This window comes from Varanus komodoensis, unplaced genomic scaffold, assembly GCF_004798865.1.
Source record: "Varanus komodoensis strain SLA01 unplaced genomic scaffold, ASM479886v1 scaffold9, whole genome shotgun sequence".
NCBI classification, from domain to species: domain Eukaryota; kingdom Metazoa; phylum Chordata; class Lepidosauria; order Squamata; family Varanidae; genus Varanus; species Varanus komodoensis.
This window is the reverse complement of record NW_025336598.1, coordinates 33,052,403-33,196,572: the sequence shown is the minus strand read 5'-3', so window position 1 is coordinate 33,196,572 and position 144,170 is coordinate 33,052,403. Positions and strand designations below refer to the sequence as shown.

Here is a 144,170-nt window from a genome sequence, read left to right as displayed (position 1 = left end):
CAGGCTCTCAAACAAAGCACAAGCAATGGAGGTGATAGCTAAGCCTCTGTACCCCCAACTTGGTCTTTCTATGCTAGCTCTGGCTTATGAGGGATGGAAGAATGTAGCAGGCAAAGTACAAAAGGAGAGATGGAAGAGATCACATTTCAGGGCTCTTTTGGCTACTGAGACTTTGATCAGATCATGAGTGAGATTAAACCTAATATCTCCAGCAGCTTTTTTTCTGGCTAAATTTCTAAGGTTTCAGAAAGTATCAACAGACAAAAATGTGGAGCCAACAGGATTCAGTGAGGTTTTACTTTAAAGTTGTTACTGTTTTGGTTATTTGTCTTTTGTTTTTCTTGGGGGAGGAAGGAAGGAAGGAACAAATGCAGAAAGAAATACATCTCACAATAGGTAGCACATATTTTTATATTCTCATATTCTTCTCATCCGCATGTTCGCACTCTGGGACATTTGCAATTCGGGGTAGGGTTTTCAGGCAACAGGAAGTGCTTCCAAAACCTGCTCTACTGCAACCACTACAAATAATTTTTAAACAACTTGCACTCAACAAATGTCAGCAGTGGGATGAAAAAGTGAATGAACAAATCCACACCAAAAGAAATACCACTTAAATTAACAACAAATGACCAAATGAGAGTCCTGATTGCGAATATGAAATGGATAACAAAAGCAAGAATTGCACAACCCTAGCATTGAGCCACTGAGACTGTTTGAAGCTCTTCTTGGGATGGTGTAACTGGCATCTTGCACTAGCAGGGGTTGGACTCAATAGCCGCCTTAGTCCCTTCTGACCCAGCTCATTGTATTCCTTGAAGTGAGCATAGTGTGGATTGTATAATTAGTTCAGTGAAGAGATCCAACTGATTTATAGATCCATCAGGTTCTGCAACTTATTTATCCTATAATCTAATGGAGGATTGTGGAAGAGGGTTGTCTGAACTCTCAGTAGGAGACTTACTGGGATGCCCAGAAACACTATATTTGGCTTCCAGATCTCCTGCTTATGTCCCAGGATTCCTCCCACCTCTGATTTCTTTTCCTTCTCTTATTGCAAACCTTGGGGTGAATAAAGAGACTTTGGTGCAATCTGTCTTCCAGTAGCATGAACCACAATTTTATTCATGGTTTTATAGGATTATCAAACAGGTTGACAATCTGGGTATCCTCTCAGGATTCTTTCTGGGTCTGCTCAATAATAATAATAATAATAATAATAATAATAATAATAATAATAACAACAACAACAACAACAACAACAACAACAACAACAATAACAACAGCACAGAGGCAACAGGTAGAACTACTGCCTTTTCAGTGCTGACACACGTATTGCATTGGCTGGTGTCTGTGTAGCCCCCCCCCCCCCCGCCTCTGAGGTGACTGTCTTAAGAGGGTTAACACAGGCATGCCCCAAGGCTATTTCAGTTTCCTGCCCCTTCTGGACCTTCCACCTCTGGAGTACTGCACATAAACATCACTCTTACTGGAAACTCTTGTTGGGGTCTCTCGGACCCCACACCGTGCCTTTAATAAGGGATTCCGTAAATCAACTAATTATTGGTGGTGCAATACAGCCAATGCTCTTCTACACATCAGTGTGTAATGAAGTGTAAATTTTGCAATGTCCACTAGTTGTTTCCTTTGAGGGGAAGGTTATGATACAGATAAATTTGGTATTGGAGCAGCCTATAATATTCAGTGATGTGCATGCTCTCTTAAATTATTTGCGTGCTTAGTGGAAATTAACAAAAGATCAGTATCATGATAAATGATCATGGATTGTCTGTGCATTGTCTGTAACAGCTACCAGACTGATATTACAAAAACTGGAAGGCTAAACACTCACCACCTATAATGCAATAGAATGAGGACCTTATAGTGCTTTCAGTAGACTAACAGGTAGCATTCTATTTATCTATTAAATAAATTTATATCTCACCTTTCTTCCCTCATGGAACTCAAGGTGACTAGATCTAGTTCTCTGATGGTCTCCTCTCCAGGAACTCACAAGACCCAGATCTACTCAGCTTCTGCAAGATGGATTCCTCATGTGCCTACAGACCGTACCCTTGGACATATAGATTCTAACATATAATCATCCACTTCAAATGGGTACTTATTTGAATATTTGGTCTGCTTTTATTGACGCCTATGTGTACTTAACAGAAAGCTGTATACACCTCATCCAAATCGCTTTATGTAAATTTAAAGAAAAATCAGGTGTGTGTGAGTTCCACTTTGGGGACCTTGTCATGGGAACCATTGTTGGTCCCTGTGGCCACCATGGTGCTTGTGGATGCTGCCCCGGGAACTCCTTTCCTACTGAATATTGTATTATTCCTGATTGTTAAGAAACAAACAAAATTGTACCTATCTCAGAGCCACCATAAACATCCAGTGAAGATATAAAAATGTTTGGTATGGAACTTTGTTGGGAAATGTGCATGAAAACGTACCTTAGATAGTAGTTTCACATGAGGAATAATCAGGAAAAAACACTGAACTTGAAAATCCTCTTATACACATCTCCAAAGTCAAAAGCAGGTACTTTAAAATACTGAAAACTGATCTTACAGCTATCTGTAAAATAAATGCAATTAACACCTGGGTATGCCGAGCTCCAACATAATCTATGGATGTAATTAAAAGGACTGATTTGAATAAGGTTAATAGATTAAGTTGTAAGCTCACAGCAAAGTTGGAATGCTTCTTATGGGCCCGTGAAGCTGGCCAGCTGTCCTACGCTATGGAGGAAAGGGTTCTGTCTTCTATTCTGGTTTTGTCTTCTATTCTGAAGGCTTCCTATGTTTCGAGGGTGTCCAGTCCAAGTCCAGTATAAAAATTAAAATTAAAATCAGAAGGTGGAGCTGAGCCTTGGCATTGCCCATCAACAGTAGTACCTGGTAGTGGAACAGATAAGCACACAGGTCACCTGATCACATCTTCCTCATTATGGGGCAATGCATTGTATTTCTATTAGAGCAGCTTGTTTCTATATTTGCTTCTATACATATGAGTTAGCATAGAAATTTTATGCCACCCTGTGCCCTCTTTTTCCACAGTGTATAACTAACCACACTACTCAGTGTAAAGACTCTGTGCCTCAAGATCTGAAGGATGTTTTTTTTTTTTACTTCTGAAAGAATTAGGTATCAAAACTCCAAAATTAATTCAGGAGATCTGATTACCACCTCACTAAGCAGTAGCTGAAAGTGATCAAAAGTTCACCCCAGTAAACCAAAGAGATCAATCATTCCAGCCAGCTTCAGTATCAACAAAAGAAATAACTGAGATATGAAAATGTAAAGACCTGCATAAGAAATACCCAGGCAGCCCTAACAACAGAAATGTGGATGCAGTTTCTCATCAGGGCCAGCCCAAAGTATTTTGCTGCCTCAGGCAAAGGACAGACATGATATGTAATGATCTGGAATTAGAAGTGAGCTGTTAAATGGGCAAATTTGCTGATGACACCAAATTATTTAGGGTGATTAAAACAAAAACCTGATTGCAAGGAGCTCCAAAGGAACTCCCCAAACTGTAAAAATGGGCATTAAACTTGCAAATGTGGTTCAGCGTAAGCAAATGTAAAATGATGCACACTGGGGCAAAAAATCCCAACTCGGCTTCAGCTTTTTGCTGAAGGAAACTGAAGTAGCAGTGGCTGACCAAGAAAGATACCTTGTGCGTGCGGCTGATCTCAGTGAAAATGTTGGCTGCTGTGAAAAAGGCAAATACCATGTTGGCACAATTAAGAAAGAAAATAAAAATTGAATTGCCAAGATCACACTGCCCTTATGTAAATGTATGCTATGACGACACTTGGAAGTGGCCCATATCTAAAAAAAAAAAAAAAAAAAACGGATTGGGTAGAGTTGGGAAATGGGCAGAAAAAAGCAACCAAAATGATGAAGGGGCTGGACCAACTCTTCTATGAGAAAAGATTACAACATTTGGGATTGTCTAGCCTTTTAAAAAGGTACTGGTCTATCTAGCCCAGCATCGTCAAGAGCGGCTGGCAGCAGCTCTCGGGGTTTTAGATAGAAGTTTTTCCCAGCCCGACCTGGCAATGCCAGGGACTGAACTTGGATCTTTCCTATGCAAAGCAGGTGCAAATTCTACCACAGAAGTCTGACTGTTTCAGTTTTCCTATCTAATAACATAATATCTTGCCAGACATAATCAGATTGGAAAGATCATTCACTCCCACTCAGGTAATCAGCTCAGAATTGCCTCTTACTCCTTACTGATCAAGTTCTTAAGAAAAATGACTACACTTTGTTTTAAGATGTCTGTTCTAACCATTAATCAACAAACCAGACTGATGAAGCATAAATAACAGCTAAAGCATCTCCTGCATAACAGATGTTGCAGTACCTATTACATATAATATTGATGGGAGGAATGAAAATAAAATATAAAATTATTTCCAAAATCTAGCTTTTGGTGGTGTGGGGATAGGACTGGGGAAGCTTGTCTGAAACAGGATTATTCACATAGTACCGCTGTTAAGATAGGGTACCGGAAAAGTACTCTGAAGTAAGAGTTAGAGTGAATAATAGTATCATTATTCCTTTCTAATACAGTGCCCACGGAACAACTCTGTCCATTTGTTCTTTGCCATCTATCCCTGATTCCTTCAACCTTCTGCACTTTCTCTGATCCAAAATGCTCCAGCCTAGCACCATCTCTTTTTCTACATCTCAAACTTCTGCCTTCACATCCGATTTCAAGGCTTTTCTAACATCACCAGAACTCAACCAAGAAGAAGTGTTCACAAGACTAGCACTCAATCTGTGTTTAATTTTGATTTTGTCCCCAACTTTATAGCTCCTGTGTTTTTGTTTGTTTGTTTTTTGGCCAGATTATTAAAATACTAGTTTTCCACTGATCAATACCTGACGTGCTTTAATTTGACATTTTATTCATATCTCTGTTATTGCAAGAAGTGCCCTAAAATGGCCCCCATGCAGAATCCCTGAGTTAACTATTACCAGCATAGCTGTATAACATTTTTCCATCTCAGTTTCAATATAAGTATTAACTTTCACATCATTTATACCTGTTGTACTGTCATCCCTTATTTATTAAAATGTAGCCCATTTATATAAAAACAATGTGATGTCCTCAGAAAGGTTATCTTTTCAGGTAAGAAGTAAGCAATTCATGCAGAGAATGAAACTCCTTGCAAATGTGGTAGGTGTCAACCCACTATGAAAGATTAATTATTCAGCCCTCCTAGCATTTTGAAATCAATCACATGGGTAAAATGTACCTGTATGTCTTCACTTGTAGAAAAATCAATGTCTTTTTCAAGGCAAGAAGACACTATTTGTAACATCAAGACCAACAACACTTAAGGAATACACATTCTAAGTCACCAGTGTCAAAATATTTCCGAAAGAGATCTAGTGATCTTTGCCCATATATGACTTGTTTATATAAATACACAGAAGAGATAACATTATTTCTGTGAGATATATTTAGCTCATGTGTGATAACTTGCTCATTACTTCTTTGCTTCTTAACGATGTTTCCCACTAGTGGGCTAGACTTGATTATTCTTGAGCATTTCATGACTGAAATGATGTTGTTCTATTAAAAGATGAACTAAATGAAGAAAGCTTTTTAAGGAATTTCTTGCAGACATCTGATTAGGGCTGTCATATATGGCTCAGCTCTCCATTTTCAGAATCAAAATGCTTTATATGAGGTTTTTTTAGATATATGTATGCTCAATGCAAAACTCATCTGAGATTTAAATAGCTTTCTCGGGAGTTAATTTGGTAGCTCCGTCTTTCACCAACTGGCTTCTGTGTTCAAACTTTTACCCATTTAATATTTATTCCAATTTAAAGAAAGAAAAGTGCACTCAGGTGTCCCCTTTCATAGGAAATGGGGAGGGGTGAGCTGGTATCCAGAGTTCCATCACAAGCTCTCCAGGCCTTGAGCAGGCCTGGTAAAATAGTTGACTCCCACCATCACCAGCACCTCCACCTTGACTAGGAACCTCCTAGTGCTTAGTGGAAACTGCTTTTTATATTCCCTGAGTTTCAAAAGTGGCCTGATATATACTGCAAACAAACAAGTCATCTTGGGTACCACTGGAACCTCATTTAATTGTGTGCATCCTAAGGGGGCTGTCCTTGAATTGCCTCCTAGTCTTTTGAAGTCCTCAAGTTTAGTTCATTATGATGAAGAAACCCCAATAAAAGCAAACACAGTCATATTTTAAATACTTTAATGCTCTAGGGTAGCTACTTATGAATTGCCAAGAAAGAAGAAACGTATCACCAAAAAGGAGGACAAAAGGGGCGCAAATTTGCATATGCTAATTTATATGTCTAAATGTAACTTTAGAGATAATTATTATCATTCAAATGGAAATACAACACATCTCACGATAGTGTAGAAGTTTATGACTAGGGGACTTTTCTGCCCTGCTCAATCTGCTGCCCAAGTTCTGTTGATGGGCAACTTCCTCCTGATGGTTCTTTATCTTTAAACCAAACTTGGACTGGACTCTTCTTCAGATAACAGATGCCTTCACAACAGAGGACTGTCCTCTGGCAGCCCTTCGGAATGAGGTCTGTCCTCTGTAAAAGAGGACACATGGCTGCCCTGTAATCTTCTTATAAGTTGCCTCAGAAGATTTAATTTAAAGGCATCTTAAAAGGAAACCAATCTAGCTAGGCCTTGTTGCTGTATAACAGATGAGTGTTTCCCATTTGGAAGAGAGAGGGAAAAAATAACAGCTACTACACAAGCAGCATCACTCAGCCTGAAAAAAAGCAAGGAATTTCTGAACCTATCATTGACCTCTCACTTTCGACCCTCCCAGCCGCCATATTAGTGCGCTCCCACCAAAATACCAGCTTGTGTTTACAGTCTGATTTCTCCTGATGGTGAATGGGCGCGTACTCACGAGCACTCGCTCTATGTGCACTCAATGGGATCATGATCTGGAGAGCTGAAAACGTAAACACAAGCTGGTATTATGGCGTAACTAGCGGTTGATGGAGCTTTGTTTGAATATTTAAAAATGGGCACACTGGGCAGAACAAAAGGAGGCAAAAGCTGTGCTGCTACACAGAGGAAACTTGGAAAGCTCCTGATATTCCTTCACACTTCAAGTCTGAAATGGGGGGGAGAGGAGAGAAGAGAGAGAGGACTCAAATGTGCCCCCTCTATCGTCAATTGTACTGATAGCACCATTTTCTTTTAAAAAGTGGTGGTATTATTAACACTTTGGTTTTGAATTCACTTTTTTTTCAACCACTGCACTCATTCAAAGTTCACATCTTGCAGGCATTGAGTTGAGATGGCCAAGTCTGGTAGGACTCCTTTTGAATGTGATATGGGCATGGCTGCAAGACTGGGTTATTATTCAAACGTTGCCAGTGTCCTGTGAAGTGAACCCGGTAGCGTGTGCCAACCCTGTTAATTCTAGGTTCTTGAGGGCCCTCGGGCAAAGCATTCTACATAAGTCCCCTCCTCATTCAGTGGGTCCCCTTCCTTATTGCTGCTGTCACCACCTGCTGTCACTCCTCATCTCCTTTCTTATTATCGCTCCCTCTTGCTTGCTTGCTTGACAGAAAGAGAGCCGGAGAGCAAGAAGATAGCAGCCGCCATTGCTCCTCCTCACCAGCACTGTTGTCCAGGCAAGCGTGAGAGGCAAGTGAACAAGTGGGTTGCGATGGTGAAGAGGAAGAGCAACTCCCAGGGGCTCTTGTCCTGGGGTGTGGATACATGGCAGGTGCCCAACCATGTCTTCCTTTGCTCCCAGTCCCATGCATTACTATCATGCTTTGAGGATTGGAAACCACGCAGAAGTCAACCTACTTGTAATTGCCATGGCCTAGGACCTAGTCATGGACACTTCTGCTTCAAAAGATCACTGAGACATCAAGGGACGTGAGACTGAGACACATCCCCTCCAGGAAGGACCCTTTCATGAAGCAGTCACCAAAATGGAGAGTTCTGTGGACAAAGATGAGGAAAGTAGTCAGAGGAGATAGTTCTTGTATATTTGCTCTGGGAAATATTTTCCTACCAAGCACCAGTTATGAAGGACTCCTGCCCAGAACCATGCTCAGCTGTGGAGGTTCCAGTTTCACCACTACCACCATATCAGTCCCAGAGGTACCAAGTGGCACAACCGATCCTGCCATAAGTTATGTGGCAAACTGCTTTTTAAACCGCAAGTTTCAAAATGTTTAATGATTTGGTGCAAGGATCTGGTGTTTTGGTCTGTTCCGTTTTGTTTTAGTCATGCCGATCAGTGGCCACTCAGTCAGAACTGTAAGAAAGACATTTAAGTTCATCTCATCCACTCTAACTGTTAAGATAATCCACTCTACTTGAACCTAGAGTAATGGTGGCATAGCACTAGGATCTGGAAGCTTGAGATTTGGAAGCTTCCTGGGTGAACTTGGGACCAGCAGCTGTCTCTTAGCCTAAACTGCTCACAGGCTTGTTGTGATGATAAAATGAGGGATGGAAGGAAACCAGGTAGGCCACCTTGAGCTCCTTGAAAGAAAGTTGGGAAACAAACGTATAGAATATGTAACAGTCTAGCCCTTTGCAAACATTTATTTGTTCTCGGCTGATAATTTCAGAAAAGATCATCATAAAGAGAATGTGACCCTTTCTGGGAGGTAGGGCTTCTGGAACCTGATGCTCTCTAGAGCCTTTGGACATCAATGTGGCCAGTGGTCAAGAGTGCTGAGAGCTGCAGTCCAAAGCATCTGGAGGAGAGAGACTGTTTCAGCCTTTTGTACACTTAAGACCAGCCCTGGCACTCTAGTTTAGCACCCACACCCCTACTGTCATTCTCTGTATGATAGCTCCTCTATGGATCCCATGACCTGAATTTGGTTTCAAGAGCCAGAGTTAAGCATTTTAACTCCTTACACAGAAGTAGAAGTCAGCTATTTTCAGAGGTGCTGGAACCAGGGTTTTTTCCCCCCTTCCAACGTACCCTTTAATACTGTTACTTATTTAAAAATCAACTAACAACAAACACTAATATTTTACATAACACCTTTTTCACAATAATTTAGTTATAACTTAGTTTTTGTCTTACATTGCTTCCAAGATGTTACCTTCTTGCCTTTTAGCTTTACCAACTTCCCTGTTGCTATCTGACCCACACATGTGCACACTTAGCTGCAGGTCCATGCATCTCAGTCTCACACCTTCATGCGGTATGGCAGGCCTATTTTAAAGATGCTGCTTTGGTGACCTCTTAGTTGCTATGAAGCTGCTGCTGTATTCAGTGTCAGGGCTGTGATTTGGAGACCACCATTCCAGGAGCACTGGGAAAGTCCCTGATGCCACTTTTATTCACGTACAGATATTCCAACTGATTCTCCCCACTTTTCTCCCTCACCCCCATATGTTTTTTCGTTTCTTCCCTGAGGCTATCGTTCCACTTCTATTGTTTTTAATGGGCATTATGGTTTTAAAGGTTGTTTTAAAATTTTTGCTATGTCTTTCTTTGTTTATGATTTTTCTGAATTTTTGTAAACTGCTTTGGTGGATTCCAGAAAGGCAGTACAGAATTCAAGCAAGCAAGCAATAAATAAAATACATTTCAGCTCCAAGGCTTTGATTCAGATGAAGGCTGTAATCCCATGCACACTTACATGCTGGAAATAAGTCCTACTGAATTCAGCGGAGCTCACTTCAGGATAAGGATTTTGCTATAACTTGGTCACAGCAATGACTAGCCTTTCACATTGATTTCATTGGAACCTAAGTATGACTAACTTAGATCTCCTACCTCCATAAGTAAGAGAGGACTCTAGATCAGTGCATATCTCACCCAGCTGCTGAATATTTAGCATATCTGTCATAGTTCTAGAAGGCAATCCAGTTTCAGAGCTACAATACCCATTCTTCTTTCTGCCTGCTGCAGCCTCAGCATTTTTGGAGCTTGCTTTTTATTTCAACATTATTGCTTTACACTTATGAATTGAAGCAGTATACGCAGCTTTCCAACAGGGATGTTAATCATTTCTGAATCACCAAAACAGAGAACAAAATACATATATTTGGATAAAAGTGCATAGGCTGATTTATATGTATGACTGAAAATTTAGAAACCATTACTATAATGCATTAGCTCTATGCTATGTCTCATGGTAGGGCATAAAACTGTGTGCCAGTCTGTTCAGCCTGCTGTCCAGAAGCTGCTGATGGGTGGCTTCGAGGCCCAGTTCTTTCATACCAGACTTGGACTGGGCTCCCCTTCAAACATCGAAGGCCTACAAAGTAAAGGACAGTTATATACGTAGAACACTGTTCTCTTTAAAGGAGGACACGTAGCCACCCCATTGTCCTCCAGTGATGCTGCTGCTGAATGGCTGAGCACAGCTCTTTCCATCCAAGACACACCTGCGCTGAACATGTATTCCGTCTGAAGGTGATTTAATTCTCACTGTGACCATGCACAGCCCTGAGATCTGAAGTTAGGCTGCTGGCAAATTTCATAAAGATTCTGGTGGGGTTGCTTTGGTTTTTTTAAAAAAATGTTATTGATGTGTTTAAAAATTGTGTGTCACTATTCAGCATAAGTCATTTGGGTTCAGTGCTGGTTCAGGTTCATTAGTATGGTCATATTCTACTGTTTAGTTTCAGGTCCAATATGAACTTAGCTCATGATGTTGATTCTGTTGGTTTCAGTGCTTCCAAATGATGGGGTTCTAGCATTAGCAATCAGAAGGCATTATGCTGTTCCATTTTTACTTACTTGGGGCACAATCCTATGCAACTTTAGCCCCCCCCTCCCCGTCAAGTCCAACTCTCAGCATGACTGGCTGAAGAATGTTAGCAAAAGTTGTAGCACTTTTTCTTGTCTAAACTTGCATAGTGTTGCACACTTAATGGATTTTGTGGTGAGAAAAATAGACGAAGAAATAATGGGAAGACACAGGAAAGCAATGAGTTGAAGACATTATCTATAATCCCCACCCTGCATAACATTTTGTGAATGAGGAATGTTGGTAGTGCCATAAAAACCTCATCCAGAAGCACCCTTTGAAATCAGTTCTGATATATTCAATTCAGAGTCATGTCATAAAGTTTTATAATTTCAATATGATGTTAAAAATAAGGCTACAGTGATAAATATTTAACTTTTAAAAGTGTGACTTCCTGCCTCGTGTGCTATTTTCAATTTACCTTTTGCATCAGTATCACAACTTCCAGAAGTGTGTTAATCATATTTGTCCATTGAAAGGACAAAATGAATTCCAGGTCCCCAATTCCTTTTGCACTGACTTGCATAGCAGGAACAGAAAACACAATTTTAGCTCCTTTCAGGGGGCTTTGTTTGTTTTGTGGTCTCTCCCAGCAGCAAAGAACACCAAGTATAATACCATTATATAAATCTATGGTTCAGCCACACTTAGAATATTGGATATAATTCCAGACATCCTATCATTATTTATTTGAGGGGTGCTTCCAGGTGGAAGGCTCCTAACACTACCAATTAGAAAGCCCTATGCAGCGATCTCATATCCCTGCCCGTAACTGATTTTCTGCAGCAGGAAAAATAGGGGAAGAAGCAATGGGGAAACATAGGAGGGTTACAAGTGGAAGTCTTGAGATATAAAATTATGTGAATGAGGCAGGGTAATAAAAGGCTAGTCTGGAAGCACGAAAGGTATTTAAATATGCTTTTTCATGCAAAATGCACAAAGATGTTTATGTAATAAAGCAATTAGCATCTTTTAAAAAAAACTATATAATAAAGCAGCAAAGACAAGTTACAGGGGAAATAACCTCTTTGGAAACCAAAATTTCCCTCCCTTCAAGGCAAGATAATAGTAGTTGGTAGAGGGTGGGGCAGCCTCTGCTGCAAAATTAAGAGATAAATTGGAGTGGGCAACTTGTGGTCCTCCAACTTTCATCAGGCCTATTTTTGTATGTATCTATTTTATTAGATTTATATCCCACTTTAGCAATTTAGATCATTCTCCTCCTGCTGCTCTCAATCTTATCCCCACAATAACAATCCTGTGAGGGATGTTGTGCTGAGAGTTTTTGATTGATCCAACGTCACCCAGTTGGCTCCATGGCCCAGTGGGGAATAGAACCCAGACCTCCTGGGTCCCAGTCCAACACACTAAACGCTAAGCCACACTGGCTCTTGCCACCTTAATCAATGCAGAGGGAGGATGAGAGTTGCAGGCCAAAAAAAATTACTTGGAGAACTACAGATTGCCCACTCCTGACAGAAAAGATGAACACCAAGCCCGTTCCCTTCTTTTTTTCATCTCCTCTGCTCAGAGTAAGGAGGGGTAGAGCTGGAAAAGGGGCTATGAAAGTTCAGGTTTAAAAGCCCCCCCAGCTCCAGGTTCTGGGGCCCTTCAGCGAGACACCCCTCAGTGACTCTGCTCCCTCAGCAAGTCCACCTCCTCATGCTGTTGTGGCCAGTTGCTCCTCATTCCCTTTTTCATCATGGCTGCTGCTTGCTTTGCTGGACAGGCAGGGAGCAGGTAGGCAGGAGTATCTCCTTCTCCTCTTTCCCTCACACCACCACCATTGTCCAGGCCGAAGCAAGGGGCAGATGAATGAGCAGGTTGCCATGGTGACAAGGGATTTAGTGGTGGAGGGCCCAGCTGGGGCCCTTGGCAGGTGCCCAGCCATGCCTAGCCTCAGAACCAGCCCTGCCTCCAGTTTTTGGGACAATCTCTGCATGGCAGCTCCCAGACTTGCATAACCTGGATCCACTCCGGGACTCCCGTTGTTTGGAGTGCCTACTGCTTCTCATTTTTACTGACAAAAAGCTCCTTGGGCTATAAATGCCAGCGGTGCCACTGTGTTTGTGGCCTTGGTTTGACCAAGAACCTCTTCCTTCTAGGTTTTCTCATGCTCTTATTCAGGGTGACATGCGAAGTAGCCAGATATTTCATTGTGGTTTGATTGCTGTCTTAAATCAGTCCTATTCAGTCCATCCTTTGGAAGGTGCGTTTATTTTTATTTATAATTCCAAACTAGCCCACAACCTCTGTACATTTAGACTTTTAAGTGTTCTTAACCAACCGCTTGACAGAATGCTCTATTTCCAGATTCTCTGCAGGATTTAGACTGGCTCCTTTATACACGTTTCCCCCCAGTGTTTTTCTGACTTTCTTTATGTTTGATTGCACAGCCACAAAATGGTGCTGCAATATAGTGAAACTGCAAAAAACACATGACCAGTTGGTAGTATTTATGTTTGCCCTTTAAATACTCGTGATCCACGTTCTTAAAAAAAAAAAAAGCCATGGAAAGCAGAGACAACTTGAAAGTAGTACCACTTTCAGCTGATTCTGTTGCATGAGACATTCTGATTTATTATTCCATTCTGCTGCGATTTTCTGAACCTCGATTTGATCATCCCAGAAGACATTGAGAAACATCTATTGTATGCTGAATTTCTGTAAACAACCAATTCAGTCCTCCAAAAGTATAGGAGGCACTGAGGCACTCATAGCTGATGACCCATAGACAGAGTACTATAGTTCCATATATTGTCACTCAGAACTAAGGCGGAAAGTCGAAGTCACAATACTGAAAATGTAAAGAACTCTACATCCAATTGTGTTAACCGATCTTAGGTATAGATTGTCAACCCAATTCCTCTACAAAAAAGGCAGTCACTTTATTCTCAAATTTCCCCAGAGAATTAAGTGTGCATGAAAATGTGGGTCAGACTGTAGCTGATGAGACAGGATACGCCCTGGCTTCTGAAACTATCCATTTGCTATGCTGTCCAATAGAGGCATATTAGGGGGAAATGATCGCTCCCATTAACTTCTAACCAATAGTTAACCAATAAGTTTTACTGTATTGGCTCTAATCTGGAAGATGAAATTCTTCCTTCCTGATGGGGCACTGCATTCTGTGTAATTCTCTGTAATGAAAAGTGGGGGGAAGATCCCCCCTTTAAAAATGCTTGCATAATGATACAGAAGGTTTTGAAAGTACATTTGCGGAATATGTAAAGAAATATTATGCTGCTCATAAATTACTCAATGGTATGTTAAGCAGTGTGAGACAGTAGTTGGAGGGTTGGGCTCAGACTCGGGAAATCCTAGTTCTACTCCTCACTTGGCTATGAAGCTGACAAGATGACTCTGGACCACTCACTAACTTTCAGCCTAACCTACCTCACAGGATTGGTGTGAGGCTAAACTGTAGAGGAATATTTATTTATTTAAATTTTCTAGACTGTTCCTTACCATGGTCTTGGGATGGTTTAACAATAAGACAATATAAAGTAAAACAAAACACAGCATCCTAATAACATTTCCAACCAACAATAAAATCCCAATTAAAGCAATCAAATCTTAAAACATAGGGAGAATAAAAAGGTTTTAGCCTGGTGCCAAAAAGAATATAGTGACGGCGCCAGGCAAACCTCTCTGGGGAGTGAATTCCACAATCGGGGTGCCAGAGTAGGAGGATTATGTAACCTGTTTCAGAGGGGGAAAAGTGAGCTATAAATACAATGGAATGATAGAAAACTATTCCACAGGCAGTGGAAAAACTGCAATATTCCATCATCAACAAAGGTCCCATTTCAATATAATTTGCATTGGATTACTTAGAAATGAATGGTTTCAAGATCTTGGCCTCTCACCACACCAGATTATGTGTAGTTTTCCTGTTTTCTTTGTCTCTCCCCAACCCAACCCCCAATCACTACATAATGTTTTTGTAATTATTTATGACACATTCAATCGCTTCTCCAGACTGCACAAGTATAGCTGCCGTGATAAGGTAGAACATCTTGCCTCTTCGTAATACATTATTCTATGTACAAACCCTTGCAAAGACAGCTTGTGAGCGTTTCACAAATTATAATAATGGAACCACCTAAATGTATAGCAGTGCTGACAGATCTGGATCATCTTATTTTCACCTGCAGTAAGTTCACACTCAGCTGAAAACTAAATTATACAATGAACAGCTCTGCTATAGGAATATGCATGCCTTTTATCTTCCACTCACATTCTGAGAATATATGCATGCTGTTTCACACAAATGTTGAATCACAATGGCTGAATAAAATGCTTTTAATCAAGATACAATGCAAGAAGCACAGGAATGCTGAAAAGTAACCAGGTTCACATATAGCAGCAGAGCAAGACAGAGGCCTCTTGTAGCTTGAAAGCCTTGTTTAGTACAAACCTTCCTAGGCAATATGTTGGTTTATATCACATGTGTGTTGTGCTGACACTAAAGACATTTTCATCTATTACAGGGCTCAAGTTGAGGGTGGAGAACTTCAGGCCCAGGAGACATACCCAGCCCTTTATGGGTTCCCCAAAGGTCCCCACCACTGCTGTTGAACCATGGATTATCATGCTGTCTGAGGCCAGATGAAATGACAAACCATGGTGAACAACCCACAGTCCACAACCCAACAACAATCTGTGGATTCTCTTCATAGGTAGTTGGTGCTTAACAGACCATGGCTTCTTAGTGCAGCTGCTTTCTGACAACCTGATCACTCATGTTTCCGTACCAGCTCATGGTTCAAGAACAACCCACAATAACCCATACCAGACCCTTGAATGTGAGTCTGATACCCTGGCCAGATCTTGTCTGAACCCTGGCCAGATTTGCTTTCCTCTGGCCACCTGCCCAGTGGTTTCTGTGTAGTTTTTCCCTCATTCTAAAAGGTAAAATGCCTCTCTCAAGGCTGCTATTCTGTATTGCAATAAGCAGGTGACCTTTTTGGTGATGGCAACCCGTTTGTGGAATGTTAATTCCAGAGAGGTTACTTAGTAACTATGTGGAAGGTGAAGATCACTTCATTCTCTCAGAATTAAAAAAATTATTAGTTACTGTCATCTATTGCCAGTTTTAATTTGACTTTATAATAGTGTATCCGTTTATTATTTCCTGCTGGTTTCATCTTAATTTCATTGTGTGCTTTTTAATATTGTACTGTATGTTTTTAATGTATCGAACACCTCCCAGACAACTCTGGCTACTGGTAGTACAATAAATAAATATATTTTATACTGGCCACATAATTTTTGTCCCATGTAACACCATAATGATGTCTTGAGGGCTTCTCTAAAGCAGAATGAAATTCCCTACCCATCGCTTAAGCAATTCTGTTCTGGTGTAACACAATTGGTTGACTTTCGGTGGATTTCCAAACCTGGAACACAGTCTTAATAGCAGAGATCATAATCACAATGCAATGCCTCTGAATCAAAATTCAATTAGTTAGTTTGTAGTTCTGGCCCACCTTCCACTTCCACACTACAAGGCAAAACACAACCTGGTTCACATTTGGTTAGCACAGCCAGTTATCTGAGTCTTTATAGTGTCATCAATAGAGCAACCCCACGGAGATCAGTGGGAGCCTTCGAACTCTGGGGCTTAGAGGCCTCCAGTGCAGAGCAGGAGGAGAAGTGCCAGAGATCTTTGCCCCTCTCTGCTCCTACTCTGCCTTTTTGCTAGGTGGGCTGTTTCATCCAGATAGCAAGAGTCTCTCAGAGGCTGGATAACTTCAAGATACCTCGTATTCTGGCAGCTTTTGTGTTCTCCCCCGCACCACCGCCCCACCACTTAACTGCCCCCTTCTACCCATTACTGAGGTTGCTTTCCTGACCTCAGAGAGGAAACTGACACAATTCTTTCTGCATTGGCTGCGAAGGGGCAAGGGAAAGGGACTGGAGCGCCAATTCTCAACTGCAAGGTAGGAGGTCTGTCTCCTTCCTCAGGTGATGCCCATTGATGGGTTCATTTCTTCTTAGGATTCATGTCTTTTAAATTGGAATTGGACTAGACAGCCCTTCAAAAAAAGGGCACCCTCAATCTGAGGACAGTCCTCAGGCAGCCCTTGAAATGGAGGTGCTCCCCCTTTGGACCACCACACATAGCTGCTTTCAGTGGGAGCGGAGTCGGGATGGGAGCCTGTTCAGGCGTGCTCCAGAATTCTTTTGGAGCATATTTAGACTCGGGAATCTGCCTTCTACCAAGGCAGGCTATTTTCCCCAAAGGATCTATTCTGGCAAAGCAGCATCCATCAGGACTGACACTGGGCACCACAGCATCCTTATCTCCGTCTTGATTTTTTTAAAAAAATGTAAAGGCCAGCCAGCTGGGGGTATACATGCTTAGGAATGCTTATTATTTTTACTGTAAAATATAGTCTTTTCCCAGAACAATCTTGGTGCTGATTCCCAAGTACATGTGCCTCAGCATGAGGGCAACAGACAGAATCTCCATTTAATTCTTGTTGTCACAAGTCAGTTTAGATTATGAATCTCTGGATATTTCTTTCCTCCCCCTCCCCCTCCCCCTATTCTATTTGGGTTGATATAAAGGACAATGTCTGGTTTTAACTTTACCATATCAAGTTGTAGAAGCAGTTGTAAATGGTATGCGGTGGAGTAGGAAAAGAATAAAAGTGTTAGATGTGCTTCACACCTGAATTAATACACACGGTATCTTAAGGGAAGGCCCTGATATCATTAAGAGCACAATTCTGCACACAGATTAAAAGTAAGTCCCTTATTTGGTCCATGCATAGTATTGCACCTGAAGTCTAAAAGCTAAAATTAACTAGCTGCTGCATCTGCTACCTAGTTGTTTATTTGTTGATGGCATGGCCTGAACCTGGGGTGACCTTCTGTATGCAAGGCAGGTACCTTCCTCCACTAGGATACCTCCTCAGCAGAAACCATAAAATGCAGGATGAAAAAAACCCCATGGTTGCTATTGTTTCAGTAAAGCAAGTGTTAAGTACCACTCTGTTTTATTTGCAGAAGTAATACCACTTGGGTCACTCAAATATGAGCAATCTTATCTAATTTGAAAGTTGTCGTGGAAATATTCAAGGAAGGTATACTCCTGAGCGGAATAAAAAGTGTGAAGAAAATATAAAAAAATATTCATGAAAAGGAAACAGTGGGGCAGAGTTGAAATAAGTGATAAATTCAAATGAAAAGGTCTAAACATTAGTTTACACAATGCCTAGGCAAAAAGTCTAGGCAAACACTACATGTAAACAGTAGCCAAGGTTTTCCAAATAATGAAAGAAGCCTACACAGGAAACAGAGGGGAAGCTTTCTTCCTCCCTCGTCTTCCTCCCACCATCTTCTCTCCAAGGCTGGAATGCTTCAAGGCCTAATTCACACATGCTACCATCGCCCACCAGGGTGGCCCAGGGGGAAGCTTCTGCACATGGCACAGCATTTACGTACAGTGGCTCCCCACACAGTTCCAATGAGTTTCATCACACCATCCTAAATCATGAACACACAGGCAGCCACTTCAGACAGACAGAGCAGGCTTGTTGCAGATGTATGCTTTGCTGTGGTGGCCGTCCATACGGCCTGCTGGCTGTGTGACCTGTGTGTGAGTAGCACTCCTGCATGTACGGTTTAGCTGGAGAAGGAAAAATCAGCACTAACGGCATCTCTGAGCCCAATCGGGTAGCACTACGTCAGGGAACTGGGTGCCGTCACACCTGAGGGACGCATGCCATCAGGTTGCTGAGGGCTTTGGTGCAATACAGGCAGGCTTCCTTTTCAGGCTGTGTAACTCTAGGCTTGGTATCAGCCCGGTCCCTGTGGTTGTCTTACAGCATCCTAAAGGGCCGTTCATTTGTGTGTTACAGGATCTGCCTGGAAATATGTGAAGCTGCCATGCCATAAATGCCTCACCTGGAGGTTGTGCAGTGCTATTGTGCTTGTGCTACAGATGGCTTTAAATGAAACCGCACCTCAGCTGTGTGGGAATCCTTGCCCTGCAATTACATTTGGGAGCCAGACAGGTAGAGAATATTGCTTAAATCTTTTTCACCCACCTATTCAGGGGTAAAATAGTTTGCAATAATAGGCTCGGCTACATTTGATGTTTCTCGTTCAGGAAAGAAGCCTTTACAAGGAATGATACACATGCACAATTGGATGAATATGCCTGTTTCCTCATTTTAAAGTTGCCATGCAAACTGGATCTCAATAACATAGTGCTCTAAAGCATGACATTTACTTTAAGTTGAAACATGACAAGTTGTCTTAACACAGAAAGAATCATGAAACCCGTTTAGTAATTTTAATATTTTGAACGACAGTCAAAAGTTTGAATAGCCATGTTGTCCCCACAACAGCTCAGTAGACACAGAAGCAGTTATGGGGAATGGATTGTGCTCCTGCTGCCAGCTTTCTTGGAGAGGGAGAGAGAAAGCAGTTAAAACGTGTGTGCTATTCCAAATATTGCCATTTGCAACGGAGTCCTTCAAACTCAGGAACTTTTCACATCTTGAATGTTGAACTGAAAAAGGAAAGTGAGAGAAGGCTCTTGATTCTGATCCTGACCTTGCATAAACTGATTCTCTGAGCATAGGTGTGGCCCCTGCCTGTCTTCATCCTGCCAAAACAGGATTACCTGGTGATCTTGACACAGGCCAGGGAAGTGGGTTTGGGGACAGGCTTAAAGAAGCCTGTGCACAAAGATCAAGAGCTGCAGCACTGGCCCCAACAAACTGGGTGGATGCAGTTTGAGTATGAGGAAAGATTTGTGCAAAGGATGACAAATAGATGGATTTACTGATCAAAGCATGCAGGATAAACTGGTGAGATCTAAGGCAGGTGGAGAGACAGTGCACAGGGCAATAACTACTCCAGGTAATACAGATAATAGTTGCCATAAAGAGAACCAACATTTCCTCCTCCAGCCTCAGAGGAATTACCAATCTATCTAACTTAAAGCTGTGCACAAAAGGCAGCTTGTGATTCTCCACCCTATTTGTGAGCAAAGAAATTGTGGAGAAGGAGGAATGACAATCACACCAAATTTCTTCATGGTGAGGAGAAATTTTCAATGGTTTCTGATGGTTAGAGCTCATCATTGGCAAGAGTTATAGCAATGGGCTTCTTCCTTTTCCTTTTCCTTTTCCTTTAAGGGGCTGCTATGCATGTCACAAGAAGCATCAACTGCATTGACTTGTGGTCCCACTTTTTGCATCTACACAACGCCAATGGGAGGATGCCAGTGTTCTGCCCAGTTCCATGGAAGAGGTCCCTAACGAAGGTTGTATCTAAATGTGTGCTCCAGCTTCATGCATTTTCTTCCTCCATGAAAGCAGTTTCCATTGTTCTGCCTCATTCTCAGGGTGATTTGTATTAATTAATTGTTGTGGTGTAATTGAAGTGTGGATAGACAAGGAGGCTGCTGAAGAGATAATTGTACGATGAAAAAAAAGAAATTCATGCACATTCTCTCCCACTTCCTAAGTAAGGTAAGCAGACACATGAAACCCAACACCCAACTGAAAATTTATCCAACTTTTTCTTCCCACTGAATTAATCTTCAAAAGTAATTCCTTTTCTTTTGGAATTTCTTATTCCACCTTTTCTACCAAGCAGAATAAGAATGGTTAAAAAAAGTGGAGGACATTTTCAAGAAAAGCACTAACTGCAATGTATATGTTTATTTAAAATATCTCTGTGCTGCCTTTCTGCTACATAGTGGAATCTAGGGTCATTAACAAAAAGATGAAAATAAACCAGAAGTGCCCAGGTAACGAGGCAAACAGAACCCTAACCAAAACCAGCTACGCAAACCATCAGCCAAGATGGGAAAAGCAAAATGGTCAGCTCCATAGCAGCTAGAAAATAGTAATTCGGAAAGGCAGTTCCATTTACCAGTTGTTATGGTAATCAAGCCTACATCTTACTAACCTTAGCAAAGCCACTTCTATCCAGGAAAGGGCAGCTGGTGGACCAGCCTAATCTGGGCAAAGGATGCCAACACAGCATGCATAAGCAGTGCTGGATCCAGGAGCACCCCAAACTATATGGCCAGTTCTCTCAGTGATCAAATCCTACTGAGCAACTGTACCTCCGACTGATCTAGAGTCAGGTTCAATTTATTAGCGCCCAGACATCCCATTGCCCCGAACCTGCCAAGAGTTTGTATTGCCTCATCTGGATTTGATGAAAAAGAGAGGCAGTATGGGAGGTCGCCCATTGGTGTGTTAAGTATCATTCCATCACCTCACCACCTGCCACTGTACAGAAAGCACTTTGGAAAGTTTATCTTGTTGTCGTTGCCATGTTCATCATCTGAGACGCACGTCCGTATCAGATGGATAAACAATGTAAAGACCAACATTGCAACCATTTGAAAGTGTTTCAAGGATTGAAAAAATCTGGGTTCCCTGGCTGTGTGTCTTCCACTGCCTTGTTTCGTAACCAATGCCACCGTGCCATGGGATTACTGAGGACAGTTCTCTTCTTGCTTTTTGGCCGCACCAGAATGGCTGGGGTTATTTTGAACGATTTAGCTGTGATATTTATTCATTTGCTGGTTTGTAAAAGATCTTCATCTTAAAGCTTACTGCTTGTGTGAAGCTCGTGCAATTAATGGTCTTTTATTAAAATGACACAGATGGTCTGCTTAACGCTCATTTGCATACCGTTACTTATTTTAATGCTGCAACCACTGCAAAAATCTTCATTTCATCACTGATGGCAGACAAAATTGGTCTCTGAAGCTCGATCATTGGATTCAACCTTTCAGAATACCCCTTAATTTTTCCAGATTTTCAACTATGAGCTGACTTCTTCCGAAGCGATGGCTCTGTCAGTCTGATATAGCCAAAGCAACAAAGTTCTGCAGCATCTTAAAGACTCACCTTTTCTGGGGGGTGAGGGGCGCCCCAAAACAAAAGCATATGTCACAGGACTTCTTTGCCTTCATTCGTTGTTGCTGTTCAAGTTTGTTTTAGCACAACAGCTTTGTAATGATGAAGCTCATCCCACAGAGATAATCAGTGCACGTTCAATTTGAACTGATGTTCTTTCCAGGCAGGTATCTGTAGTTTGACTCCTAAGAACTTGTAAGGAAATGGGTAGGCAACAAAGGGTTGATGAATGGATGACAGCAAGCCCATAAATGTGTGAAACAGCAACTCAGACCGCAGTATATACAGTGGACTGGCTAATGGTGGTTCATGCACAGGAACTGTCCATCATTCAAATGGCATCCCATGGCGGCATCTAGCTACAAAAAGAACTCACACACTGCCTTGTTTTTCTCTGGTATCTTCCACACACCCAGGCACAAGTCATTAGAGTGTTAACTAACCAGCTGAAGGCAAATCAAGTGAGGTATGTGACTGTGTGTACTGGCTCTGGAGCATAACTAAAGAGGGAAATATGCACAAGGAAGCAGCTTTTTCTAAAAAAATGAAGTGACTAGTACCCCCACACTGTCTCATTGTCCAGAAGAGATTAAAGGGTGTAAGATCCCTGAACACACACTGTCTATCTTATTAAATTATTTTACAGAGTAGTTGAAGGGTTAATTTGGAAATGGCAATTGATTTAATAGCAGTTTATTATTCCTTATGATGGAGGGGGGGGGGAGTCTGTTCTTACTCCCATATCAGACTTGCTTTACAGAAACTAGAATACCATGATTAGATCAAAATGAGGGGAAAACTTTGTAACACAAATACATGGATTTATTTACAGATGGATAGTTTTATTTTGGAATGTTAAATTTCAGAATGATATTAGATATCAACATCCACTTGCCTACTTGGGCTGCAATCCCATGCCCACATACATAGAAATAAGACCCCATTGAACTCAATGGGACTTGCCTCTGAGTAGACATTTATAGGACTGCCTGTTAAAGTATACGTTTCTTGCTGGTCTTTTTCTAAATATATACATCTGGGCTTTTAATGTGTGGTTGTTTGTGCATAAACAATTAAAATAATAGGTAGCACCTATTTATTTATTTAATTAATTTTCTAGTTCCTTTTGAGCTGAAATTAATTTACTTTCAAAGAATCTTCTAAAAATTTTCTTCTCCAAAATTTTGATGTTGAATATATACAGAAAGCTCACTAAACATTTATATATTTACCAATTACCCAGTATTTGATATTCAGCGATATCAATGTTTGACATTTGACAATTGAGTATTTAACAATCATTATACATTATGTGCAATAACATTTTCACAGTATTTTATAATTCCTCACCTATAAGAGTTGCTATAAGACACTTCCCAAACCCAGAGTAATCAAGTTATGGCAACAATTCTGCAGCATTCAAATTACATATATTGAGATAAAATGGTATATGTTTTACTAGGGAAGATCCCCTGTAATGGGGGTAGCAGTCAGAATTCTACAGAAGCTATTGGGGAGAGCATACACAAAACCTCATTGAGGTCAATGAGGCTTTCCGGTGCATGTGTCTAGGACTGCAGCCATTTTGGTTTTCTCCTCTATGGGGAGGTACAGTGTCTGAGTGAAGAGTTGAACGTACTCCAAAGATTATTACAGCTACTTCTGGCTGTGGATTCACACATTCCAGAAGCATAGGGCAGCCTTCAGTTTCGATTTCTAGCAAAGGTGGGCAGAAGGTAAGTCTTCAGATGTTTTTGATGCCAGTTCCCAAAAGCACCTACCAGCGTGGCCAGTGGTCAGAAATGGTGGGAACTGAAGTCCAAATCTTCTAGATATCTGCTTTCTGTCTACTCCTGATCTAGCACAGTAGGCCTGAATTTTTTGGGGAGGGAGCTTGGAAGGCTGAGTTGTACCATTAGCAGGGATTGCATTTGCTTTATAATTATTAAACCATTTGACTCCATTTTCAGCTATTAAGGCATGAATGTCCAGAGTACTGGATGTTATTCAAGTGCTTCCTTCTGATTGCCCTGTCATGATGGCCTCTTAGTTACATTTAGCTTGGCAGGCACTTACATTCTCTGGTGGCAGTGACAGAAACAAACCAGGTTCACTGTAACCTATACTCAAGGACTCAGTGTGGGATCTTGTTGAATTGTGGGTTGCAGTTGTTGAAACATAGATTATCATGTAGTCTGAACCCACACAAACTAACAAACCATGATGAACAGTCCCAATCAATGGAATGCGCTCCCCAGAGAGGTCTGCTTGGTGCCGTCATTATTTGTTTTTCGGCACCAGGCCAAGACTTTTTTATTTAAACGTCATTTTAATTGTTAGCTTTATTTATTGATTTTATATCTTCAGCCAGGACATCTCCAATTATATTGTTTTTATATGTTTAATATGTATTTATTGATTGTTGTGAGCTGCCCCGAGGCTTCAGCGAATGGGGTGGCATAGAAGCTTACTAAATAAATAAATAAATAAATATGCTGGATTCACACATCACAACAAGTAACATTGCATTGTTTCCACCTGGATGTGCCTGGAAGTTGATCGAGAGTTTCTACACTAGCATTGTTTCCACCCTCCTTGCTCAATCCTCCCACCGTTGATATGTATCCCATCAACCACCATGCCTGAAATTCAGACCCGTGCTGGAAGAGTGAAGTAGCTCCTGCAGCCACTCCTTCCAGTGGACTCCAGTGGATATCAGGACCATGGGAACTATGATGCTGGGTTCAGATGAACAACAAAACCATGGTAAAATGTGGAAACCATAGAACAGATTGTTGCTTCCTGTTGTGGTTTTTGAAAGTCAAATGTACCATGCTGAAATACCTTGACTGGGTTTGAATGACACAACAAACCATCCTGTGCAAGAAAGCACTATGGCTTGTCATGTTGTGCAAACCTGCCCGTGGTTTACAACCCAAAACAAAACATGGGTTCTCTTCATGGGTTGTTTGTAGTTAATAAACCATGACTTTTGAGTGCAGCTGGGTTCAGATGTCACAATAATATGCATTTCAACAACAGTCTGTTGTTCAACAACAACCCACACTCAACCCTTGAGTCATCATCTCAGCTGATTTTGGAATTTTCTTGTCCCAGAATGCTTTGAATACTGAATAATTCCAGGGACCAAGGCTGACCCTTCAGATGAAAAAAAAAAAAAATACTATTTTCAGTATGAATAGCTTTAGACTGTTTTGCTTTCTCTATGTTCACTGGGGAAAGGGGAATGGATTTAAGAGTACCTGTTTGTGATGATTTTGTGCTTAGCTTTTTTATTTTATGATGGTTGTTTAATGTATTTTGTTTATATATTCAGTTTGTCTGTATATACAGTTTATATATACAGTCTCTCTGTATATACAGTCTCTCTCTCTCTCTCTCTTACACACACACACACACACACACTTTTGAGCTTCTTTTTGTGGGTGGTGGGAAAGCAGTTATACATTTTTAAAAATATAAATTTAAATTAAAAATATATTAGGTATAAAGTTGCTACAGATGCCTGTATATCAACTTATCAGACATGGAAATAAATTAGGGATGGGTGTTCAATATAGACAGCAAGCATTCCAAATATTCCAAAAACAACCAAGAAAACAAAAAAAATCTGCAAAATAGCCCATTTCACCATCTGCTAAGCAGAATTTTGAAGACACTTTCTGTGAGAAAATGTGTTCCAGCTCTTCACATTTTGAAAATTCCATTATTCAGACAAAGAAAGTACAGTACTGTGGGCCTTGTGCCATTCCTCTTCCTTTGTTTCAAGTGTTTTGCACTGGGTGACTACAACCTACTTTTTCTCTGTCGATCCATCTGAGCATACAGTAGTAAAAGGCTTGAAAGACCTATAAAGTGATATCATCAGGGAAACTGTGAAGACTCGCCAAGCCATATTCTTGTAGAACATACTAAAAGAAATCTGAACAATATCTTGACTTTTCAAATGAAGCATCAGCAACTACACTGGCTCATGGTTTCTATGTTCTTTTTAATACCATATGCAAGCATTACTTTGATTAGATTGTCACTTATTCCACACTTACTTCCATCTAATTAGAATGTCTGCCGTCTAACAATTCAGTCCCACATCACTTAGATTTATTTGTAGCTGCAACAGTCCTTCTATTTCAGAAGTGTGCTTTGGTCACACATGCCAGTAGCATTCTTGCATGAGCCAAATTGTTCTTAGAACATTTGAGCATCCCTTCCTAGTCATTCTCAGTTATATCTTAGTAGCTAGCTAACAATAAATGAAAGAATTGTTGCATATAACAGTGTGAAAGATTTCAACCTAACCAATTCCAATTTCATTTTCTCCAGTTTTCTACAAACTTTGCCTTCCGTCTGATGGATTCAGAAGGCTTGATTTGATTCATCTTTACTGAGTTTGATTCACTTCTCACACCATATAAAATGTGAAGTATATGAATATTGTCTTGGTTTTCATTTCCTGTGACCAGTGTGGTAGATTGAAAAGAAATAAATTGTTAATGCTGTTGGCCTTGTAGGCCCACACAGCCTCCTTTAGCCATGCTAAGATAGCTCAAGTCTGCACACACATACATTTCATGTGTATGAACTTTGGTCATTCCACAATCTTGTTTTAGGGCCAGACCACACTTCAGTGGTGTACTAATTAGCAACCATGTATTGGTTTTTAGAACATTAAATACCAGGCACGTCCTCACCCTACTTTTCATTCAGATCCCAGCCTATGGGCTGGAGAAATTCAACTTTTCCCTCCTAGCTGTGACTGCAATGCATGGCAATTAGCCACAGATGTGTGGTGAAATTCCCCATTGGCCTTGCAGCCAGTGTGTGAGGGAAGGGGGGAAGGTTGCTAGGACTGTGGTGGCAAAGAAAGAAGTCAACCTTTCCTTATGGGCTAGAGAGCCGTTCTGCACAACACTGTTACTCATTATGAGCTTTTCTATACAAGGGATTCATTATGTGCTTATGATTCCTCATTCACAGTTGCTCACATTTTCTTTAGATTTTCACGATCCTCTAGTTTTGTGTCCTTTTTAAACAGCATTGTTCCAGATATTTTTCAAGCAGGAAAAATGGATTATTACTTGTCAAAGGGAAAGAAGAGGCATGCCCCTGCTTGTGTAATTGCAATACTCCACTGTAGCACAGCACCACCTAGAGGCTAGGTAGTGGAAAAAGAGAAAAAGAACAAAGTAAATACAAATCTTTAACTTTGTTAATACAGTAATTAACATGAGGCTGTTAATCACTGTATTTACTTTCAGTTTCATTGCAGAACTGAGGTCCAAGCTCTACACAAAGTGCTTTTCCATACTTAAAAACAGACCTAAAACTGGAGGATAAGAACTGATAAACATCCACAAGTAAGGCATCATGAATGTACAATAAATGCTCTATGTACAAAAAGCTTTAGAGAGTCCTGAGAAAATCATATCCCTTCTGCTGAAAATTTATTTTTTTAATCCCAGAGCTGGTTGCTAATCATGACATTCAACCAATGTCTTGTTTGGCTCATAGTCATTAGAGTGTCACCCTCCTTTTGCTAAATAAGTAGTATTCAGAGTGGGACTGAGGGTGCACCCAAATCCTGCTGGCACATCAGCACCCCCTTCCTGAAGATGCAGAAGTCAGGTAAGAGTCAAGCAGGGGCAGCCCACCACAATGGGTATCCGTAGGGTGGAGAGCAGATCTGACTAGCCCCGTGTTGTATAGCTGCATTGTAGAGGGGTTGACCTCACCATGTTGAAGTGCACATATACTGGAGCCGTGAACTTACCTAAGGCCGTTCTGTCTAATTATCCCAACTCAGGGAACTCCATGATTCTGGAGGTCATCACAATCTTGATATTAGATTGGCAAAAGTCACCTTATGTTCAGATGACCAGGACCAGTGGTCACCTAAAAGCACATTTTATTTGAAATGCACTTCTATTTTGCGCAAAGGCAATTTTCCACATGAAGTTTACAGTGTGTTTTTTTCAATTGCTTTATAATACCCGGGTGGAATGAATCTTGGCACCACACTACGAAAATCCTGGCAAGCCTGTGGGGATAACAGAGATAACTGTGGGGCAGAACAAATGAGAATGCACAAACCCGAGGTCACAGTTCCTTTAACATAGCATTTTCAGCACTGGCGGGTGGGGTGGGGGGGATTCCACCATCTATCTTGAGCCTAGAAAATATGCTCGCAAACCTGCATTTGATCCTTCTCTGATTATTCTGGCAATGACCTGTCCTTCCTCCCAGTCTTCCTTCCTTCCTTGGTGCTATAAGTGGTCAATAAGGGTGTGGTACTTCTATTATTTAAAGTAAACAAATCTTGTATGATAAAAGTGGTAGGCATATTTCAGACACTTCCAGAACACCATTTATAATGAGAGGCAAACTATCTAGAGTCCAGAGCCCTTTCTTGCTGTGGTGTACTCCATCATGTCAAATATATGACATGTTACATGAGACCATAGCAAAATGAGGCTCCAGGAAGATTGCCCCACATAATAAATGACAATTTGGAAGTGTTTAACAACATATGGTCTCTTTTGCTTGACATATATGATTAAGAATATATATATTTTACATCAAAATATAAAATACCATCTGTCATAAGTAACAACTTGGGTATTGGCTTTACATATGCAATTAATTCACTGTACTTCCTAATGTAAATATTTCTCTTGTTTCCTCCCTTTTCTTCTTCTGAATATGTATTTATTTTATGATATGCTGATATATGTATCATTTATAAGAGGACGATACTATGACTCGATACATCATTAAGGGTAACAGTGGAAGTCTGTTTTCTTCATGCTGTATTCAGAAGAAGCAAAGACCAGATCTATACATGGTAAAAAACAATCTGTGAGAGTGCATCAATGTCTATGAGTGTTCTGGCATTTGGCTTAACATTTCCTGATAATGAGATGCTTTTCAAAAAGAAAACTCTGCATCCTGGGAAAAAAGCTTCATTGAGTTCAATGGTGAATTATTCCCAGGTAAGTAAGTACAAGATAGTAACCTGAATGTGTTACATTCTGACTGGGTTTGCATGATATGATTTCCCTAAGGTGGGTTGTGCATGGGCAACAACCCACCACCACAACCCATGGCTTGTTCTAGAGGTTGTTGTACCAATAATGGGTTGCCGTGTCATCTGAAGCCAGTGGACCAGCTCCTAAGTCAAGAGTGGCAACATACCCTTGCCACTTTTGCTATGGGGCTCCCATACAATTGCCAGTGCCAGCTGCCCCCAAAGTGCCCAAGTGGCACTTGGGAACAACTGGCAATAGATTTCTAATTTCCTGCAGAACTTTTTTTTGTGGGGGGGGGACGGATTTGAAAAAGTTGACTATATAGTTGGCTTTGATGATCCATCTTTTGAGAACTATGAGCTGTTCTTCAAAGGTGCCCCAGCAGTACCTTGGGGGTCTACCTGTGGTTGTCTACCATTTTAAAAAAATCCTTCATATTATGTGGAAACATTTGTGTACATTATTTTAAATAAACATGTTTGGTCACTTATGCTCAAATCTGTAAGGCCATGGATGTGTGGTGGGGGAACGGAGACCCTGGCGCCACTACTATGTAGCAGGGGGAGGGGGGTGTGCTGGCAAATTCCAGCCTGTACCTACCTTGTACCTTGTACATTGCCCGTCCCGAGACTGCTTGGCAACTTGGGCAGGAGGTGCTGTTGCGTGCCCAGCTTGCATGTGGGCAGCTGCTTGGCCACTGTGCAAACAGAGTGTTGGACTAGATCAGGGGTCGGCAACCTTTAATACTCAAAGAGCCATTTTGACCCGTTTCCCACACAAAAGAAAAAACCGGGAGCCGGAAAACCCTTTTGTCATCTAAAATGAAGATAACACTGCATATATCGGTTTTTACCTTAATGCTATGTATATCTTCATTATGATTAAGCTGCAGCTCTTGTTCAGTCGCTAAAGACTGTTAATTTTAATCTTACATTATAAACTAGTAGGACTCCTTTCATATATTTTGAATAGGAGAACAGCTTCCTGAAGAGTCAAAGTCAGTGCTAAAGGGCTGCATGCAGTAAACAGCAAACCCCATAAGTTCGTCAGCAGTACAAGCAAATGAATCTACCCAAGTATCATTAAACGTTTGGTTTTCTTCAGGAACTTTTCTTTTCTTCGATTTATCCAAGCGCTGTGCCGGCACGGGCCGGGGATTGGCGGCGGCTGTGACACAAGCGACAGAGCCGCAGCAGAGGCATTCAAGAGCCACATGCGGCTCCGGAGCTGCGGGTTGCTGACCCCTGTACTAGATGGAAATTTGGTGTGATCTAGCTTGCCTCTTCTTATATTCCTATGCAGATAAGTTAATTCTCCTTTGAAGACATTTGATAGTTGTCGGAAGGTGAGCTGTCAAATGGTTTCAAAGCTGTCAGTGATCCTTGTGAAAGTAGCATTGCCCTCAAAACATCTCCTTCATGGCAAGATTGTCAGGAAGTTTGGATGAAGCTTCTATTTCCCAAGGGTCTTCTCACTTCTGCACATGTTCCCAAGATTTCACCTGTCATGAAATGGGGCTTTCCTCCCTCCTGGATACTGTCCTCTGTGCTTCCAAAAAGCTGTTTCTGAGTTTCATGGGAACATCTGGAGTGGAGTGTGTGACTAAACATTTATTTGACATTCCTCAATTACTAAGGAAGGCAAAGTGCAGATGTAAACCTGGAATTATACTTACATACAGATCCACTGTCTTACAGCTCGAAAAGTTGGTTTAATCCAGCCTGCACAGCTTGTGACCTACCAAGCCAAATGTAGCTTGGAACAGAAGTCCTGTTTGCGCTTTTCTAGGGGCTGTAAAGGCGTTCGGCAGGTCATCAGGGTCATCCCTACCGTGCTGGGGGGCGGGGGCAGTGATGGTTCTCCTGAACCCCTAGGCACCCCTTCTGGTGGAGGCCAAAGTTGCATATGCCACACAGCCTCTCCCAGGCACCCTAAACGATCTCCTGCCTCCATAGCAGTGAAACTACTCCCGCCAGTGCTGAAGTAAAGCTCGGTCAGCTTGTATACATGGAACAAGGAAGATGCCATCTTGTCCACTCCCTCAGGCTGCAGTGTGTTCTGGGTCAGCCAAGGCGTAACACATAGCAGGATGGTTGTGTGAAACCCTATGCAATGTTGGTTCAGCCCAAAGGTTGTGGGACTAAGAAATAGCGGGACTTCCGAGATTTGAATCAGAAAGAACAGAAAAGCTGAAGAGGCAGGAGCTGCTGTTGCCACTTAGATTGCAAAGGCCCCTGCCAACTTGGGTTAGGTTTGATTCCTGTATGTTTGTGTTGGAGGGGTGAATCCACATAGTGAATGCAATTGGATTGGTATTTTATTCCAGGGTTTTTGAGATTTTGCACGTGAAGCTGGCTCTTCTGTGTTACAGACACTCAACCAGCTCAGGAAGACATCTTGGACTTTTTTGTTTGAATTTGAATTTGCAGTTCTGCAAGCATCTTCTGTATTAGTGCTGTTGCCAAGCTCCTGGGTGCACAAGTTGTAGCGTGTTGTTGTTGTTATAATTGCTCATGTTGTCAGCCATATAATTGTTAAGAAGAGATTCATTTTGTGAGATTGTGTTTGCAGTGTTCATTAACAGATCTCTAAGTAAACAAATGGCCCCTTAGAACCTATCAGTTACATGTGCTCAGCTAAGCAGGTCCAAAATGAATCTGAGGCAGCTCAAGACAAATTGTTTTGCTTTCTTCTGCCCCCAAAGCAAGCGTACAGCCAGCCTGCTTTGCAGAGCTGAGGGAACATAACTTTCTACCGTTCAGTCACAGGGCATTCACTCTGCCATTCAGTTACAGTACAGGTGCTATATTTAAATGTGTCTCCAAAATGTATCCATTATGGGATATAGTGAAGTCAGTTAATATGTGTTAAAATTTCATGCAAGTTCTATAAATACCTGCAGAGCAGAAACAGTGCCTTTTAATGGCTATTTCGGTGGGAATAAAAGACTTACTTGTGACTCAGATCTCCCTCAGTCATGTTCATACCTGCTGTTTTCTCTTTGCTCACGAGTACAGATTGCTACCAGAAATTCCAAATTCTGAAATAAAGACTGAGAAATTAAATATATGTTTGATGGATTCATGCAACTTCCTTTGGCCTCTTTTGAGGTGCTGTTCCTCATGGTACTTTTTTTAAAGGCTTGGCAAAGAGGAATCAAGGATGATACATTCCAGATAAGACTGGGGCATCCAATCCCATCTGACTGGGATGATGTGAATTCTTCTTCTTGGCCCCTTCCAACTCTACTAGTCTATGATTCTATGAATCCTCACTTCGCAGCTGCCCATTCAGGCAAGACTAAGGCTGCCCTCTATGGAGAGGCATTTAATACCTCGAAATAGCACTTGACAGGCAAGGGTTATCGGCTGTTTTAGCAGTATGAATCACACACTTTCACTTTTTTAGTTGTTCAAATTCAGTTTTAAACTTTAGCGGAATGTTATGAAGTTTTAACTATCTCTATTTTGTATTTTATATTGTATTTTACTAATTGTTGAACATCAGCCAGATGTTTGGCGATCAGGCAGAACAGAAATAAAATTAATAATAACTAAGAGAGAATCTATAGTGGAGCTCACTTTATTTGTAGAGACTGCTCTGCCCATATTTCCTAAAGTCTAACTGTTACTCTGGGGGCACAAGGTAATGAATACAGCACAGTATGCCCTGCATTCATGGGGATATTCATTCATGGCACAAAAATGCAGTGCTGTGACTGAGGGAGCAGTCAGAAGTGTCTGAACCGTTGTGTGCATTTTATCATTTATGTTTATAGCACAAATCCATGCCACAAGTCACAGTATAAGTGCTGCCATTGTGGGAGAAACAGTAGGGCATGCTGCTGTTTCAGTTGCCTTTTAATTTTAGTCTGCTAATTGCATGCAAACTTTAGTCGCTACGCAAGAATGAGGGTTTAAAAATAAAGTGTGGTCTAAATGCCCTCTCTGTAAATCAATGACTCGTGACCTTGGCTGCCATGTGAGGAAGAAGGACTGAAAGGAAGGTGTGTGGTGATTCCGTTCTGCACAGCTGGAAACAGGGGGAAATAGCCGCAAGCAGTGGTGGTAGTAACAGCAGCATGGGCTTCGTGAGAATCAGTGTGAGGAAAGAGCAGGGGATCACCAGAGAAGAAATACTGATCTTACACTTGGAGTGGGGGTGAAGTTGGGGAGGAGTTGGGAAATGGGGCAAAACAGACCCTACGGCATTCAAACCACTCCTCCTAGAAAGATTTCTGGGATTGCAGATTGGAACCCGTATGCCCGTGTAGTACAAGGACATCATCGTACAAGCAGTTTGGGAGAAAAAAAAAATAGACTATTGGGTGAGACATGAGGACAGGACGAACGGTTTGGATGTATATCATGTGCTCTGCAGATGGTAATACGTCATATGAAAACAACAAAGGAATGTTGTTGTTTTTAAAAATTGAGAAAGGAACACTAAGGTATTTAAAACTTTTGTATACTGTCCACTACAAGCATCCCAGGAAGGACTTTCTCTTTCTTTGAACGTGTCTTTATTTTTCTCTATTAGCATAATTCCTACACAGCAGTGTAAAGGACAATTCTGCAGTGGGAGTGGTGCCCATGCACCCCTGGACACATTTCTTTGCACCCACCTGTGTGCCCTACCCCCACGACTTCAAAATAAAAATCACAGGATGCGTTCTATGTAACAGGTTGCTGTTGAAGCCTGTGTGTTCAAAGGCATCATTCGGCATGTTGGTGATCAGACGTCCTGCCTGCCTTGTGCTCAACCTTCCGGGCAGGTTACTTGCCATGTTTAATGCCTGACAGGGCTGCCGTTTTACAGTCATGCCCAGGACAGTTTCTTACATTGTCAAATATGCCTGCAGCCTGCAAAAGTCACCTACCCCTGACTTAATATCATGAAAACACTGCTGTCTAAAAGCCTCTCTGGTCCAGAACTCTGTATGCAATGGCAGCCCGCCATCCCAGAACTTTCTGGGCAACTCAGAGGTGGGGTATCATGGTCACACAACCATCTGTGCTGACCCAGGTTGACCTGATGCGGCTACTTCCAAACTCCATTTTGGGACATAGCCAGTCAACAAATAGGTGGTTTTATTGGATATATGCATGGGTCATCCATTGCCTAGATAACAAAGCCTAGCTTTTCTTCCCTTCCACCCTGCTTCATTAATGGCTAACCATGCCTCTTACCTGCCAATACTCAGAAGAGATATATATATTAGAAATTTGATCTTTTTACAATTCTCAGTCCAAATCCTAAGATTTTTTTTTAATGTGATAGGAGTATGGTTGTCCAATTCTAATTCTGTGACTGGCTTTAACTGGGGCTCAGCCAGAACCATTTCTATTACAAAGAGTGGGTTTTATTAACTTATTTTCTGGTCTATTGTTTTTGTCCCACCTCTCTCTCTCTCTCTCTCTCTCTCTCTCTCTCTCTCTCTCTCTCTCTCACACACACACACACACACACACACACACACACCTTACTTACATGTGGAATAGAAGTCATATATGATCAAGGTCATCCTAGATATTGTGCATTAAGCAAAGGACTGCTAAAACATCTAAATCTGAACATTACATCTTAGCCAAACAGCAAAGAAAAGCATCTACATAAGAAAGTTTGTATTCTGTACACTGCTTACCCCTCCTATTTTTCCTCAGAATATTTTTTATTATTTAATAAGTGTTTCTTTATCAACCAAATAGTTCCTTAGATTAATTAGCGATACATCTCAATAGCCTATTGAATAAGATATTCTATGGAAGTCTACTATGAAGTTAAAACACTGTTTGGGTTTGTACCAAGTGCTTACTTCCCAATGCACAGGGGAAAACCAGGAGTCAAAGGTATATAAAAAGAAATTTAAAAGGCACATTACTGGGACTAGGAAATTTGTGGCCCTCTAGTTATTGTTGCACTCCAGCTCCTAACAAATATGGCCAGCCTTGTCAATGTTCAAGGATGATGGGAGTTGAAGTCCAACAACATCTAGAAGGGCACATATTCCCCACTTCTGTGTTATGTCATTTCCTGTTGTTTGTCTTCTACATCTGAAACTCAGTAGTATACCTCCTTTTCCCATGGAGGTTCCAGTGTTGGACCATATTGAATAACTGTTACAGACCTTCACATTTTAATCTCTTTAATTTTTTTAAAGCTATTTTAGAACACATACGGAGTTTGCCATAGTGATGCCCCTCAAATAGCACCCCCTTAGTGGTTTTTTTCCCCCTCCCTGCCAATATAAGTATTCATCTTGCCATTAAGGATCCTCACTTTGTGGCCCTCCTCACACCTACCCCAGCAAGGGGATTCTGGAGGATCCTCCATGTTTACTAGCAGCAATATTCCACTGTGCTGGTGGAGCTTCCTGCCTGGGGAGATCACCAGCTGTCCTTCTGTCTCTCTTTCTTACATTTATATCCCACCATTTTCTTAAAGGGTTCAAGGTGGTGTACACAGCCCTCCTCCTCTCTAGTTTATCCTTGTAAGGTACATTAGCCTAAGAGTCAATGACTGATGCAGAGTCACCCAGTAGCTTCAAGCCATGTGAAGACATAAATCCAGTTCTCCCAGTTCCAGGGCAAACACTGTACAGCACATTGACTTCCAAAGGGCAGTTTCCTATTGAAAGAGCTTTCAGAGGAAAGCTGCCTGTTTGGAGGAGTCTTCTATCAGAAGGGTTGTCCAGTCCAAGCCTCATAGTTAGAGGTTTTCTACCTGAGGCTGTCAATCTCTGTATCTCCTTTTGGTTTCATTGCTGCATTTAGATCTGAGTTCTGTACTAAGAGTTCTTTCTTTCCTGCTACATGACCTCTAGGTGGAGTTGTGCTTTAGTGGAACTGCTCAAATACGCAAGGAGAAACAGTGCCGTTTCCCCCATTCTAATATAATACCCCATTTTCTCCTTTCTAAAAAAGGGTGGTAATGTTCTGGGGAAAGAAAAAAAAACCAAGCAGAACTGGAGGATCACCTGCAAAGAGCCTGCAAATGAATTCCTCGTGTAAAAGACCCTCTGGAACTCTTAGCAGGGATGGTGAGGGATGGGGCGTTGCCTGTCGACACTGAGCACCTGGAAAGCAGGCTGTATGCAGGCCACCTGGTCAATGGTTAGATAAATTGAATTCCTATTTAAATGATAGTAATTAGTGCTACATTTGCACTTATGCATTTGAATTAGCAGGGGTGAATTTTACAGAAACCGGTATTCTCGTTTGTCTTCTTGAGTGCGTTAATAGTCACCCTACTACATAAAACAGTGATCTGAATATGTCATGTTTATGCAATATGAAGTACCAGAGGTCTTTCATTTTGGCCTTTTAGTCTGGAGGTCCTGCTTGCCTATTGGCGGACATAACAAGTAAGTCTCAACCTTGTTATCTTCAGCTAACTTTTGGAGCACTGCATACTTAGTGTGTCCTAAACCCAGCCTCCTCAAAATCAGTTGAACTCACAACCATGTTATTGCTCACACAGCTACTTAATGAGAAATGAAATGATAGGTTGAGAAGGTCTAATTGTGCAAGGGCTTCCCCACTCTGGCTTTGAGTTAACCTGGGAGTATGTAAACAAATTAGAGAAGGAATTTAGTTAAGTCCTGATAACTAGGGAAATGGATTATACATAAAAGCTCCTATATTTTGGAAAAGATACCAGTGATGTGGGAGGGAAAGATAAGCATGCATTACAAACAATTCATGATGCAATATTGTGGGACAAAGATGGCTATAGATGTAGAAAGGAGAAAACAGAGTTCATTATAAGAACAGATTTGAGACAAAACATAATGTACATTTCTAATGGTAAGTTAAATCTGGGTTAATTAATATTGTACCCATATTCACCAAGCTACCCCCAGGTATCTTTCTTGATGTCCACCAAGGTACCCTACCCTTCCCACTATATTTTTTAATTAACACATTTTCTTACCAGCTGCTAGGGTTGCTGTGAAACGGGTATCTGTTGGCATTAAAAGCTGTGAGTTCAAAGGAGTGTGCTGGGGCTCTAAGCCCACTTCTTCCTTGCACTCAGTCTTTGGTGCAGGATACTTATTTATTTATTCAATTTATATGGCACCCCATTAGCCATAGGCTCTCTGGGAGGCTCAAAGCACAACAAAAGCCACAATTGTAGCTCAGACATGTTTGATTATGACATACTTCTATAGAAAGGGCAGTATATTTGTACAAAAGGTTAACTGATGGAACTGAGGGAACAGGTGAAAATCGTATTTAAAAATATGTGGCACTGACTCAGAAACTTTACTTGCCATGAAGGGAGGAGAAAGATTATAGCATGAAGAAAGCACAAAATGTGCTTTGAAAAGCCCAGGGATATTGGTTGTATTTGACTGTTGTCTGTAAAATCCAACTCCAAACCATCCAAAGCCTGTTCCAGTGCAATATGCATGAAGGTCCTGGGCAGAGCTGCCACGGAGTAACCTTCAGGCAGCAGTGGGGTACTTTTGGCATCTATTTCTTGCTGTTGGACTCCAGCTTCCATCATCCCCTGCAAGCAAGGCCCATGGTCAGGAATGCTGGGAGCCCAGCAATATCTGAAAAGCCACAGCTGCCCCACCTTAAGGCAGGGAGGTCCACTCTGGCCGGCAGAGATGGAGTTGCTCAACTTGCCCCACCCTTCCTAACTCCACCAGCATCCCTGGGTTGGGGAGAGGAATCTGCATGATATCTCCCATCAGAGATAGCAAACAGATGCTCCCAGTCTGGCTAAACCCCTTCTCACACCACCCACACCCCAACTAGGACACACAATGGTGTGTGTTTGTGCCCCATTTGTCCTGCAAGCCCCAGCCAAACTGCTTTCTTTGTGTCTCTCCTGAGTGGATTTTTTTAAAATGGGAGGAATGGAGACTCACCGCACAGAATGGGGCTTCAGGAAGGGGTCCTGCCCACTGACATCTGCTGGCTCACTGGGTTGGTCCAATGGGGAAATCCATCCTCCCCCCCATCTGTTCCTGCCTTAATTCAATTGATTTGAACCTAATCTAGGGTTTGAGCTAATTTACCATACACCTTAAAAATGAATCTATTTACTTTGGTTTGAGGGGTGGGAGAGGGCTATCCATCTCTAATTTTGTTATGATAATGTTGTTAGTATATTTCTTTGACTATCATACTCTATGTTAAAAATGTGACTTTCAGCCATTAATTTTTGCTGTCACACTGCTAGACTAGAGCTGTAACCTTATGTTTGCACACAATTACCTGGGATTCCAACCCACCAAACATACAAAACTTACTTCTGAAAAATTTGTCTAAGATTGCAAGTGTGGTAGTGTAAAGACGTTGTATTTATTTATTTTGTTAAAGTCTTTTTATTTCATGTGTTCTTGGCAGTGCCAGTAAAGATGGTGGAAAATGGCATGAATCATTATGTTAAAAGCTGAAGAAAATTTGGGATCCAAGAGCACCAAGACATTTACTCATATCCATAGCCTCTTGCTGGAAGCAGCTGCTTGGTACACAGCCCCATTTGTGTGCTTGGGACTGTTCCATCCCTAGAAATAAGTAAGAAACCCCTTGTCTGGCAGGTGAGCTTTGTGGGCAGATTCAAGGGACTGCTGTATCAAATGATTATTTCTGTGACATACAGAAATTTTGTAATAGCTTTGTGTGAGTTAAGAAATGCCTCTGCGATACCAGGAAATATTGGCTTAGTTTCCAGTCAATCAAAATCCTATAGTGCGACACAAAACAGATCATTTTGCTTTGAAAGGCAGAAATGCAGGCCATCTCATTATGAATGGCATAAGCTGAAACCATATATGCAAGCACATTCAATTTGATTAACTACACACTTAAAACACCTTTTGAATATTTTGCGTGGTTAAATTAAAAGAGAGAGAGAGGCACTGCATCTGCACTGCAGAGGCTCCTGCAATTCTTAAAACAAGTACCAGAGCAGGGCTAGGCCACCTGATGTCCACTTTTGGACTTTTTGGATCCTTTGGACTACCACTCACTTAATGCTTAACCAATGGCCAAACTGGCTGGGTTTTACAGGTTTTCTTGGTCAAAATATCTGGAGGGCATCTGGTTGTCCACTCCTGTCCTAGAGAATCATTCCTGATCAGCTAGCTGCCTGCCTCTGCAATAAGAACTTGCAGTGCTTTATCGTTATGTCTCAGCAGGGGTCCAAAGGTGCTGGCGATGGACCGCATACTAAATTATACATGTGTTTCTCCACAAGTATATTAAAAATAGTCTCCATGCAGAAGACATGTGTAAATTGGTCTTAAATTCTAGTGAATAAGAAAAACACGACATAGAGAAACTAATACTTGTGAGACGAGTAGCACAGCTCAGTAAAATCCCTTAAATAGTTTTGATTTGTTTTTACAACCCAAGTTTTGTAATTGGTTTACAAGACATTCTATTAGAATCCTAGGGGAAATAATCCAGGCCAGACTTGCTTCATATACGTCTATAACTTTCCTATGGGCTCAGTAAAATGCAATTATACTTTTCTGATGTCCTGCAACGGTAAGGGGAGGATCCCTTGAAACACAGCAAAATGCTTGGCATGGTATCATTCACATTCATCATGCACAGCCAATAGAGGCGCCTCTTTTGCCATGTGAAATGCTAGGAGAATCTGGTTCACTAATTGCAAAACTGTGCAGGACAAATATCTTTAATGTCTACATTACAAAAGGACCCCAGTGGCTACTTCACTGGTAACACTTTTCCTACAATGACAACACCGTTTTTCCTACAAGTACAGCCTGTCTGTTAATGAGCAAGTCTGAAACCTTCTATAAATCAGTACATATGCTCAACATGTATATGTCACCTGTATGTGCACTAGGAAACTACGACTGTGTCCTACACACATGGTTTCATGTTTTTCCTACCAACATGTATTACAAGGGGAATAAAAGTATAACACATAAAACACCCTTCATTCTGAATGTAGTACGTCACATTTTAAGTTACAATTGCATCCATATTAGACCTGGCACTGTACCACTGGATTTTATGCCATAAATGTATGCACTCTGAGCCTATGCATGAATTCAATAGAACAGCCTTCCACCTACTGGTGACTTGCGTATGTGTAGAATGACAACTCCCATTATTGCACATGCTGACTAGGAATGGTGACAACTGCAGTTCAAAACTTCCAGAGGATGTCAAAGGTGGGGAAGGCTGCGATGGGACTTGCTCCCTGACAGGTAACTTGTGCTAAAAAACATGAGAAGCACCAGGGTGGATCAGCCCAATAGTCCATCTAGTTCATCCTTTGTTTCATGCGGTGGCCAGCTAAACCCACAAGTAGGACATGGATGCAACAGTGCCCTCCCACTCAATTTGCCCAGCAATTGCCTACATAGAAATGCTGCCTTTGTCTGAGGCAGCATAAAGCCATTGTAAGCCTTATTCCTCCATGTCCAATCCTCTAAAAAAACCCCTGGCTTTCCTGCCAAATTGGTGTCCATCTCTAGATCTTAAGTAAGTGAATTCCATAGTCCGTCTATGTGCCGTGTGAAGCAGTACTTCCTTTTATCTACCAATAAGCTTCAAGTGATGACTCCAGGTTTTAGTACTGTGAAAGAGAGATCTACTTTATCCATGTCCTCTATTATACACACATAATGCTTTACACCCAACTCTTTTTTCTAAGCTAAAAATTGCAGGCGCCTTAATGGTTCCTCATAAGGGAGTTGCTCCAGCACCATTTTAGTTGTCCTTCTCTGAATTTTTTCCAACCCCGCAATAGCCATCCTTAGATGTGGTGCCCATAACTACATGGCATCTACTAAGTGTAGTTACAACATTGAAGATTTTGATAAGGGGAGTATTATTTTAGCATTTTTATTTCCAGTGTCTTTCCTAATTACGTCTCACACAGACTTTGCCTTTTTCACATCAGCCACATGCCAGGTGAACAGCTTCAATCGAGCTGCCTACCACAACCATAAGATTTCCTTCCTGGTCAGGAACTGCTAACTCCTATTCCACCAACAGGTACTTGAAGTTGGCATTTCCTCCACCATCTTACTTTACACTTGCTTAACATGAACTACATTTGCCATTTTGGTTCCCATTCTTTCAGTCTGGAGAGATTCTTTAGGAGCTCCTCAAAATCTCTTTTTATTTCAGTCACACACATAATTCTGTTCATTACCAAATTTGCCCACTTCAGCACTCAATCTTAATTCCAGATCATTTAAAAATTAACTAAAAAGTGTTTGCTCACTTCATTTATTACAGTTGTGGACCATTACATTAAAAAAAACAACATAAGTGCATTGTTAAACTGTAAACTGTATTAGTTTTCAGTTTAGACAGGGCTCTTCACTCAGGAAGGTGCATTTTTTAAACTTAATTTACTTAATACTGCAGTCATTAAAATTTGGCAACCTTTCCAGTAACATAAAAAGATATATCCCTTAAACAAATTAACACTAGAATAGAAGGATCATTACCATAAAGCTCTGTTATTATTGGTGCAACTAATTTCCCTCTGCATTCCCTATATAACATGAGAAAACATGTTCTACTAGTCTCGAACACAAAAACATACCATTCATTGTCTTGGATCTTACTAAATGATCCTCTTTATAGTGCTGATGAGATCACATAAAAGTGTAAAAAAGTACTTTGGAACAGTTAACATGGTATGTGCCATTGAACAGGAACATGAACAGTACAGATGCGGGGCTGCAGTAATTCCAGTATTATAATCAGTGCTTTTTTTGTCATAAACAGAGTTCCGGCACCTTTTTTTGACAGATTTTCCAAGTTTTAAAAGTAACTTTTGAAAATTTGATGTTTGGTCCACGTGGATTTGAATCGCCCTGTTGAGCGTAGTAGGTCGGCAGCAAAATCATTAAAACGGTGCGTGCGGGCTGCTTGTGTGTCGAGTCCGATGCATGCGTACTTCGTCCGCGCTGGTTGTGATGGCGCTGCTCGGCTTGTGACGCTGGTTGTTGATTGGTTGTGTGGTCGCGCGCTGAGTGCTTACTGTGGGTGGCGACCGTTATGTTTTGTTACACAACTGACGTGTGTGGGTGTGTGTACAGTGATTGACTACATGCAAAAGGTAAATGATTTCATGAGTTCCGGCACCTTTTTTCTTACAAAAAAAGCACTGATTATAACAATCATTTCAGTTGGATTAGAATAATTAAAAACAAGATTTGATATCTGCAGTTAGCTGAAAAATATGATCACAATACATATCTTTGTGGAATCCCCTCTGTTGATATTCCCAGTGGGAGAATTTACCATGTACTCCTTCTTTCTGCTTTTCTTTAACCAATTACTGATCCATTAATTATTGTATTTTATTGCTTTATTGTTATTGTGTTTTATATTGTATGTTTTATATCATATGTTTGTATTTTAATGTATATATTTTAAAATGTTATTTTAATTTATTGTTGTAAGCCGCCCCGAGGCTTCGGCGAATGGGGCAGCATAAAAATGTTTTAATAAATAAATAAATAAAAATAAAGAACCTCTTCTCCCATTATGAGACTGCTAAATCTTTGGTGATTTAGCCAAAGGTGTCTTTGGTGAGGGACTTTGTCAAAAACCTTTTGGAAATTCAGGTAAACGCCTGTCCCTGTTTACTGACACTCTCAAATAATGCTAAAACTAAGTGAGACAGGAGAAGGATCTTGGGGTTGTGGCAGATCACAAGCTAAATGTGAGATGATAGAGTGATGAAGCTGCAAAAAGGGCAAATGTTATTTCTGGCTGCAATGACAGAAGTATCACTTCCACAACATGTGAAGTACGAGTTCCTATACTCAGCACTACTCAGCCGTTACCTGGAGGACTGTGACCAGTTCTTGGCACCTAAGTTTTAGAAAGATGCAGAAAAGCTAGGAAGTGTACAGAGGAAGGCAACAAGGATGATTCAGGGACTGGAGGCAAAGTCCTATAGGAAAGAGAGAGCTTAGATATGTTCATCCTCAGGAACAGAAGACTGAGGGATTATATGACAGCACGCTGCAAGTACGTGAAAGGCTGTCACAAAGAAGGACAAAATTTCTTCTTATCCATTCCAGAGTGCAGAACATGAAATAATAGATTTAAGTTAAAAGAAACCAGATTTAGACTGGACACCAGGAATGTCTCCTCTCAATCATCCCAGGGAGCAGGACACAAAATAACAGGCTCAAGTTACGAGAACCCAGATTCTGGCTGAACATCAGGAGGAACTTCTTGACAATGGAACCAATTACCTAGGGAGGTTGTGGGGAGGCATTCAAAATGGAATGGATTAGCTTGGAGTCATGCAGAGGGGAGGTTGGACCTGATGACCCTCTTGGCCCCTTCCAACTCTACTATTCTATGATTCTGTGCTTACTAATTGTATCTTTAATACTACTTTCAGCCAATTTATGTGAAACTGAGAAACCATCCTGTAATTTCCCAGTTTTTTAGAAACTGGTGCTACATCAACCATTCAACAGTCCCCTAGTAGAGAAGAAGATCTTAGGGATGCCTTACGTATTTTGTTAAGTTAACCGTTTCATATTGGGTTAAGAAATCTAATATAGATGCCATCCAGGCCCAGTGATTTACTCGAGTTCAATATGTCAGTACAGATGAGCACATTGTATTTTATCAGCACTATCTGCTTTAGTTCTTCATAGTTCCTCCCCGAAGCATCTGTTCAGGGACATGTATCCTTGACTTTCTGCATTGAAGAAAGAATCCATTCAGGTTTTTTCAGCCACCTCTTTATCCTTTAATCATGCAAGCTTCAGCTGCCTCTCTAGCTAGTTTCCTGCTTCTGATGTATTTATAAATTTATTTTTGCTCTTGCTGTTGCTAGCCATATACCACTCAAAATGCTTTTTTTTGGGTTGCATTTCTTATTGCTCCCATCTCTTCTGCAGAAGCCTGTGCTTCCTTTTGCTTTCCTCATTCTATGCAGAACCTGTATGACAGAAGAGCACCTCTCAACATTAAGTGCACATTAAGTGGTGCTCATGGCCTATTGCCTTTCCCAGGGTTTGGAGTAGGAAGCCACGACGTAGAGCACACCGCTCACCAGGGAGCTCAAGCGCATGGGGGCGTGGCTTGGAGCTCCTAGTAGGCCGGGAGGCGGAGCATAGGCGAAAAAAGGATTTATTACAGGGCGAAGATGCGGAAGGGCGGGATGTCTCTTGCCTGAGGTTTCGCGTTCGGGCACGCTATTGGTTGGCAGCCGCGAGAGCGGAAGAAGCGGCGGAAAGCCTAGCGAGAGTGGCTTGTTGACCCCGGAAGTGTTTCCACAGAGGCCCGGGACTGTGTTCCAGGTCTGAATGAATCGGGCTGATTCATCGCGGCCCGGCGGAGCGGAAGGCGGCACGGGGCGATTGTTGGGGGAAGGAACAGCTGGAGAGCGGCGCGGTTCCTGCGGCCGCCTCGGCGACGGGTAGGCCTCGGGTGCGCGCGCGCGTGACGTCAGCCCCCGGCCCCCTCGAGCGCCCCGGCCTCGCGGCGGGAAGGGGAGACGGGCTCCCACCGCGTCGCGTGAGGTGCCCGGATGTCGGCATGGCGCGAGACTAGCGAGGCAGGGCCGCTGTCGCCCGTCTGCGAGCCGAGAGGAGTCAGCGCTGTGACGCCAGGCAGTCTCCGTGGCACGCCGCGGGGCTTGTTTCCGAGTAACTCTCCTTCGGTCGCCGCCCGTGGGAGCTTGGTGGCTTCTTTTCGTCGTCAGGGACGCGGGAGCGTTTCCCGAGGGCGGGGCGGGGGCTCTCCTAAGAGATGCCGGGGAACTTAGCTGGCGCTCTGAAGTTTAGCCCGGCTTGTGCTCTTCCGACGGCCACTTTCCCTGAGCGGCCTGGTCGCTTCCTCACCTCTCTATTTCGGGTCCTTGTTCCGAACCTATTTTCAGGGGGACGATGGAAGGAGCCCGGCTTCTGTCTAAGTCGATCCGTCACTGGACAGTACCTGAAAGATGAATATCGAGGCCATTGTAGGGAAACAAAACTTTCCTGGGAATAAGCCTGCCTTACTCAGTGAGATTTGCTTCTGAGCAGATACGTGAAAGATTGCACTGTCCGCGTCCCAGATTTCCCAAATTTAGGAAGTTAGAGTAATGTGAAGAATCCTAGAAACGGGTGCAACTTCTGTTTAAACGGTGTTGCCAAAAAGTATGGGAAGTGTCCTACTGAAGATAGTTTGAGGTTGGTGGTGGGCAGTCAGAGCTCCAAGCCCAAGAGATCTTAGTTTAGATCTTCACTCACATGTAATATTGAATACCTCTCTGTGGGGCACTTGACACTGTTTATTTGACTTTTTTAGTTTATAAATCACTCTAAAATCCAGCATATTTCTTACATGAATAGCATATGCTGTATATGAATAGTACACACTGGAAACAATATCTCTTTCACTTCTTTTGAAAGGCATTCTAATGTTTTGAGGAAATTGGAGTCTGGTGCAGAGGGTATATCCCAGCAGTTGTTCCAGCTACAGGCAGTTGTTTTGTTGCTGCTGTTATTTACTACTTTAGCATATCTTGGTGTGTGTCTTGGTTATTTTTGTAACAATCCAATTGAGAAATATTGCATCCAGTGAGTCTCACAAGACTGCTCCTCACTGGTTCAGTGTAGATTTAATCCCCCATCCCCTGGGTGTAGAGTCTTACCAGCTATAGTAGCGAGGAGCACTTAAACACTGTATCATAATCTTTGGCCCAAAGTTTTCAGTGGTGATGAAAAATGCATCCAGCAGAAATGTAGCTGTTTTTCAGTACTTGACTTTTATAACAAACATTTGTGCCACCATTCTCCATTGCATTATTTCTACTGTTTTTCTGCTTCAAAAACAACTTCTTGGGGGAGAGGGGTTTATTGGAAGTTTGGAAATGTTTCATAGTTACCTAGACTTAACATAAGTGGGTTTTTTTAAATCCAAAGAGTGAATTGTCATGATTTGTATGCATATGTTCTTGTAATACAAGTTATTTCATTGGAGCTGTTATACTTTTGTTGACTTAAGGCACAATCCTGTGGCCTCCCAATAATGTCTGGAGGGCCACAGGGCCCCACTGTATGGAGCTCCATCACCCTAATCTCAGTGCACAGTCTCTGATAGCCAAGCTCCCTCCCCTTGCCCTTTGCAGCTGGTACAGGGCAAACCATGCCAACTGCCTCTAAGTGGAAATGTCCTTGGAGACGGAAAAGGAGGTATGCCAGCGGCAGAGAGGAGAGGAAGCTGGAGCTAACAATGTATGCCAGTTCCTATCAATCTTTTAGTGAAATGTCGTCTAGATAAAATGCATAGGGCAAGGCATACCAGAAATTAATGCCACCACCTCTCACTCTGGCCATTGGATGCTCTTAAGTCTCTGACTTTTGAGGACTTGCATGCATCATTGGGGGAGGGAAGGTCAGGTTGCACCATTTAATTATTTTTGGAGGTTTTAATGTACCATCTGTTTGTCTACATATAGTACTCCAATCCAAAAGCTTAGAATGAGTAAAAAAGCTATTCTCTAATTCCACACGCACAATAGCAAAGTTTGTGTAGTGGCATTTTTATTTACATTTCTAATTCATCTGCATGTATTTAGCTTTTTCTCTGGCTAAATAAGGGGTGTCTTTGAAAAAGAAGCTGTGGAGGGGGGCAATATGGGCAACAAAAGTAGCTTAGATTAGCTACTAACATTCAGTCAAATTCTCTTTAAAAATACTTAGGGCTAATTTTGCTACTACTGTATATGCATGAAAGAGTTAATTCTCCCTACAGGTCAGTTCTAACAGTCCCTACATAGTGGCACAGGTCAGTTCTAACCTGAGAATGTGCATTAAAGTTAATTGAGGGTGCCGTGTGTAGGAGCTTGTAACATGTTAACAACGTGTAAGAAGTAATTAATAGACTATTTAACAAAATCAATAGCAGTATGTTTACACTGCTCTGGCTACATTCTATCCACACTTAAAATTCTAAGTAACAATTTTGCATTGAAATAGCTATTAAAACAATACTGCATTATGCATAAATATTTGAATATGGAAAGCTTATGATAATCAGGAGATCCTATTGTATTTGTGGAGAGCTCCTGTTGCAGTTTTTCATTTACTATTATTTTTTGGCACCTCAAAAGCATCCATCTGCAAACACTTGTCCATATGAAAATGTGAAAATGGTTTTCAGCTTTCATAAAAATGTTTAACAGTTGTAAATAGCTAATAAAGGCTGGTTTCCAACAGTCTCTTACAACTGGTGTGGTCTTGAAATTAACTTGAGTTTAGAAACTGAGAAGCCAGACCGTGTATGTTACTCACTGGCTCTCCACTATGGCTTGCAAAGATCTCCCACCATACTTACTGGAGTTCAGTACTGAGTAGGGCTGCTGTCAGCCAAATTAGGAAATACTCCTAAGCACATATTGAGAAAGCTCATTTCAACTAAATCTCAGGCTAAATTTAGAAATGTCCCTGTGCTTTGGTTTGCACATAACAAATGAACTTGAATATGGAGCAGGATGTTAGCTCTTATTTCTGTCAGCTGCCTTTTCATGACTATGACCTCACTCCTGGATAGTTCAGGTGACAACTTCTTAAACATTTTTCTGAAATACAGCTAGTGTGACTTTAACCCAATGTTTTATTAGCACAGGGGTAAACCACTTGTAAGGGATGCGGTGGTGCAGTGGGTTAAACTGCTGAGCTTGTTGATCAAAAGGTCAACAGTCAGAATTTGCAGACGGGGTGAGCTCCCATACTCTACCCCAGCTCCTGCCAACCTTGCAGTTTGAAAGCATGCAGATGCAAGTAGATAAAAAGGTACCACTTCGGTGGGCAGGTAGCAGCGTTCCGTGCACTTTGGTGTTTAGTCGTGCGGCCACATGACCACAGAGACTGGACAAACGCTGGCTCCCTCGACTAGGAAACGGAGATGTGCACCACCCCAACCGTCAGGCATGACTGGACTTAATGTCAAGGGGAAACCTTTACCTTTTTAAAGCCACCTGTGGCCATCCAGATGTTTTGACTCACACTTCCTATGATGATGAGCAATATTGGAAGTTGTGACCCTCGGGGTGTTTTGGCCTTCATAAATTGTACCCACCTGGCACTGGCAGCAGTCTCCCAGCATGCCTGGATTGTCTTCTCTCTTCTCCATGTAGCCCTCTGTGTTGTGGAAAACTCTGTTCGAAAGAGTTTCCTAGCCCTCTGGAACAGATTCTGAGGGACCTTTCCAGTTCCCAGCTGAACACTATTGAATTCAGCCTATAGTATCTATAAGGTAATATAGTATGCTAATCTTGCTTGACAAGTGGTATCTCACTCATGCTGACTCAAATATATAAATCTTGATAATGAAGATTTATATACTTGAGTTGGTAGGGATGTCATGCCACTTGCCAAGTAAGGTCAGCATACTAACACCTTTATAGATACATAGTAGCTGAGTTTTGGCAACCATTGGTATGTTTTAATATTGGCACAATATGTGTTGCTTAAATAGACAACTTTAGCTTAATTTGCTAGGCTGAATCAGATTGGTTTCTTAGCACCTATAATGTGACAACTTGTGATGAGAATAAGGTTATATTGTTAAATTGGACCCATAACATGTGCTTCTAATAGCCCATTCATGTTATGATTAGCTTTAGTACACACACACACACACACAATTGTACATCAAACTAGTATCCAGCAAAGAATAAAACATGAGTCCATTTGAAATATTATTTTGATAAATTGCGTATTGTAGCTCTAGAGAGAGTGCATTCCAGAGTTCAGAAGTGACACAGCAGAAAACCTTTTCCCATGTGCCTGACAAATAGTCCTCTGTAAGCAAGGGTGTCTTCAAAAGGACACCTTCTCTTTCCAGTTGAACAGGTTCATACCAAGATAGCCAGGACCCAAGCTGTTTAAAGCCTTAAAGGTTAAATCAATACCTTGAATTTTGCCAAGAAAAGAATTTTCAACCGATACAAGTCTTCTAATACTGGGTGACATGAACTGGGTTAGCAGTCTAGTTGCCATGTTTTGCGCCAGCTCAGTCTTCTAGAGGTTCCAAGAGAAGCCCCAGGAAGAGTGCATTGCACTACATTTAAATATGGTGTAAGCAAGTCCACATAACTGTTGCTGCAGCATACTGACTTTCAGGAACACTCCCAAGCTATGAATCTAATCAGCTGGAGGATACCTCCATCCAAAATAGGTTGAATTCCAGTCCCTGGGCCAGGATTTCTGTTGACCCACAGCATCACCCTTTCTTTCTGGATTTAATACAGCTTGTTCACCCTCATCCAGCTCATTATCAAGCCTACTAAATTTCAAGGGTGTTGACTGTTTCCTTGAAGTCAGGTAACAGATCAACCAGGGTGGATAAAAATCATTGATTTAAAAAAAAAATAATCCATTTTTTTCATTGAAAATTGATTTTTTTTTTAATTTAAATTGTATTTAAACATCTATCTAAAGGTAGTTCTGTTGAGGTACATTATAGTCCAAAGTTTATTCATCATGAAATAAGGATTAGTTTTTAATTATGTAGCATGAGACTGTATGAAATGTTTACATTTTTTGGTAAATCAATTCCATTAATCCTTTCACAATGTTATGCTCTTCCAGAGGTTTCTGCAAGATTATCGGGCAGTTTTTCTATCTAGAAGATGTTATCACAAATGCTTGGTTTTACAGTTCTCAAACTGTGAATGTGTGTCTGCTTCTTCACAGTAAAATGTTATAAACAGAGAGAGTTGAGAAAAAGACCTTAATCACATTGTTCTTCTGCAAATCTATGCACACAGAATCAACCCCTTACCTCTTAAGTGCTAAGTTTAAAAAAATCCAATGAATAGAAGAAAATTGCTGGGAATGGAATAGATCTGCCCAAGAAGCTGAGTGTAGGAGGGAGGGGCATGCAGTAAAAATGAAAGTGAAACCTTTTGAGCAGAATAGTGCCCAAGTCTTTGGCTCTTTTTATGTATAGCCTGAAGTTTATCATATTATTGTTTCCGGGGAGGAGAAAACCTATAATGGCAGCAGGCCATAAAAGAGAGCCAGCATGGGAATATTTTAATGAAGTTCCTCTAGGTATGGGTAAGGCAGGCATGCATGCAGGTTATGTAGAAAACTATGATTTAAATCTAATCTTACTGACTAGTGATTTGGTGGCATTTCATTCTAGAGCTCCAGATCATCTTTCCCAGCAATTTCATATAAATATTGCTGTAGAGTGAACTGCTGAGCGAGGTGCATCATCGGTGCCAGTGTGATTTAGGCATTTATGGAAGTTGTATCTGTTTACCTTAGCTTTACCCCAGTCCTGAGCTATTTTTTAACCAGTGCCATAGTATGATTGTGTGTGGTTTGTTTGTCTGTTTTTATTGTTTTGTAAATTTTTTTCAAATGAGAAACTGTATGTAAATATTGCTTCTAAATAATAAATAATGTAAGAGACAGAATGGAACCTTGTGGAACAAGAATCGCTACAATGTTGAACAGTAGCTTCTCAAACCACCTTATAGCAGAGGGCTTTATTTAATTCCAAAGCTCTCTGGGCAGTTCACTAAGTACATTAAAAATAACAATAGCAATATATTTATATATATTAAAACATTAAAAATCGGATTTAAACAGATATATCTTCAGAACTGAGTAACAGCTACCAGGCCCTAATAAGCTACTTGAATACCCAGAAGTAGAGTATGGTCTTTACCTGGCACTGAAAGGATATATAGAGTTGTTCCCAGGTGGGCTTCAGTGGGGAGTTCATTTCATAATGGAGGGGGACACTATTAAAAAGGCCCTTCTTGTTGCTACAAGAGCCTCCCTCGGAGTGGGAGTCAGAGATAGGCCCCAGAACTTGACTACAGTGTCCAGATAGATGACGTGCAGGAGAGGTTTTTGTCAGTTATAACATTCCCAAGCCATGTTGGGCTTTATAAGATTAAAATCAGCAGATAGAATTGGGCTCAGAAGGACACAGGCAGCCAGTGGAAGCAGGCCAGAAATGGCATCATGTGATCACATTGGTTGATCCTGTTATTACTGTGGCTGCCACATTTTGCACAAGCTGCAGCTTCCAAACAGTTTTCAAGGACAGCCCCACATGGAGTGCACTGCAGTAGTTTAGGTTAGAGATTACCTGATAGCAGACTATCTCTGTCCGGTTAGGGGTGTAGCCGAGCTACTCAGCCATTTAGGCCACCTTGGCCTCAAGTGACAAATATGACCCAAGGAGCACCCCTAAGCTACAAACCTGCTTCTTCAAGGGGAGTGCAACCCCATCTAGAAGAGGTTGAATTCCTTCCATTCAGTCAGAAGAACCACTAATAGCATCTCAGTCTTGCCTGGATTGAGCTTCCGTTTGTTAGCCCTCATCCAGTCCATTATCATGGCCATGCACCTGTTCAGCACATCCACACTCTTGCCCCCAGAAGATGGAAAGGAGAGAGAGAAAGAGCTGCGTGTCATCAGCTCTATGACAATGCATGCCACAACTCTAGATGACCTCGTTCAGTGATTTCACATAGATGTTAAACAACATGGGGGACAAGACTGACCTCTGGGGCACCCCATACTGGAGATATTTTGTCATATGTAGAGTAGAACCATTGAAATCAATGGAATCTGCATATTGACTTTAGTGAGTCTTGTCTAAGTAACTAAGCCTGGGTTCAACCCGTAGCTTGTTTTAAATAGATAACTTTATTCTCCTGTGTTGGTTTGAAACAGTAATTTTCCTTAAAAACAACCTTTCCCCTTCTCCATTAGTGATTTCCATAGTACTTTAAAAAACAATGGTATTGCCTATGTACAATTCAGAAAAGGTATGTGCATACAAAACCTGGAGGAGATTCTAGGATTTTATTCAATGGGATTGTTCTCATTACCTCAACCCATTTCACTTGGGTTCAGGCCTCATTTTGGGAAAGAACTGCCTTTGGTCACCTTGATGGATGAGCTGTTGTATGGGAAAGAGACAGAAAGCATGTGACCCTGTTGATACTGTTTGATTTATCAGCAGCTTTTGATATTGTTGACCACAGTGGTCCTTGTAATCATCTCTTCCAGTTATGAATTGGGGGCACTGTTGTACAGTAGTCTGCTCCTGTTAAGGAATGCTGCTGGGTACCAACTTGTCCCCAGTGCTAGATAAAGTGTATATAAAGTTGCTGGAGATAATCATTGGGAGATTTTGAAGCAAGGATTTACCTGAGAGCATGGTGCCTGTAGGCAGCATATAACTGCCGGAAGTGAGCATAGCAATCAGCTCAGTCAGACAGGTGAGCAGATGAGGAGGGGAGTGCACTGGCATTGAGGAAGGAAGTGGGCAGAGGAGAAGACAGGGAAGGAGCTGTGGCAGGTAGAAAGAAGAATGGGTAAAGGTGTGTGAAGGAAATCCCAAGTGTGTGAGGAGGAGTAGGAGGAGTGGTGGGCAGAAAAGGGGGGGAAGAAAAGAGAATCCCTGGAGGGGTGGCGGAAAAGAGAAACTTCTGGGACTAAATAACAAATGTGCCCACAGACCCAGAAAGGTTGTCTGCCAATAAGGTTTCACCACTATGCTAATGTCACAGAGAAATGGAGCCACGTGGCACCAGAATCAAGAGAAGCTTTGTATGTTCTGAACCATTGCCTGGACACAGTGATAGCTTGGATGAACGCCAGTAAACTGAGCCTAAATCCTGACAAGATGGGGACTCTGGATGGTCAGTTCCTTGGTTCAGAAATTGAGGAGTTGGTCTATCACATATCAGGTTGCACTCTCCCAGAAGGAACGGTGTCTGGGATTGTTCCTGAATTCCTCAAATGACTTCTGTGGTGAGGAGCACATATTACCACTCTAGCTAGTATGTCAACTATGTCCTTTCCTAGGCAGGGATGGCCTGACCTTCATTGATAACCTCACATTTGGATTATTGTAGTGTGCTTTATGTGGGGCTACCCATGTGCTGCTGATGCAGCTGGTATGGAAGGCAGCTTTGTAGCATGTCCGACTATGCACGTGTTCCATCAATGTTAAAGTAGTTGGTTCAGATATCTGTTATCTACTGAGCCAAGTTAAAGGTCATGTTGGCATATAGCACCCTAAACAGTGTATTATCCAGTTTCCTGACAGATCACCTTCCACAATATAAATCTTGCTGAACTTTAGAGGTAACCTTGAGGTTACACCAGAATGTACAAACTGCTGTCTTGTGGCATCCAAAGGGGAGGGGGTGCTTCTCTGTGGTGGCACCTACCTTATGACATGCTCTTCATGCTGGTATTTGTGAGATACCAACTGTGGCAGTTTAGATACCAGTTAAAGCATCTCTTTGCCCAGGCTTTCCCTGATTGATTGTGCATCCCAATGTCTTTGATAATTATGGTACTGTGACTACTTGGTTTTAATATTAATTTATTTTAATATATTCTTTAGCATACTGTTTAGAGGTTTTAAAAATGTTAGTATGTACATTCATTAAATAAAAATTCTCTAAATAGTTGCTTTTCTTTCTGTTTAGGTAGGAACTAAAATTTGCCTCTGTCAAAATTTGGAGATCCAGCTGATATCAGGAAAAAGGTTGGTGAAAGGAACTCTAAACTAGGTGGGTAAAAGGTGAAAGTAAAATACTTCACATTACTTCTTTATATGTTACTGGTAGTACTGGTCACATCATCAGGAAACCTAATTCTGCTATCTAGCACATTGTGATAGGCCTTAGAACTAGCGTTGCTGATTCTTCAATCATAATGCACACCCTGTCTCTCAAACCCCCAGTTTTTCTTGGCAGCTGTCAAAGGAAACCACATATGCAAGGGATCTTTGCACACAGAGAGATGTGTTTAAGGATTTATCTCCCCTTTGATCAAAGATCAACATTGTTCCTCCCCTCCCCAGCTAGTCCATATGCTTGTGCACTTTTCACGGAGCACCTAGGTCCTTGCAAAAGTGTATCCCCCTTTTCCAAAAAAAAAAAAAAAAAATAATAATTAAATAAAAGTTCTGACAATGCTGGAGAGCTCCTTATTGGCTACTTTGGTTGTCAAAATGAGGATCATAAAAAGCCAGCTCTCAAACCAGTTTTTGTGTTCTCCTGCTAAAAAAGTGGGGAAAGCTGCATGCAGCCAAAATGACTCCCAATCATAGAAGGAAATGAGGAGAGAAATGCCAGCTACATCCAAGTGCCACTTGAGTACTTTTGGAGTCGCAGACACTGGTGCTCACCTGGGGTCTGCTTGCTGGAAGTGACAAGGGTTTTCTGTTTCTCTTGCCAAAGGTCCCTGCAGCTGATTCTCCATATCCACAATGGGGTTGGTTGTCTGGGTTTGAATGTCAGAACAACCCATTGTGACTACAGCAACCCTACAACAGCCCATGGGTTGTTGAGGTGGCTTATTCTCCACAAGCTACCCTGAGGAAATCAGGTCAGGTTTGGATGACATGACATGAATCTTATGTTGAAATCTACCGTTGTCTTGTCATGTGAATTCAGTCAATGTATGCTCATGTGAATTCTGTAATGGTTAAAAGACCAAACACAAATGTACTAAATATACATTAGTTAACAGATTAGCCCTGCTGCCCACAAATGTGTGCTTTTACCTGGTAACTTGTTTATAATGGCCTCTGACTCATGCTCCTTTTCTCCCCTATGCCCGTTTTATGGACTTTGGTACCACTGGATAGCACTGACCATCTAACCAGAAGCATTCTAATTGGAATACTTATGATTCCAAGCTGGAGTGAAAGGATCATGTTCTTACCACCTCAGGTTGGATTCTTTCCACTGCTCTCTTCTGGAGGCCAATTGTGAAAGGATTCTAAGAGCATGTTAGCCTTATTTCAGTTCTGAAATCTTAATTTCTGCCTCTGATGCTCAGGATTTCAGAGAGAACATTGCACTGGCTTTCATACATGCCTTGCATATTCTACTTGTAATGTTAAGAGTGTCATTTAGTTATTATGTGTTTTATTACAAAGAATGATACTTTTAATTCTGGTTATTTTTGTTCTTTAGCATTAAATAACTAATATATTTCATTTATTCAGTCTAAGTCTATTTTTTTTAATGACTAAATCTTTCAAGTAATTGATCTTTTGTCTTGCTGAGTATGCAACTACACACACACTTACACCCATACAACTTTCCATGTTTCCATCTGCATTCAAGACTTGAATCATATTGCAGATAAGCTGATTAAATTATGTCATGGAGAAGCTAGTAGCCTCTTGTTTTTACTCACACTGGCAATTGAGGCTCTGTGTAACTATTCAATCTTTCTCATAAACTTATCTCTTCCTAAAAGTTTCAAAAACTTTTATTAACTGATTGCAGTGAAAGCAACCTGCAAACTGATTGGCTTGATCCAAAGCTTTGTATACATTCCAGTCTGGAGCTATTATAAAAGGAGGAGTTCCATATACTTAAAGGATTCCCTGGACTGGGTTGACTGACTTTACTGTACTCAATCAGAAATTAATAGAAACTAAGCTACAGTGGATAAATTACATATTGGGGCAATATATCCAACAATGTGAATCTGCTTACAATATTAAAGTACTATTAGCAGTGTGCAGAGGCAGGCAGGAGAAATTTTCAGGAAACCTGTTATGCCAGGTTACATTGGCAACGCCTACATTTAGCAGCCACTAAGCCTAATGGTATGGCAATGGTGTAAGTGGGCCAGCAGTGTTGTATGCTGGACTGGATCCTTAGGGTTCAATCTGATGCTGTTCAGACTTAAATTAGACGCATTGTTAGACTAACATTGGGTACAGCTCATTGGTACGACCCTTACTAATAATATAAACACTTCAGTAGGAAGAGGAAAGATGCCGGTTATAATTAAAGTCCCTTTACAATTGAAGTCTAGACCAAGGATCTGTAGAGATGGTCTTTTGGTAACCACTTTTCTTGCCATTTCCTTGCGCTATGGAGCTATGTGCCTTCTGTTATGAAGGTCCTCACCCAGGTCCTAAATATGTGTACACTGTTGATACTCAGGTGAAAGGGGTAGTCTGCTTGTGTTCAGTTTTGGGGCTATAGCCTGGGGAGTCTTAAAAATTAATGAACAGTTCTGATCACTTAAAACAGTGGTGGGCAGCTATGGCCATCTAGAAGTTTTGATTTTTGATCCATCAGCACGAATTATGCTGGTTACCCTTGATGGAGTTGTAAAAAGACATCTGGATTGCTAAAAGTATGCTACTTATATTTTTAGATGTTCAGAACTAGCAGTGAAATGTTGCATCTGAAATTAAGTTGCTACTAAAGGAATATTTCAAATGCTAGAATGTCTATGGCTCAGAATTTCTACAGCATTCCATATTTAACAAGATTTGAAATGCATGGAACAACTGTATAGCCCTTAGTATTTTAACTAAAGGCATTTAATGTTTACTTTACAGCATTCTTTTGGTGTAATGAGTTCATTAAAAAAGCTTTTGATGCTAATTCAGAAATTTATAATCTGTTCAGCGTCTTTCACATGCAGTTTTGATGCTAACTGACAAGCTGTAAGTTAATTAGCACAGAACTTACTAATGAGGATGTTAAAAATCTTCACTTTTGAATTATTTTTATATTGATGTGCTCTGGACAAATTGAAGGAAACTCTAATTCTGGTGATGAGTTTTCTTCAGTTTGCCATGCAGATGCTTTTTCAGGTAAGTGGGGTCAGAGAAGGAAGTAAATGATTTTTGCAATTAAAAAAAAGTATCACAAGAAATGCTTGTCTTTTTCAAAACTGGGGATAACCCAAAACCAGCGCAGTTAAAATAAGGTTGTTAATTAGTATGGAAGACAGCTTCTTAAATTAATATGTGGTGTTAATTAACAGGAAGTCTGATGTTGTGTTGTAATTACTACCAATATTTTTGACATAATGAGTGACTGAAGGTGAATTGTATGGAGAACAATTTAGTAAACACATTAGAGCCTAGGTATGCTATTTTTTGTTGTTGTTTCTTTTCTTTAGAAAATATGGATAGACTTCTGCGACTTGGAGGAGGTATGCCTGGTCTGGGACAGGTTAGTATACAGCTTGTTAATATATTTTTTTCCTAAGTTTTAACTACAGTTGCCACCCATATTCTTCACTCCCAACCCCCTCCCCAAAAGATGTGTTGCAGAAAGTTGAAGTGGGAGAAGTACAGAAAATCGTACTTCTGTTTTCTGTTATACATTGTTGACTGAACATTAGATACACATTTTGAAAGAGTAGCTTTGTATGTTCTTGTTGCAGAAAAAAATGGATCTTGTGTCAACTTAAAGACTAACACGTTTTTGTGGCATGAAATTTAACAAGTAAAAAAACAATTTCATTAGCTACATCAGTGTAAATTATTTTACTAGCTCTAATTTGTCTTTACATACAGAATTTTGCTAAAGTTAAAATATGGAAACAAGAAAAAGCAAGGTATTTTCATTGACACATGGGATCATATTCATAGCAGGTGACTTGATATAAGCCATTCTGGTATGCAGTAGAAAACCGAAGTGAATTTCAAATAAAATATTCATCACTGATGGCTCAAATCTCATTTCAAACAGTGCCGTTCATAATGTGAGTGGATCGTATGATTTATAATGCTTTTCCATTGGTGTGTTAGTTTTCTGCATGCTTTTACATTCATATGCTATCATGCTTCATAGAATATTCACATAGCTCTGCGTGCAGATACATTATCATTTTTAATCATAATTCGGGATATTCCACTGCATAACTGTTACCACCCAGTGTTGCACCTTTTTGCACTCTTTTGCCCAGAAACCTCATTACTCCTGTTCTTTGATGCCTTTATAATAGTGGTTTCAACTTGAGGTTAAAACTGGTGCTAGCTTATCCATATATTTATCAAAACTATGATGACTGTTATGCAACTGCTGCTCACTAGAACCATTTTATCACATAATACTGTTCTTAGCAATGCTGTACAGTTCTTCCCAAATGCTTGTGAAGACAGATATCAGTGTCCTATTTTCCTTTGCCTTACTAGATGCTGGAGGTCTCCCCACAAAATAAATCCTGTTTGTTCCAAACTGTTTTAACTCATGTGATGTTGCTGTCAGGGCAGTGTTCTTTAGGAGACAAGCACTGCTTTTTTCCCTTCGAACCGAGCTTTTGTAAAAAGCTTTTAGATCTGCTTCATTAGCTCAGATGTCTGCATGAATAACTCAAAGTATAGTGACATTTTCTGTGCAGTATCTCTGTCTTAGAATTTGATGTTAGAACCAGTGTTTATCCTTAGCACTTTCTTCCAGATCCTGTTCAGAATTTGGTACACCAAAGCCTATATGCAAATTTGGTACACCCATATTCTTCACTCCCCCCCCAAAAATGTGGGGCTGAAAATTCATTATACAGTTGCTTGGTACATGAAATCTCTACGAGTAGATCAGAGCATTCCTCATCATTGTAATTTTCTGTATCATTCAGTATATCAGTTTGACTTCTTTAAGGTTGGCATGGAAATAAATAAAGATGTATTTGACATAGGACATGGAGCACTGCTGGGACAGTGTTTCTTATCCAGTAAGTACTGCCCAGATCTGCTTTTCCATTCTCAGAAGGGCTCTTGATGTAGTTGAGACCTCAAGGAAGTGGAAGAGAGAGGCAATTCTCACCACTCGCCCTCCCTACACAGCAATTCCCAAGCTGTGCTGAAGGATCCCCCAACCTTCCAGAGCAGATTTTCAGGGTGTGTGGGGTAAGAATTGCTACAGTCCACCCCCCAAATTAGCAGAGTTCTCCTCTAGAGCAAAACTTCCATTGCTGGAAACATTCATGTAATCACCCAGTGAATGTAGCTACTCCATCAGATTCCACTCTGATTAAATTGGAGTAGTAACTTTTGAAAGCTTCCGAAACTTGCTCTGTGTAGACTTTGGCCACAAAGCATCAACTGTGGGAATCTATAAGGTTTCCAGCAGGTTTGCAATATAGCTAGGCCTTGTTTGGAGACCTCAGGTTTTTTGAACTAGTACTTCAGCCTTTATTGCAATGCCCTAGCAGTTTGAAAAGAGTAGCTATAATCACAAATTGTAGCTGCCCCTTGTGTTCTTCTCTTGGCACATAAGATCTACATGATCCTACCAATGGCTTCATAGACTTTCATATGATATTGTGACCACAAGATAAATGAACCAAACTTCATATGGGTGGTTCTTCATTATTACAGATCCATCATGCTCATTTTTTACAAATAGTAGAGCTGGAACTGAGAAGCAGGGGCTTGTTCATAACCAAACATTCTTTCTAGTGAAGTTCTCATAAACTCTAACATTTTTCTGCCACGGACCATCCTTGATCTCACATGGCAGTGTTTGCTGATATCCTTCACATGCAAGGCAAATAAGTACGGACTTTCCAGTAGGCTACAGAAGATAGCTATACAAGTACTTTGTGTTGACTAAGCATTTGGAATTTACTAATATAATTAATGTAAATTAAATGTTCTCACTGCATTTCCTTTTCTGAATTCTAAAATGTCATTTCTAGTGCACAATAGCATTGACAGCTGGTGACATGATGATGCGGGTGGGTGGGTAAATAACCCAGAGTAACACTGTATACAGCCCTCAAAGAGTAAGCTAAACGCCAGCTAAGTCTGTCCTTGAATTCAGAACACAGCATCTTGCCATATTTGCTTATTGCAATTTTGGCTAGAAGCTTCTAAATGGTGTCATGTGGGAATAGGTGTAAAGGTAGATGATTTCTTTTTTTCTTTTTTAAAAAAGAGCATGGGGGAAGGGTGACCTGTCTCTTAGCCGTGTTAGCACTTCAACTGGAAATAAAGAAGCAAGAATTGCAAATAGCTATTTTGTTTGAATAATAGGCTTGCCAATTAGCCATCAAGTGCTTCCATCTGTGAAATTGTTGATCAGATGGGTTAGCTGGGACATTTCCAGATTAGGGCATTGTACATGGCACTTGAAAACTGTCACTTTGAAAGAGGATTCACGTATTGCATTGCTTGATGCTGTAGAAGCTTTCCTTTATTTTTTTTATTTTTAGAACTCATTGATAAAACCTGTAGCACTTAAGGGACCTGCCACTGATCTAAAAATCCTGTTGAACATCCTAATCTAGTGTATATAGAGGTTCAGCTTGCAGTCTTGCTTCTTTTTGGGTGGTTACAATAACAGGTTAATGATCCGTTAAAAAGCTAAATTCTAGTTTCCTTGTATTTATAGTTCAAGACAAGTTACATTGGGTCTTCCTTCTTCAGGAGTTTATTTAATCAGACACTTGTTTCTGTTTGTTCTGATGTACTACTACTAGTGCTACTACATCAGAACAAGCAATTTCCCCTTGTTTTTAAGAAATTAGTTTGTAAATTTTAATTTATTGTTCACTGCCTTTTGTATTCATATTACAATAAAGTGTGTGATAAAAATCATCTTATGCAAATAATTTTTGTGCTACTGACACCCATGTGAATATGACATGTATTTTTTTGCCTAATTTAATTCAATGTTGCATATTCCCAGCACAGTAGGACTTCCAGGTATATCTGCATGATCAGGATACAAAGCACTAATGAAAATCCCAAGTTGAAAGGTGTGTGGAAATCCCATCCCAATACCCACATAGCCCCAAAATAGAGGTAGGAAGGAGTACTTCCAGCACGAGAACAGCTGCTCCTGAGAGCTCTCAATTCCAAAGATATTCTTAATAGAGACCTGCAGTAAATCTGGGTTCTGGGGACTTTATTGGCTTGAAACAAGTGAACCATTCCTGTACCATCCAATAGCTTGCGGCTCTTACCTAAACAGGTATGTCTCTGATTCACCTGATCAAGAGAGAAAAATGTGGCCATATTGATAAGCCCCACTCAGCAGCAGATTTATAAATCTCAATTGAGTGTTTTAGGCTTCAAGAATGATTGCAAATTATGGATTGTAGTCCCTGAAACAGATAGCACAAAGTGGTACTATATTTATATGTAAGTATTGCTTAAACAGTATGAGAGAATAAAACAACTTTGTAATGAAGAAACATTGCTGGATACAATGCAGTTAGGGTGATTAAAAGTATAATAGAAATAGTGGCTAGAGGAATAATTACTGGAATTAAAGGTTAAATTCTTATTCCAAAAAAGTTATCACTGAGGTTTTATAGTTACCTGGCAGGTGTGTTCAGCAGAGCTTATGTAATTGCTTGTGTTGGAAGCAAGCAGGACGACAGACTAGGGCAAGGGTTCCCTCCAGACACGTGCTGTGCCAATTTTGCTAATTCTGTTTCTGATTCAGAGGAGGAATATTTAGATGGGATTGAAAAGCAGGATTTTGCTCAAGGCCCTGGGATACAGCAGGGAGTAAAGATGCCAGAGATGAGCTCAAACGCAGATAAGGGAGCATAGGTGGAGATCAGCCCTGGGGACAGTATGGAGGTGCAGGAAGTAGGAGGGGCTGTTGAGACAGGGGTATCTTCAAATAGAGATCAGCTGATTCCCTCTGACATAATTTCCATGGCTAGGTGGCAGCAGTGATGAGAGGCACTATTGGTTGAGAAGCATGAGGGAAAAAGGTGCACTCGCTTTCAGAGCATCTCTCCCAAAGGGTTGGTCACAAGCATGTTCATAGGGAGAGCTTTGGAAAATAACTGCTATATTGGTCTCAACAAACTACTTTGACTTGACTGGATGATTTACGTGTAGAGACAGTCAAGAGAGTTTTGCTGAGAATGGCTTGAGGCTGGTGATTGTTGAAGGGAAGAAATGCAGGTTGTTGCAGCTTGGTAGCCTTCTCATTCTCCTAAAATTTCCCTGTTCAGCCATGTTAAAGTCTTCATATTTATAATATTCTATCATCAGTTCAGGTCCTTTATCTTAAACATTTAAGTTCCTTGATTCAAACAGGAACTTCAGACCTAGTCACAGCTCTTCCACACAGTTCAACCAGAAAGCACTCTTGTAAAACAACCTTTAACTAAATCAAGAAGCATTTTGCTTCTGAGGATTAACCAAGACACCAGTGGAAAACTGCTTTGGTCCCACTATACACTCACTATATATCATTGAATGGCGACACTGAATTTGCTTTCTGAAGAGAAATCTCCATAACCATTGAGATGATCTAAACCAGGGGTTCCTAACCAGAGGTGCCCATATACCCAGGGGGTGCGACAAAGAGCAAGGCTATGTCACAATTCACCAAAATTGGCATCACAACATTTTTCACTAAAAATTATGCCAATAATATTTATTATTAATATTTTGCTTGTACTTGGATTTAGTTATCTTTTGACAATCAAGACAAAATCTAGGAATCACCCGCATCCACAGGCAGACTTGCAGATCAGAATCAGCAAGAAAGTTCCATGTGTTGACAAAATTGTGAACAGGAACAAAGAAATCATTGAAGTTTGCGTTTGTAGTTGGGATTGGTTTTACTGTTTACAATTTTTTCTAATTGCTCAATTTATGTTTGAATTTTATGCATGGAGTTAAAAGCTTTTTTCCTTTTCTTTTCTTTTTTTGTTCAATTTGTTCACCCAAAGTGCTGTTACACAGTTCAGTTTGTGGCTCAAAAATTAGAAATATGGCTTCTTCACCTTCAAATGTGGTACTACTTTTGTAGCACATAAAAACATAAATAATTTCTCAGGGTGCAAGGCATAGAAAAGTTTGGAAACCACTGATCCAAACAATGATAACGTTTGTAAAGTGATCCTATGGCCTCTAGAGTTTGTATGGGAGAGCACAAGTATCATTTGCCTTCCCAGATGTGAGGTCAGAGACACCGCTCCATCTAAGAGATTACCATCTCCATCTGGTAATCCACACACTGTTTCTTTCCCTACCTCTTCAAGGTGTTTACCTTGGAAAGTACTGTGGTAGTTGCCTCTCTGAGATCAGAATATGAAAGAAAGCGGGGGAAAGAAATATTCCTGGGCGGTAGGAAGCAGAGGCGACTGATACAATATAAGGATGTGAAGTGTCCTCCCTGGACTTCAGCCTCCTGCCCTCCCCCTCTGAGGTGCTTCATCCAGCTGAGAGGCTCCAGTGCTCCTCCCACTCTGCACTGGATGCTCATCAACCTCTGAGTTCCGGGACATAAAAGAATCAAGGGTGCAGTCAATAGGGCTGTGGACTTAAGTGAGTTAATAAAAATGTCCTGAGGAGTCCCCTGTGCCAGACTTACTGAGGAGTCCTTCATGTCGGAATGTTTGCACTCCATTCATGTACTTTTACTCTCTTCTGTGCTCATTCTAATTAAATGGTCTCTCCAGTAGTCTTCATGAATTACTCCTTTATTTAGACATTTATAGTTGCTAAAAACTGATGCTCCGTAACATACATATACACAATCACTATTCTAAGAAATGTGCTACAATCATATATTATTTAGAACATTTTAGGCTTTTCTGTCTTTGGAAAGATTATATTCTAGTACAGTTGTACCAAGTCAGCTCTAATGTATTAAAAGAGGAAAAATTTAACATACTCCAGTATGAAAATAAGAGATCTTGGTTCTGTATGCTCTTCTGTGCTTCCTTTTTCTGTAAGTCTTTTGTTAGTGTGTACTGAGCAGATGTTTTCAGTCAGCCACAAAGCTTTTCAGCTCATCTTAGAAATATCTAGGAAAGTAAATTAATTTCTTATGATTGCCCACCAGTAACCTTACATTTGTTTCAGGAAGAAGGAAGAAAATAATGCTTTTAATATTTTAAAGGATTCATCTCAGGTTTTTTGCTCAGAGCTGGATTCTAGGGCTAGTTTGCATTTTTAGTGCTTTGTGTAGGGCAGAAAAAGATTGAAAATATTTGGAACATTGCCCTTTTAGCATCTTTTGGTATATAAAAGCGTGATTTTATGCTGTGTATCAATGTAACATTAGCCTCCCTTGAGTGTCAGTTTATGCACCCCAGGATAATGCAAAACGAAAATGGATGGTCATTTTATGAAAATAAATTATTTTGCATTTACAAAAATGTTTTCTGAAGTGAAGCTATAAGAATGGTAATGAATCAATTGAAAAAAGTGAGTATATCATACTCATTTGTCTTACATCTTTGTGATTGCTAGAAGTATATTTAGCACTATATTAAATGTTATTGTACGATGTAGTTTCAGTACTTAAAATTATTATTTTACATTTTTATCTCTGCCTGTGCGAATGAACTAAATGTCCCCCCTCCTCCAGTGTTATCCTTGCAACAGTCCTGTGAGGCTGAGGGATAGTAGGCAGTATCAAATACTGCCATTGCACCTTTGCTGGTTCCATCTGTGGGACTAGCTGCTATGGCAACTGGAACGAGAAGCACCACCAAATAAGCGGAAGCATTGGTTTCTGGAATGAAATGGGTCACCAGAACACTGATGACCTGCCCTGTTCTGAAAACTGGAATTTCCTCTTGTTTCTAGTTGCTTTAGGTAGCACTAGGTTCCTGTCACACTACCAGTCGGTCATGCTGGTGCATGGACCACATTCAGTAGTGACCAGTGAGTGGCACAGTGCGTGTCACTCAGAGAGCTTGGTGGCTAATCAGGAATTTGAACCTTTTCCCCCATTCATAGTGTGAAAAACAAATAACTATATCACACCAGTTCTCCAAATGCTATTACCTGGGTATGTGTTCTCTGCTCTGAACTACCACTAAAATTCTCCCTGCCTTGTTGAAGAGCAAGTATAGGTATAGGAAGGGAGAGAGAAAAAAACCCATACGTACACTTCTATGCTACTCACAGGATTAGACACACACTTACAACTCGATGTTAGATTAACCTTTATCTTGTTTATGAGAACTGTGTCCCATCCTCTTCTCTTGCAAGTACACAGGCTGTCGTGTCTTTTAACATATATGCAATCTGCATTAATTGGAAATCTGCATATAGGGAAGGGCCACTGTTAGATACTTTAAAAATTATTACTAATGCATAGCAAATAAAATAACTTAAACATAGCATGATGCTTTTTAAAGAGACAAATGGTTTTTCTACCTTTTAAAGTAACACAGACTCTCAATTGTCTCTAGGTGTAACAGCTGAAAATCTGCACTCCAAGAGTTAAGTCAGCATGAAAGAATTCATTTCCACTTTAATGACCTAGCCTTGCTGGGTTAGGACGATGGGGAACATGCTTCTGACTTGCACTCCTATTGCCAATTAACACCTCCTATAACAGGTTGTCTCAGCTAGTCATTGAAGCAGAGGCAGTAGAAATAGTTTACATGCATCTTGTTTTTCACACTAGTTGTTTAATACTCACAAAATTAAGTATTAAAAGATTCCCTTTTTAACTTTCCTGGGTAAGAATAAACATGACAGTGTTGGATAGTTGTACATTTGCTTATGCCTGTTTTGTTGTGTTTATATTTTAAAGGGGCTTTAATTACAAAAATCAAGGATGAAAACGGTATTGGAACTAATGTTCTTATCTGAAAATGTAGTTTAGTTGCAGAACTCTCAGTTAGAATGACATAAGCATCAGAATTTTTAACAACTTCCCTACTTTTCTTTTTTCCATATTTAGAAACATTTAAAAAAAAATCTTTGTAACTTCTGTGTTGGAGGAGAAGGCAGTATTCAAAAGGCGCTATTAAAATGTTATTTTAATGTCATTAGTTCCCATTTGTGTAGTTCTGCTAGTTGTTTACTCTTGCATCATTTACATTTAAAGAAATGCATAGTGCAAGTGAAGGGCAGTGCTGTAAAATGACATGATTCATGATTAATCAGCAGGTATTCTAATAACATAATAAAACTGGCTAAATAATTGATACCAGTTCACACTAAGAGAAAGGTGGAGTAATATACCTAAAAGTGTTAACAAATTTGCTAAAAGGCCTGAGTAGATAACACTTTGAGGCGTTAGTTTTATGCTGTTATAATGGCAAATGCCTTTTTTTAACACTTAGTCAACAAGGGCTGCCCAAGGAAAAGTCACAGCTTTTATAGCTGGATCATATCCGAATGCTCTAAAGAAAAGTAGTATGTCATTTTAACCTCATTTGATTGATTCATGAGCTGATTGCTTGAATTTTATTATCTTAGACTTTTGAAAACATTTTTAATCACTAGAAGTTCATAAAAGTAGTATATTTCAATAATGTATATAGCTCAAAACCTGCATCCTGTGATAATAAGTGATGGCTTGAAAGAAAGGGTTGATGCAGCTTACAGCTGAAATGATTGCCCTGCAGGCAGGCCAGTTCACTGACTAACACTTGGTAGACAGTTTAGTTGTGAAGAAGCATCTGTTTCTTCTCTTAAAAACTATAACCAGAATTTATTTCTCTCGTTTGTATGCATTGGGTACAAAAGAACTTTTAAAAGCAGAAGTTTTGCTTTTGTGGCTTACAGGAGTTGTAAGTGAAGGCTCAATTTTAAGGGCTTGCTTCAGCTTCAGACCTTGATGATAATATTAGCACATTAATTCTCTGGGGAATTTGATACAGCTGGTATACCAGGAAAAAGTATATATACTTTTTGTCACCTTTGTAGATTACTGGTTAGAATGGAAAATGACTGGCAGACGAGGTTTCCTGTGTAACCTAACAATGTAGTGTCCAGGCTCTGTGCACCTTCATTAACATTGCTGGGTGGTAAATGGCAGGGGGCCCTCTGACAGTTTGTGGTTTACAAATGTATTTTGTTACATATCAGTGAGTGCACAGCTATACATGGACAAGTGCAAAGTAATTGGTTATGGTATGGTTCTCTGAATGTCCAGTGTGTCTTGTAGTTTGCAGAGGGCATTCTCATAAGACCCTTTTACGATATAATTGGAGAATCATTTTCTATAGATGTGATTTACTCTAATTTTTAGCTGATGTTTGTAATGTATCACTTTTATGCTACATAATTGCTTAGACTTGGTGTATTGAGAGAAGATGTTTGTTAAATTTAGTTGTGTTTAAATAGTTGGCCACAATTTCATTCCAAAACAAAAACATACCCACCTGGGTCTTTGCTCTGGTTCTCAGACTACTTTATTGCAAGTAGTCACAGGCTGAATTCTCATATCATGCTAAGCCACCCTGTGAATAACCAATGGTGGGTTGGTTGTTCACAGAACAACCTAGAGTGCCTTTGACAGATATTCAAGTCCCCCACTGTTCCCCCCACCCCCAGTCTTCCAGCTGGTATCTCAGGGAATTTGGCAGCTAAAGCAAGCCTTTTTTTTTCTCTTGTGGCAGTTTTTTCTCCTTTTTACCCCTTTTCTTTGGGAGATCCCAAGCAGCACATTGGAAGGACTGTGCCTCAAAAATAAGCACAAGAAATTGTATACATTTCTTTGTAGATTTTTAAAATATAGTTTTACTTGCATGGGTTTGAAACGGGAAGGCTTGTGTAGTCAATGGCCTGGGAGGTATCTGCTACCAAAGTGCAGCAGGCAGTAAGCATGACCATTAACCCAGAGAGGCTGTAAATAAGTATTTTACTTTGTGCTCTTGACGCCTGTCAAAAGGTGAACTGTCAGGGGAAAGCAAGACCTTGAGTTATCTTTGCTCACTAAAGGGGGTTGTCAGATCTTCCAGTTTTTGTTTCACTTTTTGGTTTTTTTGGACATGAATCTTCTCAGTGTCTTCTCACTTTTCTACCCTTTCAAACTTTAGGTGGTCAGGAAAATTAAAAAGCATGAACTACCATGTTTATGCCAGTATGAAGCTTTAACAGCTGTCAAAGCTCAGGCTTCCTTTTAAAATGGGGGTTTTGACAGGGCTAATCAGCATTTTTGACAAGGACATATGCACATACATATGTATATGTCCCTGTCTAAAACACAAACCTGATTAGGCCTGTCAGAAACTGCATTTTAAAAGGAAGCCTGAGCTTTGATTGTTAGCTGTCAAAAGTCTGTGTTCCTGCAAAAGTCTCAGGAAGAGCTACAAAATGGAAGGATACTGGGAAGACTGAGGTCCATCCCCAAACAACTGGAGAATCTTGTTGCAAAAGCAGTGATCTATTGGCCACCTGCTTTCATAACTAATAATCATCTGTAATTTGGCTTTACCTTGACAGATCGTTTTTGCAACCTATTAAGAAGGCAAAGTTAAAAAATGGGCATATTTGTAGCCTTTCTGGGTCAATGTTCATGGTTGCTGCTGACTGCATGTTGGTATACAGACTCAGGCAAGAACCCCCACAATTGCACACCTCAGCACTTGTGCAAGTCTATTTTTAAAAATGATGAAAACTTTGTGCTGATTTCTTGCACTTAATAATATGTGGCAAACTGGTTGTTCCTTAAAAGATGCAGTTCAGGCACTTTGGAAAAGCCATCGCTGGCTATCCATTCAGAGATGGTGAACAATGATACCTGAAAAAGTAAAGAGAAAAGCGGGGTGGGAGAGCGGAAAAGAATTTGCAACTGGGGGAGGGGAATGCAGAGCCAGTGACGGTTGCTTCATCATACTACTTGGACCTTTGTGAGGCAGCTGGCAGTTTCCAGTGGCCTGGGCAAGTGCAACAAAAGTGACATTCTTGCAGAGTGTCGCACTTGCTGCTTCCCTGTACCCATAATGGAATTGGTTGTCCAAGTTCAGGTCTAACAGCAATGGGTTCCTAGTGTGGCTTGTTGCACTCAATAAAGCCACCCTGTGGAAAGTGGGCTAAGTTCACATGTTGCCATAGTGGGTTCTCATGTCATAGGAGCACAGTTTTTATGTAAATTACTAATGGCCAGTTTGTGCAATCCAACAAGCTACAGTGGCTTGTAAGCCACAGAATGTGCCCAGTGTGATATGTATAATCACTGCCTTGGCCTGAACCTGGGCAACATGGCTTGATGGAGGACTAAACAGTCCTCAGCTAACCCTGCAATAGCTCACTGTGGTCTTCATGTGATAATGGCCTTGATCAGGTGAACTGGCCTGAGTACTTGCATGGGCTTGGAGTTACAATCTTATATTCATGCACAGTGCATTGTATTTTAAAAATTTGGAATCATATCCGCATGACAGAGCTGGCTGTATTTAAAAGTGGTCCCAATAAGCAAACCATATATAGTTGTTTTTTGTTAATTAGAATTTTGGGAGTAGGACTTGTAATTAGTTGGTTGAATACACTGTTGTATAAAGTGCCTCAGGGAAATTTTGTTTAGCATTTTTAATAATCTAGAAGAGGGAATAGGGTTTACTTGCATATTAACAACTTGTGGCTAAATTAAGAGACATTGTGAACACAGGTGAGGGCAAAGCAATAATGTGTAGGGCCTAGAGGGTAGAAAGTGTCATTCTGCTACAAAATATTTGAACAGCCCAGAGGCTAGTATTAGTAGACTGTAAGTGGAGTGGGAAGTATAATGTAATCCTTTAAAAAATAGTACTCTATATTGCTAGTACTACTGAAGCCAATTGTAATGGTAGTGCAATGGGGAATTGTGGGCAAATTATTCAGTCCAAAAGTTTACTGAACATTTGGAAGCTCTTCAGGAGGAAAAGAAATAGCTTAGTTTGCCTTCCAAATGTTTGGATGTGAGAGTCCAGAAGGATGGAAATGATAGAGGTCTCTAGGCTGCTGACAGTCACCAGTTCCTCCTTTTTGTTCCATACCAGTGAGCTTATACATGTACAGTACTGAATATTTGTTCAAGGCATGCACCTAAGAACCTTCCTACTGCCCATTTGCAGTAGGAAGAACATCCTTGAAGAAAGAACATCCTTGAAGAGGCTGTTCCACCAAATCTTTCTCCTTCGTTTCCCAGTGTTTCTTTACAGAATAATAGCTAGGAATGATCATTTTACATTGCTCTACATTCTCTTCAACATATGCCAATTTCTCCGCGATTCATTCAGTCCTACAACTTGTGACAACTTCTTTCATACATGAGACATTGTCCTATCCAAAATCACATGGCCATAGGCATCAGCAGAGAGTAACTGCTGGAAAGTGCAGAACTGGAAATTTTGTCTAATTCTTTGGAATTCACTTCTGAAGGAGGACTATGAGTATTAATTTCACTATAATTAGGAGGCACGGAAAGAAGTTTCCTGTTAAAACCACAAGGAACTTGCAGAACATCTTAGTTCATATATTTATCCTTTATTGCTAAGTTTGTATTGCAAGCAATTTTAACTATAATTAAAAGCAGCAGGATACAACTATTTTAATTAAAAATGCTGGCCGTAGTCTTCGTCATAAGAACTGCCATGCTGAATCAGAGCAAAAGTATACCTAGTCCAGTATTCTCTTCCCACAGTGGCCAACTAGCTGTCTTCAGGAAGCCCACAAGTAGGAAAGGAATGCAGTAGCACTCTCCCACTTATTTTCCCCAGCCTCTTGTGTGCAGCGGAATACTGCCTCTGATACTAGAACTAACTCAGACACTGTAACTAGTAGATAATGACTGGGTTCAGACAACAAGATAACATACATTCAAGGTTGAATGTGGGTTGACATTAAACCATGAATTGTTAAAAAGTGGGTTATGACGTCTGTGCCCAGCTGCATTAACATGCCATGAAGAGGACCTATGTTTGCTGTTGGATTATGAACTGTGGTTTGTTACCTTCGGACAGCGCAAGAACCCCCATTTCAACAACAACCTTCACTTAGGTTCAACCCTTGAGTATGAGTCATCACATTATTGGAACACTGTCAATGATAGCTTTATCGGCAATGAATCTGGCTTAATTTTTTTAAAGCCATCCATGTTGGTAAGCATCACTACATCATTTGGAAGTGAATTCCATCATTTAACTGTGCAACTGTGTAGTCATGTGGATAATTTTAAAAAAAATGTTTCAATCCAAATTAAGGTAATTTACAGTAGAATTGCTTGTGTGCTTGAGAGTGTTCAAATTTATGATAGTTATTTTACTTGTATTTAGTATTTCTGTTTAGTAATTGTAGGCTACCTGTGACTTGTTCAACACATGATTAACTTTTAGTGTCTAGTTTTGCTGCTTATGTAGCAGTCCCCATGAAAGACACTTAGCACAATAACCCACAATTTGCTATTACATGCCAACCAGGTTACTATATACTTCAGTGACTTCTTCCAGATAATTGTTAGAAATACTTGAAAAGTGTTACTTACATCTGAAAGTCTGAATTACAAGTTTGAAACAGCAAAGTTTGCCTATTTTTGTTTTTGTAATCGGCATGCACTCATTTTTACTAATGACCATACAGAGTAAAAATTATTTGCAGACATTCATGGGCTGAAAATGTTCCACATCATAGTATTGGCACTGTATGAAGAAGTAGTTCATTTATCAGTTCTGAATCTCCCAGCATGCTTTTTCCTGGAATTACCTTTGGTTCTCACATTATGAGAGAGAGAAAAAACTCTGTATCTGCTTTCTCCATATTATGTCTTCATATCATGTCTCTCTGAACTCACATTTTTTCTAAGCTTAACAGCCCAGATGTTGAAGCAAAGTGCTGTAGCCACAACTCATAGGGCAGTTGCTTCAGCCCTTTGATCATTTTGATTACTCTTTCTTGCCCTTTTTCCCACTCAGCAATACTTTTAAATGTGTGATGACAAAACTACACTGTATTCCAAGTCAGGACACACCATAGATTTGCATAAGGGCAGTATGATATTGACAGTGTTATTTTCAGTTCTTTTTCTAATTAGACCCTGCCTTTTTCATGGCAGATGAGAACTGGGTCAGCACAGTCATCGAGCCACCTCCAGCAACCCTGAGACCCCTCCATTGGTCAGTTACTGCCAGTCTGGAGGCTATCAGTGTGCACATGACTTTGTGTCCCCCTCCACCACATGGATCACTTTGCTCTTGCTCACATCGAACTTCATGTGTCATTTTAATTTCCACTCTCATGTTTGATCGATATGCATTGGCTGTTCTCTAGTGGGAGTTATACTAAACTTACAAATCATTTTTAGAAAGCCATTTTGTAATACTACGTTACCGTTTTCAGGAAGTGTCTTGCTTCATAAGAAGGGCATAATCTTTTACTTTCAAACGCTACAGTTGGCATTCTGTACTTGAGCAATACACACTGTTGGCCTCAGTCCTCATTCACACCTGGGACAATTGTGCTAATTTTTTATTAGCTACTCATGAAGCAAAGAGCAGAGTATTTTGTTCACAGCTTTTCCGCCTAGGGATTGGAGGTCCATTTTTCTCTCACTGCACCAGTGGATCTGTAAAGTGCTCCCGTAGCCTTTCTCTTCAAGTCCGCTTTAGCTAAAAGCTGACAAAGCAAAGGGAAATTGTGTTTGTGTTGGTGCCAGTTAATCATGCTAGCCCAGCAGCATTTATATTCACACCACTGTTAGAAACATGTAGTTAATTGGAGATCGTGTGTGTAGTGTGTGGATGGATGGATGGATGGACAGATAGATCAATATGGTGATCATGGTGTATATTTCTTTTACAATAAAAGATAAAACCACCAAGTGTATTTGCCTTCAATTAGACTGAAGAACTAGTTTATGTAAGGGGAGTACTCATTATCAATTTTGGTTGGGAAACGTCATGCATGCACTAATATAATGGTTAGCATTTGTATGGTGCTTTTGAACATGCAGACAGTTTCATGCTGCTGGGTTGTGATTGAGTGAACAAGTCTGTCAGGTAAGTCAGGATAATCTTCATATCGTAGATGTAGGGCTGAGTCTAAGGGAGTGGCTTGCTGAAAGCCACGTAATCTGAGTTTGTGGTTCAGGCAAAGTGTGAACTGGAGACTTAAGCGTCATAGCTCAGCATGCACAGGAAAGAGTCTAGTTCTGTTTTTTAGGATATTTATATCCTGCCTATTCCCAGTGACTGGAACCGCAAGACAGCTCATAACATTAAGATTCATGCAATTAAAACATTCAAAAATATATGAAAGTTTATAATTACATTAATTAATTATCAAAATTGAACACATACTTAGAATAAAAACTCAGAAAAATATAAGCAGTGAAACTAATCCAGTGCAAACTCAGAGACCAATCCCAAATACCTGCTTAAACAAAAAGGTTTTCACCTTTTTGCTTTCAGAAACGTAACAGAACAGATAGTTTTTCCCTTTGTAGTGGTAGTCTGTTGACACTTAGTTACCAACCTTGAGCTTCAGGTGAGCATTCTGAGAAGGACAGAGGGAAGCTGATACTAGAAGAGGGAGTTGAAAAGTCTGTGCAGATGATCTGAGGCTCAGAATCTCTGTTCTGGTGTCTGTAAAATGGTGCAACTGACAGTACAGATATGCTGTTTCTTCCTAAAATCATGTTTTATGAATCCTGGCTTATGCTGGTGTGTTATTTCTTTGTTTAGGGGCCTCCTACTGATGCTCCTGCAGTTGACACAGCTGAACAGGTTTACATCTCTTCTCTCGCACTTCTAAAGGTAAGCATGTCTGTTTTGCTAGAATTATATTACACAAATCACTGCACATAATGAAGGGAATAGCAGTTTCTTCTGTCCTTAATGCCAGAAAAAGGAAACTTCCGAAGCCTTGACATACTAAGTTGTTCTCATCTCATGTAAATTTGAATTTTGTAATTCTTTCACCAAATGGGGCTCTGCATCAAAGTTGTTGTGCCAGCAGGGCAGGGGTCCTCCTTAGTTCACGGTTTCACCAACTGATTTGATTCCTACTCCATTTTTGTCCCCAGCTCCAGCAGTCAATCAGCATTACCTACTGAGAGTGCCAAGTCCTTTCACCTATTCTACTGCATTTTGTGTTTTTTTCTATTTTGCAGTGGGTTCATAGGGAGATGGATAATCTGGTGCCCCATCACAGTGAATTAACATACTTGGGCCATTTCCTGTTCTTCTACAGTTTTCCCACTGGTTCTCTTGTGCCAGTGGGACCTGCTGCTAGCACTACTGGAAGAAGTGGAGTTGCTACTGAGTTTCATAAAGCAACCCAGAAATAAGTGGAAATGCTTGTTTCCAGAACAGGAGAGGTTGGCAGAGACCCTTCTGCTAGTTCAGCTGACCTGAGTATTTCAGTTCGCTTCTGTTTGTCCTCTGACTTCCTATTATGCTAGCAATGAATCATCCTAGCATGCAGTACACTGGACACTGCCATTTAATTTCTCTGTTGATTTCTATGGGCAACTGTTTATTCCATCCCTGAAAAATTTTAAAAATAGCCTCTTAGTACGGGCCAGAAAGTGATGTATCCAGGCAAGGTGATATTTCTTTCTAGCCTTTACATATTCTTGAGTCTCTTCCTCCCTCCTTCCTGCTCAGCTTTTCCATTCTGTTCTCCCTCCCACCTAGCTATCAGTATTTTCCACTCAAGTGCTTAATGTTCTGTGGCGCTAAGTTCATATGGGGGAGTTTTTTGGGGGAGGTCTTCCTCTGTTCCTCAGTTTCCTCTTCCTAAAATATTTTGAACATCTGATAGACTCAGGGTTATACCAAGTTTACTGATACTTCTTTCTTGAGCATGACTGGAGCAGTTTTGGCAACATGCACATGAAAAAGTAGTTTCAGAAGAAATCATAAATTACGTGATGCATTTTACATGTATTTTTGTCTCTTCAGAATGGCATTAATAGGCTTTTTAGATCTGAATAACTATCCTACCATCTGATTGTCTTTTGTATTCCAAAATTTAGAATTTTCCTCTGTTACCTTGGTGTATATCATGCTATGAGGCAACACTTCCAATCTAATGCCCCCCCCCCCAAATGTTTCAGACAACATTCCATTATTCCTAGTCATTTGGACATCTTGGTCAGTGGGAGTGGAAGTCAGTGCTATCTGGAGTATACCAAGTTCAGGAAAGCTTTTATAATGGTAGTTTTCAAAGCATGGGGAAGTTAGTGGCAGTTGACCTTAGTAATTACCACATATAAATAAGGTCTTAAAGTTCTAAATGTCTGAATATATAATAGAAAAAATCAACAGCAGCAAATGAAGCATCTGCCCCTCAAGTAGCATTTCAGTAGAATTCTGAACTTCTTTCCAGATGTTGAAGCATGGTCGAGCTGGTGTTCCAATGGAAGTTATGGGGCTTATGCTTGGAGAATTTGTTGATGACTATACTGTCAGAGTGATTGATGTGTTTGCTATGCCACAGTCAGGAACGGTGAGTACTCTTCAGTGAGTAAATGTGTGTTGTCACACTAGATAACTGTACATCAAGATTTACTCCCCCACATGCATAATGGTTGTGAAAAAGATACTGATGGCTGAAGCATATATATCCAGGTCTATAAGAATGTGATGTTCTATATAACATTTTCAGTTTAGGTGTTTAATCTTTAACTCTCCAGTGGTACACAGCTATGCAGTTTTGTAACTGGGTGTCTTCAGTTGGAGAAGGCGTCAAGGAATGTTGTAAACAAACAACGCAATGTTTAATATAAATTTTTCCATACTTTATCCATAATATCATGCCACTGACAGGTTAGAAAGGTCCACATCCAAATTCTAAGGCAAGCTGCTCTCATACACCACCCTTTAGCATAAGGCTCCCAGGACATTAATAGAACAAAATCTGCAGAAGAACTGCACAACTTTACTGTCAACAATGAAGAAATTGTGAAAAGATTTTCCTACCTTGGGTCATCCATTCAAAGGGAGCCTTCAGCTGAGAAACTCAAAGAAGACTGAGACTTCAAAGAGTAGCAATGAAGGAACTAGAAAAGCTTTGATTGTAAGGACATTTCACTAGAGACAAAAGCCAAGATCATCCACACTATTGTATTCTGGATCACTAGATATGGGTATGAAAGTTGGTCAGTGAAGAAAGCTGACGGGAACAAAATAAGTACATTCAAACCCTGGTGCTGGAAGAGAACTTTGTGAAAACAAACAAGTGGGTCCTAGATCCAGTCAAGGTAGAACATTTCCTGGAAGCAAAAATGAAAAAAACGGAAGCTGTCCTACTTTGAGCACCTCATGAGAAGGCAAGACTCACATAAGATGACAGTCATGTTGTTGTGCATGTATATGTCAATATTAGTGCTATAACAATAAGCTCCAAGTCCAGGATAGGCTTTCACTCCATGTTGGGTAGCCTTGAATTCAGGAAGGAAGTTCCTAGTATCCTGGGCTCATAGTGTGAGATAAGAATGAATGCTGGAATTCTTGCAGAGAAAAGGCCAGGCGTTTTTCCCTGAAAACAATTAGGTAAAACCCCTTTAAGGAAGTTGACTCATCGTCCTGAGACACCTACCCTATTGATAGCACCTAGCAAACATACACAAAGAACTCACCTTTTTACCCATAGAAACAATAATTAAGATCATCAAGGAGCCATCAAGCACCCATCCAACTAGAAACTCATCTGTTCCATAGCGGTAAGTAGAGAAAGAAATAATATAACAGGTTTTGAATATAGCAGGAAGAAGAGGGACAATCTCTGAGCACTTCAGGCAGAGCCCAGCTCTGATCACAGACCTGGCACTCCAGTCCTCCACACACATACAACTTCTGTCTAGCCTACCCTGCAGGAGAGGTAATAGACCCACTTTCTCTCTCTTTGTGTGCATTAGCTTCTCTCTCTGTAAGGAAGGAAGTTCTTTACCTCTTTAGAAATACAGAGTAACATTGAAATAGAGCAGGGATATTTGTCGTCTAGACAACATTGGGTTAAAAGCTTGTGCATGCTCCATATTTTCTATTGGATAAACATTCCAAGTGTTGGGTGTGTCTGTGAATGCAAAACCAGGGCTTGTTCTCTCTGGCCATGCATGTTAAAACCCAGCAAAAGATTTCAAACCTTTCGAGGCAGTCTAGTGGGCAAGCACTTCCTTTTGTGGTATATGCTCTCTAAGACGACCTGGTGTAACAATGTTAGGGAAGGTCAACGGCAGGAGGAGACAAGGAAGACCGAATATGAGATGTCTTGATTCCATAAAGGAAACCACAGCCTTCTGTTTACAGGAGCTGAGCAGGGCTGTCAAGGACAGGACATGTTGGAGGGCTTTCATTCCTAGGGCCACCATAAGTCAGAGAGAACTTGAAGACACATAACAAGTCCTGAACTGTAATGTCTTTTATTGGTAAGAGCTTTTACCAGCAAATGCTGTAGTGGTTTAAATACTGGTAACGTTCCCCAAAGCTAGCCCTAATTAATAATCTGGTAGCTGCATTTGTACTAACTGAAGTTTATGAGAAAGCAGTCTCTTGGAGGTAGTTTAACTTAGAGGTTAAAAGGCATAGAAAATGGTTCAAGAAACATTCACCTAGTATAAAGTCATGTGTGCTGTGTATGCCTCCAGTGACACAAACAGATCTGTAAGTACTCCCAAGCTGAAAGGGGAAAGCAACCCATGTAGAACAGGTTAAATACCACTTCCCCATTTGGATGGAGAACAGGATGGAGCAACTACAGTATACAGTGTCTTCAGTTTTGCGTGGTATATCTAGAGGATGTGGATACACCATCTATGGTAGATGGTTTCAAAAGCTGCTAAGAGGTCCAAGGCAATTTCTACGCCAAAACAGCTCTGGAATCAAGTTGACATGGATCCAGATGATCAGTTTCATCAATGACCCATTGGTTACACAACAGCAGTCCATTCAGGTACCTTGCCCAAAAAGATGATATCAGTGTCCAACTAATATGGACTCCTTACCTGAAGGAGCGCTTGTGTCCATATATGCCCGCCCGCCCCTTGAGATCAGCGGGAGAGGCCCTTCTCCGGGAACCCTCTGTGAAGGAAATTAGGAGGGTAAGTACTCGGAGGAGGGCCTTCTCTGCAGTGATGCCCAATCTATGGAATGCGCTCCCCAGAGAGGTCTGCCTGGCGCCGTCGTTATTTGTTTTTCAGCGCCAGGCGAAGACCTTTTTATTCAAACGTTATTTTAATTGTTAATATTTATTTATTTTATCTTTGGCCAGGGCAACTTAATTCATACTTTTAAATTATATTGTTTTATTTATTTATGATTGTGAGCCGCCCTGAGGCTTCGGCGAATGGGGTGGCATAGAAGTTCCCTAGATAGCTAGCTAGCTAGCTAGCTAGCTAGCTGTTAGGATTCTCACGATTAAGAATTTGAATTCTTAAAGGTGACCAGGAGTGAGTTAGTTAGTTAGGATATTTGTATGCCGTCCTTTGCAAAAGCCTCAGGACAGCTTACACAAATAAAATACAAATATCTAACATAACATAGATAAATGACTCACTCTGGCTGCAATTAAAATATGATAAAATTCAATATTAAAACTTATTAAAATATTGATTAAATAAAAAGGTCTTAACCTGGCGCCGAAAAACGTATAATGACGGCGCCAGGCAGACCTCTTTGGGGAGCTCATTCCATAGATGGGGCGCCACTGCAGAGAAGGCCCTTCTCCGGGTACTCTGTCTCCTAATATCTTTCACAGAGGGTTCCTGGAGGAGGGCTGCTGCTGCTGATCTCAGGGGGCGGGAGGACAAATAGGGAAGAAGGCGTTCCTTTAGGTTATTCCTCTTGCAGAGGAGTGCTTGAGAGTCGGTTAAGAACATGGGGCTTGGACTCAGGCAATCTGTTTTCTAGTTCCTGATCAGCCATGGAGCCAACTTTGTGCCAGTCACAGACTCTCAGACCAACCTACCTCTAGGGTCGTTATTGTGAGGATAAGATTGAGAAGAGGAGGAAGAAAATCATGAAAGCCATCTTGAGTTCCTTGGAAGGAAAAAAGTGGGATAGAAATATAATAACTAAATAAATAAATAGGTGTTATGTTCTGCACCCAACTGAATATTCCCTTTGTGCCAAATGTTACTAGTTGTGAAAAGGCAGAGCTGAACAAATGAATAGGCAGCTGCACCCAACCACGTACTTTGCTGTGACCCGAAGCATGGCCAGCAAAACATTACTAGATAGGGCACAACTATGGACTGTACTGCATAATTAAGTGTGCAATGAATGTGTGCAGCTTCATCCTATTACTAAAAGCAATCACAGGCTTCTGAAGATTCCTTTGCACCGTCGTGTGGCCCCAGGTGAAGAAAGCCTCAAATTACTTTTAAAAAATTCTGCAGAACAAGCTAACGAAACAGTGTTGTAGACTTCATTCTTTCTTCATAGCAAATGCCAACCCTTAGCTAGCATTGCTGCCAAGGCTCCAATGATAATGTCAAGTCATGAGCTCTGTCGGCCTGCCCTGCTATGGAGCATTGTAGAGCCTTAAGTAGTTTTCTTCATTTATGATGTAATAAGGTACATTTACTGGATGATGTTGCTTTTTGTGAATGCTCCCATGGCATATGAAAAGATGATTTATTTTGAGCAACAAATAACAGTGTGCTACAGAGTTGAATACTCATCAGGACAAGGAAGATTAGTGCTCAGAGTATTGAGAGTAGGCTTGCCAAGAAGGCCTTTGCAAACAGAGACCAGAATACAAGTACTTTGAATTTTTCTTATTTTTATGAAAATCATTTCATTAAACATTATAACTTTATATGATTAAAATGTCAGTATAATGTAGAAGCTAGAGTTGAATCTAGGTTCCAGACAAAGTTTTTCATGGTTTCATTTCAGTGGAGTGAATGAGATTTACCTCATGAGGTTGTTGGTGAGCTCCTTAAAGGAAGGAGTGGGATAATAATTAAATAAAAAACATGCATCCTATAAACATGCATAAATGTTGGCATCTGACATACCTTGTAATGTTTAAAACAAAACTAAGTTGTTGCTATCCTAAACAATGAGTGTGAAAAGACCAATCTCGTATAGATAACTGTATGTTGGATCATTTGTATTTATAATTGCTACTATTAATTTGTCTCCCAATCCAGGGGGTTAGTGTAGAAGCAGTTGATCCTGTGTTTCAAGCCAAAATGTTGGATATGCTCAAGCAGACTGGAAGGTGAGGCACCCGTCTATTAACCTTTTTTAAAAGTGCAGTAATATAGACAAGAGCTAGTTTCCTGTTGTTCATTTACTAGTATTGTTGCAAAAGTAATTGGTTTAATCTTGAGTGATTAGCTTATCTAGTTGCATAAACCTAATTATGTGCTTGATCTCTTGTGAGAAGATGCAGTAGATTTTATCTAACCAAGTGCGTCCAGATTAAATATTTTATAAAATTACTACATACCTTCAGCCAGTCTTCAGTTGACAGTTTCCACTTCTGTACAAATATAATACAAAAGGTACAGTTACCACCCTAACACTGATTTTACAGTCACGGTGGCTGTATACTACGGCAAATGTTACCTGATAAAAAGATATCCAAATATTTAAACAAATTGTGTTGCTTCATTGGGCTTTCTCAACAGTTGTCATCTGCTTGCTCAAATTTTTATACTGCAGCAAAAACTTCAAAATTAATGTTAACAAAAGACTCAACAGCTGAGCAGAACAGTGCAAATTGCTTTTTGACTGAGTTCCTACTTCTACTGCTGGTTTAATTGATATTTAATCTTTTCCTGTTGCTTGTTCCTGTCCTCCATGTCTGAAATGGACATTCTGCTGTGAAAAACCAACTTTGGAAGCCAGTGAGCTAGAGTGGGTATTTACTGAAGTGCTGAAAGGGTAAAAACTGGATTATAAAGTGTGGTAACAGGGTGAAAAACTGAAGGTCTGACCTACCAATGCTGATATGCATCCCTTAATGATAGCACTCCTTCGCCACATTTTCATGTTTTCACCATAATCTGGTGAGCCTTAATTTAAATGTTTCTAACAGAGCCTTTTCTCACTTTCCTGTTTTCTTACCCTACTGAAAATGTTATTATTTCATTGTTTTTCATACTTCCTCTTACAAGTAGTGTTGAATCTCTTAATGCCTTCTTCGTTACAGACCTGAGATGGTTGTTGGCTGGTATCACAGTCATCCAGGCTTTGGCTGTTGGTTGTCTGGTGTGGATATCAATACTCAGCAGAGTTTTGAAGCCCTGTCAGAAAGAGCTGTGGCTGTAGTAGTGGATCCCATTCAGAGTGTAAAAGGAAAGGTATGTGTTAGTTTCTATTAAGGGGCTTTAAACTAATCCAGTGAGAATAATCCTGGATTCTCATGTATGGAATACTTTAGAAATTGAATTTTAACTTCATACACTTTAATCCATGAGAAATGTTGGCGAGTGGATGCCTTTTGCTTAAATAGTTGCAGAGATAATTTTATATATATAGAATAAGGCTCGAATTGGTTGTGTAACTGCTGTCTCTTATTTGCAGTTCTTTTGCTCTTGAAGAACCCTTTGGTACTTAATGGCCAACTTTAAAAAATGTGCAGTGATAGAAGTCAAGTCCCATTTCAATTTGGGGCAGCTTGCTTCTGAGTAAATATTTTTTGTGTTAAGTTTTAAGGCTGTTAACCAAATCCTTTTGTTCTGTAGGCACAATTTAAGATGGTGAAATCATGCTAAAATGTAATCCTAGCAAGTTGAACTGGATTCAATGCTTCATTGGATTGAAATAACACTCTTACTTTACATGTGTACCAAATGTTTCAGAATAAAAACTTCCCCCAAAGACTTTGCAGCCATTCACATTTTAGAATTAGTTTGCAGATGAATGATGATGTGAAATCATTATGAAAAGAGATTAACTTGCAAAGCATATTGGGTTATAGTTTGTCCTTTGTTGAAATCTCTTTTGTTCTTGTTTGGTTCTTTTTTTTATTTCTTTCTAGCCCCATATGCCATTTTCCTATTTCCTGCCTCATGACAGCAGGGAGCAGCTCTATTATCACCTTCACAGAGCTGTCTGCAAATGTGAGAGGCAATTCGATTTTGCTCAGCCACAGGGAGAGTGGATTAGAAAAACTACAGAACATACAGAAATTGGCTAGGTGGTTACTGCTTTAAAATACTGCTGAGGTGTTTTGTTTGAGCATGCTCTTCTATTGTATTGTAGAATAGTCATTAAATAAATAATATCTTTGACATTTTTACAATTTTATAAATATTTTAAGTATTAAAGTTCTTGTGTTAATGGTTCTGTGACATTAAAGCAGGTAACCAGCTATAATTGTTGCTATTCTCATGATACAATGAAATTATAAATTGCATTAGGACTGTAATAGCATCCTAAACACATTTGTTGTTAATTTTCATTTGTAAATTGTATGATTCCACTTGTATTTCATTTAGCAAAAAGGTACATACACAATGAAGACACTTAAGCAAGTATCTGTTCAGTCCACAATAGTACATAGGTATATCTAGAACTGAAATAATATGTGCTTTCAGAGATAATGAGAAGGATTACAAGAAGTCCCTTTCAGATGCAAAGTTTTTCCATAGTTTGTTTACTTGTCTCCATTTAGGATTCCACGTGTGCATCTTACCATGAATTTTATTCTGTTGCAGAATATATAGACTTCATGTAGATACTTGCTGTTGTTTTAGCCACTTCCAATATCGCCTTCTGTAGTGCGTGTTAATAACACCTGGAAAGAACTACTTAGTCTTGTTCATCACAGGTTTAATTGGATCTTTATGGAATGAGTGGCTGAATGGGAAGGGGAGCTTCTTCGTATTAATAAATTCTGTGCATCACTTGGACATTTTGTGCCCCTCAAGGAAGCCTTATGGTTTTGAAGATTTTCTGCCCACAGTTAGATATGATTTGGGCATGATGGTAACTCTGAACTATATTCACAGCCTTTTCCTTCAATCTGCCAACTCTTCCTCACCAGTCTATGTAATACAGTCCAGTTTCTAGTTAGCTCTGTAAGCAATAACCCATCTTGTGTTTGGGATAGAAGTAAATAGGAATGGAGCAGGATAGAGGTACTTAGCTTTTTCAGTTGAAGGATACCCAATATACCAGAGTGTTTGTCTGCTGTTGGTAGATCAATTCCTGATTTACAGTAGTCATTCAGCCAGATACATGCGTTGCTTGATAGTGTAAATCTTTTACAAATTACAGTGCAGAGATTAGAACATACACATCTGCTGCTCTGGGAACTGCACTGGACAAGAAAGCAGTGTTGTGTGGAGTGGACAGTTTCTAATAGAAATACCTAAGTATTTGAGGGCTTCCCAAGAGGAAAGGAATATGACTGGGAATGCTACGAGTTCCTCATCTTGGCAGATGGGCAAAAGGGCTTACAGGTATTCTTTTCCCAAATTCTTTGGGAATTCCCTTGGTATACCAGGGAAACTACAACAGTTAGCCATCTCAAATCTGCTTTCTTCTCAATAGTTAAATATTACATGAAAGAGCAAAAAAGTGAAAATAGTGACCTGCTGACTTTCTCCTCCCCATTTTCCCCAATTCTGACAAGTTAAGACAAATGTGTAAATGTGTTCATCCACTTTCTCTCAACTAGCACATCATGTTAAGATAAGGTACTTGTGATCTGGAAATAAAAATTGTGAAAACTCCAGTAAAAAAATAATTGGGGAAATTAAATATTAATTATTTTTAACCTGTTGGATCAATGTGTTGTTTTTAATATGTAAAAATAATGGTATGAATCAGATTTCATGCCTGCACTTTCTAGTGCTTTTGCAAGTCTCTGCTGATCCATTCTGATATTAGAATGAAGCTGATGTAGATGGAATCTCATAAAAATCTACAGTCTAATCTTGACTTTTGCAGATTTAATTTTTGAGGGCTATTTGCGATTTTGCCATCAATAATTAAATATGATTTAAAAAAAAAGTTTTGTGGCCTACTGCCTACTTTGGCCTGGAATGGTGCACCACCCCTCAACGAGGGCAGGTGGGTGCTGAACTTGGGATCTGGCATGCAGCTGCATGCAAGTCGTGAAATGTGGTGCAGGATGAGCTCCCCTGGATCGGGTAGTGCTCCAGTTCATCAGGTTTTGTTTTAAGGGTGAGGTCTCATGAATGTGGAGGGCCGACTGTATATGGAAATCTTATATTTTAAAAATTCTATTGCTGTCTTTTCTAGTAAGTGTTGTGTTTACCTTAGACCCTCACAAACTTACCTCCTAAGCAGTGATTAGTAGAAGTAATTTGCTAGAAGCAAGCAATCTGCAAAAGGATAGCTGCACATACATGTTGACAAAATTATGCAATGGCTGTAAAATTCTGTATAGAGATGCTTGCCACAAGTTAAATTGCCCAATTAACCCACGTCTGCCATAGCATCTTCTGAATGATTGGGGAGGCATTTACTTTAGAATCACCCTTTAGTTCTTGGTTGGTTTGTACAGCGTGTTATTATGAAGAGAGAAAGTAGGATTTACTCAGAAGTGCTTGTGCATTAGGTAGCTTAATAGGTATAAAACTGCAAGTTGCTCTTGCAGGTTCATGCAGCCATTTTTCATTCTTCTTGAGATAGTATTGACTGTGAAAGGTTATGAAAGCTGCTTCTGTCCCCAGCTACATTTTACAGTGCAGTTCTTGGCAAAGTCTGTTCGGAAGCAAGTCATATAGAGTTCAGTGCTGCTTACTCCCAGGTAAGTGTGTTTAGCATTGCATCTTCCTTTACATTTAACTTTAAATTAATTTTCATTTCTTCCATACAGTGAGGCAAAATAAAATAAGGTTCTTTTCTTTTTAATGTTAGCTTCTTGCTGCAATTTTCCTCCTCAACTTGTTTTGTGAGTAGGTTGCTTTTTTTTTTACTTTATATTTAACTCAAAATGCTGCCAAGGCAGCCAGCAGTATAAAATAGAGTTTACAAACAGGCATATTAAAATAAAGAGTAACATTACACAAGAAAATCAAACAACATCAAGACAGAGTGAATATGGCCAGTTGCTTGTAGAATGAAAAACTTTAGATCGTATCTTGGCAAAAACCAGGATTTAAAGGGATCACATTACATTTGTGGAATTTGACATGTACCCCTTCACAAGGCCACAAATGCCATATCATTTTGAATCTCCATTCCGTTTCAAAAGCAATTTCCCACTTTGCATAGGGGGCAGATGTTAGAAAAAAATAATTATAAAGCTTCTATAGGCTCAGATAACTAATTACAAAGTCCTTTGAATGGTGGGCAAAAGTATTGATGGCTGCTATGTCAGTATCATATCTAATGTACACCAATACCAATTTAAAAACAATCTTTTTGTTCAGTTTATAACCATATCATCTTCATGAAATGATTGTTTGCACTGGAGCTTCCCAAACAACTGGCGACTAGGATAATAATAGTACTACTACTGTCTCCTTAATGTTTTATGTTTACTTCACATGAAATACCTGCCACACAGAAATTTCTTGATGTTATATTGATCTGCTGGATGCTCCTCATCAATTTACAATTGTGATATGGAAAAATATCACAATGTAGTTTTTTCTGTATTCACCCAGACTATCAACTGAAATGTTTTTCAGCTGCCCATGAACAGCTTGCCTTTTAAGACACTGCTATACATACACAATCCATAAGGTGCCTTATAGAGCCTTAAATGTTGCCTGCAATGTTGCCTGCCAGGACACACACAAGATACTAATAACTCTCTTTGTAGTCATTCTCTTTGTGGTCATTGATCTCCATTTAGGGCCAGTTGTACTGTATTGATTTTGCTAGGCTTTGAATATCTGTAGTCTGACTCCATTCATACCTGACAGGGTATGGCAAAAGGGAGCTGTTCATAGTTCACAAGGACCTTATCTTGCAAGAATCCATTGTCCCTTCCATTATGTTAAATATGTATGCATCTAATAGGTGGCAACAAGAAGAGGGACCCTTTTAGATGCTCCATCTGTGCTGATGATGCAGGATTATACCCCTCTTTCATCCCAAGAGAGTCCTTTCAAACCACAGTTGAAGGCTGAGTATTGTTGAGCCAGCCGAAACAGAATCTTGAGATTCAGAAATTAATGATGTTGGGCAAATCATGGATCCTGTGAGAGTTTTAGGCTCCCACTGTAGGTAATGTCCCTGCCATTTTGATGGCTTTTTAACAAATAAGGCTGTATCTAAATGCTAATAAGGAATAAATAGTTTGCATGAAATGATTTTGGTTCTGCAGCTACTACTGAAATCTCAAAGCAGTGGCGAGAGCTCATGGCACCAATTCTCTCTCTCGCAAAGGCAGTGTCTTTTGAATAAGATGGAAACCAGAAGCCATCCTTTACTTCTTCATCACCTTGAGGTTAGGCTGCTATAAGACAATCTGCCTGAGTTGTTCGGAGCCTTTTGTACTGATATGGCTGGATAAACTGTCAAGTACACTTGATGGCAGTGCTACAAAATCTCCACTGGCTCCCTGAGGTCATCTTCAGAGAGCACCTTTTGTTCTATAAAGCCATGGACAGCTAAGGTCCAATGGCTATCTTAGAGGCAAGTCCCCCTTGTTATGTACCCCTGCCATTCCTGAGATCAGGGTTGGATGCCATCTTCGGGCTAAGTTCCAGCTGCAGTATGCAGATAAGCATTCATGTTGGCTGTTTCCTAGTTATGGACCATTCTCTTCCCTTAGAGATTTTCCATAATCCAGTGCCTGAACATTTTTCAGAAATGCTCGGGACTTTCCATGTAGTTTGCCTTCTGGCAGCCAGAGTGAAGTCAGCAATGAAGTCAAGATACGTATTCACTCTGTGTTTCTTAAAGCAGAGTATAATCTACAGAAGGCAGTGTGCTGCTACTGTGGAAAGGTCTGGAAGCTGTAGGTGATTTAGGCATGAACCCTTTCATAGCGACCTGTGTCAAGACATGGAACACAACGGTGGTTTCCTGCAGACAGCCTTGCCTGAGAGCACTAGCGTTGGTGATCACTTTTCACTGTAATCTCCCAGCTAATAATGTTAAACCCCTACCCTCCAGCTGCTGCATCTGTCCCATCACCCTTGCCTCACCATCCATGGCCCTTCATTTTTTTAGGCACATGTTCTCGCCACAGTCTCCAGCCCCACTGTTTGTTGTTCCTTTTCCTTTTGCCTCAAATCCCACAGGTCTACCCCTAGACGACAGCTTTAATCTGGCTTTTCTTCCATAATTCTTGGTGATTGTGAAGGGATCCTTGTTTACACTTGTATACTTGCTTTGCCTGGGTATTTTAAAACATGGTGCCTGCTATATTGTGGAACTTAACAAGTGTTTCTGTGAAATAATTTGCTTTGGTTAGATTTATCTCTTCATGATGTAACTTGCTTTGGTTAGATATTCAACTACAGTACTTCCCTGTATGTAAATTGCTTCACAGTTTAGTAGTGTTGATATGCAAAGTGTTAATCTATACCCTGAATAGTACCTTTTCTTAAGCATTTCTACCGGGCTTTGGACTATGTGAATTGTTTTTGCAGATACTGAGAACCTCATTGAAATGGTTGAGAGAGATGTCAGCCAGATCAAGAAAATTCAGCATTAACTCTCTGGCCTGTCTGTATTATCATGGGCTGTGTGACTGACACTTTCAAATCTCCAGTAATGCAAGAAGATGACTTTGGCACAGTTCTTTGGCTGCTTCTGATAGTAACTTCAGTTCTGTCAAGTTGACAACTTGGAACTGAAGCTTAACTCAGTTATGAGGCATATCTTTCCTCAGATAATACCACTAACTCCCAGCTAGCTTGCTTGCGGTTTCTCCCCCACCCTACCCCCGACTTCACTATGTATATAGGAAATCACAAGGGATGGGTCCCTGTAATATCAGAAGTTTGCAAGTGTTAAATAGTTTTATAGGTTGCACATGAAAGGCAAATGTTTGATTTCTGTTCATTTCAGACAAACCAGACTTAATTGACATGAAAAAGACAGGCAAACTGAGGTACCCTAAATGTTAGTTCATAATGGCTATTATTGCATCTTAGTCCTACTTAGAGTAGATCCATTAATGTGAGTGGGACTTGTTCACTAATATTAGATACAGCCCAAGCATTTAAAGAAAAGTGGTTGATAAATGAATACAAATTTATATAGGCCTTTGTTTTCTTCATATATTACCTTTTATTTTGCAAATAAATGAGATACAAAAGATCCTTCTTATGCTTCCAGGTCAGCTTACACAATGCATTGAAAATTAAACACCCTGTTCTAGTATTTGAAAGGTTACAAATTCACCAAAACCGTTTAGGCTAAGGGGCCTCACTTGAATCTTACATACTAGCATCATGCCAGCCTACTTCCAGCAATGGCTCAGATCACATGATTAAGTAGAATTTGAAGGATCACAAACAGGTCAAGGGTTCACACACAATTTCTTCACCACCTACTGCAGCTCTTCCAAGTATTCTGTTTTGCATTGGCCATGATGCAAATGATATCTGAATCTGAAAAATCAAATTTAGAGCTCATAGTTGGTAGATTTCTGATTCTTTTATTTCAAAGCAAGCACTAATCAGGGAGCCAGTGTAGTGCGGTGGTTAGAGTGAGACTTGGGAGATAGAGGTTCCAGACCTCACCCAGGCACAGAGCTCATTGGCTGACTTCGGACCAATCACAGTCTTTCAGGCTAACCAAGCTCATACAGTGGTTGTTGTGAAGATAAAGTGGAGAGGATGAGAACCTTGTAAGCTGTCTTAGGTTCCTCGCAGTAGGAATAAAGGTGGAGTATAAATATAATGTAATAATAATAACTAGTGGTGAGTACCAAATAGATAATGATTAGGTAATTATGGTTAGTGCTAAACAAGTAACAGAAAAGTCATGTATGACTAGGGAGTGCTCATTTGAACCAAGCCATTGTGTGGAATATGCAAATTGATATGCAAATTATCTAACACATTTCTTCTTATGTAGGCTTCCCCATTCAATTTAATATATGTATAATTTGAGGCTTCTGTTTCTTCCTATACTATGTGGATGTTATATATTTGAATAGAAGCTGCAAGCAGGGTACTTTATTTAGCATGGGATACCGCAGCATGTGCTGGGCTGTTTTCTTTAGTGCAATGACACTCGATTATGCTGTGCTTTGAATCAGGCAGTAGCACTTTCTTGTTCAGTTGCAAGGGTTATTTCAGTTTATTGCTCTTCCCAGGACCAGAAAGTTCCTAGTAGACTTTGTTTAAAACTATTAATTTTTAAATGCATTTTACCATAGTGGATGTAGAATAATCCATCTATCTTCATTAAGGCATATAGCCTTGAAACTTGTGGTTTTGCTACTTGTGGGGTTACAGATGCATGCCTTCGCTTGTCAAAATAAATGTATTATTCTGTAGCTGTCTCTCCTCCCAGTATGGTTATTCAGGTTGCATCGTAGACCTGACCAAAGCAAGCAAATCCTCCAAGGATGAAGAAAGAAAATGTACATACTCCAAGGAATCTCTTTTCCAGAGCTAAAATTGACATTTTTATAAATAATTTCCATGTAGCAGACCTCAAACTCACAATCACAGCAATTCAGTGATATGCATTTGGCATGAGTCAGTTTCTGTTCTTAGTGCTTTTCATTGGAAATGGCATAAAAAGTAAGATTTCTCTGAATTTTTTATGCTGTGGGCTTACAAGGGACCAAAGATGTTCTTCAGTTGTGGTTGTCTAAGAGTGCATTGCAGCATAAATAACGAAGTGGTCATAAACCTCAGCTGCACTTCGAGGGTCATGTGTTCCCTTTAATTTTTAAAGTATCTAGAAACCAACTAAGCAGTTGATAACAGGTCAGTTGCAGGTGATAAAAGAGATTTTAGATGGGACATTACTTCTCTTTCCACACCTGGTATAGCTACATTATATCGGTTATACAGCATTTCTTATGCACTTTTATGTTCTGTCATAAACATATGATATAAAGAATAGTTGGGTTCTTGAGCTGAAAAGAAAAATCATGCATTTTTAAAGCTAGTTTCCATATATCATAGGGTTTAGAGGACATTTTCTGCTGCAAATGTATTGATGTCAAAAAGAACTTTGATTGCCATTCTTTGCTTTAGATATTTACTTGTATTAGTTTATTTTTTCTATCAGAGGTGTTGTTACATCTGATTATGTTTCAATATATACAAAGTAAAATTCATGGTACAAAAGAACACTTATTAAATCCATAACCTTCTGGAAAGGTCTTAGTTTTCAACAATTACATGTTAGGAAATAGGATTTTTTTTAAAGTAGTGAAAATATCATCATTAATTGTCTAGGATTGGTTGACTGTGCTTGAAGAAGGCTCTCTCTTCATGCCAGTCTGTTGAGTGAATTGTTGCATAATTTGGCTAAAATTAGATAAATAAGGTTGCTTTTGACATAATGCAAACAATATTATGATACATTGAACTAAGGACAGTAGTTGAAAAAAATATGGAATGTAATTATTTTTCATACAGTGATGGTTTTTGAAGCAAACACAGATGTACATAAAGATGCAGTTTTTATTTTGTATTGGCAGCTTCCAAATATTTAGTATCTATTTCCAGGCATTGCAATTACTAAAGCATCCATAGTTCTGAATTCCATGCATCCCACAAACTAATTATATTTGCAAGGTCAGAATGAATACACATTTTCAGAAAAATATAAGGTTATATAAATGTGTCTTCTACTTGGCTGTTATATCACAGTTTGTTGAACTGGAGTATAATGTGTACAATTCACAAATTTGTCTGATAACAGAAAGTGGTGTGTGATTGTGTTTATTTTACTAACCAGTATATTCACAGCAATCACTTCCAAATATCTCTCCAGTAAAGATGTGTTAATTACAAAACAGACAAGGTCTTCTATTATATTAAAGCTACTAACAAGAAGACAGCAGGAATCACACATGTAAATAGCATCATCAACCCCTATTTTAGTCCTCTGTTTTGATCTGTGAGTTGCGCATAGACCAAAGGTGCTATTAAAGACTCACTGTATGAAATAGGCAGCATTATATGAACAAAATTTATTCAACAAGAAAACAGACCTTTAACATGAATTTAACAAGCCTGAGAAATTATAAACTATCATATGCTGCAGATTCATGCAGTGATAATAAACAAAAAAAGGAAAGTAAGAGGTTTCCTTAAGCTAGCCAAACCGCTAATGGTTTTGTTATAAGCTGTCTACTGTTGAAGTGACCTCTGCAAAGTCTCAAGGCACTTGCACCAGGCAGAATTTAATCGGCCAGTTGGTGAAAAGAATTGCAGTATAGGATAGCATGTTACAATGAAAAAGCCACCTTAATCAGTGCACTTTTTTGACTGCAGTGTTATAAAGAAGTCCTGATTCCTCTTCTCAGGGAGAGATAATTTTGCATTAACCCTTTAGGCTGCATTTTAATGCAATTACAAGTCATCATGGTCAAAGGAACCTTAAACATCTAAAAAATGCTCAAGTACTTCCAGAAATGGAAATGACATCAGTGTATTTTCTCTTGAATTGACACTTTTGAGATCTGTGTTCCAATTACTGTGCCCGTAAAGTTTCCACTGTTCCATGTAAGGTTAGTACGTTGCTATTATTGCATCATCACACTGAACCTCAAAGTATGTAGACCTAGAGAATGCTTGAGCTACATTATGTACCCTAGTGCTCACCCAGGCTTTATCCATGAATCTTATTGTAGCATAATTAGCACCTCCTTTACCATTGCTCATTAGTGCACTGGACATTAATGAGCCTATTTATTTTGATACGATTCTCTAAAGAAGAAATTCGTTTGTTCTTGCCGTGCAAAAAAAAAGCAATTATATGATTGCACAGAAATAAAAATGTAGGGTGTGTTGCTGCATTTATGGTTTTTATTGCGTCCCAGATCTAATTTTAGGTTGCAGGTTGTTGAGCATGTTAGTTTTCCTTAAGACAGTTGCTATAGTGATTGCAGTGAATTCCTTTAATCTTGCTGTAGTTAAAGCATTCTTTTCCTTATTGGTTGTAATGATGCTGCTAAGTAGAATCAAATTGTCACTCAACTCATATTTTTCCAGTATTTTTTTAGGGAGTCAGTGTTCCTTAATTCAGAATAGAGTGCAATTCTGGGTTTAGCAGGACTTTGCAGTTTGCTGTAGTTCATATGCATGAAGGCATAACAAGAATATCTGAGTACTGATCAAAAGTACAGTGAAATAAGCAAGTTTACTGGCATCAATATGTGAATCATAAAGCTGTCAGTCTTTACTCCCTGGAAGTAGCAACACAAATTATTTGAAACTCGAATGCCTTGAAGCTGGTCTTAAACTATGCCTTTCACAGACCATTAGATGGTTGAAGACCTTTTATCATAAAGAACATCCAAATATGACCTTGTAAATCTGGGCCACTATTACAAGCCCCGCTGTTGGGTCATTTCTGTAGCATCTTTTGAAGTAAGGTATTGTATGAAGTGAATATGGAACTCAAATAGAAGTAGAAGCAATTTTGTTTAGAAAATGCTATCATAGTGTTGGATGGATTCCATCCTTTCTAGTGGAGCAGTCAGTTAGAATCCATTCTAGGAGTATAAGTGTTAGTACTCTAAAATATGAAGCACCTTGTGATTCTGATGCACTGCCAAGTTATTGTATCTTTTCCCTCAGAGTAAATTATTTGTGTTATTTCCTATCAAGTAAACCTCTAGAGGGCTACCGTGTAGAATGTTTAGTTTTGTTTTAGCTTACTTTTTATTTATACTCGCTACTTTGGTGGTTGGGCATTTGCAGGTGTTCACAAATTAGAACATCTGGTTCAAATTCTGTTTCAAGGGTTTGGGGAACTGATAAGAAAGAACGGATGTTATATAAAAGCACTAAATTTAAAACAGAAAAGTGGAATCTGGCACAGAACTCCAAAATATTAAGCTTTCTTAGCTGCTACTACTGTTGTCAGGTAACTGCCCTGAGGTAGCAAGAGAAATCCATGCATGGGAACCAGTTTCTGCACATGGATCAACTCTGTAGATGATTGCTTATGCAACAAGACTACCAGGGGTGGGATGTTTGTTTGTTTTTAAACCCAAACATACTCCAGACCTTTCAGCAAGAGTTTCATTACCGGTATTTTCACATTGCCAGCTGTGAATCTAGCCCCCTCCTTATCAGCTGATCAGCAGTGATATCACTGATCAGGGAGAGACACCTGTGCACAGCATGAGATAATGCACAAATGTGAATCTTGTCCAAAAGAGCACAGCCATGAGACAACAGCATAGTCACAAATCCAAGAATTGCAGGAACATCCATGAATACGTGGGCTTTTCTCCTCAAGATTATGCAAAGGATCAAGCTCCCTTTTCATCTCTGTGGTGTGTGTGTGTGTGTGTGTGTGCACGTACATGCATGTGCACACACCCTTAACTATTAAGAATTATAATTTAGCATCGAGTGCCTCTAATTTGTTGAGCATTAGTGTATGTAGATGATCATGCCTTAGGACAGAGGTCCTCACACTTTTTCAATAGGGGGCCAGTTGAAAGGTGGCTACACATGTGGGCCGATGGGGGGGATACCTGGGCGCGTGGGTGAGGCATCGTTGGGTGCATGCAAAGTGGCGTGCAGTGCACGCCATGGCAACTCACTCGCTTGGAGATCTGCCAGCGAGTCCAAAACCATCTCCAAGCGAGCAAGCCACCACGGTGAGCTCACGCACTGGTGGCTGGCGGCGTGGGCCGGATCCTTCCTGCGGGCAGTAGTTTGAGGACCCATGCCTTAGGAAAATGCTTATGTTACTCATGTTTTTGTTACTCATTGGCCTTATGGCAAAGCTTAATGTGAAGAATGATATGTATCACATAGGATGCTAGTAAAGTTTATATGTATGTTACTCCTTCCAGCTTCCATCTAAGCATGAAACATAGCAATCACCTGAAAGTTATTCCAAGCTCTTCTAGGCAACAGACATTTAAACTTGTCTGCTGTCTTCAGCTATCAGGTGAAGACCATAGCCAGACAGCTTCTTTGGTTCAGAAATTGAGTTGAGATATTGTAATCTTTTGCTTTGTTGGCCTCTGGATATACATATTTTAACCTCACCTGTTTTAGTCCTGTGAGGTCTCATTGGTACATCTAACCAGTATCATTGCTCCTCGCTCCTTCATGCGACTTTCCTTCATTTCACAAAGCCTCCTGAGGGTGAGCTCTGGCTGCATCTCCCTCCCCTCCCTCCCTCTACATGTTGCAAGTGCTCTTCACATTTGCCTGACCTTACTGTCCATGCTGCTTCTACACAGAAAGCACTTGCAACATGTAGATGAAGAAGCATGAAAACAATGGGTAATTCTTCCAGGCAATCAGTGCATGCAGATCACTCATCATGCCCCTCAGTAGAGATGGGCAGGCACACACATTATAAGATGTTACCATTCCTTAAGGCACAATGGATTTTCCCCCCAAGCTTTTCTTTAGGAGTCTTTTCTTACTGTCAAGAGTATTCACAGTGGTTTATACATTCTCAACAACTCAACAACTCTCTAAAGTAGGTCACTATCAGAATCCACAGATTAGAGTTGGGGAGCTGAGGTATCATGGTTTGCCTGTAAGGACACTTAATAAGATCCTTGTTTTGGGTTTTAGGTTATGTAGTTTTAAATTATTGTATACCACCTTGATGGCTATTGGACAGATAAGGCATCATGAAAAGGGTTAATAATGAATAAATGTGTAGATGAAGTCAGGGTAACTGGAGGGGTTCAGACATACAGTTCACACCATACTAGCCCTCTTTGTTTTGAGAACAACAGACTTGCTATTTTTAAAAAAGGTTTAAAGGATAAACCTAGAAATTATGCGGTATAAGCCTAGCCCTGTAGTCTTTGGTGTGTGTTTTGGTTTGTATTTTTTGCCCCATCTCAGATTTTGCAAAACGTGTTTTGAAGATACTTTCTGGACACTTCTTAGGCAAAATGAAGGAAGCATTTCTGTTTGTAGTTTATGGGCTTTTAGGCATAAACAAAAATGATAAGTTCTAAAAGTTGACAACTAAGTGACCTTGATTTTTGTTCCTCTCTCTTTCTGCTCTCTTTTACTCCTGGCCACAACACTGACAAGGTCGTCATAATCCATCCGACAGTTTATACCCTCTTTCATACTTGCAGGGAGTAAAAAGCATCTGACTAGAAGGGAATACATGGGGCAAGTTCCTTGCTGACTATAATTTTGTTGTCATTTCAAGTATTCCAGTGGTATAATTGATGTGACAGGGCTGGGCTTTAAACATAATCCCTTAGCTTGTGCTCACTTTCAGTTTTAGTCTCCCTGTCATTCAATTTGACCAGGTAAGATGTAGGTGACAAACATGTTTTTAAAGTTACATAGCGTGTGTGTGTATATGTAAACCTAACTATCAAAAGTCTATTAAAGGGTTCATAAAACTTAATATATTTTTTCTCAGCTCCTTGAAAAATATAAGAATTGGTGTTGTTTTTACTACACTAAACTGAATTGGTGTGTTGATGGGCCAGACAGCAGGCGGTTCTTTTTTATTAATATTATAATTAAATAATTTTCTGGAAAAAGGCCAAAAACAGATGTGAGTTGATTGTGACTTCTCCAGTGTTACTTGGTGCAATCACTTGCATTTTCAATGAGGAATTGACTTTGGCGTCTTGTTTTTACAGGTTGTTATTGATGCCTTCAGATTGATCAATGCTAATATGATGGTCTTGGGACATGAACCAAGACAAACAACTTCAAATCTGGGTCACTTAAACAAGCCATCTATCCAGGTAAATTCATATTTAGTATTGGTATCTTTACTTTGTGTGTGTGTGTGTGCACACATGCCCTTCTGCTATGCGTATAATAAATTGAATGCAACTCAGTTACCTTAGGCTTATAAAAGACAATATCAACATTTTTAGAGATCTTAAATGGCATTAAGATATGTATTTATTTTTTACAACTGCTGTGCCCCTATTACAAGATGCTGTTTTTCGAGAGATTATATGCAAATCTTTTTCTGAGCTACTCCAGTAGCCAGAGAAAGATATTTCAGAGACTTAAACATTGATGCTTCTGGACTCCCTTTACTGTTGGTGTTAATTTTTCTTAAGGATGCTGAGAATCATTGAGGCAGTTCAGTTGAATTATCACACTTAATTATTTGGAGGGTAGGCACTGACATCTGTACATTTACTCCACAAATACGTTTCAGGTTATAGCTTAACTGCCTTTAGCAAAGCAGTGTTGGCACCTCAGCAAATTAGTCTTTTCAGATGTTTCCTCACCACCTGGGATTTTATTCATATATCAAGTAAGAACAGGCTGTGGCGTCATGGGCTTTCTCCCATTCTCCCCTTGATTGTGGATAGATCCTCTGTATCTCCTGGTTGACAAATTACCTTCTATTCATGGCAAAAGAATCCCAGAACCTGCTCACAATTTGAGTTGGGTAAAATCTTAGTAAGCAACATCTGCGCTAAACTCGTACATGTAATTTATTTACTTTAACAGAGCTAATTCAAGTAAGTATGCTTATGATTGCAATTTAGTATCCAGTCCAGAACACATTTGCTAGGTAAATATCTCTGTCTGTCCATAAAATATAATTTTAAATACTTCTTAACTAAATGCTTCACTAAGGTCATAGTCCTATGGTTCATGGGAGGGTGTTCCCAGGGCCACAGGTTAGCTCTTCCCTCCAAAGACCACATTCATGGGGGATCTTACCTCACATGCTCTCTCAGTCCCCATAGAAATGTTTGAGTCCATTGGCACTTCAAAGCTAAAAAGAGGGTAGATTGAGAAGTGTCACAGGCAGCTTCCAGTTACCAGAGCTCGCCCTGATACTTGGGGAGGAAGTCAGCATTATCCCTGGTGTACTTAATTCTATTCCTGTAGGTTGCAATGGGAGGGAAATGGCTCATATTAAAATTGAAACAATAACAAAACAAGAAGAGGGAGGTAAAACAGTGCAATGCATCTTCTGCCTTGCAAGTCAGTGTAAGCCAAGCAGGGCTTTGGATGAGACAGTCTTCTCCAACTATGTCCGGCTTTCAGGAGTGAATGGGAGGCTTAAAGCTGCAATTCCGGGTATGCTCATGTGGCAGTTAGTTGAATGTTTAAACTGTTGGCAACTCTGAGGAAAGAAATTACATCTTGCTGAGTTGAGGGTGTTTCCTGTATAGGTACATTGCAGATGGAGCATCCTAGATATCTTAATATCATTTAAGAATTATGAGCCAGCCTTGGAAACATGGCTTTGCTCAGATTGGTTGCTCTGTAGATGAACCCAGCATCCCTTACATGCAATTAATAGATATTTCAGCATTGCTCTTAAATGTAGTTTAATTTAATGCTTCTAAAGTTCTCCACTTATTCAAGATTTGAACCCAGGGTTTGAAGTTACTCTTAAACCCTAGGTAAGGAAGAGTGACGTAAGGAGGTCTGGAATTATGTAGACATTCATATACCAGTTAAAGGGAGGGCAATTCACCCTGGAGAGGTGCTGCTAAGAAAGCCCTGCTTTTACTCAGGCCACTTGGTAGGAAATAAGTGCTGTTGCAAATGTTGTAGCCATTAGAAAATGTGAATGCGAATGTTACTGTTTCTCCAACTTGTGGAGAAATTAGAACAAGTCACCTGAATACCTACTGTGGCCTTTTTGGACTGAACACTATACTCACTGAATGTTCTGTATATCAAAACTTGCCAGTTAGGCAACTGAATTAGATTGTAAAAAAAGAAAAAAAGTGGGATTTGGAATTTTGGATTCCTGTTCCCCCGATTAGAGCTAATATAAACAGGCCTTCATACAGAAAGAATCTTGTTTCTTAAACAAACATTCCCACATGGATTATTATTACTTTGTTGTTATCATTCTCGTGCACTAATGAAGGTATTGCCAAAAAATATTTTTCTTTTAAAATAAAATTTAAAAGGCTCAGATAGTTGCCACCAGAAGCCTAATTATTTCTCTGAAGATTAATTACAGGAGGGCTAATAGCAACATATGCTGTAAACACTGCACTTATTTTGAAAACAGCACAATACCACTGAGGTATGCCTGTAAGCATCAGTTTTTGCCCTCATCTTGGCAAAGTCATGCCTGGTCTCAGTTTAAAACCCTTTGATTTCAGAATGTCTGATTCTTCATAGAGTTCACTAACAGGAGCTTAACCAAATCTCTTGCAGACAAAAGAAATTTTATTTAGAAAAGCGGAAGCTTATTGCTCTTGATCTGAATCTATGCAAAAGATAATGAGAATGGAAGAACCCACTAATGTTTTTGATTGGTGCAGGCAAGTCTGTGCTTGTACGTTTCTAGAGAATATATTACTGGGCTTTTCAAGGCAGTATATAATGACCTCTCAAGCAAACCCCACAGTGTCATTCTGCATCATTATTTTTTCTTTTTGAAAGTTCAATATCTGGATCTGAGATCATCCATCAAAAAGCATAGTGAACTTCTTTGCGGCTGGGTAGTTCTCATTCTAAGCCCAATTATGACCTGCTGTAAATGTAATCATTTCCATAAGTTAATGTGTACTATTCCTAGAAACAGAACCAGGATTGAAAAAGCAACATGCATAAAGTTGAGGCCATAGGTCTTACTCCCAGTGGCAAAGAGAGAGAAGCAGCTATTTGGCTTTTAAAAGCAATAAATCATTATAAGCTGTTCTGAGCCTTTATCAGAAAGGATGGGATAAAAATGTTTTAAATAAATACATCTTTCACTATTAGGAGAAGTTCTGTTCAGCTAGCTTCATTTTAGGATATGGCTTTCCCTGTGCACATGTGGCATTTCTTTGGATTCCAAGCCAGAAATGATTGAATGCTTTTATTTATCTTTGAGTTATTGCACTTCTTACATAGATAGGGAATCTGAGTTTAAATATTGGAATATCAGCACAGTCTCGTTCTGCTTTGCTGAAGAACGTGCATGTCTGACCTGTTGTGCATTTACCCACCTGTTCTGTTGGTACCCTTTGTTCTTCGTCGTGGCCTCTGTGCATCACACATATGGGTGCTGCGCCTGCGCAGTGCCTAGGCTGGAAGATTAGAAAGCTAACGGTTTTTGGCGGGAAAAAACTCCCCTCCCCTCCCCTCCCCTGCCCCCACAGTATAAATAGAGCGGAGCATCCGCCATTTTACTCAGTCTTTGCGACCGCCGTTCGCTGTGCCTCGTGCCTGTTCGTCTCTCGCTTAGATTTTCGCCTTGTGCTCCTAACGGTTATACCTTGTTCTACTTACCTCGTTCCTCATTATATTCCTATTTCTTTCTTCTCTTCCTCGTTGTAGTTTTTTCTTCTATCTCTCTAAAAAAAAAAAAATCCAAAAATATTATTCTTACCCTCTGTACTATCATCTCTTTCTTCTTTTTCACAATGGCACAGCAGGCGGCATTCCGCAAGTGCAGTGAGTGCGGCTCCAAAATGTCTCCCTCCGACCTGCATGACTTATGCCTTCTCTGCCTCAGCGAGGGGCATAGGACCGACAAGTGCAAGCGTTGCCTGGCCTTTACTAAACAGGCCAGGAAGAATAGGGAGAATCGTCTCCATAAGTTGCTTTGGGATCAGGTCTTGCTCCAATCAGACCAGTTAGTTCCAAGGCCTACCCCTTCCTCGGCTGTACCACCGCAGCACTCCGCCTCTGCTTCAGCCTCACCCTCTAAGCGCCCCGCCTCAACATCGGCCGCGCCACCGCAGTGTCCTTTGGACGAAGGCGCTGCTTCGACGGAAGCGCAACAGCTACCTTCTCCTCCAGCTAAACAAAAGGAGAAGCGTAAACATTCAGAAACGGATAAATCCTCCGGGCACAAGAAGCTGAAGAAAGATAAGGCAGCTAAGGCAGCCCATAAGGGCAAGAAACTTGACCGACCCAAACATCAGGGCTCGGGTTCATCGGGGTTCTCTGTACCGACCGCCGCTACGGTACTGACTCCCTTGGGACCGGCCCTGCAATTGGCGATGCAGGTGACTCCGCCGGGATCCCCCAGGCCTGTGGTTCAGCCTGAGAGCGTGTCTCCCCCACCGGAGCCACCACTTAGGGAGTTCATCTCCGATGGAGAAATTAGAGATTCCCCACCAAGGCAACGTTCTCCGACTCTGATGCCTACTGCTAGGCCACCTGAGGGAACACAGTCGCCGCCTAGGCGTAGGAGCCGCTCATCGGAACGCCAGGGGGATGACTGGCCTATGCCCAGCTATGGCGGCTTCCCAGGCTGGAGTGGATATCCACCCTATGCTTACTACCCTCGGGACCATCATTCGCCATCGATCCTGAGAGAGGCGCCGTCCACATCCGGCCGTATGGAACGGAGACTTCCACCTTCTCCTGAGACCTCCTCGTCTAGCGAACACTACCGCTACCACCAGGACTCCGACAAGTCGGAAGTAGACTCCACGTCCCCGGATGTGGCCATCACTTCCCAAGACCCCGGATTCCCGGACAAGCCCCATGTTTCCTTCTCAGAACTCGTTTCTCGTCTGGTTCGGTCACTGGAAATAGAGGCCTACCATCGCCCCGGCCCCAGCACCGACCGATTTTACGATATCGTCTGGGGAGAGCAGTCCACAACCATTGCCTTGCCTCTTATTACCACACTCTGCCAGGCAATGGTCCAGCCCTGGGACCCACCGGCGCAACCGCAAGCGATGTCTCATCAGTACGAGTCTATGTACCGGGTCAGAAAGGAAGATACTCCATTCTTGCTGCGCCACGCTAAGCCCAACCCTTTGGAGGTTGAGTCATCCCAGGGCAGGGAGACTCGGGGCCATACAACACCCCGAGATAAGGGAGGAAAGTCAATATGATTGCACGTCGGGTCTATGCGGCTGCAGGACTCGGCGTGCGCATATCAAATTATGAAGCTACTATGGCATGTTACCAGTACTTCATAATGCAGAAGCTGGATAAAGTCGCCTCCTCCCTTCCGGACCAACAGGCAGACCTAGCCAGGGTCTTTATAAAAGAGGCAATGCAGGTGGCCATACAGCAGTTGTCCACCGCAAGACATCATGTGGACACTGACTCTCGGGCCATGGTCAGTGCTATTTTCCTGCGACGACATGCATGGCTCAGGAATTGTAACTTTCCTGAGGAAATGAAGAGGAGGATAGAGGAAATGCCATTCGATGGCACTGGCCTCTTCCACACGAAGACCGATCGAAAACTCAAAGCCATGCATGAATCCCGCATGACAGCGCGTCGCATGGAGCTCCTACAAACCAAACGTAAGTGGTCATGGTCCAGGCCTTATGGATACCAGCAGTATCAGCCTCGCCAACAATATCAACAGAGGCAGCAGCATAGAAGGCAACAGCCCCAACAGCGCTTCTCTCAGGGCCGTCGGTGCTTCGACTCCAAAAAACGCCCTCGTTGATGGTCCCAGCGAACCAGTTTATCTTTCCACCTCCCACCCTCCCCTCTCCCTTTTGGGAGCTGGCTTCAAAGCCGACTCCCCATTTGGAAGCCCATTACATCTCATAGGTGGGTGTTGTCCATCATTCAGCTTGGATATAGAATAGAATTCGGCATGGTTCCACCGTCGAGCCCTATCCGATTTACGCCACCATCTTCGGTTTTGTGCGATGAGGTCTACCAACTTCTTCGTAAAGGTGCAATTCGACAACTCTCTCGCACCGATGGGCTTCACGGATTCTATTCTTGATATTTTACGATCCCCAAACGGGACGGTGGTCTTCGACCTATCCTGGATCTGAGGAATGTCAATAGATACATTAAACCAAAAAAGTTCCGGATGACTGCCTTACAGAATATTCTTCCTTTGCTGAAAAAAGGGGATTGGTTCGCCTCATTGGACTTGAAGGATGCTTATTTTCATATCTCTATCCATCCTTCCCATAGATGCTTCCTGCGTTTTACTGTTGGATCCGTTATTTTCAAATTCAGTGTACTCCCGTTCGGTCTAGCTATGGCACCGAGAGTTTTTACAAAATGCATGGCCCCGCTATGCGCTCACCTGCGGCTTCGGGGTATACAAGTCTACCCCTATTTAGATGATTGGCTCATTGTGTCACAGACTAAAGACAACCTCCTTGCGGCTGTCCATACGACTTGTACTTTGCTTGATGACCTTGGACTATGCATTAATTTTAAGAAATCGTCACTTATCCCATCACAGGTCATCGCTTTCATCGGGGCACGTATCGACTCCATTCTACAAAGAGCGTTTCTTCCTCCATCTCGCAGAGCCACGCTGTGTGCCCACATCCATCGGATCCGACAACTGAGGACAGTGCAAGCCGTCACTATACAAAGACTGCTGGGGCGCATGGCAGCCTCAGTGGCCATTGTGCCTCACGCAAGACTCAGACTTTGGCCGCTTCAGTTGTTCTTCAACAAATCGTTTCACCCACAGCGGGATTTACAAACCAAGCTTCTTTGGATCCCATCTTCAGTCCTTCACTCCCTGACATGGTGGACTGTTACACGCAACCTATCTACAGGCATTCCGTTCTGTCAGCCCCAACCAACTGTGACATTGTACACCGATGCGTCCCATATCGGATGGGGTGCGGCATGTGCAGGACTTCGGGTCCAAGGGGCTTGGAACCGACAAGAAGCGGGGAGACACATCAATTTCCTCGAGCTTCTAGCGATTTTCAACGCTCTCAAATCTTTCAAAACTGTTATACACAGCCAAGTTGTGCAGATTGCGTCCAACAACATAGCTGCTGTCTTCTACGTCAACAAGCAAGGCGGAACGAAGTCTCCGCTCTTGGCCCGATTGTCAATGCAGATCTGGGATTGGTGCATCCCAAGGGACATAATGCTACTGGCGGTACACCTTGCAGGAACCGAAAGCGTAAGAAGTGGATACACTGAGCAGGCAAATGTCAACGACCCATGAGTGGGAGTTGGACTGGATGATTTGCAATGAACTATTCTAGTTGTGGGGATACCCAGACATAGACTTGTTCGCTACTTGAAAAAACAGGGTATGTGAACTGTTTTGCTCCAGAGCGGGTATCGGACAGGACTCAAGGGGAGATGCCCTCATGATCAATTGGAGCAACCTGTTTTTCTACACGTTTCCTCCAATTCCCCTTCTGATGAAGGTGGTATTGCAGATTGTTCAGGACAATGCTACAGGAATTTTGATAGCCCCAAGGTGGCCGAGGCAACCCTGGTTCACCGCTCTCCTTATTCAGTCTAAAGGTGTTTTCCGTCGACTTCCACCAGTCCCTCACTTGCTGATGCAGTGCAACGGAGCAATCTGACACCCAGACCTAGCTTCGCTCAAACTGACAGCGTGGAGCATTCGCTAGATTCGGTCTCTCCATCGGTTCCATTACCATCTCGATCCACGGAATCCTCTCCTCAACTGCGTACATGACTGACTTCTCCTTTGGGATCGACAGAAACCGACGTTTTTACATCCTGATATCCAGGCGATTCTTGAATCTGCACTAAGACCTTCCACACGCCAGTCTTACTCAGCAAAATGGAAAAGATTTTCCTCCTTTGCTGGCCGTCATTCTTTTTCTCCAGAATCGGCATCCATTGAGAACATTCTACAATTTCTGTTCGAACTTCACCATTTGGGACTTAAGCCTTCATCTATAAAGGTTTACACAGCTGCCATCTCACATTTCCGTGGTACCATACAAGGCTCATTGGTTTTTTCTCAACCTCTGATTCGTCGTTTTCTTAAAAGACTACAAAATTTACACCCGTCAATTCGCCCGGTCATGCTGACTTGGAGTCTTTCTGTTGTACTCTGAGCGCTAACAAAACCACCGTTTGAACCTCTGGCGACGGTGGATCTACATCTAGTATCATGGAAAATTGCCTTCCTTGTTGCAGTTACTTCAGCCAGAAGGGCCAGTGAGCTTTGTGCTCTACGCATAGACCTACCATTTTTGAATTTTCACAAAGAAAAGGTGGTTCTTCGAATGGACTCAGTGTTTCTTCCTAAGGTCGCAACATCGTTTCATTTGAATCAGGATATCATCTTGCCTGAATTCTTCCCATCTCCATCGACTCCGATTGAACGCTCTCTCCACACATTTGATGTTCGGCGCTGCCTTGCCTTTTACAGATCTCGCACAGAATCCTTTCGGAATTCTGACAGACTTTTCATATGCTGATAATGACAAAGGTTCTCCAGTCTCATCTCAGCGATTATCTAAATGGATTGTACAGACCATAGTGTTGGCCTACCAGTTGGCAAGAATGGACTTACCTACACTTCCGAGGGGCCATTCTACGCGAGCAGTAGTGACTTCGTCGGCTTTTGCGGCAGGTGTTCCAATTCAAGATATTTGCAGAGCCGCAACCTGGGCTGCTCCGTGTACTTTCGCCAAGCATTATCGGCTTGATGTGCGCGCCAGACAGGACTGTTCCTTTGACAGAGCAGTTCTCTCTGCCATTCTTCAGTGACGACACCTCCCTCCTCCGAGTCTGGTAAGCTTGCTAATCACCCATATGTGTGATGCACAGAGGCCACGATGAAGAAAAGCAGATTGCTTATATGTAACTGATGTTCTTCGAGTGGCCATCTGTACATTCACACAACCCACCCGCCGGCCCCGCATGGTGTCGGTGAGTGGACTTGTTCTTTTTCTATCAGTTCCGTACTAATCTTGCGGTACCGATGTTGCTTGTTGTGGTACTGTCATTGCCTGCTAGGGGGCGAACGTCAGTCTTCAAGACTGAGTAAAATGGCGGACGCTCCACTCTGTTTATACTGTGGTGGGAGGGGAGCGAAGCTTTTTCCCGCCAAAAACCATTAGCTTTCTAATCCTCCGGCCTAGGTACTGCGCGGGCGCAGCACCCATATATGTGAATGCGCAGATGGCCACTCGAAGAACATCAGTTACAGGTAAGCAACCTGCTTAAAATGTGTGTTGACTTTAAGGTTGCGGTAACACAAGGCACACACAGATATTGTATAACTGGTGGCAAGGTGTAGCTTTGAATGTAGAAACATACGCATCTTGCAGGAAAGCCATTCAAATAATTCATCGCTAAGCTCTAATATTTCTAGACTTGAATCTAATTTGTGTAAGTATTTGGAACAAATTATCGGATACAATTTATTTATTCTTTTTCAATATTCTTTCCCTAGGCTTTAATTCATGGACTGAATAGACATTATTATTCCATTACTATCAACTACAGGAAGAATGAACTAGAACAAAAGGCAAGTTTTGTTTTTCATAGGCTATTTTTATTTTCTTTAGGATATTTTAAGTCACTGCAAATGGTTTAAAGGGATTTGCAGCATGTTGCAGAATCATGATCTGTATGTTAATTTCTGATAATCTTTTGTTGTCATTTCTATAACTTTTTCCTTGCTGCCATATAACTGATGCATTACTGCACCAAATGAACTGAAATCTCCTGCAAAAGAAAAAAAAAATCCTCTTCCAGAAGGCACTGCATTCATAACTAGTGAATGCTAAATAAGTTGTTGGTGAAAATCAGTCTTCTACTTAAACAATTTAGGAACATCTTGTTTTAAATTATGACAAGAAACATGGCTCTTCTATTTTTAAAGCCACATATTTTTGAAAGCTATTTTCTGTTTTTTGTAGTGCTATTACAATGAACCTGTTAATTTTCTTCCTTTTATTTTTTAAAGCATATGCCTGTTTCAAAGGTAGACTGAATAGTGCCTGTGGGTACTCATACAACTCCACACATTTCTTTGCACCTACCAAGGTGCCCTACAGCTCCATCATTATCGTGCATTCTTTTATTTCTACTAACAGCTTGAATTGCCGTGAAACAGGTTTTTGAAAACTGGGTTCAAAGAAGCTGTTTGCTGTTTTGAGGTTCAGGCCCCATGACTGTCTTTTACTCCAGTCTTTACTTTGGGGTATGTTACTTATCATTTTGTCATGTTTTCCCACGACGGTCATTTTGTGGTGGTGCCCAGGACAATTTAGCAAATGCACTCACAGTCCCCTGCTGTCGTGCAGCTTACAAAATAAATGTTGTGAAATCAGATTTTCTCCCTACACCAAACAAGCAAACACACAAACCAAAGATAATTCAACTGCAATTAAGCATCTACGAAGTAAATGGCATCAGATGATTAAAAATTACTTGGCCTGTTGAAACAGGAAGGCCTAGTGAGCCTCCTGAAATGCTTGCAGTGTTGAAGAGTAGAAGATGTGTCTCGAGTCTAGACCAAAAATCAATGCCTCAGCTAAAATAACCCTCTGCTGATAGCACTCAGTTCTGACTTCTAAAGCAGCAAAACTGTAGAAATGAGGCATTCCCTGAAGAAGAAGTCTTTCTTGATTACAACCAGAATTTTGGCTGTCTCTGGGCCAAGCAGGTTGTGTAGTTGTCATAATGCAGGCTGAATATGCAGAACCTTCTTGCACCCATAAGCAAGCATGCTTTGACATTCTATACCAAGTGAATATTCTAAAGTATTTTCCAGGATGGTCACACACCCACTGTAAGGCAGTAATCAGTCCTCAAGGCAGAACCAAGGGCCAATTCTGGCCTGCAGTTTTCCCTACAAGGCTATTCCCATTCCTCACCCATCCACCCTACCTGTAGATTGTTTGTCGTTTCCTGGCTCCCCCCCCCCCCCCCCATTCTAAAAGGTCAGAATGCCATTCCTGAGGTTTAGTTACAGGCAACATTTCTTAAGTTTATATGATGAAAGTGAATTAAAGCTTTTTTCCAAATATTATTAAATAAAAACTGTAGTTATAAAATTAATAGAAGTAATAACAATTATTGACTTTGTGTGTAATCTGTCACACTTACTGCTATATGTCAGGTCCCTTGGTATCCTTTTCTTTCTTTCTGATGTTACTTTGTCTTTTATTTATAAATTTTTTTAAAAAAATTACATGATGATCTGATTAGAATTTTTCCTTACATTTTCTGAGGTAATTGGGAAGCACAGTTAAGTCAACAATTACTGTAAGCAAGTTGAGAATTTCTTCATGTACTACATAACTTTCCTTTGATTCCTTTACAACTGTGAGGGGAATAGTCTTCAGAGGACATTTTAAAACTTCATAATTCTATGTACCATTTTTGCCTTTCAGTTTTCCTTACTGACTTAGAAATTTTACTCACCTGAATGCTGAAAATGTGTATGCTTTAGACCCACAACAGCTTTCACAACACGAGCAACAAACATTTTTGAGGTGTCCTAATTTCCTCCACTCAGATATCCTCCCATACTAGTTATCTTTATTGGAAGGTATAGAAATTAACTAAAAGCAGTATTCAATCATAAAAGGATATCTGTTTTCCAAAAAACAATGAGTCCAGACAGAATTCAACTTTTTCACTTGGAGCCAACTCAACAGAGCTTGTAGGAGTCCATGCTGAATTCTTCGCCATTTCAAAATAGCAACGTTATGGCACACACAGATTGGATGAAGTGAGAGACTATTGTGTGTCAATATGGATGCTTTGTGTAATAGACTCGTGCTATCAGGACAGAAACTTCTATTTTGAATGGTCCCTCCGCATCTCATTTCCATCAGCATATCTTTCCTGTCTTTGCTCCACGTTCCAGAGGTTTGACCCTTGAATTAACCTGAGGAAATATATTCTTGTTCACTGCACTGGAAGCACTTTTGTACAGGCGATAACAGTAATTGCCAAGTGTGATGAGAAAAGGATTTTAGGATTCAAGGCTATTTCCATTAACATGTGCAGTCTTCACCTAGTGTGCTTGAATCCATTTCAGTCCAACATTCTTCTCTGCATTCATGCCTTGGTACTCATGACTGAGAATTGGACCTCTGTGATTTTGACACCAATTATGTATTGGGAGCTGGCAGAAGGCCTGAAACCACTTGATCCTAAACAATTTTTAGCACTCAATCAGGGCCTTACAGATCCCCCTGTGAGCGTGGGTTCAAGTTTCACAATGTCCCTGCCTCAATTTACCCCAGAGTGCTAGGGGAACCTCCAGAACAGTGACTCAGTAGTGCTGACAGCTGCAAAAGGAAGGGGAATTCAGCAGATATTACTTCCCCTCACTTTCTGCCAGGTGGAAAACTTCGGATATACTCCCATTGAGGGGGAAAGGGCTGTATGCAACACAGAGAATATCAGCATGATAATTCATCAGTGCTATGAGTGTCTTTTACTGTGCAAATCCTATGGCATAACTTGCGGCGTATTGCAGAAACATGATCTAAATTTCACTTTCTGATAATCTTTCATTGCAATTTCTATGTTTTTTTCCTTGATGCCATAGAACTGATGCATTACTGTACCAAATGGACTGAACTTTGCTGCAAAAGAAAAAAACATGCTGAGTTTCCTTTCTAGGCCACAGATGTGCATTTATGACTCTCTGTTCTTAACTACAGCAAACTCCTTTAAAATTAGTCAAACTTACTGATTTGATCAGCTGTGTTGACTTATTTTATTTTATTTGCAGATGTTGCTCAATTTACACAAGAAGAGTTGGATGGAAGGTTTAACCCTTCAAGACTACAGTGAACACTGCAAACTTAATGAAACAGTTGTGAAGGAAATGCTGGAATTAGCAAGGAATTACAACAAGGTACTATATTCAGCCCTTGTCAGAACTTTTGCTTTGATGTAAGGATTGTCCAGATAAACTGTCAGTGGGACAGTTCACACAATCAAGCAGATCTCAGTGTCTTTTTAAGTAATGCTGGGCTGTGGTGTGGGCAGCCCAACTGAATGATTTGCAAACAATGGCAAGCGCCCACCCTCTCCAGGGTCATATGGCACAACAAGGTGAAGCCATGGCTTGAATATTTAACATTTGCCCAGCGTGCACCAGGATTCACTGTGGCTTAGATATGCACAGTGGGCTTCAGTGGACATGCAGACCCAATTGGTGTATGCCCCAAACCAATAGACTGCCCAAATGGATGTGCAGATTACCTTTTTGTCCTTCTACACAGAAAGTATCAAGTATGGGCAAGCACCCAAGCTTAAAAGTGGGCATGTAGGAAAGCAGTTTAGAAAATTAAACTGTTCAAGAAGTAGACGTGCACTGCATGAACAAGGGGTTTCTTTCTGTTATTAGTAATTTCCTTCTTCTGAAATCTAGGCGAGTGCTCCTATACAGGAGCACACAGCAAAGTTTGGCCTGTATAACATACAACAGTGGTGTAAATCTAGAACAGGGAAAAGATTTATCACTCATCACATCAGAAGCACCTCAGTAGGAGTTGATGGCACTTGCATATTCTTTTCATTCATGCCTTATTCCTTCCATCTGCCTGTTTCCCCCTCTGTTGAAATTTAGGCCCCTACCCTTCCAATTTCCTCCCTTTCTTCCTTCCCTCTGTCCTTCCTTCCTTCGCTCTGTGATGGCCCATGTGCAGCATTATATGTAAATACCAACCACATTCCACAGAGCAATGACAGCAATTGCTTATCTGGAAAGGAGCAAACATGGACCTTAACTTTGATCTGACACACATTACTTGGTGTGATAACTGCATCACTGAAGTTAGCTTCCTTTGTCATTGGATATGTAACCCTTAAAATGTTACAGCTTCAGTTTCAATTTTGCAAAAGAATTTTTAAAAGAATTAATAGGATCTCAAGTGCTAACCTTTTCTGCATTTTCTTCACAGGCTGTGGAGGAAGAAGATAAGATGACACCTGAACAGCTGGCAATAAAAAACGTTGGCAAGCAGGTGAGGTGTAATGAATTATACTGACATGAAAGAACATGCTTTGTCTGTTTAGTCACATACTATTGGTTTTTCTTTCTTCTTAAGTCCTTAAAAATAGTAAATTTAATTCTACTGAAGCAAATTATTTCAAGTCTTTGACCTAAGGTAGTCTCAGCAACGGACATAAATTTGTCACTTGGCATCAGCCACTGTTTCATATGGTACATTTTAATACCTAAATAAACCATCTGGCATCTTAGCCTTAACACAGTGGATTTTCCCTAGTGTGCCTGCACTTGGGTAGAAAAACCAACGGAACAAGAATACATGTATATAATTTTGTCATCAACATTATTGAAGCTGATTACCCATACATAAAGCTCATGGTTTTACTTTGAGTATAAGGCGATTATTTGGGATCAGTATTGTAATACTAAAAACCCTAGGCCTGCATCTGATTCCATGTCACTAGTTCTTAGGATACCTGTTACTGAAGTAGTCTTCTATGCCAATGGGCATACCCTAAGGAGATGTTCAGGATTAGTTTTAGTTATGTGGAAGTAAGGTTGGAATGTAAAGAAGCTCACTAGAGCCTTTCCATTTAGGATGAGAAAATTCTGGTACCTCCTCAACCCATTTTTCCAACACATAGCACAACTGCTGTGGTGTCTTGAAAGTACAGAGAAAAACTTTTGAGTTGTAATTTTGCAGCTCTACTTTGAAGGGCGGGTTTAATGCTGTGCTTTGCTAAAAGGCTAAATTACAATTTTCCTCTGCCATGAGCTCACTGGGTGATCTTAAGCACTCATCCCTCTGCATCAGTTTGCCCACTCAATGTAAGATTGGGATATTGCCGCTTCCCACCCTTACAAGTTGTTTTCATCAGAAGCATTCTCATTATGGGGTGTTTTGTAAACCCTGTATGTTGACTCCCATGATTCCTTTTAATTCCACTCTTGATTGCTACTTTTTTTCATTTGCTGCACATTTAACTTTATTTTCATGTCCTCAAAAATGTGCAGTTGGAGTCGTTTAAAAAAAAAGCCCTAGAAAATTGAATGTATGTGTTTGTAATTTTTTATTACAGGTTTTTTTCCAGTGTTTAATGTGTGTGTTAACAGCTGTCTGATACATATAGGCTTGCCCAGTCAATTGCTTTGTACATTTCTGCTGTCAAAGGAAGCTGCAAAGTGGAGTAGGCAGCATACATGGAAATTGTCACAGTGAGACTGTTCATAGGCTAATTTACACACAGTTTCCAGGGATCAGTTGCCAAGTTCTCAAGTGAAAGTACCAAAGGAGGAAGGGGCAAAAATAGGTGCACCAGAAGCAGGGGAAGGGAAGATCTGTCAGTTGGAGATTTAATCTTCCTAATTTTAAGTGCTGAACTGACACTTATCAGTCTGTATCCCCACTGTCTCAGCACCACCCTGAGTCTCTTGGTACCCCACCTATTGAGGGGCATTATTAACTTCTCCGGAACTGCAGGTGGTGCAGTGGTTTAAACTGCTGTGCTGCTGGGCTGGTAGAGCGAAAGGTCTCTGGTTCAAATTTGCACAACAGGGTGAGTTCCCGTTGCTCCATCCCAGCTTCTGCCAACCTTGCAGTTCGAAAGCATGCAAATGCAAGTAGATAAAAAGGTACCACTTTGGTGGGCAGGTAGCAGCATTCTGTGCACCTCAGTGTTTTGTCATGCTGGCCACATGACCACGGAGACTTTCTGCGGACAAATGCTGGCTCCCTCAGCTAGGAAACGGAGATGAACACCGCCCCCTAGAGTCAGGCATGACTGGACTTAATGTCAAGGGGTAACCCTTACCTTTTTATTAACTTCTCCATTTTTAATGATCCTTTTTGTAGTATTTACTGCTGTAGTTATGGCAGTTCTTGCCAGAAATATATGCAAACTGAATGACTGTTAAATGGAAAGAAAATTTGCAATAACCACTGCATTACTGCAGATGTGGAACATTTTCATTTATTTCCTAGCAATTAAATCCACATATTTCCCAGTCTGATTTACTGCATAAATATTTCTCTCTCTCTCTCATATTCTCATTGAGCCTAGTGCAAGGAAGAGTAGCAGGAGCTGAGAAACGATCCTTCAACTTGTGTGTGAGATGCTGGAAAAAGGGGCTTCAGTATGTGCTTAGGACCAATCATAGGCTTTCATTATTTACCAGATTCATGTTAGAAAGCTAGACTAAGACGGGCAAAAGAGAGTATTTCCTTATTCATAGCTGTGCAGTTTGTTGATAGAGCCACATTAAATGGCCCAGAAGTCACCAGACAAATTAATTCAGTAGTAAACTATAGATAAATTACTTTTGTTTGCAAATTAAAATGTTCTCAAAAGAGCACTATAGCATTGCTATAGGGTTTTTCTTCTTCAATGTGGTTTTATCCTGTCTGTATTTTATGGTTTGTTTTCATTTGTATAATTGGGAAGTGTTTCAGTGAGAATATCTTAAAATGACATGGGATATAATCCCAGTTCCATTAGAGGCAAATGGCAAAGCTCCCATTGATTTCAGTGGAGCCCAGATTTCATTAATGAATTTGATAGATGAGTAAGAAAAAAGCAGTTTTACTGGGATGGTGATTTATGTTGGCTATTTGCAAGGTGCTGCGTCCCCACCTATTTAAAGCACTTATCTTTCAGTAAGGTAGTATAGCTTTCCCCAGCCTAGTTCAACTGCCCTCAGCCCTATCCAGTCTGGCCACTGTACAGAAATGTTGGGGGTTGCAGTCCTGATACCTGGAGGCTGGGAAAGTTGAGTTCATACCTTGAAGAATTATGCCCCTTGCTTTGTCTGTACATATTCACTCAAAATTAATTCCTACTGAGCTCAGAAGCACTTACTCCCAGTGAGTGTGATACTGCAGAGCAAAACAAGTCCCTCCTGTGCATGTGGGAAGAGGGGGCAAGCTTCACGGTCTGCCTCAAAGTTGGAGGGGGGAATGCTGCAGACAACAAGAAGACATAGGCTGCTTCACCTTCCCTCCCCTGCTGCTGTGCTGTTCCTCATGGGTGGGCTGAACAGCGTAAGATGATGATGATTTGCTCTGGAAAGGGAGGATTAACTCTTGCTTCCTGATGAAACACACACCTGCTGCTTTGAAGCTCAGGAAAAGAAGTTTAATAGTGCAGTTGTTTGTGTGTGTGTGTGTGTGGGAGGGAGGGAGGGAGAGAGGGAGGGGCAGGCAATTTCAGCAGGTGCAAGAAGATGAGGCCTATGGTTATCTTCTTGCCTGCAGAAGTAAAGTGGCTCTTCTCCCTCCCCTCCCCAAGGCCACCTAATTGCTGCCTCTAAGGCTGCTTTACCTTTCCAGAGAAAAACAATTACTCATTAATTACTCATTAAGTGGATAAGATGGTCTGGTCTTGATCTTGCTGTTCTGGTTCCAGTTACAGGAATACCACAGTGCCACAAACATCCACGGCCTGTGGCTATCTTCATGCTCATCCTGAATAATGAGGACTAGCAGGATCAGCATGGGTAGGGTAGTCTACAACAGCAAGTTTTCTGCTAGCTGGTACCTCTAGTAGTTTCTCCCTCCCTTGCATGCACTGCTGTCACCTCTTTCATACTATCCCCATAGAGCAACCACCCAAAGAAAACCATGTACAGATTCGAAGAGGCGGCCTTTCATTTACTTAGACAGGCAGTGTTGTGCAGATTCCACACAGTGCAGTAGTTGTAAGGCAGTGTGTCTGCCTCAAGAGAGTTGCAGGCGGGGGATATTCAAGCTAGGTGTGGCTGGGCAGCAGGCTTGCAAGGTCTCCTTTATTTAATGTATTTATTTACTTAAAGAATCCCGAGATCAGCCAACTGGATCCAAGGGCAAAATGGCAATTCAGGAGGTTGCGCCCATTATCTGTTGCACCTCAAGGGCCACATACCAGGATGGCTTGCAAGTACGAACTCAAGTGACCACAGATCTGAGATTCTAATAGCCTAATTTAGAAGGGAATGAGCCTTTTGGTCAGTAGTAATAAAGACATAAATCAGATATTCATGCTGATTACTGCAAATGATCCAGTGATTTACCCTTCAGTCCCAACTTACCATCTGCCCATCCCTGATTCTGGCTTCAAGACTGCTGAACAGAAGCCTTTGGAGACAGAATTCAGTTTGTCTTCCAGTGTGTTTACAGAGCTCCTGTTCAAGCAAGAGTCCCCGTTCACCTAAATTTCTCTGAGTGTATAGAGCCGACTACCTCACTGCTGCGACTGGGGCAGCCATTGCAAGTGTGGCAGACTTCAGGTGTCTGTCAGAGCCATCAGTCCTCACAGCCATAAGAACTCCTCACTAGACTTGGGTTATTGGTGAAAACTCAAGTATTGGCTCCTTATGGCATGTACTTCTTAAAAATTCCATGGTCATATCAACAGCTGAAACAGGTGCAGATGCTGTGCAGCTTCAATCATGGTTAAAATTAATGTTTTACCCAAAAAATTATTATGAATTGTCAAATAGCTTACATAAGAGAACCACAGGATTTAATTGCTTATTGACAGCATCAATTCTGCCATCATATAGAAACTCAGAACTGTTTACAAATCTGATATTCCACTACTGTCTATAAATAATCTTTTTACTTTATATTCTAGGACCCCAAACGACATTTAGAAGAACATGTGGATGTGCTGATGACTTGCAACATTGTCCAGTGTTTAGCAGCAATGTTGGATACTGTTGTATTTAAATAATGACTTACTGATAAATACAGTTTCCTGTCTGTAATGATCCATTGTGTAAAGCACTGAGACTAAGATATATTTAGATGTCAAAGACATCTGGCATCATTTGCAGTCTAAGAGCATCACTCTGACACCTTTTCATCTCTGTTGTACAATTACCTAAGAGACTTTTTAATGTCAGGGTCTTCGCATTTTCCACAGCAATCCAAGAAATGGGTTAGACAATGTGTTTGTTTTCATTTTAATATTTTGGTATAATTGGCAGTGCATATATATTGATTATTTCTATGTAGGGTTTTTTTTAATTCTACTAACCAGTGTTTGGTTGACTGGTGATGTTCATGAATTGGAGGAGGGTCTTTCTGTTGACATTTCTGTACAAAGCTAAATAAGCAGGGAAGTGAACTTCAATAATCCAATGAAACCTGGAGTCCTATTCTGTGCATAGGAAACCTAGCACAATCTCATTATCTTATATATGAACCCCAGAATCTTTTTTAACCATGTGAGTCAGCTTTGAAATACAAGAAGTGCTGCTAGTATGTTCCTAAGGATAAACAAAGCACTTCTCAGCACTGAGTACTTGGTTTACCTCCTTTAGGCTTGTCTCCTTTAGGCTTAGAGTTTTTCAGGTCAGTGGGATGCGGTTTCCAAGCAGGCTTGAGCCTTTTCTGTGGCCATTACTCATTGATCTTAACTATTTGCCAAAGTAGGGAATTAACTGCAAATATCTGTAAAACAAGATACACAGTATTGAAGATTAGTGGATTGTCTGGCTTAGGCTTGATGAATAGCATTGTAGTTTATCACTCAGAAACCTTGAGAGACAAAAATGAAGATAGCTGGCACACGTTTGATATGGAGGCCCAATTAATCTGAGCAATAGTTTCAGAGAAGGAGCAGGAGATTTTGACTAGAGTTGAACCAGAACATATTTGTGGGATGAGTGCCTGAAGAAGCAAGCTAGCAAGTATCTCAAATTATAAAATGCTCAATGAACAAATGATCTTGCTGAAATGATTGTGAGAATCTGGTAAGTTAATTATGAAACAGGTTCAAGCTTCCAGGTTTAGTGCTTTAAGCTGTGATAATTCTGTATATTCCACAACCACAGTCAAGCACAACATTCTGTATTTCCAGAACACCAATTTCTAGTCCTTTTTTTCTTCCCAACCTTTCTTGCTCTTATGGCTGCAAAGTACCTTCAGACTGTGGGCAATGCCTAGTACAATCTCAGAAGGCAATTAAAAAGTGTAGTGTACCTAAACTCAAAAGTAATAACCTATTACAAATAAATTGTAATGAAATACAGATATTTTTTCTTAATGTATTCTGTAAATAGTTACAAGGGTATACTGTGATATCAAATCACAAACATGCCTTCACAGAAAGTATTTGGGGTGTAACCTTTTTTATTAGTTAGAAAAAACAGAAAAAAAGATTTACAGTAAAAGAGCTTAAGAAGGAATCAAACACATTTAAAACATAGAAGAAAGTGACCCATTGGGATTCATTCAAGCAAAACCTAAAACAAAATTTTGAATTTGTAATCAACAGTTTACATTCACAAAAGTGAATAAAGGAAGACCAGTTACTATTGATTCCATTTGTCTATTTCTTTCATATTTACATAATTTATGCATTTTGTCATTACAGTAGATTTCCATGTTTTATAGCCACTATTTTAAATTTGAGCTTTTCTGATATCTGAAAAACAACATTCTAACAGCTACTATCACATAGCTTGCTAATTTTACTATGCTGTCTATTGGGTGTTGCGTATTCATCAACAAAATAAAGTAGCAGATCACAGCTAACAGGAAAATGCCCTTTTTCTAGTAGAGTATTTTATTTATTGGTAACAGGACTATTGGAATCTATATGAGGGCTTAGCAGGATTTCCAGTTACCTGGAAGTGAGATTTGTACCTTTGAATAGAACAAATTCTGCAGAATATGTAAATATTCATAATATATGCAGACTGTAGAGCTTGGATTATCCTGGGATAAATTGGGGATTTTCTTTATAATACTGGCAGGGTTAGAGATGGTCTGTTCCTTCTGTTCAGTTGTAAGCTTTGGAATTGGTGTCAAGGGAGGAGAGCTTAAATCCTTGGAGTCCCAGACTGGTTAGTACAGTAGCTTGATCTGGGGCACAAATCATATTTCCCTTTTCCTTTGCACTGCTGTAAATAGCCCAGGCTTTAGTCCATACTGCTGAGGCACACAGTTTTTTTTTTTTTTTTTCAGGCAACTTTGGGAGTAGAGAAGTAGGCTAAAGTTTTTTGTATTTATACATGAATAGGCTGGTGGTATGTTGAAGGGACATCACTCTGTATCCTTGGGATTATTTTGGCAACCCTGCCAAGTTTTATGCTGCCAAATCTCCACATAAAAACATTCACTACATCCCTGATTATATAAACTCGCATACTTTAACTACACAGCTTTGGTGTAATACCCCATTTTGTGTGCCCAATTTAAGCATGCCTTGTCCTACTTGCTAGTTTTGCTGACAGTCACTTCAATTCTCCAGGTGGTTATTTTCCAACTTTACTTTGGACAGGGTACTAACAAAGAAAGCAAAGGCTGGAATATTCTTTTTAACATTCAGTATCGTTGCCTGTTTCCTACACACTGGTATAAGTGAATTACGAGACTATTCTCAAAGGCAGAATGTGGGTAAGATACATGGTCAGTGGTGTGTACCAATAATACCACTTAGCTTAAAATGAAGCTAAGGTACTAAAACTAAGTTGCCAAATGTTGGGTACGCCCGAGGAGATTGCTGCACCTTTTTCACCTGTGTTGGTCCAGAGACTGGCCCCTTCCCTTGCCAGGGTGGTTTTGCCAGATACCCTGTGTCACTGCTGTAGGAATGCTCTCTAATATCTTCTCTCGCAGCCAGGATAAAGCCAATCCTTGAGCTGCTACCAGAAGTGTCACAGGGACGGCAGCCTTCAACCATGTGACACAACTCACGTGATTTCTCTCACTCCTGCCACACATCTGCATCCATGGGCAGCTCAGTCGTTCCTCAGCGACTGCTCAAAGAACTCCCTGGGGAGAAGCATCTGAGGAGTGGGCATGCCTTCTAGATTTGGTTGACATGCTTTAATTGCTCTGCAGAGGATGTTGTGCCACAGATAATTTTGAAAGGCTATAGGCCTCCAATTCAGTGCCATTTTTAAAGTGGTTGCCCCCCAAAATCACTTGTAAAAAGAAAGTATTTTTAAGTGAACATTGGAACAGAGGAATGTTTTGAATATTCTGTGAAAAATAGAGTTTAATTGTGTGCTGTTGCTATCGTCCAGAAGCCAGCCACTGAAAGATTAACATCCCAAAACACGGCTTAATTTACAAGTTCTGCCATGCATAATTCACAGACATTTCTCGCAAGTAATGGCAGGACACCAGTAAATCCAGATTTACAGTCAAAGAATAAAAATGATCTAATGGATGCCATACTTGCAGAAGGAACAGTGCTGCCCCAGGTTTTCAGCAAGGCATGTGCAGAGTCCCCCACTTTCTCAGGGAATGCACCTTCTCGCCTCCGTTGCTACCTCCTGCTCGCTTGCTGATGAAGAAGACCGCTGATCAGCAACCTGCAGCTCCACCACATTACCTCTGCCTGGGCCAGAGTGAAAGATGAGCAAGGTTGCAGAATGCAACAGCAAAAAGGAGGAGCAGCTCATAGGGGCTTATACAAGGGACGGGGGGGGCTTGCCTCTTCCTAAAATGGTTGCCATTGTGGGAACAGCCACTCACAAAAACCTAATTTCCCAGTAAGCAAACTGCTGGTGCTAAAAAAAAAGGGGGGGGTGGCAAGGCAGAGGTGGAATCTCAACTCTGAAACAAAAGCATTTTTTTCGGAACCCAATACAGATGAAGCTGGATGGCAGTGCTTTGCTTTGCAGCATGCCAGTAAATAAACTTTCAAAATAAAAAACAAACCAGTCAGGGAGCCTGGCAAGTGCCAAGAGAGATGTTGGAGTCCTCAGGATTAAGGCTGCAGGCACTGAAATTAATACCTGGGAAGTTTCAACAGGAATAAGCACCTTCAGATAACATGGTCCAGTTTAAGCACCAAACCCAGCATCCTGCATTAGGCCCACAAATGAAGAGGCAGCCAGTGCAGAACAAGGGCAACGGTATCTGAGCATTCTAGCTGCTGCGTTCCATGCCAGTGATGGACCTGTAGGCATTCCATGAGATGGAATGGCATCTAGCCCTATGCAGAGAGACTGAAAGAACTGGACATGTTTAGCCTGATCAAGAGAAACCCGAGGGGAGATATGCTAGCACTCCACAAGTACATGAAAGTATATCACAGGGGAACAGGATCTCTTCTCAATCACCTCAAAGTGCAAGACACGGAATAACAAACTGGGTGTCCTCTGCATATTGATGCCACTTCAGCTCCAAAGCTCATGATTTCTTCCAGAAATTTCATGTAGATGTTAAAAAGTAGGGTGCGGGGGTGGAGTTGGAACTTTGCAGCACCCCATGGCTAATGGCCATGGGGATGGTACAGAAGTGTCTCTGCACCACCTGCTGAGATGATTCCTTCAGGAAGGACCAGAGCCACTTTAAAACTGGGCATCCTAACCCTAACCCAGCTAAATGATGCAGAAGGTATAGAGGTCTAACAGGGCTGCCCACCTCCACCTGATCCATTTCCCGGTATAAGTCATCAACCAAGCCTAACAAGGCTCTGGTCTTCCATAACCAGCTCTGGAATGGACTAAAGTAATAACATCCAATACTGCTTTGTGAATCCACTACATGTTCCAGGACCTTACCCAAGAAATGTGGCACAGGGTATTAGGTACCCAAAACCATGAGTTCCAGCTTTGGCTTCTTCAGCAAGGACTTCACTGCTGTTACTTTCAAAGCTGCGAGACCCTTCAAACAGATATTAATTGCCTGGTATACCACAGGTGAAGATTCACAAACCAGGATGACATGGATCAAAAGACCGAATGAACACACGTAGGGATAAGGTAAAATGGAGTGCTGAGTCAGCAAGTTCTCTTAGTCTGAGTTGTTTTTATTAATGATGTCTTCCCCAGTAACTTCAGGGCCATGTATATAGCTCTGTCTCCAATTATCCTCACAACAGTCATCAGAAGTATGCTGTGTTGAGTCTGTCCAGCCTCTGTCCCAAGGTGGAGGAGCTGACAGTGGTTGTGAAGAGAGATGCAATGGGAAGGTGCAGAAGCAAGAGAAGCTGAGGGCAACCCCTTCCTCTCCCAGTCACTGCAGCCCCCTCACATTCATACAGTCTTTCTCCCTCTCAAAGTCATCATCCACCCACAGCACTGACAAACGCATATTTATGCATACTTAATCTACCCCCTTCTTCCTTTTCCTCCTCCTCCCTTAAGGACTCTCTTGATCTGAGATGTTTTCTTTCTCTTGGGAAGCCATGGCAGGACCTACATTATTTTCGATTGCTATACTTGCTTCTTGGTTTAATATCCATGTTTTTGTCCAATGGATAACTGGGAATAGGAGCCTTCTGCGGGAATGCTGGCTTGCAGAAGCGTCAAGAAGGTGAAGGTCTAGTCACACATTGGAAATCCTGATCCCTCCAACCACCATAGAAGTATAATTCCCTATAAAGTGATTAATAATTAGCACTGTGTAGATACATAAGATGGATTGACCACTAAACTCAGTCTTTAACTCAAACACACACTTCATCTGTATTCCCAAATGGCTCCCCATCTTCTGTTCCTTATCTGTGAGAGTGAGAAAGTAAATGTTTTTATAATCTATAACTGCGATTTCTAGACTATCCAAATAACTAAATCAGGAAAAAGAAGGTTTCAGTGGATTTAAGGCAGGGGTGGACAGAAGACAGAACTTCAGTTGTTTTGGATCTCAACTACCAAAGCTCCTGTCAACATAGCAACAGTCAGGGATGCTGAAAGTTTAGGTCCAAAATATCTGGAGCCCTGACCAAAAGATAGTTAATCAATGTTAATTCTGGCCTTTAAAAGGCAGCCCTAGAATCACAGAAAGCAGAAACATAGAAACAGAGCAAGTCAGAAGGGGTCTCCCAAGCCATCTAGTCTGACCCCTGGCTCCAGTCAGATCTGCTCACGACATGCCCACCATGTGCATGTCCAGCCTATCCTCCTGTGGTGTGCAGGATGCAAGGTGATGCTTTTGGATATTTTAAGTCCCAAGACTCACCATTAACTCCAATTGGACATTTTTGTTGTTGTTAGTTGTGAAGTTGTGTCCGACCCATCGTGACCCCATGGACAACATTCCTCCAGGCCTTCCTGTCCTCCACCATCCCCTGGAGTCTGCTTAGGCTCACACCGATTCCTTCAGCGATTCCATCCAGCCACCTCATTCTCTGCAGTCCCCTTCTTTTGCCATCTATTGTTCCCATCATGAGGCTCTTCTCCAGGGAGTCCTTCCTTCTCGTTAGGTGGCCAAAGTATTTGAGTTTCATCTTCAGTATCTGGCCTTCTAGAGAGCAGTCAGGGTTAGGAATTGGATTATAAAAGTTACTTAAAGATCCAAGAAGGAAAAACAAAATTGTTTTTATCAATATTACAAATGTGTGTGCATTCACATCTAGATCTCTCCTCTTTCTTTGCTTTTTCCTCCTCCCTAAAGAATACTTGTGGTACTGCTTACATGACCCAGCCAATGTCAAGTGTCCAACAAGTTGTGAGTAGCAACACACCAGTTGAAGCCTGATTATGTGACGCTTAAACTAGTAGTACTTGAGAAGAGCACAGGGAGAAACACAGGGCTTACAAAGTGGAATCAAAAGGGCAAATGCAAAAGATTGCACTCAGTAGATCTTATACTGATACAGAGTTCAAATGGCTGCATCAGAATAGGGACAACCCACTTCACAGTGAAGACAATAAAAACATCCAATAAAAATGGGACCAAGTACTTCCTGCGTCAAGTAAACCACCTCCAGTCTGAGTATGACATTTTGCTAATAGCGAAGTGTCTTGCTTGCACAGTCCTAAAGACAAACAAATAAATTGTGGCATTAAGCGTTTGCCAAAACAGACTAATAGAACAACCCTCAAGGAATTTATTAATTAATTCCAACTCAGCTGCTTCCCGTTGGAGTTTCCCATTGAAACTTTTCTTGCAGCAATATGGCAGCTTTACTGGCTGACTACAGTAGCATTCTTCAGGAAACTGAAATTTCCCTCACGGGTCTGTGACTGCTGCTGCTTTTCCTGTCCGTTTTGTGCCCATTAATTTTCTAAGGCAGAAACTGACCTGCGTGGTGGACCAGAAGTGTGGCTCCGCTTTCCTAACGAAAGCGCTACAAGATGCTGGATTGCTTTAATAGTTCTTAGCGCCTTTGCCTAGGCTGCCTTCTGCTGAAGGGACGCCAATGGCACCATGCAGGTTCTTTCCAGAGCCTCAGCCCCACTTCACCATCAGTTTAATGTGATTTGGGCCAGGACTGTGGCATCTCAGAAGCTTCATACGTGGCACGAGATGCCAAAGTTTAAGTGGACAAGGACGCACAAGGACCTGGAACTCCGATGTGGTGGTGGTTGTTTTTTTAATAATATTGTATTGCAATGACAATCCTTCCGCGTTTTTCTTTGCAATGGAATGTGTTCTTCCAGAAATTTGGGGGAGGGGGGCGGGATGGGGTTGGGAGTGAGCGAGCGGGTGGGGGTGGGAGAATATAATCAAACCTGGAGAAACTTTTTGAAACGCAGAAGTCGCGTGTCGTACAGGTTCCTGTGGCTGCTGGAATTCACCGAGCCCCGCGCCGCGCCGCGCTGTGCCCTGCCTGGAGAGCGCTCCGGTGGGAGGCAATCGGCACGGCAAAGGACGCGCCTGAAGGAAGAGGGGCCGCGCCAGGCTCGGCTTCGCCCGCCATCGGGCCCCGCTCTCAGGCGCCGCTGTGCGGGACGGCGGGCCCGCGGGCGCAGCCTTCGCCCGGCCCGAGCTGCCGCCGTGCGATTGGCGGAACGGCGAGCCAATCAGGGGCCGTCCTCGTGCCCGCAGAGTAAGCGGAGCACAGTTCTGCGCCGCCGGAGGAATTCGCTGCCTCGCGCCGTCGGAGCGGCGGGATTCGATCGCCGTGGCAGCGCCTCCTCGCTCTAGTGACAGAGGCGCGTCCTTTTAGTTTTAGGGTCTAATCTGCATCCCCGTCTAATTAGAGCGCCTGGACACAATCCAGGCAAATTAGAGCAACGTCCAAGCTGGAAAGAATGCTAAGCACATGCAAGGGCAGACAGCCTTGCCGAGCCTGGCATTCTCCAGGTGTTTCGGAGCGCAGCTCCCATCAGCCCCGGCCATTGGTCGGGGACACTTGAAGCGGGGGGTGGGGGTCAAAGCATCCGGGGGGCACCCGGTTGGGGGAGGCCAGTCCGCCCCGCTCCTGAGACCCCGTGAATCCCAGCTCGGTCCGCATGTTTCAAAGCGAGTCTCTCCTTGTTGAAAGCAACGGGCCTTCGAAGGGTTTTTCGGCTACGCTTGTAAAAACCCATCCTTGTTAAAAGGTGTGTTTTAGAAAACTCAGCCCTGCTACCTCTTTTCTCTGATTCTTAACAGCGTGTTAATTTATTCCTACGAAATTCAGGTAATTACTTGTGACAACCTCCTTCTTATCACAGAACAGATCTCCATGTGTGTGAGAGAGAAATATTCAAAACGCAAGGAACACAAGCAGGAGAAAAGGGGGGGGGGAGAAAAAATCTGGCTATTTGACTAGATGGAGGTCTTGTCCGCTGGTTTTCTCTGATAATTTCCCCCGCATGCCTGCGAGCGGATGAAATATTTATTTACCAAAGACGCCGTAAACATCAAGGCAAAACACATTAAGCCACTTGAGCTTATGATTATTTCAGAACTGAAAGGAAGGAATACCTCGTGTCTACGGGGGTGGAGAAAGAGGCAGCTCTTCCTCTCCGTACATGCCCAGAGATGCCCTTACTTTTAGAGATGTGGGAAACCAGCGTAAGTTTTGGGCAGGGGGGAATGACACGGAAAGCAGAAACAGCACCTCTCTCTCTCTCTCTCTCTCTCTCCCCCCCCCCCCCACTCCAGCAGCGAAGGAAGGTCCGCCACTGGCATCTTGCGCCGCTGACATTCACGCCCGTGGTAACAGCGCGTTAACTCGGGGTCGTGTCGCCTGTCCGGCCGCTTCCTGGAAATCTGCTCTGAGTGTATCTTAGGCTAGGCGGGCCGTGGAGCGGCCCCAGAGGTAAAGGGCTCCTGTCGCCTCCGGGCTGGGCAAGCCCGAGGTAGTGCGCTCAGGGGTACGCCTGCCTGCTGGAGAGGCGGCCTGCCTGGAGGATGGGGCGGGGAGCGTCGGCCCCGTTCCTCCTTTGGCTTCCTGGATCACTGGCACTCGGCGACTGGCGAGGGAGTGAGACAGAGAGAGAAAGCGGGCGAGCATCTCAGTACGGTGTCCTTAATTTCTTTTCCCGTCTCACCCCCCCCCACCCCAAAAAAAAGGTCTCACACAAGAATAAGTCCGCCTGGCAAACTCAAATAATCTCTCATGGTTTTTTTTTCTTTAACACCCCCCATAATATGTACATATAGATGTGTGCATATATACATATATATGCATATAATCCTCATCCATCCATTTGCCTCGATCGTCGCGACCGGGAGCCAGGTGATTATCCTAATTAATGTCTATCTAATTAAATTACTGTCAGCGGTTAACCAATGGCAGGAGCCGTTTCATGAGCTCGGCAAGCACGGAGATCAAAAGTGTGGCTTTGCTGATTGCTGCACGGTGTCAATTGGCCAATCTCTTCTCCCGGGGAGGGTGGTTGTGGCGCGGGGGGGGGGCGGCCGGGAGGGAATCGTGGCTTCAGTTTGGGACCAGCCTTGGGTGGTGGGAGAAGCTCCTTCGGATACCTCGCCGGCGAGGGGTCCCGGGATAATGGGCCGGTGGCCGTAAGCAAAGAGGGAGAAAAACAGCCGCAACAACAAAAATCACCCCACACCACATCTCCCCCGCCCGCCCGCCCGCCCGCCCCCAAAAGAGAGCCACCGCCGGGTTTGCCTTGGGCAGGGCGCAGGCTGGGCCGGGGCGATGCAGCTGGAGCATTGTCTGTCGCCTCCGTCGATGATGCTCTCCAAGAAATTTCTCCATGTGAGCGGCGGCGGCGGCGGCGGCGGCGGCACCTACCCGCCTGCCACGGGCGGCTCCGAGCTTGCCTTGCACGAGCATCATCACCACCATCATCACCACCATCACCACCCCGCCGCCGCCGCCGCCGCCGCCGCCGCCGCCATCCTCTCGGCGAGCGCTGACAACCTGGAGAGGAGTTCACCTCTGAAAAAACTCGCCAGGGGGGGGATGACGAATCAGGCCGAGGCAGACAATTTCCCTGACTCCAAGGACCCGCCAGGGGACGCCCAGCCGCCGCCGCCGCCGCAGCAGCCGCCGCCGCCGCCGCCGCAGCCGCCGCCGCAGCAGCAGCAGCAGCAGCAGCAGCAGCAGCGCGCCAAACTCTCGCCCGTCGTCTTGGACGGCGGCGGCGGCCAGGAGCAGCTCCGTCCCGCCTTCGATGGAGCGGCCGCGGCTGCGGCAGCGGCAGCAGCAGCAGCAGCGGCGGCGGCCGCGGCCGCGGCGGATCGCTACCTGCTCTCGTCGCCCGCGGCGGCCACAGCCTCGCCGGGCCAGCCTCCCCCGGCCGCCGCCTCTGCTCCCCCGGCCGCCGCCGCCGCCGCCGCCGCCGCCGCCGCCGCCAGCATGTTCCCCTACCCGGGCCAGCACAACCACGCCGCCGCCTTCTCCATCGCCAGCCCCGGCCGCTACATGGCGCACCACCCGGTCATCGCCAACGGAGCCTACAATAGCCTGCTCTCCAACTCGGCGCCGCAGGGCTACCCGGCCGCCGGCTACCCGTACCCGCAGCAGTACGGCCACTCGTACCAGGGCTCGCCCTTCTACCAGTTCCCGTCCGCGCAAGCCGGACTCGTCCCGGGCAAGGCGCAGGTCTACCTCTGCAACAGGCCGCTGTGGCTGAAGTTCCACCGCCACCAGACCGAGATGATCATAACCAAGCAAGGCAGGTAAGCGGCGCGGCGGCGGCGGCGGCGCGGAACGGAAGGACGCCCGGCGGGCGCAACTCCGCGGCGGGCGGGCGGGCGGGCGGAGGACCGATGGATGGCTGGATGGATGGGCGGGCGGGCGGTGGAGCAGAGAAAGCCCCGCGAACTCATGCTCAGGACGGCTTGCCCTTCCGCGGGAGGACGGTCGGCTCGGAGCAGGATTTTCTTCTGACTTGATCTGCTCCCCCGCCCCACACACACATTTTCTTTTTCCGACTTTTCTTCTCCCTTCTGTTTGGTTTGTTTTTGGACAACTCCTCCAAACCAGGAACCAGTGGAAGAGTTCGCACCTGCGACTGCTCTTTTTTCTAGTTTAAGAGCCAGACAAAAAGTGTTTTCTTTTTCTCCCTCTCTTTTCCCTTTTTCCTTTCTTTCCCCTTTTTCCTTTCCTTTTCTTTTTAGGTCTTTGACTATTTCCGAATTAACCTCCCTCTTCCGTGGTTTTCAAAACCAAGAGTACAGACCATAATTGTGTGTGTGCGGGGGGGGTCCCTTTTCTTCCAAATTATTCCTTTTCTTCCCTACTTCTGAATTATGGTTAGCAACATTCGAAATGAGCGTTCTTGGTAGCGGTGCTAGTCTTATGCTGAGCGCCTTTAGGACTTCCACCGCACTTCCTGGCGCCCGGGGAGCTCCTCTCCCCTTCCTCCCGTCGCTTCCTTGGGCGACCCCGAGAGGCGGCTTGCGCCGACCAGGAGCGACATCAGAGCCCGGCGGCAGCGGGTTCCTCGCCGTGCCCAGGGCCCCTCGCGGGCGGCCGCCTCGCCCGTTGCGCCGCCTCGCCTGCGTGGCGCGGAGAAGGACTTGACGGAGGTTCCGCTGCGCTCGCCGCGCTTTGCTCCCGCGGAGGCTGCTTTGGGACGAGATCAGAAAGGCCGCTGCGGCTCTGGGAGCGGCGGGCGCCCTCAGCCCGGCTTCCTCGGAAGCACCATTTCAGCCGGATCGCCCAGCCGGAACTGGGAGCCTGCTTAGCCTTGCAGCGAAGCGCGAAGCCGGAGCGGGCTGCCCGCAGCTCGATCCGGCGGGAGACAAAACGCGGCGAGCGCCGTTCGACCCGACGCTTTTCCTGCGCCCTTCGGCACGAGAAGAACCCGCTAAAGGCGAACAGCAAGATCCGAAAGGCAGCTCGCCCAGGAACATCCTAGCGGCACGGGGTTTCTTTCCCCCGGCTGATTTTGTTTCTAACAACACTAATTTTCCCCTTAAAAAAGCAAAGCAAAAAACCTCCCAACTCTTTTTCTTTCGTTCTTTCTTTCTCAAAACAGGCGAATGTTCCCTTTCCTAAGCTTCAATATTTCTGGTCTGGACCCCACGGCCCATTACAATATTTTTGTGGATGTCATCCTGGCCGATCCAAACCACTGGAGATTTCAAGGCGGCAAATGGGTTCCTTGCGGAAAAGCGGACACCAATGTACAAGGCAAGCCCTTGACCAATTAACACGTTCAGCCCCCCCCCCCCCCGCGCGCAGACACACGCGCGCTTTGCTTAGGTGAGAAGGGTTAATTAGGACCGTGGTGGCCTGGCTCAGACCGACGCGGCTGCACAAAAGGAGGGGGAAAGCTGCGAGGGCCGGCGAGGCAGGGCAGCGTGGAAGCCCCCCCCCCCCTTTCATTCATCCTAGTCTTTCCCCGGTTGGATTTTTAATACCTACACACATACCTACGCACATACATGACGGCGGACCTTCCGCCGCCACTAGCACGGGGAAAATCCAAAGGGATTTACTGTCGTCGTCGTCTTTTTCCCGATTTTCTGTTTGGGTGGTTGGTTGTTTTCAAACGTGGTCGTGTGAATGTGTCTCATCTTCAGGGAATCGAGTCTATATGCACCCGGACTCGCCCAATACAGGAGCCCATTGGATGCGCCAGGAAATCTCCTTTGGGAAACTGAAACTGACCAACAATAAAGGCGCGTCCAACAACAACGGGCAGGTCAGTCGGCGCCCGGAAAGCGCTCGTTTCTCTTCGCAGCCGAGCCGCGGCTTCGATGTATGTTCCTATCGCCCCCGTTAGCTTCGAGGAGACCGTGTGTGTGGATCGGGCGGCCCAAAGGAGTGGATCTCTTCTCCACATGGAAGAAGAAATCTAGTCCTTTGGGCCGCCCGATATATATATCCCGCCAAGGAACCAAATCCAGCAGACCCGCTAAAGGGTCCTGTCCTCAGGTCCATTTTTCCTCCTGTTCAGCGTCTGAACAGAAACGAAATCGATCTGATTTGATTCCGGGTGGCGGCGGGGGGTTTTGGCTTTAAGAAATAACGCCACATCAAATGGAGTCCTGATCCATGTTTTAAGAACAGTTATAAGACCATAACAAGAACAATAATAAGAAAATATATTGCGGGCGTGATCCAGGTAGCATTGCCAACCCTCAGCGGGATGCGGGAGAACAAAGAGGGCCGGGGCTGCCTCCCGCCGTGTCTCGCCGAGAGTGCGCCCGGGAGAGGCGCTGGATGCCCGGCCCGGCTGGCGGGCGGAGGTGCGGGGATCCGCGCCTCTTGCCCGGCCCTGCCGCCCAGCGCCGGTCGCCTGGCCCCGGCCCGGCCCGCCGCCGCGCCTAACCTCTGCTTCTCTCCCCTCGGCGCCGCGCCGCGCCGCGCCCAGATGGTGGTCCTGCAGTCGCTGCACAAGTACCAGCCGCGCCTGCACGTGGTGGAGGTGAACGAGGACGGCACGGAAGACACCAGCCAGCCCGGCAGGGTGCAGACCTTCACGTTCCCGGAGACGCAGTTCATCGCGGTCACCGCCTACCAGAACACCGATGTAAAGCGCTCGCCCGTCCGCTGCGCGCGTCGCTCCCGCGCGGCTGGGGGGCGGCGGGGCGCGCGGGGAGGCTCTGCGGGGGGCGCGGGCCCCGGGGAGCGCGGCGCCGCGGGCCCTTTCGCCGGCCCGTCCCTCGAGCGCGGCTTCCCCGGCGGCGGCGGCCAGGAAGCAGTGCGCGAGTCTCACGCCGCTTTCCGGGCGTGCGGGCGCAAGGTTTCCCCTGCCGCGGGCACAGATGCCGCTCCGCCTCTTGAGGGAGCCGGTCCGTTTCCCACATTGGAAGGGCCCCGCGCGTGTGTGCACACGCGGCCCAAAATACTTCTACTTTCAGCGTGTGTCTAGGAACTTCCCGCCCCTTCATGCCTTTTCTTTGCGCTCGAGTAGACCGGGGTCTGTGCGTATATGTGGGCCGTTCCTGATCATCACAGCCCTGAGCCTCCTCTGGAGTAAAGGCGCAACTAAGTCCGAGTTGCTAGACATGTATTTAAAGTAATGTGCTTAACAGCATTTGAAGTACCGCGTTTTAGCACCACAAGCGCACCAACCCGCTCCGTTTTTGCCTAGCTGCCTCCATAACCCGCTGGGAAACCGCCTGGCCGTTTTTTCCAGAACTGACCGGCTGCAAATGACAGTCTTTCAGGCTGCAGCCCCGTGTCTGTTTGACCAGGAGTAAGAGCCACCGAATGCAGTGAAAGCTGCTCCTGAGTAGATCTGGCTAGGCTTGCGCTGCTGGCCTGCTTTCAGGGCTGAGCAGAGCTTCCCTATGCATGTCAGTCAGATGAACAGCCTCCCGGGGAAACGCGCACAGGACTGCAAACTCCGTACTTCTGTCTACAGGTTTGGTCAGAATAGCCACCCGGTTCACCACCCGGGCTGAAAGATCCTGTGCAGAGTTGCTGGGGCGACAGTCCCACTGTGCCCTACGTAGGATCGAGGCGTTGTTCCGACTGGTCTGGAGCCGCTGCCAGGCGGAAATAGAGGGCAAACAAAGAGGGTCCGCACTAGGTCGCAAAGAAACGCGTTGGCAGGTTAAGCTGAAGCATTTGCACCCAGCTGGGGCTGGAGGGCTTCTGGGGACCGCCCTGCAGGACTGCTGACCAAGGACGGATTAGTGACTCTGTCCCTCTCCTCCGCAGATCACGCAGCTGAAGATAGATCACAATCCCTTTGCGAAAGGCTTCCGAGACAACTACGACACGTAAGTCGAAGCGACCCAGTCTTTTATTCGCGGATAGCACTGGAAGTGTTAGAGATGATCGGGATGAGCCTGCGAGGCCCCTGGGCAAGGATGCTGCATTGGCGGCTGCCCTGTGCCTTCCAAAGAGGACCGGAAGAGAGTGGCTGAGATCAGGCCCTGCTGGTCCCTCTGTGCCCCCGCCTGTCCATGGCGGCTACATGAGCGCGAAGGCCTCTGCTCTAGCAGGGAGCCAGGGCGTGCAGCCTAAGCACAGGGCCTGGGAGAGGCTGGCCGAGGGGTCTGCAGTGCAGCTCTGGGTGGTGGATACACACGAGTCGAGTCAAGCTGGCCATCTGTGAGCGAAGGGGAAACGGGCAGGGGTAGCTTTCACCTGCCTTGCTTATTGGATTCCTAGTCGTGAGAGTGGTGCTTTTGGAAGCTGACTTCAGTTCTGTGTGTTGGCTGGGTAGGGCACTCTGTGCCTCTTCGTAGGTTTGCAGAAGAGGAGGCAGGCAGCTCAAATTTGGGGAGTGGGGAGGAAGGAGGAATGTGGCTCTTCGTGGCTTTGAGAAGGAGAAGAAGAGATGCCTGTCCCCAGCATCTTTGCCTCTTCCCCTTTCTCCGGGGAGGGTACACAAGAGGAAAGCCCATCTAATCCTCACAACCATCCTGCGAGGAAGGTCACAGAGCAGCAGATCATTCATAGATGCATAGTGCAAGGTTCCCCTGTCCCCAGCTGTCTACACTACACCACATTGATCCTAAATATTGACGTGAATTATCATAATATTATTTGTGGTGGTAGCATTTCAGGCCATTGTAATGTAGAGGATTATTACGGGTATCAGGGCGGCAGTGCAGGTTATCCGAATCTCATTTTCTCGGGAACAAGTCCTATTAGAATGGGACCCACTAGAGAGCAAACACACCTATGTCCTGCTGATAAATTGCTTCCTCCTCGCTTTAAAACAGGGGTGCAACTCCCCAGAAGTTGTTAGAACTCCCAGCAGCACTGCCATTACTGGTGGCCAGGGCTAATGGGAGTTTATTTATTTATTTGATTTATATCCTGTTTTTTTCTTATAGCCAGCTCAAAGTAGCTTGCATCATTCTCTCTCTCCTGGTCTTAATCTTCCTCCCACAACAACCACCCTGTGAGGTGGGTTGGCTTGAGAGGCTGTGCCTGCCCCAAAGTCACCCAGTTGGCTCCATGGCCAAGAGGGGACTAGAACCCAGACCACCTGAGTCTGAATCTTGCTACACCACAGTGTCGGCCGGTCAATATCTGTAGGCTGGCAGGTTTACTGCAATGTTCCTGACGTTTTGCTGTCTAACGTCCTGCCTATGAACAGTGGTTCATGATTGGGCTGATGGCCCGCAATCCTTTAAGCAATTAGGGTACTATTTTTCAAAGCCGAAGTAAAGAAACTGACAAAAGTTGCAGATGTGGGGAGCTCCAGTTGACTAGTCAGAACCAGCATTTTCTCTCACCAGAAGTGTGTAGTCCTCTCCTCACATTGTACCCCTAAGAATATAGGCTGTTTCAAAATGAGGCATTGCAACCATGTCCAGCCCCCTGTCCCCAGACTGAAACTGTGTGAACTGCTGCATGGGCTTCTGAGCACGCCAGTTCCCAAAGAACAAAGACCCGCTCTAGAACTTCCCTTTGACACGTCTTTTCCCCTGGCTCCTCCAAGGAGCTCCAGCTTTGCCTCCAGTTGTCAATTTAGGCTGTGCTTTCGATTTTCCTCAAGGATGTTACCAGAGGCTTCACTCAAACTCTAGGTTTCCAATAACTAAATCTGTCTTAGAAGAAATCTGCTCCTCACGTCAGCCTGCTGCACCCTTACCTGGAGAATGCCTGGGACCGTTGTGTGCCCCCTCTCCCCTCTCCGGCTTTTTCTCCATCGGAAATAGGCATGGCACAGCTTTAGTGCCGACGCTCCGAGAGGGAAGAGAGGGAAAAGCCTCTTAGGCTCTTAGCAAGTTCAGGCAGTTGGTTTTGAAGGGATGCAGCACATGCCCAGGTGACTATGTGCCCGGAGGTAATTCCTCAAGCATCCAGTCTGCTTCACTCCTGGATGAATGTGCAAAGGACGGTGAGTTAGTGTAGAAGAGTTGCCTGGTAGCACCAAGGTGTCCGTGGCACAACAGAAAAATGAGGCAGACCCTGAATGAGTCTTTTCACTGTCTCGGTAGCCCTCGGCCTTTGCCGAGAGACAAGTAGCTCTGTAGCTCTGCAAAGGCTTCTTCTGGAACCTGCACCTGCCAGCAATGACGGGGATGTGAAAGGGACCCTTTCGCATTCAGTGGAGCCCGCAAACTTAGCAGTGCCCTCCAGAGGTGTTTGATGACAAGTGCTTTCATCACTGAGTCATGGAGATGATGGGAGCTGTAGTCCAACTCCTCAAGAAGGCGCTCACTTTAGGGCATTGTCCTCATGCCCCTTTTAAAGGAGTGCACACTTGGCTTGATACATACGGGTCTAGTCAAGAGGAATTGGTACCCTTTCTTGAAATGCATTGGTCTGATGATAAATTTTGGAGTGAGCCAATGGTTCCCCGAAACTCAATTCTGGCCCAGAATGTGTACACGGATGCTTCTTTGCCACGGAGGTACATGCCACGGAAGGCTCGCTGCCCTCCGTGCCAGGCTCTAGGCATGCCACACCGCAGCTAGATTCAGCAGGGGCTCCTTCTTCCGCAACGCGCTCCATGCACCCCTTGGTACGTTCATTCTGGGCGACTGAAGAAAAAGGTACATTCTCCTTCCCTTTTATATCCTGCCCCAGCTTCCAATGCCTAGTTAATTTCTGGAAGTAACCTACTCATAGCAGTGTGTAATGTAAACAGTTCTGATCGCTACAAGAAGCTCCGAAAGGTCACCCAGAGGAGAGGGGAAAAAGGGCACCTTCGTGGAATTAATCAGTGTAAGCCTTTGCCCCTCATTACTGCAATCGTGTTGTGGGAGGCACAGAGCAAACTCGGCTGAGCAACCAGTGGGATTCTTTTTCACTTGCTTCTGCGACCCACGCTATGGTGCAAAATGCCATTTCCTCCCTCTCATGACGGTGAGAGAAGCAAAGGAAGCCTTGCCTGGACTGCCCTCACGCCGCCCTAAAATGGCACTTGAAGACCATAGCCATTGCCCTGTTCAGCAGCAATGTTCAAGGCTGCTTCACTGGCTGCTTGTGACAAATGGACTCAGAGGCACCTGTGCAGCATCTTTGGGCTGGGGCATTGATTGGCTCTACTGTCAGACTTACTCTTTGGAGGATGAATAGGCTTAAAATAAAACCCACCCTCGTTCTTAAGCTTCCCCATTGTTCATTTTGGAGCATTTAGGCTTGCTGTCTTATTTAAGCAGCAGTTGAATTCTCTGTCGTGCCTTGAAAAAGGCAGCCTTTTAAAACAAATTGTGTGTGCTTGACATAATCCAAGGCTGACTTGCCCGAGTTAGTTCTCAAGCAGGCGAGGCCTCCCTTGCTTGGATTCTGGGCTCCAAGCCAGGCAGCGATCCTCTTTTTCTCTTGATTGCCAGGTGCGCTGCCTTGTCTGAAGCTTTGGGCTTCTCACTTTGCAGGGCTCCGCTGATTTAACCTGTCAGAAATGTAGCCTTTCGATGGGAGATTCTAGATTCTGTTCTGTGTCCCCAAGACCTTTGAATGTCTCTTGGCTGATCCTGTTTCTTTAGATGCACCAGGCAGGAACACAGGCTTGTTTTCCGTTCGATAAATCCTCTGAATCCCTTTCTACCTCTCTGTCTACCCTTTTAACTGCCCTGTGCCTTCTCAAAGTCCAACACCAAGGAGATGTTGAGAAGCAGCAGTGCTGTGAAACCTGGGGTCTTTCTTGTGCTGTCACATGGTGATGCTTTGAAATGAGAAACGGTGCACTTTGAAGCTTGGGGTTGTTTGGAATCAGAAAACTGGGATTGTCTTTCTAGAAGGGCCCTCAAAATAGGCAACATTCTCTAATCCCTATTGAATTTGTACTGGTATCCCTTGCCTCTATTGACCCTCTTTCTGGGCTCACCCCTTCCACAGATGCACACTGCAATCCAAAGCATGTTTACTGAAGAGTAGGTCCCATTAAGCTCAGTCAGGCTTATTCATCCAGTACTTGTGTTCAGGACTACAATCTTGGTGTGTTCAGGGTCTAAATTCTGGAATTTCATAGTGCTATAATACAGGTCAATTCCAGAGATGTTATAATTGTTCAGACTGTTTTCAGGCTCCTGGATTTAGTAAAACCTCCAGAATAGCAATCCAGACATGGAGAGCTTAGATTGTTGGCCTCCCTCCTCATTACTGTAATTTCCTGCACCTGCAAAGGATAGAGCTTGGTTTGCTGCACAACCCATCTTCTGCTAACCTATCCTTATGATGGGCGCATGTTTCCTGTTTTATCAACTGCTGCAGCCTCTCACTGCCACTTTCGGTTTTAGTTTTTGCTCTCCTTTTGGTCCTAGGGATACGCATGTTGATTTTGTAGATGCAAAGCTCTCCCCAGGGGTTCAGTTTGTAAAGTCTAAAGATACCCTTGACTCAACTATGGTTCTCTCCTGAAGACTTTGCCAGATTTCCTTCTTTATCGATGGTCCCTATTTGCCCAGTTCCAAATTTTCCATGAACAGTTTCCCCAAATCATTAAAGACAAGGAAGTAAGATTTAGGGTGGGAGGGGGCAGCTCCCAAAATGACTTTTTAAAACATTACAGCAGAATTTAGACAGCTATAAGATTAAGTTTAATCACATTTTTCTTGTGCAGTCCGGGTTCTTACATCTTTGCAAGACCAGAAAAGGAGCAATTTTCTTTGTGCCTATTACTGCTGGGGAAAAGACGTCAGCTGTTATCCTGATGTTAAATGAAGAAAAGTGGCACAAGCAGGCATTGGTTGTTCTGGATCCCCTTCACCAGCAGGTTACCCTGTGCTGGTCTTTGGCTGATCTGGTTATATTGAGATCACCAAATACTAAAATATGGAAGGAGGTCAGCACACTCCCACTTCTCCGTTACTTGGCAGAGCATAGCCTAAATCGGGGTGAGCAAGCAACGCATCCCTGAGAGCCTAAAACTCCCGTCAGGCCTAGCCACCCTGGCCAAGCCAATTCATGGGACTTATAGGCCAAGCCATTTTGCAAGCCACAGGTTGCCCATGCATCTTTGAGTCCCCAGAAACGAGAAAATAGCATATTGAATGGCAGAAAGGGGGATGGTGTACAGAGTCAATGGCAGCGTTCGTGTCCTCGTTTGCCCACACAACAACCCCGTGAGGTGGGCTTTCTGGCCAGGCTGGGCCTCCCGCGGGGGGGGGGTGGCGGGGAGGAAGGGCGGCCCCTGCCCCGCCGCGCCTGCTCGCCCAGCCAGCCAGCCAGCCAGCGAGCCACACCCGCCCTCTCCTTGTCTCCCCGCCAGGATCTACACGGGCTGCGACATGGACCGCCTGACCCCGTCGCCCAACGACTCCCCGCGCTCGCAGATCGTGCCGGGCGCCCGCTACGCCATGGCGGCGGCGGCGGCGGGCTCCTTCCTGCAGGACCAGTTCGTCAGCAACTACGCCAAGTCGCGCGGCTTCCACCACCACCACCACCACCACCCGGGCGCGGGCGGCGGGGCCGGCGTGGGGCCGGGCGGGCCGGGGCCCGAGCGCGGCGTGCCCCACCCCAACGGGCTGCTCTCCCCGCAGCAGGCCGAGGAGCCCGGCGCGCCCTCGCCGCAGCGCTGGTTCGTCACGCCCGCCAACAACCGGCTGGACTTCGCCGCCGCCGCCGCCGCCTCGGCCTACGACCCGGCCGGCGACTTGGCGGGAAACGCCGCCACCCTGCTGTCGTACGCGGCCGCCGGCGTCAAGGCGCTCCCCCTGCAGGCGGCCGGCTGCACCGCCCGCCCGCTCGGCTACTACCCGGACCCGTCGGGCTGGGGCGCGCGCAGCCCGCCCCAGTACTGCGCCAAGTCGCTGTCGTGCTGGCCCAACGGCGGCGGCGGCGGCGGCGGCGGCGCCCGCGCCGGGGGACACCCCTACTTGCCCGCCGGGGCCGGCGGCAGCGAGGAGCCCGACGGCCTGGCGCCCCCCGAGCGCTCGCCGCTGGTGGCGCCGCCGCCGCCGCCCGCCGCCGGGCAGCCGCCCGAGGACTCCAAGCCTCCCAAGGACTTGTCCGAGTCGACCTGGATCGAGACGCCCTCGTCCATCAAGTCCATCGACTCCACCGACTCTGGGATTTACGAGCAGGCCAAGCGCAGGCGCCTCTCCCCGGCCGGCACCCCGGCCTCCGAGAGCTCGTCGCCGCTGAAGAGCGAGCCCGCCCTGGCGCCCAGGGACTGCGACAAGACCTGCGCCAAGGACATCGGCTACTACGGCTTCTACTCGCACAGCTAGAGAGGCCGGCCGCGGCGGGAGCCCCCGGGCCCCCTGTGGCCCTCCCGCCGGCCGGCCGGGCGGCCCTTGCTTGGCGCTGCGCCAGAGGTCGAGCCCCGCTGCGCGATCCCCTCGGGCCTCTCTCTCCCCCGTCCCCCGTTTTTTCTGCAGGCCCGGAACCCACCCCGCGCATTGCAGTCTCTGCCTTTCACTCTCGCACAGAAATTGTATAGCTATTCTAAACCCACCTTAGCAGCAGCTGGGAGGTAAATGGAGCAGTTTGCACCCAAAACGAATGGCGAAAATCATGTCACTCCCACCTTTCCCATCTCTCTCTCTCTCTTTTTCCTTGGCCCCTTCTCACAATGGTAAGCATTTCCAATTTCATTGTTTCCCCCTAACCAAAACCTAGGATGCTATTTCTGGGGCCTAGATCCTAAAAGGACATAATGGAATACTGGCATTTCCTTAACTCAGATGATCTACTTCTCCCTCACTTTAGGCATCCCATGTGAACTGGTGCATGCACTCACAGGGATGCCTCACTCCTTTATATGTATTCCTGTAGGGCGAACATGGGTTATGCACAGATTTGCTTGGGCAGAAGTCCCATTAAGTTCAGCAGGACTCCCTTCTGAGTGAATGTACTTGCAGCAAAAGCCCATGTGCATTTATTTAAAAGTAAGTCACCCAGTGTTCACCCACTGGCAGCCGTTTAGTTAGGCGTAAGCCTGATCAAATTCAGTGGGACATCTTAGTGAATTACACTGATACTTAGGATCGGGCAGTTAATGAATTGGAAATGGAACCCTAAAGTTGCAAATATTCTGCATTGAAGCTGGGCAAACATTTTGTGTGGCATGAACAAACTTCAAAACATACTTGTTTTGGATTCTCACAGTGTCTCCCCATACCCCAGTGCCTGTTCATTTTGTTGAAGACTACAATCCTAAACATATTTATGAAGTGCAAGGCAGCTATGCTGGGAGTTGTAAGACTTTTTTCTATGTAAACATGGATGGGATTGTGCTCTTATTGGTGTTACTTCTGCATAAACATGGTTTAAAATCAGATTGCCAATAGGTGGCAACTGACCAACTAAATACACTCTGTCTCCATGTTTCTTCCTGCACTTGGATGAAAATAGGGTGGATGATAATGGAATGTGTACTAATTTTTATCTCCCTTTTCCAAGGCATTTTTAAAAAGATGATTTAAAATAGGATTCATCCACTTTCCAGTGGATGGATATGCAATGGTGTGAGGGTTTACCGAACTAACATTTCAGGTATTGAAGGCTTCACGCCTTTATCCACTTATGGGACTAAGCCTTATTACAACCAGTGGGGCTTACCTCTAAGCAGATACGGATAAGACTGAGCTGTAACCCCCCCCTTTTTTTTGCCCTCCTTTCAGCTATATGTTCAATGTGCACATCCACCTCTGTATTAAATACTTGGATAAAATTTATGTATGTATTAATTTTCTTACAGTTATCACTTATTTTCCAATGTGTTTATAACAGAAGTGATAAGTTAAAACTATAAAAATAAAATCAGTCAAGTTAGGCTTGACAACAAAATAAAGAGATTACATTCAATTCAGTAAAAATTCAGTTCACATTTTAATAAAAGTAGGCTTCACTGAAAGTACAAGGACTTGATTCTGTGGATTTTATTTATTAGTACAATTTAGAGTAGGGTCATCAAAATAAATGGGACTTAAAGTTAGATAGAACCCCGATCTTTGCTTTAGGAGTTTATGGATTCATGGCTTGTCACTTCAGTTCTAAATGAATTTAGAAATTGTTGCCTTTGGCCAGGATTCTCCCAAAGTTAAACGTCTTATTACATAAGTATGAGCAAGGCAATGCTTAGTTCCCAATGAAATTAATGGACATTTAATGCATGGTCACTGTGTGAGTCTTACCTTTTTAGTGGAGTTTGCAATCAAGAACCCTTGCCAAACATGAGATAATTTCTCAATTGGAAATGCATGCGTGAATCGACTTTATCTGTGGGACTTCCTAGGGGAAGACACACAGTAACTTTGAATACAATCCAGTCAGCTTACAGCTCAGTCCTAGACATATTGACTTCACATTAGGATCAATAGGATTTACTTCCTTATGGGTGCAGAGAGGTGTTCAGTTTTCTCTCCTACTGAAATCACTGGGGCTTTAACTTTATATACACACTTACTCTGGAATAAATCCCACTGAATTCAGGGAGACTTTCTTCCAAGCAAACATGCATCAAAAGAGATAGGATAGTTCCTCACTGTGGCTGCATCTCGACTATTTTGCATCTGGATTTTTTTATGTATGCACTCACAAGTAAGTTCCTTTCATTCCCAAAGACATGATTAGGATCACAGTTTTTAAAGTGCCAGAACACAGATGGTCCAGGATGGTCGACCTGGCACAGAAGCCAATGAATAAACCTTTCATGACAGGTGCAATCTGGTAATAACATTAGTTGTTTCCCAGTTTAGTAAATTAGTGGAGTTCGCAGTCCAACGCTAAGAAAGCATTGAATTTGCAATGTGGTAGTAAGTATATTGGAGTTTGCACATAGCTGCCCATCACCAAATCCAAGGACAGTTCCATGTGCCTCTTCCTGAATTTTGTCCAATGTGTGGGTTTAGGACCAATAAAGAACAGCAGAACGATTCAGCCCAAGGATGTGATCCTCTGCCCCCTCGCAAGGGCTTAAATGTCAGTGTAATTAGTAGGATTGATAGTGAGTAGGGATGGGCTGGACTGAACTGTCAAGGCAGGACTTCTAAAATCCAGTGGGGAACTGAAGCATGTGGTTACCATTTACCATGTGCTTAACGCTAAGCTTAGGCAGTGAGACACAGCAAGTCTACCCTTGTCTGCTCAGAAGTAAGTCCTCTTGAATTCAGTGGAAGTAACTCCCAGGTAAGTGCATAGGACTGCAGCCTTAAGCTTGCTCGCCTTTGGCTGGTTGATGTCCTAACCTTTTTATACTATTTTGGTTAGTGTGGTTGAATGATTTAGGCGATGCTTTACAAATGAACAATTGATCAGCCAACTTGGGAGCGCACCTTTAGAAGCAGGCAGTTTGGTTTAAAACTGCACGAAATGCCTGCAACTTGAGGAGATGCTCAGTAAGAGAATGAATTCCAGGCAAACTAGCCCACTGATCCTTTGAACTCTAACATCCATTTACGTGCACCACTTCATGGTCTTCTCTCCTCGCCTGACCCCCCCCCCCCCCAGCCCATTACAGTTCGCATGCAGGTGCCATTCAATTTCTTTGCCATTTCTCTCTCTCTCTCCCCCATCCCACCCTCACCCCAGTTAAATGATTTCTGTTGCTGTAAATCTTTGTAATGAACAACTACAACCGATAATAGATGACTGACTTGTTGGTACCCATAGTGTAGTCCAGTGAAAATGACTTTGTGAACTGTAGAATTTTGAAAACTACATTTCCGTTGGAATTTCTTTGGTTTAATGGACAAGTAGGCATCTGAAAACAGCTTTCCTGGAGAATAGACTACTAGGTGCTGCCAGTTAAGAGAAATTTCTTTTTGTTTCTATTTTCTTTTTAATTTTTTCCTGTTAAGTCGAGCATTTAATACTCGATCAAGTTCTTCCCCCAACCCCTTGTTGATGTAGAGTAGCAAGTCTTCGAATTTTGTGTAGGAAATCTATATGATCAACCCATTTTTTTAAATAATGGGGGTGGGGTAGGGAGGAAAGAACCATAAAATATGCATCAGGCAAAACTATTAACTAGATTTCAATTGACAGGGAAATGTTCCCAAATAGGCAATCAGGGGGTTGATCGTGTGTATATTTTTTGGCTCTTCTGTAAATTATTGTTGTGATTTTTTAAGAAAAGAACAAACAAAACAAAATATTTGTTCCTGTTGTGTCTGTGCACCTGAATAATTATTTCTACAACTTGAAAATCACTGGGGGAAAAAATGTTTTGGTTTTTCGCCCGTTTGTATTGTCTGTGTACAACAAGCATAATAAAAACTGGCAAAACCTTAAGATGGTCTTTGAATACAGCACTCTGGCCTTCTAGAAGGGAGACTTTAGCAAGCTAAGGAGAGTTGTAAGGAGGGGTGAACACCTAACAAATGGAGTGGAGGCGTCTGATCTTTCCCATCCTATGCAAGCAACTTCATCTCTCCCACGCCGCCAGTGATGTATTTTGAAAATGTTGAAAACTTGAGTCTGTTTTTCTCACCTCTGCATTCTCAGTTTTGTTTTACCATTTGGACCAATTCATTTAATTCCCTGCCCTGTTATGCAGGTGTCTTGTCTGCAGTAGGAAAAGGGCGATAGGGCGGTGCATTTGTATGTCAGTAACTGTTAAGGGGAAATTAGGATTCTGTCATACCTCCTTTTAAGGGGGGTGGAGAAAGGACAGGAGCGGGAATGCATAGACTGGTAGTTCAGTCCAGCCATTGAACTCGGTTACCATTTATTTCAGGTGAATGTGGATACATTGGTTTGCAGTGTTAGGGTATAGTTGTTTGCCATGGTTTCCCTTCCTGTCCCATTGGCTGGAAAAAGCTGAATTCTTTTAGAGTGGACTTCTGTTTCTCTGCCAGATGTACTGGCATCCTGGTCAAATCTATCTGCTGAGGCTCTGAAAATGGAGGCGGAGGAGTGCTGATTGATTTCTGTGCAGATTTTTGAGTGACACCCGGAGAACAGCAATAATCTTTTCCTTTACAGGCAGAATGAGCTTGCCACAAATGCAGGTTGCAACCTCCCCCCACCAGCCCCCCTATCTTCCCAGGTGGTGAGACAACTGCTGCTGCCCAGTTTGGAACCCCCACTGTTTCCCGGGTTTAGGCTCCTTGAGATTCCCAGCAACTTTGGTCTTACTTAAAAATAGAGCTTAAGGGAAACAGTTTTGAGGAAATGCCCATCCAACATGTAAACAGAGCACAAAGCGAGGCAGAACTCTGGTGACTGGGAGGGTTTGTGTAATGCTACAAGTGGCCACTAGGCGGCCCCGCATGGACTATTTTACTGGCCACAATTGCAGTTTCTTATTCTGCCTACTGTTACGGGAAAGGATACTCTTAAACAGCACCACAACAGAACTTTTCTTATTGTATATGTTTTTGCAATCTGTCGGTGATCTAGTCCAGAAACGAGGCCCTGTCCTACAACTGTGAAATAACTACAGCTGACCATATATTTCTTAATTATTTGTTAACTGTGTTCTTATTGGTACTAAAATGGGAAATGTCGTTTAAGGTGCAACCCTATGCATGTTTAAACAGAAAAAAAAATACCACTCGCAGCATTCTTCAGCCAGAAGGTGTGTTCTGGGTTTTCTGTTTGTTTGTTTGTTTGTTTTAAATGGCTTAGCATGACTAGGATCAAGCCCTTACCTAGCTTGTCCAGTGATCTTTCAAAGATTAAGGACCGTTTATAGCAGCCTTGCCCAACCTGGTGCTGTCCGGATGGGTTGCTGTGCCTTTGGCCAAGGTGGCTGGAAATGTTGGGAGTTGCAGGCCAACACATCTGGAAGACACCAGCCTGGAAAGGCTGGTTTACAATATAAACACTCGTAGTATTCTTAGACTGTGACCGAAGGTGCACTGCTTGAGTTTAAATGGGAGCCCGCATAATCTCCCCTTGGCTCGTGGCAATTCTGTGCACACCTGCATGCGATTTAGAACTATGGAATACAGTGGGACTTCTGAGTAAGGATACCTAGGGTGACACAGGGTACAAAGCCAGGCTTTTATCGTTTTTGCTCTTATCGCTGTGAAATGGTTGGCATTTATTTGCTTTTTTACAAATGAGACACAAAGCATAAAGACTTTCAGGCTTCAGTTTAGATTCTCCTGGGAGTTAAGCGTCATTGAACTCCGTGGGACATACTTTAGAGTTAACATGCCTAGGATCACACTGTTAATCATTTCTTTCCCAGCATGTATTGGAATTGAGATCCAAGTCAGACATACTGAATTGGACAAGACTTTGTCACATTTAGGATAGATTTATCAATGCTACTTGTTAGACATGATTAACTGACCTCCCATTGATTTTCTGAGGGTCTGCCCTATGTATAAAAGTTTGGACCCAACCTTCTATACAATCCTATAGGATCCTCTGCTCTCTTTGAAGGTGATGTCCTATGACATGGTATAGGATTAGAGAGGAGAAGGAAGAGGCTTTGGTCCTGACTTGTTTCTAACTCTGAAATAAAACCTGTCCTTATTCCTGCAACAGAGATTCCCACTCAGATCCGTGGTGCTTGTATCAAAAGGAGCAGTGAGCATTTGTTGCAAGATGTCAGCTTATTGGACCATGAGTGCTGTTCAGACAGTTAAGACTCAAATTCTGTAGTTAAAGGGAGGCCAAACAAAAACGATATATGCATCAAGTCCCCTTACCAGTCCTCAGTCTGATTTTTGCAATGCTGTTGTTCAGGGTGGATGTTGATCTTGATGACAGTATAAATACTATCATAAATAGAAAAATCCGTTTGTGACCAAGACTTTGGGTTCATCCAATGTTAGTTCTACTCAGAGTACGCCCATGGAAATAGATGGGACTTGACTTAGGCTATCGCTGGACAGAACCCTCGTTTTTGTTTATGAGAAAATGCAAAGTCAGGTGCGATGGCTTTTCCTTCTGCTTCTCACCCCACCCGCCCTTCCTTTTCTGAATCAAACTGCACTCAACTGGGCTTTCTTTGAATGGAGCTCAGTGCCCTTCTTCCCAGAGAGCAACGCCTGGAAAATCTGTGGCGAAGACCAAAGCTATTCAGCTATTTGGAAGAGCTGGGACTCAAATGAGGGACCAGTGCCTATTTGCAGATGCCCAGGAATAGCGAGGAGCACGCCGGCAGGGGACTTGTTAGATGCCGCCCAGAGTGGGTTGAAGGAGATGTCATTTGACATCTGCGGAGGAAGAACCGCAAGCCCTGTAGTTCGTGCACTTACTGTTGCGATCTCCAAAACGCTCAGAGGAAGGGAGGGGCGCGGGGGAACATATCCTTTAAAGTGGCCTGGCTGCCTAGGGAATAAGGACTGTCACTGACCTTCCCGTCAGGCCAAGCAAGCAAAGACTTTGGTGTGTTTTGTTGGCCTGCTGCTTTTCTTCGATCTTCTTGTTAGTCGCGAAGTCGTGTACCGGCTCATCGCGACCCCATGTACCACATTCCTCCAGGCCTTCCTGTCCTCCACCATCCCCCAGAGTCCACCCAAGCTCACACCGACTGCCCCAGTGACTCCATCCAGCCACCGCATCCTCTGCCGTCCCCTTCTCCTTTTGCCATCTATTGTTCCTCGATCCGTAGTGCTTTCTACTTCACTTCAGGGCAAACGTGCGCGCACATTTTTGTAACGCACTCCTGAGTGTGTGGGTGCCGAAATCGCAGCAGCCTCAGGCGGGGAGGCGCCCCAGAGGCCACCAGCAGAGCCGACTCCGTCCGGTGCGGCCAGAGCGAGCGAGCGAGCGGTGCGCCTGCCCTCTGCGGCGGGAACCCGCGCCCCGGGCCAAGCGCGCAGGCGCGGCTGCGAGGCCCGGGAAAGCGCGCCTCTCGCTTGCGCGGCGATCAGCACCTCGGACAGCGCGGAGCGGCGCCGGAGCTGCCGCGCGAGGAAACCGGGCCTGGGGCGCGAAGGCCCGGCCGACCAGCGGCGCCTCCCCGCTCGGTACGGCTTGGAAGAAGCGATCGCCTCCTTTGATTCCGCAGCTCCTTCCCAAGCTCCAGCAGATGATCCAGTTTGCTTGGATTGCCGCGGTTGGAGTAAGAGCAGGGACGGTCCCCAGTGGCCAAGAACACCCGTGTCTTCCCCCGTTCCGATAGGATTCTGAACCCTTCGCCTCTCCTATCCTACGGGCCAGGGCAAAGCAGCCTTTCGCACTCGAAGACGGAGAGATCCTCTCACGCTAGCGGACTCGGGCAAGATTTAAGCCACGCAAATTGACTTCCCAGCAAGAAACAATCTAACAGTTGCCAAGTATCGGTGCCTGACAAAAGTAACTTGAGGGATTATGTAATAAATCCTCTGGAGACAGGTTTCTTATACCCAAGCTCTGATTAAATACGAGCTTTCTGCCTTTAAAAAAAGCAACACCCTCAGTCAAGCAGTGTTTGGGTTTTCAACAAAAGAGCACGACTGTTTGTGGGAAGTGACTGCGAGAAACACCCGCGTGCTAGCAAGAAGTGCTACCTAAGCGAATGGCTTGGCCACAGCTGCTCGGCTGGGAGAGATTGCAGGCTTCCGTTTGCCTTCTCGGGGACTGGCGACCTTAGTTGCGGAAGGGCACAAAACTGCCGGTTGGCAACAGCCAGCAGCTCTTGGTTCAGTGCCTTCTTTATCTATTGTTGATGCGCACCTATTCTTTTCGGGTGTTATGTTTAGTAGCTGTTGACTGACAGTGCGCTCCTGTATGTGTTTACTCGGAAGTAACTCCCATTCAGTCAATGGGAGCTAATCCCGAGCAGAATACCATCCTAGTGTTTCAGTGGTTTGAGGCCCTGTCCTTCGGATGTAAGTAAATCTCACTGATCTGAATAGGACCTCCTCCCAAGTAAGTGTGCATAGAATTGCAGCCCGTAAAACAGAACTTGGAAGATGTGCTTATTCCATGAAGAACCTGAATCTTCTTTAGAACAAATCTTTACTTAAGGTAAAGCCAAACCTGGGTCTGGAAGAGTCCGTCTAGGTTCTTCCGCAGTGGTTATCTACTGATTCTGGGGTAAAACTTCGGAATCATAACCTTGACCTAAGAATGGCGGGGGAGGGAGCGCTTCTTTCTCCTGAAACAGGTCACCCTCGGTTCTACGCGGCTGATTACTCAACTGCCTTCGCAGTCTCAATACCCCACAGGATGCAAATAAACTGAATCAGGCGAAACCTCCTAAATTTGACAAGGCCACTTGGGGAAAGCGAACAGCTGCGGAGCGACGGCCCGACTTTCATTTCACGTGAATAACGCTCTTGCACCTCCGAGGCTTACACGCCCCGGCACTCGTGCGCACCGAAGGAGGCCCTGCGTATTTTGGGAAACCTTTCGAATCAGAGATGGAAACGCTCGCGAAGCTCTGCGCTCCTCGGCGTTGGCGTGCCGGGGAAGAGGAGCGGTGCGAATTTGACAGGCCACTGACATGCACGGGTGGGGGGTGCGATTGCTAGCAAAGGAGCCACAAGTAAGAGCGCGCGCGTGTGAGAGGGAGAGAGAGCGATGGGGGCGGGAGAGATCATCTTGGCGCGGCTGACATGGTCCCCTGCTCTCCTGCCCCCTTCCGCGCCCGAGCACCGGTCTGGACAAGGACGCAGGCAGAGCCCTGGCCCCTTGCTCTCTCCCCCTTCTCTTTCACCCACTTCGCCCAGCATCTCTGCAGCAGAGCGCGTGTGTCCTTGCCGGCG

The 144,170-nt window shown here is 42.7% G+C and overlaps 2 protein-coding genes across 3 annotated transcripts; both read left to right on the top strand.

Moving 5' to 3' along the window:
* Positions 1 to 43,943: 43,943 nt before the first annotated feature.
* PSMD14 (proteasome 26S subunit, non-ATPase 14) lies at positions 43,944 to 115,001 on the top strand. 2 transcript variants are annotated; one of them, XM_044417725.1, is made up of 12 exons: positions 43,944 to 44,115; positions 53,158 to 53,216; positions 56,615 to 56,667; positions 72,821 to 72,892; positions 74,469 to 74,588; positions 79,237 to 79,307; positions 80,244 to 80,394; positions 94,758 to 94,865; positions 104,174 to 104,248; positions 107,477 to 107,602; positions 108,654 to 108,716; positions 113,311 to 115,001. In XM_044417725.1, exons 3-12 carry the CDS (start codon positions 56,620 to 56,622, stop codon positions 113,407 to 113,409), a joined length of 933 nt encoding a protein of 310 aa, XP_044273660.1. In that variant the 5' UTR covers positions 43,944 to 44,115; positions 53,158 to 53,216; positions 56,615 to 56,619; the 3' UTR covers positions 113,410 to 115,001. The 2 variants fall into 2 exon arrangements, with proteins under 2 accessions (XP_044273660.1, XP_044273659.1); XM_044417724.1 differs by having other exon boundaries at positions 43,945 to 44,115; positions 53,158 to 53,241.
* Positions 115,002 to 123,459: 8,458 nt separating this feature from the next.
* TBR1 (T-box brain transcription factor 1) lies at positions 123,460 to 134,804 on the top strand. Its single transcript, XM_044418317.1, has 8 exons — positions 123,460 to 123,598; positions 123,659 to 123,783; positions 123,865 to 124,445; positions 125,750 to 125,904; positions 126,297 to 126,418; positions 127,091 to 127,249; positions 128,386 to 128,447; positions 133,844 to 134,804. Exons 1-8 carry the CDS (start codon positions 123,460 to 123,462, stop codon positions 134,802 to 134,804), a joined length of 2,304 nt encoding a protein of 767 aa, XP_044274252.1.
* Positions 134,805 to 144,170: the final 9,366 nt, after the last annotated feature.

Bases quoted from the DNA above. Each gene is read 5' to 3' on its own strand.
- PSMD14 (XM_044417725.1), top strand. From the start codon at position 56,620: ATGGATAGACTTCTGCGACTTGGAGGAGGTATGCCTGGTCTGGGACAG. The intron at 72,893-74,468 runs GTAAGCATGTCT...ACTTCTTTCCAG, and splicing joins CTTCTCTCGCACTTCTAAAG to ATGTTGAAGCATGGTCGAGC. The intron at 104,249-107,476 runs GCAAGTTTTGTT...TTTTATTTGCAG, and splicing joins AGAATGAACTAGAACAAAAG to ATGTTGCTCAATTTACACAA.
- TBR1 (XM_044418317.1), top strand. From the start codon at position 123,460: ATGCAGCTGGAGCATTGTCTGTCGCCTCCGTCGATGATGCTCTCCAAG. The intron at 125,905-126,296 runs GCAAGCCCTTGA...TCTCATCTTCAG, and splicing joins AGCGGACACCAATGTACAAG to GGAATCGAGTCTATATGCAC. The intron at 128,448-133,843 runs GTAAGTCGAAGC...TCTCCCCGCCAG, and splicing joins TTCCGAGACAACTACGACAC to GATCTACACGGGCTGCGACA.